Raw genomic sequence first — 144,179 nt, 5'->3', positions numbered from 1 at the left:
TACATTTTATTTTCTATGCCTTTTCAGGTTTACTCTTAAAGCGCCTTCCGAATACACGCCTGATTCAATAACCCAAAGTTAAGTATTTTACTTAATTTAATTTAAATTTCTGTTTGGTTTGTTTTATATAAGGGTTTGTTTCGCCTTCATCTTTTCCTACCTTGTTTCTTTTCAGGGTTAACCCCGAGGCTTCCTGCCAACCATATCAGATCAAATTCGAAAGCTAAGTCTCTTTTCATATTTGTTTAATTTCTCTTTGCCATTTTGGTATTAAATTAGGGTTAACCCTAATTTCATTGAATTAGCCATACACTCACCCTTCTTTGTTTATTTTTTCTTTTCCAATTTTCAGGGTTTGTTAATTGCCAAAGCTACGCGTATCGGTAACCCTGAATCCTAACTCTAATATTTTCTGTTTTAATTTTTAATTATATTCCACTGGTTACAAATTCCCTTTCCTCCGCTGGTTACAATTTCCCTTCCCCATATTATTATTGCTTTTGTATATTGCGTGGTTAGTAATCTTAGGGAGTGCAAGCCTTAAACTGAATTAGAATAACTAATTAAAAGATAAATATCTGAATATAATCACGTGATTGTTGCACACACGCACCCTTTGGGGTAACCTCTCTGTTGCCTTGTTGCCTGTTGCCTTTGTGTTTTTGCAGAATAAGCCACGTCCCTCGAATTCGAAGATACCTCAGTCATGTTGCCTCGAATAAAGGTTATGAGTGTAACACCCGGTATTTAGTTAATTATTTAATTATATACATTCAAATTATTTCGAATTTAATTATTGAATTTGTGGAGTGTTGAGAATCGTTGACATGGGTTTTATGATTAATTAGTTGATTAGTTAATTGATTAAGTTGTAGAAATAGTATTGAAGAAATACTAAATTTACTATATGGACTTAATTAAGTGATGGTGGTAGTAAAAGGTGGGGTGTGAATGTTAGGCCCAATAGGTTTAATGAAATTAAGTTAAGATAAGGATTAGGCTAATTAGAAGAGAAAAAAGTCTTGGGGAATTGGTCATGGGAAGTTGTAGAGAAGAGAGAAAATAGGAGAGAAATTCATTCCCGTTTTTCTTGCAGCAGTCTCACTAAATCGAAGATCCCCGATTCGTTAACCGTTGGATCGTCGCCAAATTTTGTGGGTAGGTTCGCAACACCTATAGCTAACTTTTGACCGTTGGGATCTTCAAAATAAGGTCTGAGTTGTGAGATATGATCATCGCACTGTAGCTGCATATTTGGGAAAATTTCCAGCTTTTGATTCTGATTAAAAGAGGCAATGGTTGGGAGCTAAGGCTAGATGGCTTCGATCGGTAGAACTGTAGAACGGACTCCGAATACAAGGTAAGGGGTGGGGTTCTAACTCTATAACCGGACTCATGATGAATGATATGTGGGGGTTAAATTCGTTGGAAATTATTCCGGTTTATTGTGTGTGATTTATGTTGCAAAACAATAATTTATATGCTGTTGTGTCGAATCTTATTGTTGTTGAATCGATAGTGTAGTTAAATTTGTGGTGAAAAATAATTATTGGAATACTTGGAGACTGGAATTAATTGAAAATTGTATAGGTAGTTCGTATATGTTAGTAGGTGATTGTGTTTGGCTTGTTTTGTGAATTATGATGAGTACATTGTGTTGTTATTTCCTTGTGATTTTTGAGCGATGTGTATACCGTCGTGGTTTTATGCGAAGTTGCAGGATGTTTCAGTGACGATGAATACCTCTATTTATTGGTATAGCGACGATATAGGCTTATGCCTTAGTGACGGTGATGTTGTTTTGTTTGTTGTGTGTGTTTGTTGCATTCATATACATATGCATTTTGGTGACGGCCTGGATTGGCAAATTAGCGACGAAGGCTTATGCCTTGATGCCTCTGTTTAACTGGCAATTGGCGATGGGGGCTGAAGCCCTGGGTACCACATGCATGTGCATTTGATAGAGTCTCATTATATGTGGCATGAGTGTGATTTAATTGTGATGTGTTGTGACTTGAGTTGTTGTTGAATTGTGATGATGTGGAGTTGTAATTATAAATTGTTACATTAATGACGTGTTGTGACAGGTATTGTCTGGAAGATGAGAAATAGTTGTTATAACTATTAATATGTTGTTGTTATTGATTTTTGTTAATGTAACTGTTCAGGTTAATTGTTATTATAAATGTAGTCTGAAAGCTGTAACGTGATAATTTCGTATGATTAAATTCTAATATATTGTTTATCATGCGTTTGTTTATATTGGTAGATATCTCACCCTTTCTGAATGATGTTTCCCTACCATGGGAAATTGACAGGTACTCAAGATAGCGATGGAAATTTGAAGTGATTTTATGAAGTCTTTAATTGCTGTTAATCGAGTTGGTGTCTTGCTCTGATACGTAGCACTCGGGGGGATAAAGCGATTGTTTTTATTATTGTTTTAATTGCTGAATTTTATTTAGATTTGATTTAAATTGTAACTTAAAGTTACCGTGCAATGATGCTACGACTTGATTTGAATAGTTATGAAGTTTGTTGATTCCGCTGCGAGTTAATTATTGAATTTAAATAAAGTGATTTTTAGTGATGATTTGATTATCGTTTTTAAATTCCTGTGCTATGTATCTATATGAAGGCAAGTAAGTCGTAAATGTTTTTGAGATGACGAATATGTGATGCCTCAAATGGACTTGTTTGGAATTTATACTCTGATTTTTCGTATAATTTATCGGGTAGATTTGGGGTGTTACATTAGTGGTATCAGAGCAGGTCGGTCCGTCCGTCCAGAGTCGTCTAATTATTGTTTATTCCTCTGTACGCGACAAGTGTGTGAAACACTGTCGGTACTTGTTGCTTTCTGGTTGTTGCAGGAATTAGTTTGAGCGAAGTGGGGGAGAAGCTTTGCTTCTCGGATGTGGTTCAGTTGTAAGTTTGCAAAGAGGATTGTTGTCTTGGTGTTTCGAAAACTGAATTTCGACGAAAGAAGGTGTCTCTCGAGTTATAAAAAGTTTGGGAGTGAGGAGATATGTTAAGATTTGTTTGGAATATGTTTAAGTTGAAGAAAAACAGGTTTTGGAGTGAAATTTTCGTAAGCAAAACGCAGGAAATTGCTGAATTTGTTGTGAAACTTCAAAAATTCATAACTGGAGTTCTGGGTATCCGATTCGAGTCCCGTTTGAAGCGTTGGAAAGCTAACGAGAAGAAATTTATTTTAAAAATAGTTCCATCAGCTTTAATAGAACTATTTTTAACAAGATGATGTTGGAAAGAGATGAAGTTTGCGGTTACGCTTGTCCTTGGGACCAGACTTGTGCGTTGGTGTTGCGCTGGACGTTAGTGTCAGAGTTGAGTGAATTGAAGGAGTAATTAAAGGGTTTGTTTAGAAGAAATTTTAAGAATTAGGTGTACCATTTGAGAAGTTTTGGAGATACCGTAAAGAGTGTCGCTGCATGGCGTCGATGTTCGCACTTTCGAATAGCGTTGGAATAGTTTACAAGTTAGTAACGATTATGTTGAAGAAGTACCGGAATGGTCGACATATGTGTAGTCGATTTGAGATGTGTTAATGGGTTGTTATGTTGGATGGTTGGACATGGAAGTGTAGTCGATGATGGTTGTATCGGATAAATTTTCGAGAACGAAAATATTCTAAGTGGGGGAGAGTTGTAACACCCGGTATTTAGTTAATTATTTAATTATATACATTCAAATTATTTCGAATTTAATTATTGAATTTGTGGAATGTTGAGAATCGTTGACATGGGTTTTATGATTAATTAGTTGATTAGTTAATTGATTAAGTTGTAGAAATAGTATTGAAGAAATACTAAATTTACTATATGGACTTAATTAAGTGATGGTGGTAGTAAAAGGTGGGGTGTGAATGTTAGGCCCAATAGGTTTAATGAAATTAAGTTAAGATAAGGATTAGGCTAATTAGAAGAGAAAAAAGTCTTGGGGAATTGGTCATGGGAAGTTGTAGAGAAGAGAGAAAATAGGAGAGAAATTCATTCCCGTTTTTCTTGCAGCAGTCTCACTAAATCGAAGATCCCCGATTCGTTAACCGTTGGATCGTCGCCAAATTTTGTGGGTAGGTTCGCAACACCTATAGCTAACTTTTGACCGTTGGGATCTTCAAAATAAGGTCTGAGTTGTGAGATATGATCATCGCACTGTAGCTGCATATTTGGGAAAATTTCCAGCTTTTGATTCTGATTAAAAGAGGCAATGGTTGGGAGCTAAGGCTAGATGGCTTCGATCGGTAGAACTGTAGAACGGACTCCGAATACAAGGTAAGGGGTGGGGTTCTAACTCTATAACCGGACTCATGATGAATGATATGTGGGGGTTAAATTCGTTGGAAATTATTCCGGTTTATTGTGTGTGATTTATGTTGCAAAACAATAATTTATATGCTGTTGTGTCGAATCTTATTGTTGTTGAATCGATAGTGTAGTTAAATTTGTGGTGAAAAATAATTATTGGAATACTTGGAGACTGGAATTAATTGAAAATTGTATAGGTAGTTCGTATATGTTAGTAGGTGATTGTGTTTGGCTTGTTTTGTGAATTATGATGAGTACATTGTGTTGTTATTTCCTTGTGATTTTTGAGCGATGTGTATACCGTCGTGGTTTTATGCGAAGTTGCAGGATGTTTCAGTGACGATGAATACCTCTATTTATTGGTATAGCGACGATATAGGCTTATGCCTTAGTGACGGTGATGTTGTTTTGTTTGTTGTGTGTGTTTGTTGCATTCATATACATATGCATTTTGGTGACGGCCTGGATTGGCAAATTAGCGACGAAGGCTTATGCCTTGATGCCTCTGTTTAACTGGCAATTGGCGATGGGGGATGAAGCCCTGGGTACCACATGCATGTGCATTTGATAGAGTCTCATTATATGTGGCATGAGTGTGATTTAATTGTGATGTGTTGTGACTTGAGTTGTTGTTGAATTGTGATGATGTGGAGTTGTAATTATAAATTGTTACATTAATGACGTGTTGTGACAGGTATTGTCTGGAAGATGAGAAATAGTTGTTATAACTATTAATATGTTGTTGTTATTGATTTTTGTTAATGTAACTGTTCAGGTTAATTGTTATTATAAATGTAGTCTGAAAGCTGTAACGTGATAATTTCGTATGATTAAATTCTAATATATTGTTTATCATGCGTTTGTTTATATTGGTAGATATCTCACCCTTTCTGAATGATGTTTCCCTACCATGGGAAATTGACAGGTACTCAAGATAGCGATGGAAATTTGAAGTGATTTTATGAAGTCTTTAATTGCTGTTAATCGAGTTGGTGTCTTGCTCTGATACGTAGCACTCGGGGGGATAAAGCGATTGTTTTTATTATTGTTTTAATTGCTGAATTTTATTTAGATTTGATTTAAATTGTAACTTAAAGTTACCGTGCAATGATGCTACGACTTGATTTGAATAGTTATGAAGTTTGTTGATTCCGCTGCGAGTTAATTATTGAATTTAAATAAAGTGATTTTTAGTGATGATTTGATTATCGTTTTTAAATTCCTGTGCTATGTATCTATATGAAGGCAAGTAAGCCGTAAATGTTTTTGAGATGACGAATATGTGATGCCTCAAATGGACTTGTTTGGAATTTATACTCTGATTTTTCGTATAATTTATCGGGTAGATTTGGGGTGTTACAATGAGACCCTAAAAATGATGCTGCCTTCGATACACTAACATGACCTCGACCCTCGGAAGTTGCCTACGAATAAGGCTGAGGTATCTTCTGGCTGCCTACGAAAGATGGCTTATTCTGGTCCTTGCCTTAGACTACCTGCCCCTCTATGGCATGGGACAGTCTTATGGTAAAGGATACTTCGATGACCCTTCAACCTCCAAACGAAAGGCTTCCTGCCCTCTTATGGCAAGGATAGACCCTTTCATTCTGAAAGGCAAAAAGAGACCTATCATCTGAGTTTAAGGTAATTGCCCCTAATTGCCTTGCAATGCTCAAACCTTTTATTATATTCTTTCTCATAATTTTTCAAAAGGGCAACGCTTATTCACAAGCTAAAGTCCCTATTTCTTTCATCTACATTTTCTAAACAAACGAGCAAGCAAAGCAATTAAGAGCCCATGGAAAACCATGGATGCAAAGGGTGCCTTACACCTTCCCTTTGCATAAATTACCCCCCGAACTTAGATTTCTTTAAAAAAGGTTTTTTTCTGTTTCTTTTTGCCTTTCTGATTTAGTTTGGATAAAATAAAAGTCGGTGGCGACTCTTGCTTACCGCGACATTTCGATCGATAAAAAGTCAGTTCACCGTATTACACCCATGTACTGACTCGGAGAGAGACAGTCTCGGTGGTTGACTTGAAGAAAGTGCAGGATGCCTAGAAGGTTGCCGAGGACAAACTCTCGAGCGTGGAGATTGCCCTTGGATATTCTAAGGACAAACTGAAGAAATAGACCGCCGAGCTGCAAGCGAAAACCGAGTAGTGGGAGAAGGATAAGAAGAAGCTGATTGAGGACGCGAAGGCCAAACGGAGAGGCGTCAACGATGAGCCTGACGAGGTGAGGGGTCTGGAGACTCATGCTCAGTTTGTTGAAAAGATTGAGGCCCTGCAAACTAACTGTCTTGAAATAGGCAAAGTGGGTTTTGCCATTGTAGTGGATCAACTAAAGATCCTGAATCCCGGGCTCATCACCGAGGGTTCTGGTTTGAGGTCGAGGATTATTGATGAGCAGTTGGTTCCCGATGCCTCAGAGGGAGAAGATTAAAAAGAAGTGTGATTCTCCGATCTGCGTGTCCGTTTTAAGTCCGGTATGCGTGCCATTTTTTATTATCACACGAACATATCCCCACAGGGTATTTCTCAAGAAGCTATCTTCAAATAATCTATCCTCCAACAGGGTCTATTGAAATTCGCCATCTCCATAAAGGTTGGCAATCACAGTTGAGCTTGGTCAGATTGAACATCAGAGATTCTATCCATGTCTCTTATCTACGTCTAGAGTACGTCAAGATCAATCTTTCAAATCACATCCATCCCCAAGCAGAAGTCAAAAATCTCCAACTAAATATCCTCGAGCATGAAGCGAGAGTTCCTACTAGAATGGGAAGACTAGTACTCTGTATTCTCTACAACAGTCGGGGATTTATTTTCCCCGCCAGACGCTTCTACCATTTACTGTCGTTGTTAACTACATTTTGCATTCATACATTAAGTACCTCAGGGAATATGCATAACACTCTCATTCATTACAATACGTGCATCACGACATTCACATAAAACTAATGTTGCTTTTTTCAGTCTATTTTTACAAATCAAAAGAACATCATCTTCTAGATATAGTGCAGAGATAATCAAGTTAACGATTTAATCCTAACACTCATTCAAGACAGAGATTTAGTTCTGATACTTAATTTTGGATACCTTCCAGAGAAAGTTCAGAGATAATCAAGACAGAGATTTAGTTCTGATACTTAATTTTGGATTTTATCAAGAGATAGTTCAGAGATAATCAAGACAAGAGATTTAGTTCTAATACTTAATTTTGGATATCTTCCAGGGATAGTTCAGAGATTATCAAGACAATGATTTAGTTCTGATACTTAGTTCCCAGTATTCTCCAGAGATAGTTCAGAGATAATCAAGAGACCTTTAGATCTAATTCAGTTACTACGAACGGTGCTGACACGATCCACATTCAAAGATCTTATTCTATCATCACGAACGGTGTAGACACGATCATCTTTCCAAGATCTAATTCAATTACTACGAACGGTGCTGACACGATTAACATTAAAAGATCTAATTCTATCATCATGAACGGTGTAGACACGATCATCCTTCAAATATCTAATTCAGTTACTACGAACGGTGCTGACACGATCGACATTCAAAGATCTAATTCTATCATCATGAATGGTGTAGACACGATCATCTTTCCAATATCTAATTCAGTTACTACGAACGGTGCTGACATGATCGACATTCAAATATCTAATTCTATCATCACGAACGGTGAAGACACTATCATCTTTCAAAGACCTAATTCAGTTACTACGAATGGTGCTAACACGATCAAACTTCAGAGATAGAGGTAGATACAATCTATGCAAAGATTCAGTCTGGCGCTTATCAATACATGGGATCCAGTCTAAGGTATGACTCATTCTGGCCTTCATATTATCAAAATCAGATGCCATCTTTAAGCCCATCTCACACATCCTTCTGCCAACATCTGGATTGCATCTTTAAGCCCATCTTAGACAACTTTCTGTTAACGTCCATATGGAATCTTTAAGCCCATCTCCGACAATACTTTTCCAACACCTGGATGGCATCTTTAAGCCCATCCTCGGCATAATTCCCTGCCTCAACAAAGGCAAATTTCTAGGTATTCTAGTGTTCTATCCTCTTCTACCTTCAGATTAGGATAAGCACACAGGTCAATCTACATCCTCAGGTTTAAGAAGATTGAACAGGGGCAGCTGTCATACCCCAAAATTTGCCCATCATATTTCAAGCTATTTTGATTCACCTGACTTTTAAATGCTCAAGAATTATGCAAGAATTGGGCTCACTTACTTGTCTCCTAAGCAATAAGCCTCCAACTAAGGTTTTGTCTCTCTCCAAGTAAAATTAGGTTCTGATACCTCAGGTGAACTTCATGGCCTCTCATATGCTTCAAAGTGTCCTCATGCCAATTTTTAAGCCCTAATTCATAAGATTACTCATTCAACTGCTCAAATGGTCAACAATCGAACAGTTTGACCTAAAAGTCAACTATGGTCAAATCACAGTCAAAACTTCTGATTTTTGGTCAACATCAACATTTTGAAGTTGCATTAATCATTTGATCAAGTTTTGGTCATGATTCATCAAGGAAAACTCAGAAATCATCAAAACTTGAAGTTGCTAAATTAGGGTTTTTAGGAGAAAGTCAGCCCAACTTTGGCTGATCATATCTCTCACATGGTTCATCAGAAATTGTCCAACCAAAGTGTATTTTAAAGGAAATTTTATCCTCTACAACTTTGATGTTTTGCCCAGGTTCAAGAAATGCACCATTTATGAGATACAAGCTAATACATTACAGGTCCTTCTAGAAGTTCACAAAAAGTTGTTTTTTGCCAGGGCTAATAACTTTAAGATAAAATCTCCAAATGAAAAAAATGTCTCAAGGTGGGTTATAGGGGACATTGTTAGAACAAGATTTGTTCTGATCAATATTCTTAGTTTTGATGATAACAAGGATATGAATTTTGTATGAGATAATGTGGTACTCTAATACTATGCAATTTCCGTTTCAGGAATTATACACAGAGTATGCACAAAATCAGCGCAAGAAGCACTGACTCAGAAGGTTCAGCATGCAACATCAGAACATGGTCTGGCAAGACATCAGAAGATGGTCAAGCAGAATCAGAACATGGATCTATGGAAGCATCAGAAGAACTCGAGATCAGAAGCAGAAGCACTGAAGTTCTCATGGTATCACGCTCAGAAGCACTTCAAGGTCAGAAGACAAGAAGATGCTTTGCACCAAGCTGTTTGACTGTGATGATATTCAAACGTTGTTTACACAAACATCATATCAGAAGCAAGTACTAGATAGCAGGCTACGCTGACTGACAAAAGGAACGTTAGAAGCTATTAAAGGCAACGTCAGTAGACACAGCGGAAACAAGGCTCGAGGTAGTTGACAAAAGAGTGAAACATTAAATGCAATGCTGTACGGATTACGTAAAGCATTAAATGGTCCCAACGGTCATCTTCTCAAGTGCCTATATATATGAAGTTCTGATGAGAAGCTCAATAATATACTTGTTCATAATACAGAAACACTGCTAAATTCAAAAGCTCTCAAACTTCATCATCAAGCTCACTACATTGTTGTTGTAATATATTAGTGAGATTAAGCTTAAACATTAAGAGAAATATCACAGTTGTGATTATAGCTTTTCAGAAGCATTGTAATACTCTTAGAATTTGTTTACATTAATTTGTAAAGGACTAGAGTGATCGGGTTGTTGATCAGTATACTCTAGCAAGTCTTAGCAGTTGTCTAAGCAGATTGTTCCTAGAGTGATCAGGTTGTGATCAGGATACTCTAGAAGACTTAGAGAGTCTCTAAGTGGAAAACCATTGTAATCAAGTGTGATTAGTGGATTAAATCCTCAAGTGAGGTAAATCACTCCAAGGGGGTGGACTGGAGTAGTTTAGTTAACAACGAACCAGGATAAAAATCATTGTGCAAATTGTTTTTATCTTACAAGTTTTAAAGCTACACTTATTCAACCCCCCCCCCCCCTTTTTAAGTGTTTTTCTATCCTTCAATTGGCATCAGAGTGCCGGTTCTAAGGTGCAAGCACTTAACCGTGTTTAGAAAAGATTCAGGAAGAGAAAAACGCTTCAGTAAAAGATGTCTGGTGAAATTCCAACAACTACATCTACATCTGGCTCTGCTGAGCAATACAATGGTAACAATGGTTACACTAGACCACCAGTATTTGATGGTGAAAACTTTGTATACTGGAAAGATAAACTGGAAAGTTACTTCCTTGGTCTAGATGGTGAACTATGGGATCTTCTGATGGATGGTTACAAACATCCAGTAAAAGCTTCAGGCGCAAGGCTTACCAGACAAGAAATGAATGATGATCAAAAGAAGCTTTTCAAGAATCATCATAAATGTAGGACTGTTTTGCTGAATGCTATCTCTCATGCTGAGTATGAGAAGACATCTAACAGGGAAATTGCCTATGATATATATGAGTCATTGAAAATGACCCATGAGGGAAATGCTCAAGTCAAGGAGACTAAAGCTCTTGCTCTAATCCAGAAGTATGAAGCCTTCAAGATGGAGGATGATGAATATATTGAGAAGATGTTCTCAAGATTTCAAACGCTAACTGCTGGATTGAGAGTTCTGGATAAAGGCTACACCAAGCCTGATCATGTAAAGAAGATCATCAGAAGCTTACCCAGAAGATGGGGTCCAATGGTGACTGCATTCAAGATTGCAAAGAATCTGAATGAGGTTTCTTTGGAAGAGCTAATCAGTGCCTTGAGAAGCCATGAAATAGAGCTGGATGCAAACGATCCCCAAAAGAAAGGTAAGTCTATTGCATTAAAATCTAATTTTAAAAAATGCACTAACGCTTTTCAGGCTGAAGAAGTAGATTCTGAGGAATCAAAATCAGAAGAAGAAGATGAACTGTCGATGATCTCCAGAAGGGTAAACCAACTCTGGAAGAGCAAGCAAAGGAAGTTCAAGAGCTTTAGAGGTTCAAAGAAATTTGAACGAGGAGAATCTTCTGGTGGCAGAAGATCTGACAAGAAGAAAGTTGTCTGCGATGAGTGCAATGAGCCTGGACACTTCAAGAATGAATGTCCAAAACTTCAGAAGGAGAATCCCAAGAAGAAGTTTCATAAGAAGAAAGGTCTTATGGAAACATGGGATGATTCTAAATCAGAATCAGAATCAAACTCTGAAGGAGAGCAAGCCAACTTTGCACTATGATGGATCAGAATCTACATCAGAATCAGATTCTGAAGAGGTATTTTCTGAACTATCTAGAGATGAGTTAGTTTCCAGCTTGACTGAACTTCTGGAACTCAAGGCTCACCTTAGTATCAAATACAAAAAGCTGAAAAAGCAATTTGAATTTGAAACTAAGAAGTTGGAATTGGAGAATTTTGAACTGAAGGAAAAAGTTTTAAATCTATCCAAAAATAGTGGATCTCCTTCTGATTCAGAAAAATCCATTCCTAGTCTAAATCATATTCTGAAAGAATATGACTCGAGCTTCAGAAAGTTCTTATCTAGAAGTATTGGCAGAAGTCATCTTGCTTCTATGATATGTGGTGTTTCTGGAAACAAAAGGTTTGGCTTTGGCTATGAGGGTGATACCTCACATAAATTTGAACCCGTTGATGATATGAAAATCACATACAAGTCTTTGTTTGATCAGTTCAAATATGGCCATGCACATGATATTAGGCTCACTTCACATGCACAGAGTTTTAACACTGTACACACCAAGAAGCATGTGACACAACCTAAGAAGTATCATGTTGTCAAACCTAAAGAATATCATGTTGTTCCTCCTATTAAATATTATGCTAAACCCAAGTTCAATCAGAACTTGAGGAAAACTAACAAGAAAGGACCCAAGAAATTGTGGGTACCTAGGGAGAAGATAATTTCTGTTGCAGATATCCTTAGCTGCAAAGAGGACAAAGCACAAAATGTCATGGTACTTGGACTCTGGGTGCTCACGACACATGACGGGAAGAAGGTCTACATTCCAAGACCTGGTGCTTAAACCAGGTGGAGAAGTCAAGTTTGGAGGAGATCAGAAGGGCAAGATCATTGGCTGTGGAACCATAAGTTTTGGTAACTCTCCTTCCATAACTAATGTACTTCTTGTAGAAGGATTAACGCATAACCTATTGTCCATAAGTAAATTAAGTGACAATGGTTATGATATAATCTTCAATCAAAAGTCTTGCAAGGCTGTAAGTCAGAAGGATGGCTCAATCCTATTTACAGGCAAGAGAAAGAACAACATCTATAAGATTGATCTTTTAGATCTTGAGAAGCAGAAGGTGACTTGCCTTATGTCTGTTTCTGAAGAGCAATGGGTCTGGCACAGAAGATTAGGACATGCTAGTTTGAGAAAGATTTCTCAGATTAACAAACTAAATCTGGTCAGAGGACTCCCAAATCTGAAATATAAATCAGATGCTCTTTGTGAAGCATGTCAGAAGGGAAAGTTCTCCAAACCTGCATTCAAATCTAAGAATGTTGTCTCTTCCTCAAGGCCGTTAGAACTTCTGCATATTGATCTGTTTGGACCAGTCAAAACAGCATCTATCAGAGGGAAGAAATATGGATTAGTCATCGTAGATGATTATAGCCGCTGGACATGGGTAAAGTTCTTAAAACACAAGGATGAGTCCCATTCAGTGTTCTTTGAATTCTGCACTCAGATCCAATCTGAGAAGGAGTGTAAAATCATAAAGGTCAAAAGTAATCATGGTGGCGAATTTGAGAACAGATTCTTTGAGGAGTTCTTCAAAGAAAATGGTATTGCCCATGATTTCTCTTGTCCTAGAACTCCACAGCAAAATGGAGTTGTAGAGCGAAAGAATGGGACTCTGCAAGAAATGTCCAGAACCATGATCAATGAGACCAATATGGCTAAGCACTTCTGGGCAGAAGCAATAAACACTGCATGTTATATTCAGAATAGAATCTCTATAAGACCTATTCTAAATAAGACTCCTTATGAACTGTGGAAGAACAGAAAGCCCAACATTTCATATTTTCATCCTTTTGGATGTGTGTGTTTTATTTTGAATACTAAAGATCATCTTGGTAAGTTTGATTCTAAGGCACAAAAATGTTTTCTTCTTGGATATTCTGAATGCTCTAAAGGCTACAGAGTATACAATACTGAAACATTGGTTGTAGAAGAATCAATCAATATCAGGTTTAATGATAAGCTTGGTCTTGAAAAACCAAATTAGTTTGAGAATTTTGCAGATATAGATATCGTCATATCAGAAGTTGCAGAACCAAGAAGCAAAACTCCAGAAGCTGAAAGTCTCAGAAGCAATGGATCAGAAGATCAAGTTGTTGCATCTTTAGAGAATCTCAGGATTTCTGAAGAACCAACAGTCAGAAGATCATCTAGAATTTCATCAGCTCACTCAGAAGATGTGATCCTTGGAAAGAAAGATGATCCTATCAGAACAAGAGTATTCCTTAAGAACAATGCAGACTGTCAATTAGGTCTTGTTTCTTTGATAGAGCCAACTTCTGTTGATCAAGCTCTAGAAGATCCAGACTGGATAATTGCCATGCAAGAAGAACTAAATCAGTTTACAAGGAATGACGTATGGGATTTGGTTCCTAGACCAAAAGGATTCAACATCATTGGTACTAAGTGGGTGTTCAGAAACAAGCTTAGTGAAAAGGGAGAAGTGGTAAGAAACAAAGCCAGACTGGTGGCTCAGGGATATTGTCAGCAAGAAGGGATTGACTATACAGAAACCTTTGCACTAGTGGCCAGGAGTTTGCTAAGTCTATGCAGGATGAATTTGAAATGAGTATGATGGGAAAACTCAAGTATTTCCTTGGGATTCAAATCAACCAAACTTCTGATGGAACATATGTTCACCAAATGAAGTATGTGAAAGAACTTCTGAAGAAGTTTAATCTTTCTGAAAGCAAAGAAGCCAAAACTCCTATGCATCCAACATGTGTCCTAGGTAAAGATGAGGTAAGTAAGAAGGTAGATCAGAAGATGTACAGAGGTATGATTGGATCTCTTCTATACTTAACTCCTTCTAGACCTGACATTCTATTCAGTGTTTGTTTGTGTGCTAGATTCCAATCAGATCCTAGAGAATCTCACTTAACTGCTGTTAAGAGAATTCTGAGGTATCTGAAAGGTACTACTAACGTTGGCTTAGTCTATAGAAGATCTAAAGAATACAACTTAGTAGGATTCTGTGATGCTTACTATGCTGGAGACAGAATTGAAAGGAAGAGCACTTCTGGAAGTTTTCAATTTCTTGGAAGTCATCTGATCTCCTTGTACAGCAAGAAGCAAGCTACAATAGCTCTTTCAACAACACAAGCATAATATGTTGTTGTTGCTGGTTGTAGCACACAAATGCTCTGGATGAAGAGTCAGCTAGAAGACTATCAGATATATGAGAGTAACATTCCTATCTTCTGTGATAATACTTCTGCTATATGTTTATCTAAGAATCCTATCTTACATTCCAAAGCTAAACATATTGAGATTAAACATCATTTTATAAGGGACTATGTTCAGAAGGGTGTTATATCTTTAAACTTTGTGGATACAGACCATCAATGGGCTGATATCTTTACAAAACCCCTGGCTGAAGATAGGTTTAAATTCATTCTGAAAAATATCAGTATGGATATGTGCCCAGAATGAGAAGATGAGAAGATCCTTGTATGAATATCTTCTGAAATGTGTTAGGACTAGGCAGTCATAAGAAGTTCTGATACTAATCAATTAGAAATTTTGATTCTGTTGTTACTAACGTTTCATTATCTAAGTTGATTCAGAAGTTCTTTTAAAGCAAAACAGCTGTCACCAGTCTTTCGAGAAAATGAACACGTGTTCTCTATTTTTGGACAAGCATGCGTGCAGTTGAGGAGACGTCGCCCTAGGTAACTGTGCAAATCATTTCACTTTGTCACATTATCTCTCCTAATGTCATTTCTCATTAAATGCTCATTAATATCCTTTTTCTTGTAATCATTTCATTTAAAACAGTTTTCTTTTTTCTTTAATTTTAATTTCTTTTTCATTTACATTCAGTTTCATTTCTCTGCTCTCTCTCTTGTTTCATAAACCCTAGCTTCTCATTTTCAAACCTGCATTTCGCCATGAGTTCCTCATCTGGTTCGTCAAACGAAGCTTCAGACAACAGGTTTAAGAGAAAGGCAGAATACGAAGCTGAAAAGGATGCTAAGAAAACAAAGGTTACCTATGATCCTCTAAAGGTGAACCCTTTTGAAGCCATGATGTCTGGAAATTACTTCAGGCGACTGTTCGAACCTCAAGAAGACGTCTCTCAATCACCTCCCTCTCCACAAATCAATCTACAACCACCATCATCATCACAGTTTCTTAACCCTACCCCCATAACTACCATATTTCCCACACTCTCTGACATCCCTTCTTCATCTAACCATCCCTCCGATATCTCATCATCTCTTTCACATCCCTTACCCACCAGAACATCCAATCCATATTGCTACCTTTATCCTGATTCCAGATTCACCTTTAACCCTCCATCATCTGCCTCTCATAACTATCTTGAGCTTTTACGCTCTGAGGTAAATAACTGGTTGGAGATTCTGGGTGCTGCTCACCTCAACAATCTGGATGAGCCTTCTACTCGCAATCTTTGGAGTACTTTTCGCCCAGATTTTCTGGTTAGGGCGATGGACGTCCAGAGAAGATTCATGTCAGAAGCACCTGGTGCTCGTGGTCTTCTTCTGGAATTTGATGATGGCAGATATCATCATCTCATCAGGAACAGAAGAGTTCTTGAAGAAAGGATACCTGCAGATGAGCTGGATGAAGAAAATCCATGCAGAGACATTATGGTCTGGAGACCAAGGAATCCAGTGTTGACTGGAGATTTTCAGTGGCTGTTCAATTGGTTCAGAATGAACCCTTCTGAAAGTGCCCCTCATATGGTCTTTCCAGAAGTGGTTTATCATGCAGAAGTTGTAGGTCCAACTCCTCCATCAAACCTAGCAGCTATTCTTCAGGCCTTGGAAGATGGAGATTCTGAGCTCCCTGAACCAGAATATGCTGAGGATACTTCTGAGTCCGACTCAGATGTGGAGATGGATGTGGCAGAAGCTGAAGACCTTTCTGTTTCTGAAGCTGATGCTTCTATGGAAGAAGGTGCTGCTGAAGATCTTCCTATAGGCAGAAGTCTTGAAGCTTCTTCTTCTAGTGAACCCTCCATTCTGGTGAAGACTCTGGAGGCTTTACAGCAGAATCAAGCTGAGTTGGCTTCTCGCCTGGACAAGCAAGAAGAAACTAATGCTGAGTTTCGCTCCTTCATGGCAACGCAAACTGCAAGCAATGATGGGATTCATGAAATGATGGCAAAGATTATGTCTAAGTTAGGGTCTTAGTCTATGAGTCTTTGTAGTTTCTTTCCTTGTTGCATATGCTTTCTCTGCATCTTTCTTCTGTACTTCTGCTTATCTTTTTGACTTAATGAAAAAGTTACTTCTGTTTCTCTAAGCTTAATGAAAATTATCCTTTTCTTCCATATGTTTGTTTTTGTTTTTCATCTGAATCTTTTAAGTTTTTTGATGTTATGATAAAAAGGGGGAGAAATATGTGATAAATCATCTGATTTAATTTTATCAGTTGCTGGGAGAAAGGCTCCACATTTCTGTGATAAATGATCTGATTTAATTTTATCAATTGCTGGGAGAAAGGCTCCACATTTCTAACAGAACTTGCAAAAGTTCTATGTTTTTAAGTGTTGTCTTGCAGGAATTGAAGATCCTCTTTAAAGCTCAACATAAGAAGCAAAGAGATGAGGAAAAGAAAGTCTATAAGGAATCAAGCTTTTGGAAATTGAAGCAAGCTGAGTGCTAGAAAGCTTCAAGATCAGGAGCAAGAAAGAAGAATGTTCAGATATTCTGATGATAGAATTTTCTTTTATGCTCTGAAACATTTTGTGTGTTTGCTCTGACACATATTATATGTTCTAAAACATATTTTGTGTTCTGATTTATTCATGCTGACTTTTGTCATTTAGTTTGTTCTGTAACATTTCAGGATGTAGAGATGCTCTGATGATGCTCTGGTACATTCAACAATGTTCTGATACAATCTAGCATGCAATGATTCAAGAGGAAATTCAAGTTCTGAAGTTGTCCTATGGAAGCAAGAATCAGAAGCTGTGAATACTCTGAAGATCTAGAAAATTCAAGTTCTGAAGTTGTCCTATGGAAGCAAGAATCAGAAGCTGTGAATACTCTAAAGATCTAGGAAATTCAAGTTCTGAAGCTGTCCTATAGAAGCAAGAATCAGAAGTTGTGAATGTTTGGAAGATTTAAGCATAAGTGAACGTCTCTACTGAAATACTCAGGGAAGTCTTTTATTTATAAAATTCTTCTAGTATTAATTTCAGGGGGAGATTATTCATCTCAGGGGGAGATTGTTAATCTCAGGGGGAGACATATTCACATGTTGTCTATATGCTTATGTTATAGCTGTGTAATTGTCTTTAGCCATATGTCCTCTCTGATCGCAAATTCATATCATTTATGTATGTTTTTGTCATCATCAAAAAGGGGGAGATTGTTAGAACAAGATTTGTTCTGATCAATATTCTTAGCTTTGATGATAACAAGGATATGAATTTTGTATGAGATAATGTGGTACTCTAATACTATGCAATTTCCGTTTCAGGAATTATACAAAGAGTATGCACTAAATCAGCCCAAGAAGCACTGACTCAGAAGGTTCAGCATGCAACATCAGAACATGGTCTGGCAAGACATCAGAAGATGGTCAAGCAGAATCAGAACATGGGTCTATGGAAGCATCAGAAGAACTTGAGTTCAGAAGGAGAAGCACTGAAGTTCTCATGGTATCACGCTCAGAAGCACTTCAAGGTCAGAAGACAAGAAGATGCTCTGCACCAAGCTGTTTGACTCTGATGATATTCAAACGTTGTTTACACAAACATCAGATCAGAAGCAAGTACTAGATGGCAGGCTACGCTGACTGACAAAAGAAACGTTAGAAGCTATTAAAGGCAACGTCAGTAGACACAGCGGAAACAAGGCTCGAGGTAGTTGACAAAAGAGTGAAACATTAAATGCAATGCTGTATGGATTACGCAAAGCATTAAATGCTCCCAACGGGCATCTTCTCAAGTGCTTATATATATGAAGTTCTGATGAGAAGCATAAAAAAGATACTTGTGCATAATACAGAAACGCTGTCAAATTCAAAAGCTCTCAAACTTCATCATCGAGCTCACTAAATTGCTGTTGTAATATATTAGTGAGATTAAGCTTAAACTTTAAGAGATATATCACAGTTGTGGTTATAGCTTTTCATAAGCATTGTAATACTCTTAGAATTTGTTTACATTAATTTGAAAAGGACTAAAGTGATCAGGTTGTTGATCAGTATACTCTAGAAAGTCTTAGAAGTTGTCTAAGCAGTTTGTTCCTAGAGTGATCAGGTTGTGATCAGGATACTCTAGAAGACTTAGATAGTCTCTAAGTGGAAAACCATTGTAATCAAGTGTGATTAGTGGATTAAATCCTCAGGTGAGGTAAATCACTCCAAGGGGGTGGACTGGAGTAGTTTAGTTAACAACGAACCAGGATAAAAATCATTGTGCAAAGTGTTTTTATCTTACAAGTTTTAAAGCTACACTTATTCAAACCCCCCCTTTCTAAGTGTTTTTCTATCCTTCAAAGAAATCCACCATGGCTAGGGTTTTGGAACTCCAAATTGGGGCTTCTCGATATTGGCAAAATTAAACGAAACGAAGGGTACCACTGTGTTCAGGAAACAATTTTGCATCGTTATTTGCTTTCATTATTAATTTATGTTGCGTATTTGTCAATTTCTAAAATTTGCAGGTATATAGCTACGCATGGAAATCGTAGCTATATGATATACCCACAGCACCGTCCGTAGCTAGAAGCTCTGTTAAAAACCCTTTTAAAAATGGGGGAGACGAAGGTCAGTGCGCGCGTTTCGTGTCAAATTTCAAAATAATTGGTTTTCCCTTATTTTGTTTAGTGGTCATGATCCTAACAGCAAGCGATAATTGGCCTGATGGTGCAGAGCGCGTCCTGAGGCTCTTATATGCAAAGGCGCGGGTTCGAGCCCTGCTGTGTGCATATTTTATTTTATTCACTTTCTTTATTATATTGCTATCACAGATCAGGTGCGCGTGAGGAAAACACGTCCATGGTGCACCTTCACTTACCAGCTATTAGATCTCCATGCTTACAGATCGAAGGGCTAAGAAGACGCTGCCCATGGTAGACCATCAAGACGTCGCAACACCTGATCATCGGCGCTGGTTTTTGTTCTATTCCTTTATTTTAATTGATTTTTTTAGTTTGTTTTAATCTTAACCACTAAACTCTTTTTGTTATCATTTAACCCATGAACCTTTTACAATAAAACCATAAAAATCATAAGATTAGACTTAGGTTAATTTAGTCATAAAATTAATTTAATTAATTTAGTTAGTTTTTTAAAGACTTTAGGTTTTTTAGGGTTTATCACATTCTTTTCCACTTTATTTTGCCTCTCGCCACAAATCTTATTTTGGGCAACTTAACATCGATTAATTTTTTTGGCAAACCTTTTTAGGTTTTATTTTTTAGGTCTTTTTAATTATTAATTTTAGTCTTAAATAATTAATTTTAGGTTTATTTAAAATTAATCCTTAATGTTTATTTTTAGGTTTATTCTAATAGCCTTTAAGATTTATGATTTATTACCACAAATGCCTCTAACCTTCAATTTTTTTCCAACACGCGAATTTCTTTTCTCATCTCAAAACTCTAGTGATTGTCAAATGCTTGTTTAATTTCTGCCTTTATTTAATTATTTACTTTCTGCCATTTAAATTCTAGAAGGTGTATAGGTTTCTTATTCAATTTTTATGTAATAGTAATTAGGATTTAATTTCTGTTTTTACTTCCCACATTCCCGACGGGTTTTTATTGTAATCCCCCTCCCCAAAGCCATGTAATAGCGTAGGACATCTACTTTCTGCAATTTATTTTCCTTCAATATATTATCTATGTGGTTAGTAAAATAGGGAGTGACAACATTTAACTGAATTTAGCTCGCCTAATATAAGATAAAAATATCTGAATTGAATTCACATGATTGTTGCACCCACACGCCTTTAAGGTAATCCCTCTTATGCTGTCTTTCGATCAAAAATAGTCAAGTCCCTCGGATATGGGGATAACTTAGCATGATTGCCTATAAATAAAATCATCATCAAAAGATCATAGTCCCTTCAAGTTGCCTAAACGATGAAATAATCTTGTCCCTCGATGTTGCCTCGAATAAAATGATGATCATCCCTTTGAATGCTAAGGTATCTTCATTGGTTGCCTTAAAATGATTATTCCATCCTTTCCTAAGACTTCCTACCTCCCTTATGGTATGGATAGACTTATGGCAAACGATGACTCTCGATGACCCTTCATATCCAATGAAAGGACTACCTGCCTACAATTAGTATGGATAGCTCCTTCAAATTAAAGACTTAAATAACAAGAAAGACAAACTTAGGGTAGGTAGCTTTTAACTGCTTGCTCACAACCAATTAAAAATTCAAAATGCTTTTCATACACCTCTTTTCAAAACAAATTCCAAAAGGCTACACTTTATTTATGTCATACCCCAAATTTGTCCTACCCCTTTATTTCAAACTGGCTTAGGCTTTGCATTCATGTACATACGCTCCATTAGGTCATCTAACATATCATGCATTCATTCATTAACTAAAACATCTAAAAGCATGGGATCAATGATCGTGGAGAAAATTGAAGACTCACATGGGTTTTGGCACAAGGTTATTTATTTCCTCAGAAAGGGTATCCTGCACTTAGGATTGTGGTTGGCTTAGTCTTTTGAAAGGCGTGTGTTCAGATGGTTTCTAGTTACAAGGGGTTCTTGATCTAGGGTTAATTTCCATAATCTTGTGGTAGTCAAGAGTCTCACTGAATTGAAATTTATTTCCCAAGCATGGGTCCGTTTTCAGGTTTATGTGACCTTGGGGTAGTACATTCCAACCTTAGGGTCCCATTTGGTCTCATCCTCATTTGAAATTTGAGCAAAGCATTGGTCAAAGTTCGCTTCTTCTATTGCAAGATATTGGGTCAACTGTCAATTTGAAGATTAAAGTGCGACTCTTTTTTTCGCGTTCATGCAATGAGAGAAGTAAATGACAACAAAGTCAAAATTCATTTTGAAGAAAAGGATCATTACATGGTTCAAGCTCAAGTCTCACTACATGTTTCAAATATAATACATTCTCAAGGCCAAATTACATTTGGGGTTCATCCAAGTACATTGAAAAGAGAAAGAAACTGAAACTACATTAAAAAGCACACAAAATTGAAAGTTTGACCTACAGTTGACCTTTTGGTCAACTGTTGACCAAAGTCAAACTGTCATCCTGAAGACCTATAGTTGTTCCTTGGCCGTTATATTCAAATACACTGCTGAATATCCAAATGACTTCACCACCTTGCACCCATTGCACAAAACCAAAATATTACAGACCTGCAAACAACACACATTATAAAGTCCACATACACCAATTCAAATCACACTACACCCTGCAACAAGATGCACAATTCAGATAACTTACATAACACCTTACCATTTGTACAATTCCAGCCCCATAATTTCATAATCATATGCAAGTTAACCAACAACTAACTCAGTTTCAATGTTCCTAATAACCTAACCATTCTTAACCCTTTCAAACGGCATCAATTCCCAACTGATAACTAACTTTCAGCAGAAAAATAGAACAAACAATTCCTAACCATAATAGCTGCTAACTCACCAACAGAATGTCAAGCTAACACCTCTGGTTTCTAGCAATTTCGGGAACCGATCCTAGCATTTAACCAAGCACTGGCAGAGGTAACAGACCTGTACAAACAAGCTATATCACAAACAGTACCCACCTGCATCAAGAAAAGCCAAAACAATAAGCAACCGAAAATCAACATCACCTTAACACTATTCAAAACTCTCAATTAACCTTCTTTTGCTAACCTTCAATTCACTAGCCACCATCCTATTAATTCAGATTCATATACGTAACTTCAATCCAAAAACATAACATTGTGTATCCACCAAAATTTACATTCAGACCTTCATCCAAACATACCCAATCCTAACTATAGCTTAACAAAATTCAAGAAAAAATAACTCAGTGCATATTCATAAATACCTACATCAATTCCACTCACCTCACTTCAGTTTCAGCCAATTTTCAAACCATAAAAACCTTCAATGTTACCTTAAATAACCATGCACTGCATCACTGCATATTCCCAAAACCAATCGAGTCTGTATCCACATTCAATCAGAACCTTGTAGCTTGGGCATACACACTTCCAAACTTGAAAAAAAACAACATACGGTTAAGTGGTAGTCCTAACGAGTCATTCATCTGATTGCGTTCGCATTCAATTCAAAACCAACACAACTCCGTATAAACAAGCAAAACAGGTTTGATATTCAAATAAAGATGAAAAGTCATATAACAGCAGCCCAGTCAAAAAGATGAAAACAATTCACACCAACATACAGAAGATACAAGAGGTAAACCGAGTTAAACAATTAGCATTCAAACTGAAACGCAATCAAAAACAACCGGTTCAAACCAATATCCAAACCAGTTCAGCTATCACAGACCAACAAATGCCATGTTGTTGCACCCCAAAATTTTCCCTCTTTATTTGAGCTATAAGTTATCCAAGACGTTTATTTCGTCGTTCGAAAAGGAAGAAAAATAATAAAGAGTTTTCATGGGTTTAAGAAGATATGGTGTGAAATGTGGTTTATATAGTTGAAATGCAAGTCTCGTCTGGAAGGTGCTATGAGATTGATTCTTGTGTTGTCAGGACTATTTTGATGTTCTCTACATCTTTCGTGTTTAAGTCGAAAGCTAATTCATCAAGGAAAGTGGTGGGAATTAATTGTCTTTGAAATTTCGGGTTTGCCGCTCCACTGTCTTGTGGAAATTCAAAAATTCATATCTCCTGGTTGAATCACCGTCTTGAAGCAAGACCTATGTCAAAATTTCTTTCTCGAGGTCTAATTCATTTCTCTTGTTGGGTTCGAAAATGTATTCTATGAAAAAGGTCCTCAAATTCGCAAATCACCTAAGTTTTTACAGTGGAAAATGGTGATGAGCCGCAGGTTTTTGGACACTGAAAAATTCATATCTCACAATCTGCTGATCGGATTCACTCGAGATATTAACTGCAACTCCATTCTAATATTCCCGATATTTCATATGTTTGGAACTTCGACCAATTATGCACCGAAAATGCTCAGCATTTTGAAGAGCGTCGTGATTTTTCAGTGAAAAGTGTGTTTTCTTGTATATCGCGACAAGTTTGAAAATTCATAACTTCTTCAATTTTTTTCGTATGAGGTCCATTCCGGCGGCATTCTCTCGGAAATTTCGTTATCTTCGATTCTTCGTCACACGTGCTCAGTCAGATTCCGAACCGAAGTATGAGTTTTATCGATTTCTTTGAGCGGTACTTGCAAAATTCTGCACAGTCGCACCAGATGAACCGACATTTCTCGTCATTCAAACGCGCATAATTTCCTCACCATTTGTCGGATTGAGACGATTCTCGCGGCTACGAGTCACAAATTTAGTCATCTTCGAGGTGACACTGGTCCCGTTTCCGAACTTCGCACCGAGTCGTATTTCCTCGAAAACGAGCAAAAAAAGAGATAATTAAGTGCATTTTTGACATTTCACCACATACACTATATAAACCATTTCCCCTCCTTTTCTATCATAATTTCAATTCTCCCAAAATATTAAAACACTTTCTCTCTATTTTCTATCAATTCTATACAATCAAACACCAATTTTCTTTGAATTTCATGAAGAACACTATCAAGATCCTCAAGAACTCTTAAACAAAAATTCAACAAAACTTCAAATCACTAATCTTCTTCTCATCTCCGATCAACTGACTCACCAGCCTCCACCGTGATTCCTTCTGTCTCAGGCCAGCCACCGCAATCATGGTTCTCTTTCGCTGTCAACCACCGCGCGCGACGCGCGTTCTCTTTTCCGACGACTACGCGATTTTCCGGCGTCTCTTCTGCTGTTTCGAAGCTGCGATTCACTACCTCTCATCGATTCAATCTCCTCTTCGTGCGTTTGTTAATGATTCTCATACTGGATTCTTGATTCTCATGTTAGGAACTACTAGCTCAATTGGTAGCAGGAATTGCTATGAATATGTACTTAACTCCTAGGTACATGGTTCGATTCCCGCGGGAGGCAAAAACAATATTTCCTGGGCAGCCGGTAAGCGGACCTAGGGGGGATTATTGATTAAGCCGGTAACATGCTCGGTTGGCCGACACGGTTGATGCGTGCAGCGGATATCGGGGTGTTACATGTACCCTTTGTATGATAACATTAGGTAGCAAGCTTTCCCCCTTAGCTTAGGTTTTTCCTCATGCATTCTTTAAAACACAAACCACACTCTTTGATTTTATTTTCTTAAGAGCTTGTTATTTTCGCTCCATTCCCAAGCCTAAGCCTCTAAAGGTCGAGCAGCGGAGTGTGAATGTATCTTGTTCACCTAAAAAACACAAAACAAACAGAAACTAGTTAGCTGAGATACTGTAGCTCTGATTCTGCATAACAGATATGTAGGCAGCGGGGTAGGGCCCGTGCGAGCACAATCCTTTATTTTCCCTACATTCTGCATTCATTTTAGTCCAGATTAGCGTATATTTGTTACACACCCATAGATTTAAACACAGGCATGGATACCATCGAGTACGATGGGCGCGTGGGGTGCTAGCACCTTCCCCTTGCGTAACCGACTCCCTTACCCTTTTTCTCTGGTCGTGAGATCGTTGTTTTATTCGTGGTTTGTTGGCATTCCCTTCCTTTTTCAGGATAAATATGTTAGTGGCGACTCTGTTAATTTTCGCGCTAGCGACACATGCTGGCAGCTTGCATAAAGAAACCAAATACGCACATTCAGCTCAACTACACACACATAACCGATTAAGCTACGACTCCTTCATTACTAACCTCAAATCCACCCTTCAATTCATAACAAACTAACCAACTAATTTCAAACTGTCATGTAACTATTAGTTAACAGAATTACAAATTCAAGCCAGCTCAGCAACAACTTATAACTAACAGAAAACCAAGTTTGTGACTAACTTTTCCCCTCATGCTTCACTTTCAAACATCAATAACAGAACCTAACTAACTTTCATAACTACAAAAACCAACAAAACATATTTGTAACTAACTTCTAACACTCTCTAACAAACCTTTCAATCCTCACCCTTAATCTCATAACAGAATCTTCTCAATCCAAGGGCTCACAATCACTCTCCTCTAACTGATTCTCTCCCTCTCAATTTATATAAATAGAACTTACTCCATCTTCAGTTTCTTCTTCAATCTCCACATCATAATCAACCACACGCACCATTCACCTTTCATCCACTCCATCACTCTCTCTCAGATTCTCTCTTGACCTTCACCATCACCTTCATCTTTCTCACCTCACTAAAGCTCAGGAACCCATAACTGTGAGAGCTTCATCAATGGAAGCTCTGAACGGTTGAGCTAAACCTTCAACCTCTCCTTTCTGCAACGTTCATCCTCTTCAACCTTCTTCAAAATTCACACTGAGTTTATTTCTCAGTCTCCCTCTCTACGTAATCAATATCAACAACAATCTCGCGCACTCTCTGATTATCTCTCACCTCACAACACCATTCAGAAATCACAGAGAAAGAAAATAGAAGAAGAAGAAGAAGAAAGAAAGAAAATTCATAGAAGGAAAAGAATAATAGATCAAGAACTTACTCGATTCCACGTTTATTTCGCGATTTCGTCGCTGGAGCCTCCTCTCCAAATTTCTTCAGCCATTGAATTGTGTGCATCACTCCAGGTAAGCCTCACGAACATTCTTTCACGCTGCGATTCGAGCGTCACGCATCTTCATGCAACGATTTTATCGTCGATTCATTTCTGTCACCACCGGCTCATAGATCATGTTGCTTGAATTTTGTAAATCCATGCTTGAATCTTCGAGCCTTAGCTTTTAGGGTTCCCAATTTGAATTCCTCGATCCTGCTTCCCAAATGAGAATCATAGAAATCTGAATCCATATTCGTGTTAATGGTTAGAAATAAGGTAGGCTTTGTGTTATGATTGAAAGGTTGGGGATAGTGACTCATGGCGGGTTTGGGGCCACCGGAAATTGCTCCAGCCAAGCGTAATTGAAATGAGACGAGAGGGTGAAGGAGAATCCGAAGAGTCGCACGGTTCAATTAAACCAAAATGCATCGTTTTCATATTTTTTCCTTTGATGTTTCTTTTAAAAAATGACAATAAAATCATGATAATAAAAAATCTGGATCAAAAACACCCTTGGGCCAAAACGCCATTATTGCTGGCCGTACCCCCTGAGAGCCCACACACCTCCTTTTGCTGTTTGAAACAAAAAATTGCTAATGCGCCTTGAACTCGTAGCGCTACACCCCCAGTGGCTCATACACTCTCCTCTTCTCTTTTTCTGGTTTGCAATAAATATGTTGGGCCCCCAGTTTGGGCCAGCACCACCATTTTAGACTTAACACCCCCCCTGAGCCCATTTAGTTTCTATTAGATTTTAGGTTTTTACTTCATTTCATGGTAAAAAAATCAATAAAATAAAAATACTAGTTTCTTGATTAGACTTTCGGATTTAATTTTGATTTTAATTGAATTCTCCCACTTAAAAAGTCATAAAAAATAGTTGTATTTTAGTTCAATTTTGTACTATATTTTGACTTGTTTCATTTCATGCTTTTTTACTAATTTTGTATCATTGTATTAATTGACTTTTTCTTGTAATTATGCCTTTATTTTGTATGTCCCTTATATATTAGGACTTCTAATCAATAACATAACTTTAGGCTAGTTTTTCCATTTCATAACCATAATCATTAGGTTAGAATCATTCTTAGGCTAGTCTCCCCTTTCTTTTTCTTTTATAACACTAAAACACTTAACAAATATCCAAACTAATTCCCTTTAAAAAAATACCAAGAAAATACAATAAAACATTAATAAAGGTTGAAAACAATAAAAAGGGAATGAAAGCTCTCATCTCCCTTGCTTTAGGGAATCACTTGAGCGGAAGTTCCCAATCATAAAAAACACGAACCAAAGAGTAACTCGAGTCTCCCTTGCTTAAGAGTCCCACTTGAAACACTCAAACTCTTTCTTCTCTCCTTCTCAAGGGCAGTGTTATTTCCGCTCGAACGCATTGTAGGTTGTCCCCTTATGCAAGAGCGCGAACGTTAACTCCGCCCAACTAAAAAACAGAAAAACAAACAAAAACATGTGAGCCGAGCTACGGTAACTCTGATTCCTGAAAAGGATACGTAGGCAGCGGGGTGCTAGTACCTTCCCCTTGCGTAACCGACTCCCGTACCTAGATTCTCTGGTCACAAGACTCTGTTCTTATTCTGAGTTAGATTTTCTGATATTCCTTTCCCTTATGGGATAAATATATGAGTGGCGACTCTGTTCATTTTTCGCGAGCGTGCGACAGCTGGCGACTCTGCTGGGGACGTCAGACCTATTGCGGGTCCATGCTTAGCGAGTCGATCCTACCCTTTGTTTGTTTGTTTACTGGGTGTGCTTATATAATGCTTATATTTTGCATCATTTATTTTATGTTTGCCTATCATGTTTATTTTTTTGCTTGCATATCATGTTTACTTTCTGCGTGCATCTGTACCATATTTATGGGCCCCCGAGGGAACCACATAGTTTTTCTGTGTTGTTTTGCAAATGGGGGGGTTTTGTGAGGTAAAAGGCCCACTACCCAGGCCAGTGACACATAGGATTAGCGTGGATGCTCATGTCGACTCCCGTAGCGCTTGCTATGATCGAGCTTGATATGGGTGAAGGATAGAAAAACACTTAGAAAGGGGGGTTTGAATAAGTGTAGCTTTAAAACTTGTAAGATAAAAATAATTTGCACAATGATTTTTATCCTGGTTCGTTGTTAAATAAACTACTTCAATCCACCCCCTTGGAGTGATTTACCTCACCTGAGGATTTAATCCACTAATCACACAAGATTACAATGGTTTTCCACTTAGATAACTTCTAAGTCTTCTAGAGTATTCTGATCACAACCTGATCACTCTAGGAACACACTGCTTAGATACCCTCTAAGACTTTCTAGAGTATTCTAATCACAACCTGGTCACTCTAGTTCTTACAAATTAATGTAAACAAATTCTTATAAGAGTTACAATGCTTCTTAATAAGCTATTATCACAACTGTGATTTTTCTCTTAAGTTTAAGCTTAATCTCACTAAGATATTACAACAGCAATGTAGTGAGGTTGAAGATAAAGTTTGAGAGCTTTTGAATTTAACAGCGTTTCTGTAAGTTTGCGTGAAGTATTGTCTTCAGCTTCTCATCAGAACTTCTATTTATAGGCGTTTGAGAAGATGACCGTTGGGAGCATTTAATGCGTTGCATGATCCGTACATCATTGCATTTAATGTTTCACTCTTTTGTCAACTACCTCGAGCCTTGCTTTCGCTGTGTCTACTGACGTTGCCTTTAATAGCTTCTAACGTTCCTTTTGTCAGTCAGCGTAGCCTGCCATCTTGTACTTGCTTCTGATTTGATGTTTGTGTAAACAACGTTTGAATATCATCAAAGTCAAACAGCTTGGTGCAGAGCATCTTCTTGTCTTCTGACCTTGAAGTGCTTCTTAGCGTGATACCATGAGGACTTCAGTGCTTCTGCTTCTGATCTCAAGTTCTTCTGATGCTTCCATAGACCATGTTCTGATTCTTCTTGACCATCTTCTGATATCTTGCCAGAGCATGTTCTGATGTTGCATGCTGAACCTTCTGAGTCAGTGCTTCTTGCGCTGATTTTGTGCATACTCTTTATGTGATTCCTGAAATGGAAATTGCGTAGTATTAGAGTACCACATTATCTCATACAAAATTCACATACATTGTTATCATCAAAACTAAGAATATTGATCAGAACAAATCTTGTTCTAACAATCTCCCCCTTTTTGATGATGACAAAAACATATATAAATGATATGAATTTGCAATCAGAATATCAGACGGCTAAAGACAATTATAGAGTTATAGCGTAAGCATGTAAACATAGTGTGTGAATATGTCTCCCCCTAAGATTAACAATCTCCCCCTGAGATAAATAATCTCCCCCTGAAATAAATACTGGAAGAAATTTATAAACATATTAGCAACAACAACAACAAAAGTCAAACCATCGGAGCATATATTCTAAGTGGGAGCTGATAATCGTTGATCTATGATGTGTTTAATACAGAGGTACTAATTTTTCTGATTTTCTATGGAAAGCACACATGGTGTAACATCTGGCCTGACATCTGGTCTAGTTATGTGCTTTCTGATCTTACTTGTGTTAGTAGTAGCTTCTGATCTTTTACTTCTGAATACTAACTGATATGCATTCATGCATGACTAATTCATCTTGAATGATTGCATGACTGAATGTTTTAGAGAACTCTAGGTGTATGATAGTGTAACATTCTCATGTGTGTGCAACTTCCTGATGACTCATATGTGTATAACTACCTCAAGACCTCTGACATGCAAACTCATGTGTGTGAAACTATCTCATGATTTTCTGTCTGTGTTACAAATTGTTGTTGTTGCTTCTCTGAATTTTGTTGTTGCTAATATATGCTCCGATGGTTTGACTTTTGTTGTTGTTGTTGCTAATATGTTTACAAACTTTTGGAATGACCATAGTGGGGGCCTTCTTAGAATAGTGGGGGCCTTCTTAACAATCTCTCTGAATAGTGTGTGAATTTTGTTGTTGCAAATATATGCTCCGATGGTTTGGAGGATCAACAACTTTTGGAATGACCATAGTGGGGGCCTTCTTAGAAGGATTCTCCCTCAGAAAGTCAAACAGCCACTTGAAGTCTCCAGTCAGAACTGGGTACTTAGGTCTCCAAACAACAATGTCCCTACAAGGGTTGTCTTCCAGCTCATCAACATACATCTTCTCCTCAAGAGATCTCCAAGTTCTGATGGGATGATAATATCGGCCATCATCAACTTCTAGACGATATCTAGCATAACCAGGTGCAGCAGCCACGAGTCTCCTCTGGACTTTCATAGCTTCAACCTGAAAATCCTTTCGAAAGCTTCTCCAAAGATTTCGAGTAGAAACATCATCAAGGGCGTTGAAGAAGGCATCTCTCAAGAGATTCAGCCTACAGACAAAATCATGTTTGAACAGCTCCAGGAAGATATGAGGTTCAGGTTCAGGATGGTTGAAGGTGAATTTGTAGTCAGGGTAAAGGAGGCAGTATGGGTTGTATTTTCTGGAAGGTAAGGGATCTGATAGAGAAGGTGTAGATGTTGTGGTTGATGAGGATGGGATATCTGTGGGGAGGTTTGATGAGGATGGGATATCAGAAGGTGTTGGGGGACAGACATTTAGTGGAATAGGGTTCAAAACAGGTGTAGAAAGAGATGGTTGGGAAGGATTTGGTATGGTGAAAGTGTTGTGAGGTTCAGAAGGAGGAGGTTGAATACTGTTTGGAATGGGGAGAGAAGTTTGAGGTTCAGAAGGAGGCGAGTAAATTTTCCTGGAGGAATTTCCAGTTCTTTCAGCACGGAAAGAATCCCTGAAGCGCTTCTGTTGATATTCTGGGGTATTGACTTTGTCAGGATCATAGGTGATCCTCTGCTTCTTGGCTTGCTTGGCTTCTTCTTCTTGAGCCTTTCTCTTCAGCCTTGCTTCTTTCTTCTTTTGGTCCTTCTTCTGTAAGTCAGCTAGAGAAGGAAGAACTCTTCCACGAATCCATGCAGGATCAACAGAAGATTGAGCTCTTACAGAAGCTTCCAAATAACGCTTGATAGTCTTGTTAAGTTCTTCTTTGAACAAGGAAGCGAAGCCTTCAACCGGAACTCTTTTGGTCAGAATATCTGGAAAGATTACTGGAACAGAGATTACCTTCTCAATAAGTTTCATCCTTTGTAGATCAAAACCATTAATGACATGCCCTTGAATGACACCAAAGAACTTGGATGTTCCAATAGTTCTTAGGGAATCCAGCAAGTCACTTTCTATCAGAATGTCTGAAATCATTCTGGCGAAAGGAACAACATTTCTTGGGAGGCGAGGAGACTTCTCACGTTCTTCATCTCTTGACTCTTCAATATAAGTCATCAAATTCTGAAAGAGAATATTGGAGATGTTGACTTCAATTCCTCTTCCAATGCAGAAGAGAGCAAACTTATGATCCGGACTAATGTATGTTGAGGAAAACTATCTCCTTCTATGATGGAGAGATCATAGAATAATCTCATCCCAAACTTGGTAGAACGACTTCAATACACCAGTTTGATGAGATGAAATACCAGTAGCATTAGATATTTGTCTATCAACTGTGAACCAACAAACTTTGCCAGGAAGAGGACCAGTGCTTCCTTCTTCATCATCCAGATTGTACAACTTCCTGATCAACGTTTCAGTTATCACAACTTCATGCCCTAACACGAAGGAGATGATTGCAGTTGGGGTAACCGTTGCATGAGCTCAGAAATCTTTCACTAATGCAGGATAAATTGGTCCAACCAATCTATCAAGGTAGTTTGACCAGCCTTGTGCCATTGTCTTAGCATCGGGTTTGAAACCATGTAATCTTAGATTTTCAAAATCTACCGAAGATTCACATAGAACTTCCATTTCTGATGAAGGAATGGAACAGGTCTTCAATGGGGCATAACCATGCTTGCAAAAAACAAGATGAGTAGAAGACATTTTTGCTTGGCTTGAGGAACTTGAAGAAGGATTCACGGTGATATATTGGGAATCGGTTATGAACTAGGGTTTATGCAATGATTGAGAAAAGAAAGAGAGGGATGAATGAAGAGAGCGAGTAAAAAGATGAAATGAAAGTGAAATGGGTATATAAAAGGTTGGATTAAAAAAATGAAATATGTTTTAAATGAAATGATTACGGAAAAACATGACATCAATTTGCATTTAATGAGATATGACGTTAGGAGAGATAAAGTGAGAAATTGACATGATTTGCACAGTTACCTAGGGCGGCGTCTCCTCAACTGCACGCATGCTTGTCCAAAAATAGTGAACACGTGTTCATTTTCTGGAAAACTGGTGACAGCTGTTTTACTTTAAAAGATATTCTGAATCAACTTAGATAATGAAACGTTAGTAATAACATAATCAGGACTTCTAATTGATCACTATCAGAACTTCTTATAACAACATAATCCCAACACATCTCAGAACTTAACCATACGTAAGAACTTCTCATCTTCTCATTCTGGGCATAAATCCATACTGATATTCTTCAGAATGAACTTAAACCTATCTTCAGCAAGGGGTTTTGTAAAGATATCAGCCCATTGATGGTCTGTATCCACAAAGTTTAAAGAAATAACACCCTTCTGAACATAGTCCCTAATGAAATGATGTTTAATCTCAATATGTCTAGCTTTGGAATGTAAGATAGGATTCTTAGATAAACATATGGCAGAAGTATTATCACAGAAGATAGGGATGTTACTCTCATATATTTGATAATCTTCTAGCTGACTCTTCATCCAGAGCATTTGTGTGCTACAACTAGCAGCAACAACATATTCTGCTTCTGTTGTTGAGAGGGCAATGGTAGCTTGCTTCTTGCTGTACCAGGAGATCAGGTGACTTCCAAGAAATTGACAACTTCCAGAAGTACTCTTCCTTTCAATTCTATCTCCAGCATAGTCAGCATCACAAAATCCTACTAAGTTGTATTCTTTAGATCTTCTGTAGACTAAACCAACATTAGTAGTACCTTTCAGATACCTCAGAATTCTCTTAACAACAGTTAAGTGAGATTCTCTAGGATCTAATTGGAATCTAGCGCACAAACAAACACTGAATAAAATGTCAGGTCTAGAAGCAGTTAAATATAGAAGAGTCCAATCATGCCTCTGTACAACTTCTGATCCACCTTCTTACTTACCTCATCCTTACATAGGACACACGTTGGATGCATATGAGTTTTGGCTTCTTTGCTTTCAGAAAGATTGAACTTCTTCAGAAGTTCTTTCACATACTTCGTTTGATGAACATATGTTCCATCAGAAGTTTGATTGATTTGAATCCCAAGAAAACACTTGAGTTCTCCCATCATACTCATTTCAAATTCATCCTGCATAGACTTAGCAAACTCCTTTCCAAGTGTAGCATTAGATGTTCCAAAAATAATATCATCAACATAAATTTCACAAATTAAAATGTCCTTCTTAGATGTTTTACAGAAGAGAGTCGTATCCACTTGTCCTCTAGTGAAACAATTGTTCAGAAGGAAAGAACTTAATCTTTCATACCAAGCTCTAGGAGCTTGCTTCAACCCATACAATGATTTCTTTAGTTTGAAAATATGTTCTGGAGACTTGGAGTCTTCAAAACCAGGAGGTAGGTGGACATAGACTTCCTCATCTATATAGCCATTTAAGAAGGCACTCTTAACATCCATCTGATACAGAGTGATGTTATGTTGAGTGGCAAAAGAAATTAATAAGCGAATAGATTCTGACTTGGGCACTGGTGCAAAGGTTTATGTATAGTCAATACCTTCTTGCTAACTATAACCCTGAGCCACCAGTCTGGCTTTGTTTCTTACCACTTCTCCCTTCTCACTTAACTTATTTCTGAAAACCCACTTTGTACCAATGATGTTGAATCCTTTTGGTCTAGGAACAAGATCCCACACATCATTCCTTGTAAACTGATTTAGTTCTTCTTGCATGGCAATTATCCAGTCTGGATCTTCTAGAGCTTGATCAACAGAAGTTGGCTCGATCAAAGAAACAAGACCTAATTGACATTCTGCATTGTTCTTAAGGAATGCTCTTGTTCTGATAGGATCATATTTCTTTCCAAGAATCACATCTTCTGAGTGAGCTGAGGTGAGTCTAGAAGATCTTCTAACTGTTGGCTCTTCAGAAATTTGGAGATTCTCTAAAGATGCAGCAACTTGATCTTCGGATCCTTTGCTTCTGAGACTTTCAGCTTCTGAAACTTTGCTTCTTGGTTCTTCAGCTTCTGATATATCAATATCTATATCTGCAAAATTCTCAAACTGTTTTGGCTTTTCAAGACCAAGCTTATCATCAAATCTTATATTGATTGATTCTTCTACAACCAATGTTTCAGTATTGTATACTCTGTAGCCTTTAGAGCGTTCAGAATATCCAAGAAGGAAACATTTTTGTGCCTTAAAATCAACTTACCAAGATGATCTTTAGTGTTCAGAATGAAACAAACACATCCAAAAGGATGAAAATATGAAATGTTGGGCTTTCTGTTCTTCCACAATTCATAAGGAGTCTTATTTAGAGTATGTCCTATAGAGATTCTATTCTGAATATAACATGCAGTATTTATTGATTCTACCCAGAAGTGCTTAGCCATATTGGTTTCATTGATCATGGTTCTGGCCATTTCTTGTAGAGTCCTATTCTTTCGCTCTACAACTCCATTTTGCTGTGGAGTTCTAGGACAAGAAAAATCATGACAATACCATTTTCTTTGAAGAACTCCTCAAAGAACCTGTTCTCAAATTCACCACCATGATCACTTTTGACCTTTATGATTTTGCATTCCTTCTCAGATTGAATCTGAGTGCAGAATTCAAAGAACACTGAATGAGACTCATCCTTGTGTTTTAAGAACTTTACCCATGTCCAACGGCTATAATCATCTACGATGACTAATCCATATTTCTTCCCTCTGACAGATGCTGTTTTGACTGGGCCAAACAGATCAATGTGTAGAAGTTCTAACGGCCTAGAGGAAGAGACAACATTCTTAGACTTGAATGCAGGTTTGGAGAACTTGCCCTTCTGACATGCTTCACAAAGGGCATCTGATTTGTATTTCAGATTTGGGAGACCTCTGACCAGATTTAGTTTGTTAATCTGAGAGATCTTTCTCAAACTAGCATGTCCTAATCTTCTGTGCCAGACCCATTGCTCTTCAGAAACATACATAAGGCAGGTCACCTTCTGCTTCTCAAGATCAGAAAGATCAATCTTATAAATGTTGTTCTTTCTCTTGCCTATAAATAGGATTGAGCCATCCTTTTGACTTACAGCCTTGCAAAACTTTTGATTGAAGCTTATGTCATAACCATTGTCACTTAATTGACTTATGGACAATAAGTTATGCGCTAATCCTTCTACAAGAAGTACATTAGTTATGAAAGGAGAGTTACCAATACTTATGGTTCCACAGCCAATTATCTTGCCCTTCTGACCTCCTCGAAACTTGACTTCTCCACCAGACTTAAGCACCAGGTCTTGGAACATAGACCTTCTTCCCGTCATGTGTCGCGAGCACCCAGAGTCCAGGTACCATGACATTTTGTGCTTTGTCTTCTTTGCTGCCAAGGATATCTGCAACAGAAATTATCTTCTCCTTAGGTACCCACAATTTCTTGGGTCCTTTCTTGTTAGTTTTCCTCAAGTTCTTATTGAACTTGGGTTTAGCATAATAAGTAACAGGAGGAACAACATGATATTCTTTAGGTTTGGCAGCATGATATTTTCTAGGTTGTGTCACATGCTTCTTAGTGTGTGTATCATGAAAGATTTTGGCATGTGAAGTGAGCCTAATATCATGTGAGTGGCCATATTTGAACTGATCATACAATGGCTTGTATGTGATTTTCAAATCATCTACAGGTTCAAATTTGTGTGGGGTATCACCCTCATAGCCAACGCCAATCCTTTTGTTTCCAGAAACTCCATATATCATAGAAGCAAGATGACTTCTGTCAATACTTCTAGATAAAAACTTTCTGAAGCTCGAGTCATATTCTTTCAGAATATGATTAAGACTAGGAATGGATTTTTCTGACTCAGAAGGAGATCCAATATCTTTGGATAATTTTAAAACTTTTTCCTTTTGTTCAGAATTTTCCACTTCCAACTTCTTAGTTTCAGAATCAAATAGCTTTTTCAGCTTTTTGTATTTGATACTAAGATGAGCCTTGAGTTCTAGAAGTTCAGTTAAACTGGAAACTAACTCTTCTCTAGATAGTTCAGAAAATACCTCTTCAGAATCTGATTCTGATGTAGATTCTGATCCATCATCCACTGTGGCCATCAGTGCAAGGTTTGCCTGCTCGCCTTCTGAGTCTGATTCTGATTCTGAATCATCCCATGTTGCCATGAAACCTTTCTTCTTATGAAACTTCTTCTTGGGATTCTCCTTCTGAAGTTTTGGACATTCATTCTTGAAGTGTCCAGGCTCATTGCACTCATAACAAATGAACTTCTTCTGGTCAGATCTTCTGCCTCTAGAAGATTCTCCTCTTTCAGGCTTCTTTGAACTTATGAAGTTCTTGAACTTTCTTTGCTTCCTCTTCCAGAGTTGGTTTACCCTTCTGGAGATCATGGGCAGTTCATCTTCTTCTTCTGATTCTGATTCTTCAGAATCTTCTTCTTCAGTCTGAAAAGCGTTAGTGCATTTTTTATAACTAGATTTTAATGCAATAGCCTTACCTTTCTTCTGAGGTTCATTTGCATCCAGCTCTATCTCATGGCTTCTTAAGGCACTGATTAGCTCTTCCAAAGAGACTTCATTCAGATTCTTTGTTATCTTGAATGTAGTCACCATTGGACCCCATCTTCTAGGCAAGCTTCTGATGATCTTCTTTACATGATCAGCCTTGGTGTAGCCTTTGTCCAGAACTCTTAATCCAGTAGTTAGCGTTTGAAATCTTGAGAACATCTTCTCAATATTTTCATCATCCTCCATCTTGAAGGCTTCATATTTCTGGATCAAGGCAAGAGCTTTGGTATCCTTGACTTGAGCATTTCCTTCATGGGTCATTTTCAATGACTCATATATATCATAGGCAGTTTCCCTGTTAGATATCTTCTCATACTCAGCATGAGAGATAGCATTCAGCAAACCAGTCCTACATTTATGATAATTTTTTAATAGCTTCTTTTGATCATCACTCATTTCTTGTCTAGAGAGCTTTACACCACCAGCTTTCACCGGATGTTTGTAACCATCCACCAGAAGATCCCATAAGTCACCGTCTAGACCAAGAAAGTAACTTTCAAGTTTATCTTTCCAGTATTCAAAGTTTTCACCATCAAATACTGGTGGTCTAGTATAACCATTGTTACCATTTCCATTATGTTGCTCAGCAGAGCCAGATGTAGATGTAGGTGTTGGTTCATCACCAGCCATCTTGACTTAAGCGTTTTTCTCTTCCTGAATCTTTTCTAAACACGGTTAAGTGCTTGCACCTTAGAACCGGCGCTCTGATACCAATTGAAGGATAGAAAAAAACTTAGAAAGGGGGGGTTTGAATAAGTGTAGCTTTAAAACTTGTAAGATAAAAACAATTTGCACAATGATTTTTATCCTGGTTCGTTGTTAACTAAACTACTCAAGTCCACCCCATTGGAGTGATTTACCTCACCTGAGGATTTAATCCACTAATCACACAAGATTACAATGGTTTTCCACTTAGATAACTTCTAAGTCTTCTAGAGTATTCTGATCACAACCTGATCACTCTAGGAACACACTGCTTAGATACCCTCTAAGACTTTCTAGAGTATTCTGATCACAACCTGATCACTCTAGTTCTTACAAATTAATGTAAACAAATTCTTATAAGAGTTACAATGCTTCTTAATAAGCTATTATCACAACTGTGATTTTTCTCTTAAGTTTAAGCTTAATCTCACTAAGATATTACAACAGCAATGTAGTGAGGTTGAAGATGAAGTTTGAGAGCTTTTGAATTTAACAGCGTTTCTGTAAGTTTGCATGAAGTATTGTCTTCAGCTTCTCATCAGAACTTCTATTTATAGGCGTTTGAGAAGATGACCGTTGGGAGCATTTAATGTGTTGTGTGATTCGTACAACATTGCATTTAATGTTTCACTCTTTTGTCAACTACCTTGAGCCTTGCTTTCGCTGTGTCTACTGAAGTTGCCTTTAATAGCTTCTAACGTTCCTTTTGTCAGTCAGCGTAGCCTGCCATCTTGTACTTGCTTCTGATCTGATGTTTGTGTAAACAGCATTTGAATATCATCAGAGTCACACAGCTTGGTGCAGAGCATCTTCTTGTCTTCTGACCTTGAAGTGCTTCTTAGCGTGATACCATGAGGACTTCAGTGCTTCTGCTTCTGATCTCAAGTTCTTCTGATGCTTCCATAGACCATGTTCTGATTCTACTTGACCATCTTCTGATGTCTTGCCAGAGCATGTTCTGATGTTGCATGCTGAACCTTCTGAGTTAGTGCTTCTTGCGCTGATTTTGTGCATACTTTTTATGTGATTCCTGAAATGGAAATTGCGTAGTATTAGAGTACCATATTATCTCATACAAAATTCATATACATTGTTATCATCAAAACTAAGAATATTGATCAGAACAAATCTTGTTCTAACAATGGGGTACCACAACTTGGCGAGGTTCTTTCATGGAACACTGAGTCTGGCACGCTTGTTGCTTCAAACACTTTGTACCCCATGGGAACTGTAGACCCTAGTGACCATTAGGGACCACTTGTCCGTGTCTAGAATACATACCCGTGAGATTGGGGTGGGACAGGAAACCTAGGCTCCTACATACCATTGGTTCTTCATATTTGAGGTCGGATATTTATTTGGTCTGTTCTTATGGTGCTTTATATTCTGGTGTTCCAAAAAGGCGTCGAACCTTTGATCCTGTGACATTTGGCCAATACAAAGGCGTTTACTTCAGTTATTCAGAGGATTGCACAGTGGCTATTAAGATTATATGGACCTTGATCCCATGCTTTTGCATTGCATAACATCATTGCTTTATCCACTTCATTTGTGGGGTATCTGTCATACCCCAATTTTAACCTCTAAGATCCCATCATTTTCTAAGTGTTATGATCATTATCATTATCATTATCATTTATCATCATGCATATTTTATTTATTAACAAAAAAAATAAAAAAGAAAAAAGTTAGTTGCTTGTGTGTCAAAAACAGGAGAATGATCAAGAGAAAGCTGGAGAAATTAGGGGTTTTAGGCCCACAAGAGGTTCAACATTCTCTCAAGATTCAAAGGTTCCTCCAATCAATATTCAAGTCCAAGGATGGCTCAGTTTAAGGCAGACAACTCTCAAGATCGCCCGAAGCGCCAAATTAGGGTTTTAACCTAATTTCACCAGAGGATTAACTTTTAATCAAGAGATTATTCCAAGACTTAAAATATGATTCAAAGGCCTTCAAATCAACATTATAGTCCATTCATGTCATTTAACAGAGGAGAAGACCTTGATTCATTTAAAGATCGCAAAACTGCAGTTCATCTGAAAAAATCAACTGCAGTAAAAAATCAAGATGGTCAACATCAATTATTTGAAGTAATATTCATCATTTGATCAAGGATTGATCATAATTCATCAAGAAAACTTTAGAAATCAACAAAACTCAAAATTGCAAAATTAGGGTTTTTTACCTAAAAGTCAACTGAACTTTCACCAGCCATAACTCTCTCCTGATTCATCAGAAAAATTCCAACCAAAGATCATTTTAAAGGAAAATCTATTATCTACCAAATTAAATTGGTCCCATGATCATTAGATTCACCATTTGGGAGATATGAGCCAAAACATTATAGGTCATTTTGAAAGTCAACAAAAAGTAGTTTTTTGTCAAAGCCCATATCATCGAGATAACTTCACCAAATGCAAAAAAAGCTTCCCAAAGTGGATTGTAGAGGACATCTTGGGCATTCCAAAAAGTATAAGAACACCTTCATAGGATCAAAATTGAGGGAGATATTCCTTGATGAAATTGACCTTTTTTTGGAAAAATGCATGAAACAAGTAATGTCCAAAACTTGATTCTTTTTCAAAAAGGCCAATTCTTTTATGATTCAATCTTGATTCTCATATGGCTAAGGGCATTCAAGACCTATCCATTGTTCATGACATTTTTTTGAATTTTATTCATTTAAAATTTAATTAACGTGAGATAATTCAAAGATATTATCAAATATGCTCATGTGATGCAAGCAATGACCTATTCAAAGCATCTAAGATCAGATTGCAAGATTGGAGAGAATAATACTTGAGTGTTTTAACCATTGTTAAGCTTTGAACTCATTGAAAAAAAATCCATTTTATCTTCTTTTCCAAAATCACTCATGACAATCTCAACTTGCAAGGCTTCCATATCAGATCCTTTTCCTATAAATAGAGCTTCATTTTCTTCATTCAAGGGAGGAAAATGAAGAAAAAAATCCATAACTTCAGTATATCCTCCATATCTTTTTTTCCAAAAACACTCTTGGGCCAAAACGCCATTACTGTTGGCCGCACCCCCTGAAGCAAGGTTTATTTTGAAAGCATACTACAACAAGGTTGCGTAAGCTGACTCCCAAGAGATTTACCAATCATTCATGTTGATACCATATATTTGCTTTATCTTTCACGTTGATTGTCTTAACCTTTATGTTTTGACCAATGATTCCATTTGCTTTACACATATATAACATCATTCTAAAAGTGACTTTGATTTCAAAAATATGTTTTGAGCATTGCATTAAAATTACCATTCTTGAATGAACATTTTATTTGCAAGTAAGCACTCATCTTCTAGGAAGTTCAAACAGTTGAGAAACTTGGTCAGTGATCCTGTCAGGGGCACATTACTTCAAGATCCTGTTGTTCAGATGCTTAATCAAGATTTGTTGATGAGAATATCCTCTGCAAGAATTATACTCGGGTAAGTCTTCCTAACATTCCTTTCAAGAGTTGAATTTGTGATCAATTCATCTCCAACATTGTTCAACTGAAGCCATGATCAGTTAACTTGCAACAATTATTCAATCAGGGGCAATCTTCTTCAGCAATCCCCAAGCAGAGTTTATCAATCCTTCTCAAAGGATCATTTGTTTGATACAGTTATCAGTGTGATAAGAAGTTTGTTCAAGCATCTTCTTCCCAAGCAGAGTTGGTAGAATTTCCGTGTTAAGGAATCAAAGTTCCAATCTTGCATCACAAAAGAGTCAATCCCAATTGTCATAAATAACTACAATGAATTGAGCATTCATCATGCATAGAAAAAATTCGACATCATGCATAGAAACAAATTCATGCTCATTTATATTTTTCCAAGTCTTATTGTTATCAACATCTTACCTTGAGATCAAAATCCAACTTACTTGGCATTGACCTTTAATATTATTCAATCACGTTTTACTCTTAATTGATCTTTATTTATATTCGATCATGTTTTACTCTCGATGTTGTTTGATCGTGCTTTACTCTCGGTTGGTGTCTCAATCATGTTTTACCCTTGATGTTGTTCAATCATGTTTTACTCTTGATGGCCTTTGATCTTGTCCAATCATGTTTTACTCTTGATTGTCTTTGATGATGTTCAATCATGTTTTAGTCTTGATTGCCTATGATGTTATCTAATCAAGGTTTACTCTTGATTGCTTTTGATACTATTCAATCATGTTTTAGTCTTGATTGCCTATGATGTTGTCCAATCATGGTTTACTCTTGATTGCTTTTGATACTATTCAATCATGTTTTAGTCTTGAATACCTCTGTCAATTTATATTCCTTTCCAAATTCATTCATGTTTTACTCTTCAATTATTTCTGATGTGGGTTCCAGAGATTTTTCTTTTTGAACGTCTTTGTTGATTTCCTGTCCAGAGTTCCTTTCACGTTTTATTCTTGAAAGCTTCTATCGACTGTTTCTTTCATTTGTGAAGTCCGATTCTATTCCTGGATGACGCATACCTTTTCCTCAGCGGAGTCTATTTACTTCTCCCCAGTGGTGTCCTGTTTCCATCTCGTGGAAATCATATGCATTCATAATCATAAGCATTACATGGCATCTTAGGGCCAAAAATTGAGTATTTAATATTTAAGTCTCTTCATTCACGTCGAGATGAAAATCTCAATCTTCATATATTCGGATAGAAAAAACTTAAATAGGGGCATCTGTCATACCCCAATTTTTTACCTCTAATATCCCATCATTTTCTAAGCGTTATTATCATTATCATTATCATTTATCATCATGCATATTTTATTTACTAACAAAAAAAATATAAAAGAAAAAAGTTTGTTGCTTATGTTTCAAAAACAGGAGAATGATCAAGAGAAAGCTGAAGAAATTAGGGTTTTGAGGCCCACAAGAGGTTCAAAATTCTCTCAATATTCAAAGGTTCCTCCAATCAATATTCAAGTCCAAGGATGGCTCAGTTTAAGGCAGACAACTCTCAAGATCGCCCGAAGCGCCAAATTAGGGTTTTGACCTAATTTCACCAGAGGATTGAATTTTAATTAGGAGATGATTTCAAGACTCAAAATATGATTCAAAGGCCTTCATATCAACATTATAGTCCATTCATGTCATTTAACGGAGGAGAAGACCTTGGTTCATTGAAAGATCGCAAAACTGCAGTTCATCTGAAAAAAGTCAACTATAGTAAAAAATCAAGACTTTTGGTCAACATCAATTATTTGAAGTAATATTCATCATTTGATCAAGGATTGATCATAATTCATCAAGAAAACTTTAGAAATCAACAAAACTCAAAATTGCAAAATTAGGGTTTTTGACCTAAAAGTCAACGGAACTTTGACCAGCCATAACTCTCTCCTGATTCATCAGAGAAATCCCAACCAAAGATAATTTTAAAGGAAATTCAATTATATACCAAATTCAATTAGTCCCATGATCATTAGATTCACCATTTGGGAGATATGAGCCAAAACATTATAGGTCATTTTGAAAGTCAACAAAAAGTAGTTTTTTGTCAAAGCCCGTGTCATCAAGATAACTTCCCCAAATGCAAAAAAGCTTCCAAAGTGGATTGTAGAGGACATCTTGGGCTTTCCAAAAAGTATAAGAACACCTTTATAGGATCAAAATTGAGGGAGATATGGCTTGATGAAGTTGACATTTTTTTGGAAAATGCATGAAACAAGTAATGTCCAAAACTTGATTCTTTTTCAAAAAGGTCAATTCTTTTATGATTCAATCTTGATTCTCATATGGCTAAGGGAAATCAAGACCTATCCATGGTTCATGACATTTTTTTGAATTTTATTCATTTAAAATTTAATTAAAGTGAGATAATTCAAAGATATTATCAAAGATATTATCAAAGATGCTCATGTGATGCAAGCAATGACCTATTCAAAGCATCTAAGATCAGATTGCAAGATTGGAGAGAATAATACTTGAGTGTTTTAACCATGGTTGAGCTTTGCACTCATTAAAAAAAAATTCCATTATATTTTCTTTTCAAAAATCACTCATGACAATCTCAACTTGCAAGGCTTCCATATCAGATCCTTTGCCTATAAATAGAGCTTCATTTTCTTCATTCAAGGGAGGAAGAGGAAGAAAAAAAGCCATAGCTTAAGTATATCCTCCATAACCAAAAAAATTCAAGAAACTTGTAAAAATCAAGGCTCATTCAAATAGCCACTTTCCATCAAATCCAATCACTCTATTCCACTCCTAGGATATCATAGAGTAAGAATCATGTAGCTTGTAACATGTAGTAGTGTTTGTAGTTCATGAATTAAAAACTCCATATTTATGCATATTTTCAACTTCTCATATTTTTATTATGTTTGTGTTTTAATGAAATCTATTGATGCTAACATGTTTTTGAAGTTATTTAAAGAAGGTTTGAACGTTAACATGAAGCTTTAATGTCCAGCACAAATAACACCATGTTAGAACACCATGTTATAACATAACCATGGCCAAACTTCGAATCCATAGCTACGTTGCTCTAATGACAAAACTAACGCCACCATTAAACTCAGAGCGTGATTTTATATAGCTCTGGGTGATCCCCCTTTTTTGCTCCTTTCATTTTTGTAGGTTTTTGAAGGATCCAAAAATCCGCAGGAAAATCTGCAGCAAAATCTGCAGGAAAAAGGTTGAAGATGATGAATAGTGGCGGTCCCCACGCTGACTGGGACAAAGACCTTGGATCCAGTGCATTATGGCTCACGCTCATGCCATGTGTTGGCTCTTCTTAACCCTCAGATCTCATTAATTGTTGATCCCACGCTCCTTGCCTTGCAGGTCCACCATACACCTCACAAATTAACCACACAAGATCACTGTTTTTAATATTTTTCATTTCTTTTTATTTTCTATGCAAAATTAATTAAAAATACTTAAAAAAACCAAAAAAATATATTTTAATTTCAGTTTTAAGTTGATAAAATATTATTTTAATTCTTTACATAAAGATATTTTATTTTTCTTCATAATTAATTTATTTTGCTTAATTAATTAGTAATTATGCAAATATTGCTTTTTAATTATTTTCAACCAATCAAAAAACTCCAAAAAATATTTTCCTTTTAGATTTAGGTTTATACTTTTATAATTTAATTTTTGACATAAAAAAGATTATTTTTCTTGTTAAGTTTAATTATTTGTATAATTATCTGTTTAATTAACTTAAAATCAATTTCAAAATTCACAAAAAAAGATATATTAGTTTATTAGGTTTAATGGACTAATCATTTTAGACTTGTTATCCAGAATTATTAATTAGGCTTGATTTTATTTCTATCATTTGGACTTTTAATTAGACTTTTAATTTAATTAAAAACATAAAAAAAACAAAAAAAAAAATGAATTAGGTTTAATTTGATTTAGATTTAGGATTTTGCTATCTTACTTTCTCTTAACCTAATTACACCTTAAAAAAAATCAAAAAACATATTTATTTACCTATTGCAATTTAAATTCTTAGATAAATGTATAGGTTACAAATCAATGTAATAGCGTAGATTCAATTTTCTCGCATTTACTTTTTGCACCAATAATCATGTAAATCTCCCAAAGCGATGTAATAACGTAGGATTTAATTTCCTGTACATATTTAATTGTTAGTAATTAGGTGATAAGATAATAATTGAATCGCTAGTTTACTAACTCAGGATATAAATATCTGAATACAACACGCTTCGCACACTTGCACCTCTAGGGTTTCCCCTCTTGTTACTTTTTTTAATCATACCATCATTTAAGAAAAGTATTAAACACATAGGAAAGATCTTATAAATTGAGAGTAGGTAACTCCTAATTGCTTGCTCAAACACCTTTCATTTTCAAACAACGTGTTTTCAAAACTTCTCATCTATTTTCAAAAAAATTCTTCTGGTATTTGAAGGGCATTATTCCTGGTGAAACTCTTCAGAGACCTATGTGACCTAGTGTCCATCTTCACTTCTTTTATTTTCAAATCAAATTTCAAAACTGTTTTCCATCAAACAATCATTTCAAGCATTTAAACAAAAGTGAGCTAAGAAATTAAGAACCCATGGATAACCATGGATATAAAGGGTGCTTAAAACCTTCCCTTTGTATAACCAACCCCGAACCCAAAATCTGTCAAAAGGTCTTTCCTGTTCTTTTATGCCTTTCCTAATATAATTGGATAAAATAAAAGTCGGTCGCGACTCTTGCAACACAAAAAACTCCGCAACCAAACATTTTTGCTCTGCGGAAATAAAAAAAAAAAAGAAGAAGGAGTCAGTTCGAAAAACCGAGTTACAGTATCTTAAAGTCTTTTCCAAAAAAAAAAAAGAAACGAGAAAAAAATAAAAGATGTTATATACAAAACAAAGCTTTGGTTTCAAAAAAAAAGATGGAAATAAAAGTGCGTAGAAAAGACTTTGAGATTCTCCGTAAACGAAACATGCATTCATACTATCATGCATTTCATGGTTCTCTCAGAAGCTTATGGGGGCCCTTTCTACTCAGATTTTGACTTCAGCAACAAAATTGACTTCTCACCGCTATGCTCAAAAGTTAACATTGGAACAACTCCGTGGGGTTTTGACTGAAATGAGAACAATTTGGAAATTGAAGTCTTCAAGTTTCTGAGTCTTGAAATTGATAAAAGATTCCACCTCTCGGAGGAAAGTTTGGAAGCCATGAAAAAGTCGTGACTCTATTGATTTAGATATTGTTGGTTTGTGCCTAATGTAAAAAAGAATTGCTAGGGTCATTTATACTCACTCCAGATGGTTTGAATATTGAATCTAAGTTGGTAATCATCTCTTGTACATGTGTGGAAGTTGCTTGGGGCTCCCGACTGATGGATAAGCAAGACATATTCTTATCTTGAGCTTTGCATCATTTACATTGCTCGAATCCCTTAAAGCATTGCAAATCCTTGGGTGACTCCATCAGAATCATTTTCCATGTGGTAATCAAGAGTGTTCTACACAACACTTCTCATTCTCAAGGTTCTACTTCATATCTCAGTTGCCTTTTCTCAGGATTTCCTTCTCAGTGGCCTTCGCTTATTAACAGACACAAAAAGAATATGAGGAACAAATTGACGTGATTCTATTGCATTCTGCCCATTCGCTTCCCTGCTAGTTAGAATCTCAATTGGTTAAAACTCGAGTATTGGGTCCTCCTCACCACCTATAGCTCTCCTCAATTTGATGACCATACAAGGTTTTTCCATTTATGATGGCGATTACTACTCTAGCAACTATACTTGGGGCTCCCGAGTGAGGGATAAGCAAGACGTATTTTTATCTTGAGCATTGTGCCATTTGCATTGCTCGAATCCCTAAGGCGATTGCCAATCCATGGCACCTGGCCGTTGAAGGATGTGGGTTGTTCAAAGACATATTGCAAGATCATATTCACTCCAAAAGGTTTAGGCTTATATTAAAGTCTCGATGGGGTATCAAAATTGCAGAAAGCATTTAAGAACAATAAGTCCAGACGGAGTCAAGCCTCCTCAACAATGGCAGTCATTCGGTTCTTTATTGCATTCTCATTTGTAACATTTCATTGTTTGTTTAAGCATTGCTAGCATGTAAAAACTTGTTAATTTCTGAATGAAAATCAAAATATATTGTTTATGTTTGTCTTGAAGTAATTCATTTGTTATCACTCATAAAATGATTTGGTTGCATATTGATACCAACTTTACTAATATCTTGCTTGGGCAAAGAGCGGAGGGAGAATGCTGAAAAATAAAAATGCAAAATCTCTAATCGTGTGTTTTTTAATAAAACCCTACTGAGGATGTACATGCATTAAAATAGTAGTATTTTAGTTCAATTTTGTACTATATTTTGACTTGTTTCATTTCATGCTTTTTTACTAATTTTGTATCAGTGTATTACCTGACTTATGCTTGTAATTATGCCTTTATTTTGTATGTCCCTTAGATATTAGGACTTCTAATCAATAACATAACTTTAGGCTAGTTTTTCCATTTCATAACCATAATCATTTGGTTAAATCATTCCTAGGCTAGTCTCCCCTTTCTTTTTCTTTTATAACACTAAAACACTTAACAAATATCCAAACTAATTCCCTTTAAAAAATACCAAGAAAATACAATAAAACATTAATAACGGTTGAAAACAATAAAAAGGGAATGAAAGCTCTCATCTCCCTTGCTTTAGGGAATCACTTGAGCGGAAGTTCCAAATCATAAAAAACACCAACCAAAGAGTAACTCGAGTCTCCCTTACTTAAGGGTCCCACTTGAAACACTCAAACTCTTTCTTCTCTCCTTCTTAAGGGAAATGTTATTTACGCTCGAATGCATTGTAGGTTGTCCCCTTATGCAAGAGAGCGAACGTTAACTCCGCCCAACTAAAAAACAGAAAAACAAACAAAAACATGTGAGCCGAGCTACGGTAACTCTGATTCCTGAAAAGCATACGTAGGCAGCAGGGTAGCACCCGTGCGAGTACAATTCTTTCTTTTCCCTACATTTTGCATTCATTCGCATATAGACATAGATATAGTACACACCCTTTAGATAGAAACAAACATAGGTGGATACCATCGAGTACGATGGACGCGAGGGGCGTTGGTACCTTCCCATTGCGTAACCGACTCCCGTACTTAGATTCTCTGGTCGCAAGACCCTGTTCTTATTCTGAGTTAGGTTTCCTGATATTCCTTTCCCTTATGGGATAAATATATTAGTGGCGACTCTGTTCATTTTTCGCGAGCGTGCGATAATTTACAAAGTTAAAGTCCTTATTCAAAAATATTTTCTAAACACACACAACATTTTTTTCAAACAATTCAAACAAACAAGTGAGTTAAGCAACTAAGAGCCCATGGATAACCATGGATACAAAGAATGCTTACACCTTCCTTTTGTATAACCTACCCCCCAAACTCAAAATCTTTCAAAGGTTTTTCCTGTTCTTTTTGCCTTTCCAATTGGATAAAATAAAAGTCGGTGGCGACTCTTTCTATCTGCAACATTTAAAAAAGTCAGTTCTCCCACCGTATTACAAAGATAAATATTTTATTTAAATTTATTTTATCATTCTATAATGTCATTTATGGTCATGAAAAAAGTTGTAAACAAAATAATCAACTTTCTGTATTGTTAAAAGATAATATTAATGATGTCGAACCGGTGGATTTAATGATGAACTTCTCCTTCTCCGAAGGCTAGGGTTCCCTCCTCCCCTCCATCTTTAGCCATGAATTTCTCAGATTTATTACCTGAAACTAACAATATCATAACTCCTGTCATTACTACTCATGTTGAAAAGGTGTCCTTGGCAGAAAATATGAAATCTAAAGCACCGGTGAAGTCCTTTGCACAAGCTTTGAAAGGGGTTTGTGACATCCCAAACTCGCAGCTTCCGTAACCTGTGATTAAAGGAGACAAGCCTTCCATCACAATACCAAAATATGAATACAAGGTGGGGCTTTTGGAATGCAAGAATAATTTACATTGTAGAGTTCTTTGGCCAAAAGGCTCCACGCCTCTAACGGTGATAGCTCTACGGGCTAAGCTCTCAAAGATTTGGCCGAAAGTTAAGAACTGGGGATTGTTATCTCTTGGAAAAGGCTATTAGGAATTCACCTTCTCAAGCTTGGAAGATTTGTGACGAGTTAGAGCTTCTGGTTCCATAAATCTCAATCATGGTACGATTAAGTTATTTGCTTGGACCAAGGATTTTAACCCCTCCTTGCAACATAACTCGTCTGCACAGGTTTCGGTTCTATTTTTTGGGCTTTCATAAGAGTATTGGTGTCCTTGCATTATCTTAGCTATTGCCAGTTTTGTAGGAACCCCTTTCTGTATTGATACAGCTTCTTCAAAATCGTGAGTTGACAGAACTTTTGGTCAATTTGTTCGTGTTCTTATTGAGATGTATTTAACTCTACATATCAACTACAATGTATTGGTTGAACGGGAAGGCTTCGCATTCTTTTCTGATATCGAGTACGAGAATATACTAGTGCTTTGCTCACATTGCAAGAAAACAGGTCATGAGGTACAAGATTGCAAATTTATGAGGAAAATAACAGCTAATACTAATCCCAAGGGTAAAACTACATATGTGCCTAAAAGTTTCCAAAGTTATTTCTTCTTCTCCGGTTAGCATTGAAGATGTAGAAGTCAATATTGAACAAATTGGTGGATATAGCAGCAGATACTGAACAAATTTTGGTAGATACGAGATTGGTCGAACATAACCCTCTCAACTTTGTTTTGTAGTTGTCCGAAGATTTAGACACTCAACTGTCTAATTTTGTAGAAGTTACACCAGACAGGGCGGGCATTCATATATATACTAGTCATGTTGATGCAAGTTTTTTAAAGAATTCTTGGGGAAATATTGAGGAAATTAATAAAGGAAATTCTATGGGTGAAGGGGCTTTCACTTCTGCAATCTCTAAGTTGAACAAGAAGCAAGCTACAAAACAAAAGCAACATTACACTACAAGGTCCCAAGCAAGCCTGAAGCATAGTATCCTATGAAGAGCATTTATTAGAATATTAGAGGGGTGGCCAATGCTCCATCAAGATTAGCCTAAAGAGAATAATTAAGATTCACAAGCCAAATTTCATTTTCATCACTGAGCCGAAAATGAAATTCTCAAATTTCCCAAATAATTGGTTTACTAAATTAGGTTTCAAATCTTTTGCTTTTAATGCCAATGATCAACCTACTTTATAGTGTTTTTGTTTATAGGATATGACTCCAGGTATAATCTCTAATTCTGATCAGTTTGTTGCGTTTACGTTTATGTTGGATAACTGTCTGCTAGCTGGTGCTGCCATTTACACGTCTACCAATCTTGTGAAACATCGTGAGTTGGGCAGGATCTTTCTGTTTTCAGGGTAAGTACTCTTATTCGTGATTTTTTTGGGGATTTTAATGCGATCATAGGGGTTCATGAGCATCGGGGTAGGAGCTGCCCTGCCCGTGGTCCTATGGCTGACTTCAAGAATTCGACGGATCACAATCAGCTTACTCATCTTCCCACTTCTGGAGCTTTGTTCACCTGGTCCAACAAAAGAGACACTCCATTTACCATTGAAATACGTTTGGACAAATGTATTGCAAATCAACTCTGGTTGGACTCTTGTAAACCATATTACAGTATCGACGCTTCCAAAGCAAGGTCTGATCATTTCCCTTTGCTATTAGAAATGCACATCAATGCGTTCAGATGGCCAGTCAGTTAAAATTCCTGAAGACTTGGACGATGCATCAGGATTACAGAATGTTCATTGAATTTTTCTGGAAGCATAAGGTGGTTGGGTGCAAAATGTATGTGCTTGACAAGAAATTGCAATTCCTTTAAAAAGGGTTGAGAGCTTGGAATAAGAATATTTTCGGAAACATTACGAAGAATGTCACCAATGCTGAGTTGATGCTTAGTAACATTCAGTTGCAAATCCAAAACAATGGTATTGATGATTCTCTTAAAAATCAAGAATTGGTGGCTCAAAGTAAGCTTTTGGAGGTATTAGGCATGGAAGAGTTGTAACACCCTTCTAAACCCCACGGCAAATTAAATAAGTTTATTTAGAGTACATGAAAAAGGGTGTCACAATTCAAAATAAATTAAAAACATCGTTGAGTCATGTCATGCATTCACTGAGGCAATTCTCATTAATTAAAACAATTCATGTCAACACAGCGGAATTAAATTAAACAGATTAAGTTTAACATCTTTCAAACTAATCCTTCAAACATCAAAACATAACTAGAGTTATAAAACATAAACTCTAAACATCGCGTCCCCAGTGTTACAACTATCAGAGCATGACACCTGACGCTAACTAAACAACTGACTCATGAGCTAATCCTCACCGAGTCGAACAGCCGCTATTCTCAATCTGAAAATGATCAACAGTAAGGGTGAGTCTCATTCACAATTAAACAATGTTATCAGTTCATAAACGATAGAACATCAACAATATAATATTCACCCAACATCAACATATATTCAAGCAAGTTTCATCATCATAAACAACCAACACATCATCAATATTTATAACACTGGAAAACCTCCAATCATGTTATAAAATCATGCATATGAATGCAACTGACACTATGCATGTGGGACCAACATCATCAAATGGGAGTAACCCATGATCGATCCAACATCATCAAGATACGGCCCTGCCGGCACATATTCCACACAATGGGAATCATGCCCTTCACTGATCCAACACACCCTTATGGATACAGTATCATCAATGAACATGAATGAATGCAAACATACATGAACATACTTATACCATCGTCAAGTCTAATGAGTAACATCATCTAATACTCATTTCATCATCATCATCATCAAGTATGTTTATATATATGCATCATTCAATCACAATAACATCATTAGACATCAAAACAATCACCACATGATCACATTATCAATATTATAATGATCTTATCACAACATCGCCACTTCAATCATATGAACAACATTATCATATCTCGACTCATCACACAATGCATACAACAATAATACATTCCACAATTATGTACTAAGTACATCAAATCCACACAACGACAACATGAGATTTACATCATCATTATACTACGTCTAACACATTCATCACAATTCAACATATTGAATTATCCACCATTGGTATAACATACATTCATCATGTAACAATCACAACAATACATAGAAATTATCATTCATCAATTCCATGTATCACAATTAGCACATAATACACAATCTCCATACATGTTATTCTTAAATAACATTGATCCATGGCATACACAGATACAATTACATGTCATTTTCAAAATCACATAATAATTAAATTATCTAGTGCTAATTAATTTATTTTAATCACAAAGAGCATTCCGTTAGCTTTCTAACGCTTCGAACGGCACCAAAAACGGACTCACAGATCAAAAGTTATGAGTTTTATAAAAATAAGTATTTTTCAAAAACGTACAACGGTAACCGATTACCCAAACACCAGTAATCGGTTACTGAAGTTCAAAATCCCATATTTGCTGTTTTTACTATGGGTAATCGATTACACCCCTTTCGGTAACCGATTACTTCGTACCTGCAACCCAAAAACCAGTTTTCATCACCTTGAATCCCCCCAAACATCCCCCAATCGAACCAATACGATTGTATACGAAAAACAGAGGGATTTCACATGCAATATGAGTTATATCATCAATCAAACAACACTTTTAACATCAACAATCACTACCAACAAGTAATTACACAAAGTTCACAAAATTGAACCTAAATACCAAAACCCCAACCTAGAACATATTCTCTATCGAATCAATAGTATACGATTTCAATCCTAACGCCTACGACCCGATAATAGAGGTTAACCGGAAGAGTCCCTCCTTACCTTAGAGTTTGGGATCCTTGAAGCTCTCTTCCTCTTCTTCTCCTCTGTCGCACTTTCACGTTCTCTGTGTTCTCCCAAATGCACTTGTGTTTCTCTTCTTCCAAAAATCTTGTTTTATGAAAAACACAACATAGCTTTAGTAAAGGCCTTATTTCTTGCACCCCCTTTCTCACTAACTACAACACTGACCCATTACTACATATTCCAATTTTATTATTTTAATCACCACATAATTACATAAATCCAATTAATTCCAATAAATAATTTAAATTCTAATTAAATTAATTTAAGGAAAAATACGGATGTTACAACTCTCCCCCACTAAAAGAGTTTTCGTCCTCAAAAACATACTTCAAATGAAAAGTTTCGGATATGAGTCATTCATCTGACTCTCCAGTTCCCAGGTAACATTTCCCTAGTCGATCCTCAAAATTCATCTGACATAAACAACATAAAGCATGTCACATGCCTTCAATCGCAACTCTTACGTCTCATATGACCCTCCAAAGGTGTACCACTTGTTATCCCTCCAAAAGGTTAACAACAATGGAATAATTGAGGTACAACCCACACAATACGCCCAATGACTGAATAAGACATGAATAGTCAACCGAACGCGTACTCATAGTTGTACACTATCCTTCATCTTACCATCTCAAAATCAAATTCATTTTCAAACCGAAAGAGAAACCAACGTCCACGTCCGCAAGATGTGTAGTATTTCTTTTACCTCTCCATCATAGAAATTATACATACGCACTAGGATCCCATCCTAGAAAGCGAGATCAAAACCTCATTTAGGACAAGGATCTTTCCACAATCCTATCCGCCTTTCTCAATATTCCACTACTTAATAGCACTGTCATCATGACATTAACTTATCTGCATCTGTCAATAAGGTCGTCACTCAACACTAATATAGATTTTCGCTACACACGTCTGTGTAATATCATTCCTTATCCATAGCATGATTATACCCGTTCGACACTGCAGTAATGCATTCCATCTACCGAACGTACCATCCTTAAACATACCTGAACGATAAAAATTTTCACCAACTGCTTCCTTCAAGAACTCAATAAGCATATCCCTATACCATTTAATTTCCACTATCTGACTTCTCTCGAGTCACACCAGCAATTATCTAACCCGTTATAGTCCGCTTTCGCTGCACTACTCTGGTTACTCGTTACAACTATCATTACCAATTAGATTTCTGAGTTTTACCCTATTCCGACTCTCTTTACTCATTCGTTTAAAATCTTCCTTTACCATACATGGTACTAATTTACCACTTAGCAATATTTGCACGCACTCAAAATAAATTCTTGAGTTACTACATCTATTAAAACATTTCAACCATCGGAACGAGCACACACAAGTAGTTATAATTACACTCATCTGCCTCAATATACTGTTGCTTACAAAATAGCTCAAACTGAGTCCCACTCTCTTTTAAGAATCAAATCAACTTCGTCCTTCATAGAGTATAATTCCTCATTATATCTGGAATCTACAATATCACCTCAATAACAGCACAAAATTATTATAGTACCATATGGTATCAACTCACCGTCTTAACTTCGCCGAATACATACTCGTTAACTACGTACAACCACAATAACATACTCATCATCTTGGAAATTATTCAAAAGAGTCATAATCTTCCGGCACGACATCCTTACATCCACTAGATTCTAAATCCAACATATAGATTAATTCATGTTCTCTACGTAGGCTTCAGACATATTAATTCCTCACTGTCTACTAGTAGTACCCATAACACTACTCCACATCACACTTTCATTGTGCGACTCCGATTACCTGTCTTAAGTCATCGTCCAATATGTCGCACTCTTTCACATTCATTTCTTCATAAGTTCACACAACATGGTGAGTGATTATTCTCACGGCTTAGTATTCATCACAACATATACCATTAAGGTAACAAAACAAGCTTATCTTATCGATATGATTTCTTCTACTATCAACAAGAGATTAAGGGTGATCAAGTCCTCAATTTGTCAATAGATAACCGACAACCATATGTAAGCATAAACCGTCGTCACTACATAATAGTGTCCTTTTCGAGTTTGCACTCAAACTCATTAACATCGTCATAGTTCAATAATTCACTTTGAGTCTTTACAACTCGCGCACTTCCCTCTTATTGGATCTTATCAGTGAGACACCGACGTCCAAACATTTTACACAATCCGCTTCATAGTCACTTAGCATCACACACTTGTTAAGTACTTCCAAACTTCATAATCACTAATATACTTGTACATTACTATTCATCTCGTTCCAAATCAGAATCCTCCTCTTAGCAAAAGACCGCGACAAAATTCATAACTCGTGGTTTTACTCTAAATTTCATGACATCTTTCGCGCCCAATGTCATTCCACTCGACCTCTCAACAAATTCTTCCTCACATCAATAGGTGTTAAAAGTTCTCTACAATTCTTCTTTTATACTTGTTGTTACTTTGGCCTCTCAAATACGACTCCAAGAGTTCTAAAGTTTATTTCATCTTTACTACTAAGTCTCTTCTCACTAAAATCCATCGGCATTCTTATTCAACAAGTTTTACGCTTCCTTAACCGAATTCAGAATATCTCCTCATAGGATCACCTCTACTGTATTTATAACTCTCCCATAAGGTAGAACATAATTTCACCTCTTCGTAGGTTCAAACGACACATTAATCCGACACTCGGAACTCAAGATATGAATTTTCCAATTGTTATCCAAAAATGCAACATCGACATCATGCAGCGACGCTCTATACGGTATTCCCAAAACTTTTCAAATGGCACATTCAATTCTTAAAATTAATTCTCAACAAACCTTCTAATTATTCCTTCAATTCGTTCCAAACAGCCCCTTATCATATCTCTTCACTTCCAAACATTCTTATAACATAAGCAACACATCACATCGCCGAAGTGCAATTTCTGGAACATTACGACAGCAATCCTCTTTGCAAACTTGCAGCTGAACCTCTTCCGAGTCGTACGGCTACTCAACTGACAACTTCGCAGTACACCAGCAGAGCTGATACATTGCAACTTTCTAATTTCCTCTCCTACAAATAATCATCAATTACCTCTAATCATCTTCCTTCAGGATGTTCCAACTCGATTATCAGTCAAGTCTTAATTTTAAGTCACCTTCGATTCAGGAAACAACAACTCCAACAACGCTTGCATTATTGCCCATAACAATCTACTGAACCAATCATATTACAACTGAAACGTAACCGAGAAGCGAATCTTCTCCCCCACTTGTTTCAATCCAACACTTGCAACAAACAACCAAGTACCAACAGTGATTCACTCACATGTCGCGTACCAATGGATAATATGCCGACAGTATTCAACGGTCGCGCAACTCAACTGACTCGACAATTGGCCGGACGGACCGACCTGCTCTTATACCACTATTGTAACACCCTTCTAAACCCCACGACAAATTAAATAAGTTTATTCAGAGTACATGAAAAAGGGTGTCACAATTCAAAATAAATTAAAAACATCGTTCAGTCATGTCATGCATTCACTGAGGCAATTCTCATTAATTAAAACAATTCATGTCAACACAGCGGAATTAAATCAAACAGATTAAGTTTAACATCTTTCAAACTAATCCTTCAAACATCAAAACATAACTAGAGTTATAAAACATAAACTCTAAACATCGCGTCCCCAGTGTTACAAATATCAGAGCATGACACCTGACACTAACTAAACAACTGACTCATGAGCTAATCCTCACCGAGTCGAACAACCGCTATCCTCAATCTGAAAATGATCAACAGTAAGGGTGAGTCTCATTCACAATTTAACAATGTTATCAGTTCATAAACGACAGAACATCAACAATATAATATTCACCCGACATCAACATATATTCAGGCAAGTTTCATCATCATAAACAACCAACACATCATCAATATTTATAACACTGGAAAACCTCCAATCATGTTATAAAATCATGCATATGAATGCAACTAACACTATGCATGTGGTACCAACATCATCAAATGGGAGTAACCCATGACCGATCCAACATCATCAAGATACGGCCCTGCCGGCACAGATTCCACACAATGGGAATCATGCCCTTCACTGATCCAACACACCCTTATGGATACAGTATCATCAATGAACATGAATGAATGCAAACATACATGAACATACTTATACCATCGTCAAGTCTAATGAGTAACATCATCTAATACTCATTTCATCATCATCATCATCATCATCAAGTATGTTTATATATATGCATCATTCAATCACAATAACATCATTAGACATCAAAACAATCACCACATGATCACATTATCAATATTATAATGATCTTATCACAACATCGCCACTTCAATCATATGAACAACATTATCATATCTTGACTCATCACACAATGCATTCAACAATTAATAATACATTCCACAATTATGTACTAAGTACATAAAATCCACACAACGACAACATGAGATTTACATCATCATTATACTACGTCTAACACATTCATCACAATTCAACATATTGAATTATCCACCATTGGTATAACATACATTCATCATGTAACAATCACAACAATACATAGAAATTATCATTCATCAATTCCATGTATCACAATTAGCACATAATACACAATCTCCATACATGTTATTCTTAAATAACATTAATCCATGGCATACACAGATACAATTACATGTCATTTTCAAAATCACATAATAATTAAATTATATAGTGCTAATTAATTTATTTTAATCATAAAGAGCATTCCGTTAGCTTTCTAACGCTTTGAACGGCACCCAAAACGGACTTACGGATCAAAAGTTATGAGTTTTATAAAAATAAGTATTTTTCTAAAACGTACAGCGGTAACCGATTACCCAATCACCAGTAATCGGTTACTGAAGTTCAAAATCCCATATTTGCTATTTTTACTATGGGTAATCGATTACACCCCTTTCGGTAACCGATTACTTCGTACCTGCAACCCAAAAACCAGTTTTCATCACCTTGAATCCCCCCAAACATCCCCCAATCGAACCAATACGATTGTATACGAAAAATAGAGGGATTTCACATGCAATATGAGTTATATCATCAATCAAACAACACTTTTAACATCAACAATCACTACCAACAAGTAATTACACAAAGTTCACAAAATTGAACCTAAATACCAAAACCCCAACCTGGAACATATTCTCTATCGAATCAATAGTATACGATTTCAATCCTAACGCCTACGACCCGATAATAGAGGTTAACCGGAAGAGTCCCCCCTTACCTTAGAGTTTGGGATCCTTGAAGCTCTCTTCCTCTTCTTATCCTCTGTCGCACTTTCACGTTCTCTGTGTTCTCCCAAATGCACTTGTGTTTCTCTTCTTCCAAAAATCTTGTTTTATGAAAAACACAACATAGCTTTAGTAAAGGCCTTATTTCTTGCACCCCCTTTCTCACTAACTACAACACTGGCCCATTACTACATATTCCAATTTTATTATTTTAATCACCACATAATTACATAAATCCAATTAATTCCAATAAATAATTTAAATTCTAATTAAATTAATTTAAGGAAAAATACGGATGTTACAAGAGTGTTTTTGGAAAGAAAAATTGAGGGTCAGATGGCAGTTGGAAGGGGATCGCAATACTCATATTTTCACCGTGTCGCCAAAATCAAAAACAAACTGAAGCCTATTTCTATGTTGATGTTGGAGAACCGGCTTCTCAGAGAACCGAAGGATATTGCGGATATGAAATTAGTGGATGAGACCATTCTTTCGATAGTTAATAATAGCATGAACAATATCATTACTAGGCTGTCGTTGATGGAAGAGATCAGCTGCGGTTTTTTCTCTTAACAAGGACAGTGCGTCGGGTCCAGACGGGTTCGGGGCAATGTTTTACCAAACTTATTGGGATATCGTAAAGGAGGATGTTTCAGATGCGGTGTTGGAGTTCTTTCATTCGGGTTGGATTTTCCCGAGCTTTAATTCCAATACTATAGTTCTTATTCCTAAAGTTAAGTGAGCTGACACTTTGGAGCTTTTCCGTCCCATCGCTATTTCGAACTTCAAGTTTAAGCTGATTTCGAAGATCATTGCGGATAGGCTGGCTGAATTGATGCCGTTTCTAACTTTGCAAGAACAACACGGGTTCATCCGAGGTAATAAATTCATGACTGTATTGGGCTTGCTTCCGAAGCGTTAAACTTACTGGATTCTAACACTTGGTGCGAAAATTTGGCTCTCAAAGTGGATATTAGGAAAGCCTTCGACACGTTAAACTGGAACTTCCTTTTGAAAGTATTGTAGAATTTCGGTTTTAATGCTAAATGCTGCTCCTGTATAAGCTTAATTCTTCACTCGACCTTTTTGTCCGTTAACATTAATGGTGTTTTGCAGGGATACTTTAATTTTCTAGTGGTGTTCGGCAGGGAGATCCGCTATCTCCGCTTTTGTTTTGCTTGGCAGAAAAGGACCTTAGCCGAAAGCTTCTTCAATTAGTGGCTGAGCAAAAGCTGGATTGTATACAAGGGCCCTTGAACATCACGATTCCATCTAATCTCTTATATGCAGATGATATTCTCATCTTTTGCAAAGGGAATATGTCGAACATTAATCATCTTATTTAAGCTTTCAAAGAATACGAGACTGTTTTGGGGCAAACTGTTAACTGTAAGAAGTCCTTCATTTATGGTGGTGTAATGTCATCTTCCTGGCTTAATATTCCTGCGGCTAAATCGGGGTTCATGATAGGTTAATCTCCTCTTATTTATCTTGGTGTTCCGATTTTCAAAGGCAAACCGAAAAAGATTTTCCTGCAACCTATTGCGGAAAAAATCATAAAATCATTAACAAGCTAGCTTCTTGGAAATGTTCGTTACTATCGCATGCCGGTCGGGTGGAGTTTGTTAAGTCTAAGATTCATGGTATGCTTGTTCATATCATGTATTTGTATACTTGGCCGATGTCTCTCATACGGGATCTTGAAAGGGCGATCAAAAGGTTCATTTGGAGCCGGAAAACAACTGACAATAAAGTCATCACAGTGGCTTGGAATAAGCTCTTCTTGCCTATTGAAGAAGGAGGTTTGGGTCTTAGATCTATAAGAAAAATTAATGAATCTTTTAATTTAAAGCTTTATTGGGATATTACCAATTCTTCCAACTGTTGGGTTGTTCTTCTTAGGGCCAGAGTCACTAGGAACAACAAGTTTATCAATCATCATGTTTTCTAAGTCTTCAACGGCAATTCCCCTTTCAGTGCAAGTGCATATTAATATTTGTCACATTCCCTTTGACATCCGTCTATACAAGAGATGTTGGAAGCATTCAGCCAATAGTGAGTTATCTTTAAAGTTGGCGTATGACTTTAAACGTAACAAGGGTATTTGTAAGGATTGGTGGAAGATTATTTGGAGTAGCTCGATTCCCCCGACAAAATCTTTTATGGTGTGGAGACTTCTTCACTTTAAGTTACCCACCGACGATCAATGGAAGAGAAGGAGCTTATTTTTCCCTTCTATATGTGCGCTTTGCAATTCGGAAGAGGAAACAGAGACTCACTTGTTTTTTGAGTGTCGGTATGCGATGAAGTTATGGAGATGATTAGAAAATATGTTGAACCTGCCATTTGCTATTGTGAGTTGGTTACACATTTGGAGATTAATGGATATAGATGGTGCAGTCCAGTGCAAGGTAGTTAACAAAGTGGCGGTTGTTAGTCTTATCAACTCGAATTGGAAAGCTCGGAATATGGTTATATTTCATAATACTTTTATTTCCTTTTCATCTTCAATTACTTCCATTTTGGCTACTGTTTCTTCTGCTGGGAATGCGGTGAGTATTGGCTAGCATATTGGTATGAAGGAATTTGTGATTCTTAAGAAATTTAAGATTTGTATCAGGCCTCTGAGAGCTCCAAAGATTCGAGAGGTGTTATGGCAGCCACCTCCGATGGGTTTAAGATAAATTGTGATGGTGCTGCTAGTCCTATATCGTCAGTTTGTGGGGGTATAACAAGAGATTGCGATGGTTGTTTTGTTAGCGCTTTTGTGTCTTTTTTAGGTACTTCTAATTCTCTCATTGTCGAACTCTCGGGTGCTATGGAAGCAATTGAGTTCGCTCATGAGAAGAATTGACGCAAGGTTTGGTTGGAAACAGATTCAATGGCCGTGGTTAAAGCATTTAACCATCAGTTTAGTGTTCCTTGGATCATTAGAAATATATGGATTAACAGTATTAATTTAGTTTCTCATTGGAATTTTGTAGTGTCTCATATATTTAGAGAAGAGAATAGTTGTACAGTTGCCCTTGCTAATTTTGGTTTATTAGTGACTGATTCTACTCATTTTACTTCTATTCCTTTTTTTTAAGGACATATTTTGTAAAGAATAGACTCGGTATGCCTTTTATTTCGATTTACATCGGGTTGAGAGGATTTTGGTATAGTTTCCCTCTCTTTTTGTGTACCATTTTTTTATCTATATATTTTAACCTTATTTAAAATAAAAACTATATTTAAATATTACATTTTATTTTTAAATACAATCAATTCATTTTATTGATTATGGTTTAAATGAGAATTAAATAAATTAAAATTGTTAGTTAAAAGTTTTTAAAAGTAATAGATGAATTTTAAATAAATTTAACTCATGAATTTAAATAAATTGTATATTAAAGAAATTAATATTAAAAAATAATTAGTTTATTTAAAAAACCATATATTTTGATTAATAGTTTTAAAAAAATTGTTGATTTTTTAATAATGAACTATGATGATATTTAGTTCAAAGGTAAGAACTTAGAGTAAAAAGTATAACTCCTTAAGTATTTTAATAGTATTTGAAATTACAATTTTTTAAATTTTATTCTTAATACTAGCATTGAAGAGTTAAAACATTCTATACACAAATTAAATTATAGAATGACATGTTTGCAAAGAAAAATAGAATTTTAGATACACTGAAATATTGAGATCAACTGCTTCAATTTTTTTTTATTATTATTTAAATTTAAAATGAAATATTTTACTTACAACCTTGATTTAAGAGGAAAAATATCGAAATTGCGTATTATTTATAAAAATTAGTTTATAATGATGTAAGTAATTGGGAAAAGAATTAAATTTTATTATTCTGCTTTGTTAGTATAAACAATAGGAATATTGATTAGTATTCACATTTTAGATATAAAATTTTAATAAATGAAATTGTTTTTTAATTTTTATATTTGAATGTGTGCAAATCAAACAATGTTTTAACTTTTAAGATAAATTATATTTTGTAAGATAGAAAAAATAAGATACACCTTAATAAAAAAATTATACCTTATTTTGAAATTTCAAAACAAAATTGGAAAAAATATTTATTTGACAAAACACAAAACATAGTCAGATCTATTTATTAGTAGTAATATCATATAATATATTTATTTCACTTGTAAGAGTCAACGTTTTATGTATACCGTCGATGAATATAAATTAAATCTTTTTAATATACAAGTAATAGCTAAAAGTTCTAGATAGTAAAAATTTCTGGAAGAAAAATAAGGTGTACTAGGGTCTAGGATGCGTTGTTGGGCCCATGAAATATAACCCGATCCAATTGGCATTGCATTGTTTATACGCGACCCAAATTTATTAAACCCTAATTAGTAGCTATAATTGTCTATTGTTTCGTTCTTTTATATTCGCTTTGTGTCTGCGTTCAGTTTCGGGATAAGAATTCAGCAAGTTGTTCAGACAATTTCTTTTTCAACACAGTAAAATCTATTTTGCTATCTGAATTTCAATTTATGAAAACCATTTACATGCATACGTGATCTTGGTTTGTTTCGGTTTCTTGGATTATAGTATAGAGGGAAAAGAAAAGCGAAGTGATGATAGAAACTCATTCGTCTGTCAATCCGCTGATCTTCTATGGTGTAATTCATGAATCCCGACAGGTTCTGATCGCTTTCATGTTTCTCTCTCTTGTTTGATTTCTTGATTTCTTAAGTTTCTCGATTTGTTGAATCAATTATTTAGGGTTTTTGAATTGTTATCAGAATTGGGCAAATGATGAATCTGAAATTGTGTAAATGGGTAATTTACATCTGAATATGGTTGATGTAAATATCACCTTGGATAACTTATGCCCTAAATTCTATGGATTTTTATGTTTCTTAGTTTGTTTCTGTGTTTAGCATTAAAATTATCATCGTACTAGAATGAATTGTTCATTGCTACATGGATGGATCACTTGATTTATGATTGAATTATATTATTATTGTCCCTTCATTGGCACTAATGCCTTTGTCATAGTTGAATTTAGAAAGGAGGTAATAGAAATGTTGGTTGTGATTGCAAGAGATCTAAGAATCCTATAGTTGAATAACATAAATTTCGAGTTTATTAAGTAGTTTTGGGAAAGCGTAATTTCACATATTCATTGCTGAATTTCATTTTAATGGCAAAATAGTGTGTTGAGTTAATAATGCTTTTTTAGCATTCATTCCTTAGATTGAGAATTCTGTGGCGTTAAAACATTCCAATGTCAAAATAGTGTGTTGAGCTAATAATGTGTTATTAGCATTGATTTCAAAGATTGAGAATTCAGTGACGCTAAACTAATCTAATGGCAAAATAGTGTGTTGAGCTAATAATGTGTTTTTAGCATTGATTTCAAAGATTGAGAATTCAGTGACGCTAAACTATTCTAATGGCAAAATAGTGTGTAGAGCTAATAATGCTTTTTTCGCATTGATTCAAAACATTGAGAATTTGGTGACGCTAAACTATTCTAATGGCAAAATAATGTGTAGAGCTAATAATGCTTTTTTAGCATTGATTCCAAAGATTCAGAATTTTGTGGCGCTAAACTATTCTATTGGGAAAATAGTGTGTAGAGCTTATAATGCGTTTTTATCATTTGATTCCAAAGATTGAGAATTCGGTGACGCTAAACTATTCTAGTGGCAAGATTGAGAATTCGGTGACGCTAAACTATTCTAGTGGCAAGATTGAGAATTCGGTGACGCTAAACTATTCTAATGGAAAAACAGTGTGGAGCTAATAATGCTTTTTTTAGCATTGATTCCAAAGATTGAGAATTCGGTGACCCTAGACTATTCTAATGGCAAAATAGTGTGTAGAGCTGATAATGTTTTTTTTAGCATTGATTCAATAGATTGAGAATTCGGCGACGCTAAACAATTCTAATGGCAAAATAGTGTGTAGAGCTAATAATGCGTTTTTAGCATTGATTCCAAAGATTGAGAATTTGTTGAAGCTAAACTAATTTACGTCGATATCTTTAATTGGCAGCATGTGGCTAAAAAGTTATCTTTGCTTAGAATTTGAGGTCTTAAAGGGCGACATATGGTAGATTGGATACTCATAGCAAATGTGTTAGTAAATGATGTTCATAGTGGATTTAAAAAAATTAAATGATTTTGTGGACTGAAAATATTTGGACTTTGACAGGATTTAACGTTAAATGGAGATGCTGGATTTAACATAAAAGTCTTTTAGTTTGAGTCAGATGAATCAGCAAATCAAATTTTAAGGTTGGAAATACTTGGATGTTTCTGATGTTGTAATCATAGAAGAAAGAAGTTATTGAAATTGGTGATTAATATAGTGTCAGGAAGATTGTCCAAGTGGAATAATTAGTGCTTATCTACATGTGGCCGAATCTTCCTTCTAAACTTTTTTATACGCATTACCGGTCTATTTCATTTCTTTCTTTAAAGCTCTGTTAGATATTATTTATAATTTGATTTTCTCTTTAAGAATTTCTTGTGGGTTGGAAGATTGGAAAGCATAAAAATAAGTTGGTTCATTGGAAAAAGGTATGCTAGGAAAGAGAGGAAGGGGGATCTAGGTATACAAAATTCAACGGTGTTCAACCTAACTCTATTAGGAAACTGTGTGGGTTAAGGTTTTAAAAAGTAAACATGGTGAAATCTTTGGTAAAGTGAGTAAAATTGAGAGAATGGGGTCAGCTTGGTGGCAGGACATAAAAATGGTAGAAAGTGGGTCGTGGGACTTTAAATTACATTGGTTCTTTGAAAGGTTGTGCAGGAAGTGGAGTTGAATCACATTTTTGGACTCCTTGGATAAAAGGAATAATCTTGAAAAATAGGGGTTAGTGGTACTGTTTGATTTATGATCGAGAACAAAAAGGCTTCATTTAAGGCATTGGTGATTCATTTGACCGAGAATGTAGAATTATTCATTTCATTTGACTTGTTTTCTTGTAAAATCATGTGGTAATTGTATTTTAAGGTTACACGCGATTATAGTTGCCTGATGTTGCAGAGTTGACAAGTGATAATACATAGAGGGAAAAGAAAAGCGATATGATGATAGAAATTCATTTGTCTGTCAATCCACTGATATTCTTTGATGTAATTCATGAATCCCGACAGGTTCTGATCGCTTTCATATTTCCCTCTTGTGCTTGATTTGTTTATTTCTTGAGTTTCTCAATTTTACGATGTAACTTTATCAATTATTTTTGGTTTTTGAATTGTTATCACAATTCTGCATAACTGATAGATTTCATGTTAATTTGCAAAAGATTCACACGGTCTAAATTAGATGTGGCTGGACAATGAGTTGTATTGACAGATTCATATTTTCAAAGGGATGGTTAGTCAAATGCCCAGAATGTTTTCAATGGTGTTTGGATAAAACTAGTCACTGTCCAATTCTAGTTCTCGAGAAAAGGAGGAATTGTGCATCAAAACGTTTTTGTGTACTCAAATGTTTGAGTGAGTTGAAGTTCAGGGATGGCGGCTTTCATATTGAAAGAAAGCGACTTGGAAAAAAACTTAGAAAAGTGGATGCAAATTCAAAGTTGTTTCTCGGGTGCCTGGTAAATAGAAGAAACGTTAATAAGATTAATTTTATTAAATAGATTGGGGTTCAAGAGATAAAGGGTGAAGTTTTCAATTATTTTCCAAGTTTATTTAGAAAGCAAAAGAGAGAAAGACTGGTTTTGCAAAATTTTGAATTTAAACACATTAGAGATGATAAGTTTAGAGAGGAGGAAATAAGAAATGTTGTTTGAAATTGCGAGAGTTCGAAGAGCCCTGACTCAAATAGCATAAATTTTGGGTTTATTAAGGAGTTTTAACATGTAATTAAAGCGGACTTTTATAGTCTCATTGTTGAATCTCATTCGATTGGTAAAATAGTGCATGGAGCTAAATAATGGTTTTTAGCATTAATTACCAAGATTAAGTATTCGGTTAAGCTAGGCGGTTTTACGTCGATATCTTTAATTGGCAGAATGTAGAAAGTCTTAGCAAAGCTATAGGCAAATAAATTGAAGGTGGCGGCTAAATTTGTTTATCTCTAATTTGCAATTCGTGTTCTTAGAATCCTGGCAAATCATAGATGGAATATTCATAGCAAATCAGTTAGTAGATGATGCAAATAGGAGGAAGAAGCGTTGATGTTTAAAGTTGATTTGGACTGAAAATAATTGGACCATGTGATGGAAAAAATGGGATTCAACGTTAAATGGAGAGGTTCGATTTCAGAGTATCTTAGTGTTGGTAGGAGAACATAATGCTGATGTGAATGTATTTCTGGGAAGCGACGTGAGCTCGTGCCTAAACATGAGACTGATGACTCTGGAATGGATGAGGATAGTGACAGCGAGGAGGATAGTGATGATGAAGAAGATGGTGGTGCCACGGGTCCGGCTTTGCAGGCAAAGTCCTCTTCGTCTGTATTCGTATTATTTCATTTCTTGAATGTCGTGAAGTTGATCTTACTGACACTTTTTGTTCTGTACAAACTTCAGTTGCGGAAGGTAGCTCACGAAGGCTGTATCAACCGGATACGCTCCATGGCACAAAATCCCCATATATGTGCATCTTGGGCAGAATCTGGTCATGTACTGATCTGGGACATGAGCTCCCATCTCTATGCTCTAGCAGAAACAGAAACGGAAGATGTCCAAGGAGTTGATGTAGTTTAGTCTCCACTACAAAAATTTAAGCACGGCGATGAAGGTTATGCTATAGACTGGAATCCTCTTGTTCCAGGAAGGCTTATATCTGGTAACCGTCAGGTTTATATTTTTCTCTAGCATACATTCATATTTAGTTATCAAATAGAGATTTGAGGCTTTATGTTGGTTGATCTTCATGCTTGAAGGGGGTTGCAATAATAGTATTTATCTTTGGGAGCCTACATCTGCTGCGACATGGAATATTGACCAAACTCCTTTTACTGGACATACTGGTAGTGTTGAAGATCTGCAAGTATGTATTCATGTGCAAAGCATTACCAGTACCTTATGTCCTTCTGGTTCTGATTAAATATTTAGACATTCCAATCTCTGAAACAAGTTTTATTTATTTATTTATTAAGAATAATCAGAGCTTTATCGTTCGATGAATCCTTGCAGTGGAGCCCTGTAGAACCTGATGTTTTTGCTTCTTGCTCTGTGGATAAAAGCATTGCATTATGGGATGCTCGTAGCGGGAGATCACAAGTTGCGTTTTTTAACGCACATAATGCTGATGTGAATGTATTGTCATGGAACAGGTATTATAACATTGATTTTTGGTGTTCCATCATCTCCATTTCCATTCCATACTTGATTTCAGAGTATCACAAATTGCGTTTTTTAACGCACATAATGCTGATGTGAATGTATTGTCATGGAAGCCTCATAAATGGCAAGGCAATCAGATGAATCTCTTGGAGGGTTATCAGTTCAGTAGAAGAGATGTTCACGTCTCGCATATGCAGTACGCAAATAATACTTTGATTTTGTGGGGAAAAGTTGGCAAAAATATGAGGGTCAAGGAAAATCTACAATTATTTAAGTTGATATCTGATCTGAAAACAAACTTTCATAGGATGTTTCTATCCAAATATTAACATTGGCGAATAGGATTTCAAGTCTAGTTCGTAGACTAGTCTATGCAGGCATATGCAGGTATAATATATTGATGTCGATTAATAGTGTTTGTCTGTCACAACAGCCTGGATTTTATTGAATGGTAGAGGGAAATTAATAAGGGATTAAGGATGGTGTTTGTGAGTTTTACATTATGAGTGGATGGTTTTGTGTGTTGTAAGCCTCACTTTGATTCAGGTGCAAACGGTTATATATTGTTGAGCATTTTATCACAGTTATTTTGAAATCTTTTGTGCAGTAATATGCCAAAAGGGTTTGAATTGGGTATCCAAATTTGCATTTGATAGAACAATGAGATATATACATATTTATTATTAAATATTAATAGAGATTGTAGGTGATAAATATTCTTATCTTACAAATTTAGCATAGTATATGATTCTTTAAGCCACTGATAGTAAGTAACCTTGCTTCCATCAGAAAAAAGTATGATTTCTTATCTATAGTCTTGTAATGGGGATATTGAACTTATATATAGCAGCCTTTTCCACATATTTTTTAATGTTTGCATTTTTCTCAAAGGGGGAAGGAGAATGACGGTGCATAAGTGCAAGGTGGACAGCTAGCTATGAAAGAAGCGTGTAGATGTCCTTTGGTTACAAGTCTATTAAAGTCTATTAATTAGTAGTAATATCATATAATATATTTATATTCACTTGTAAGAGTGAACGTTTTATGTATACCGTTGATGAATATAAATTAAATCTTTTTAATATACAAGTAATAGGTAAAAGTTCTAGATAGTAGAAATTTTTGGAAGAAAAATAAGGTGTACTAAGATGCGTTGCTGGGCCCATGAAATATAACCCGATCCAATTGGCATTGCATTATTTATACCCGACCCAAATTTATTAAACCCAAATTAGTAGCTATAAGTGTCTATTGTTTCGTTCTTTTATATTCGCTATGTGTCTGCGTTCAGTTTTGGGATGAATAATTCAGCAAGTTGTTCAGGCAATTTCTTTTTCAACACAGTAAAATCTATTTTGCTATCTGAATTTCAATTTATGAAAACCAATTACATGCATACCTGATCTTGGTTTGTTTCGGTTTATAAATTGTTGAAATTGATTTTATAGAGGTTTCTTGGATTATAGTATAGAGGGAAAAGAAAAGCGAAGTGATGATAGAAATTCATTTGTCTGTCAATCCGCTGATATTCTTTGGTGTAATTCATGAATCCCGACAGGTTCTGATCGCTTTCATATTTCCCTTACTTGCTGGATTTCTTGATTTCTTAAGTTTCTCGATTTGTTGAATCAATTATTTAGGGTTTTTGAATTGTTATCTGAATTGGGCAAATGATGAATCTGAAATTGTGTAAATGGGTAATTTGCATCTGAATATGGTTGATGTTAATATAACCTTGGAGAACTGATGCCCTAAATTCTATGGATTTTTATGTTTCTTAGTTTGTTTCTATCTTTTGATCCCTATAATGAATCGGTCATTGCTACATGAATGGATCACTAGATTTGCGATTGAATTATATTATTATTGTCCCTTAATTGGCACTAATAACACTGTCATAGTTGAGTTTTGAGGGGAGGTAATAGAAATGTTGGTTGTGATTGCGAGAGATCGAAGAATCCTGACCCGAATAACATAAATTTCAAGTTTATTAAGTAGTTTTGGGAAAGTGTATTTTCACATATTTATTGCTGAATTTCATTTTAATGGCAAAATAATGTGTTTAGTTAATAATTCTTTTTTAGCATTGATTCCAAAGAGTGAGAATTCGGTGACGCTAAACTATTATATTGGCAAAATAGTGTGTAAAGCTAATAATGCATTTTTAGCATTAATTCCAAAGATTGAGAATTCGGTGACGCTAAACTATTCTAATGGCAAAATAGTGTGTAGAGCTAATAATGCATTTTTAGCATTGATTCCAAAGATTGAGAATTCTGTGGCCCTAAACTATTCTAATGGCAAAATAATGTGTAGAGGTAATAATGCTTTTGTAGCATTGATTCTAAAGATTGAGATTTCGGTGACGCTAAGGTATTCTAATGGCAAAATAGTGTGTAGAGCTAATAATGCTTTTTTTACCATTAATTCCAAAGATTGAGAATTCGGTGACGCTAAACTATTCTAATGGCAAAATAGTGTGTAGAGCTAATAATGCTTTTTTAGCATTGATTCCAAAGATTGAGAATTCTGTGGCTGTAAACTATTCTAATGGGAAGATAGTGTGTAGAGCTAATAATGCGTTTTTAGCATTGATTCCAAAGATTGAGAATTCGGTGAAGCTAAACTATTTTAGGTCGATATCTTTAATTGGCAGCATGTGGCTAAAAAAGTTATCTTTGATTTACAATTTGCAGTCTTAAAGGGCCGACATATGGTAGTTGGAATACTCATAGAAAATGAGTTAGTAAATGATGTTCAAAGTGGATTTAAAAAAAGTATATGATTTTGTGAACTGGAAATATTTGGACTTTGACAGGATTTAACGTCAAATGAAGATGCTAGATTTCAGAGTGTCCTTGATCATCAACTATTTTAGCGTTGGTCAGTGGAAGTCTCACAAAAAAATCCGAAGATGGTAAAGTTCTATCGCCTTTTTATGTTTTTGAGTGTTTAGTTCCCAAGAGGTGATGTTTCACTTCTCGCATATGCAGTATGCAAATGATACTTTAATTGTGGGAAAAAGTTGGCAACACATGAGGGCCATGATGGCAAATTTACAGTTATTTGAGTTAATATCCGGTCTTTAAATAAACTTTCATAAAAGTCTTTTGGTTTGAGTCAGATGAATCAGCAAATCAAATTTTAAGGTTGGAAATAATTGGATGTTTCGGATGGTTGTAATCATATAAGAAAGAAGTTATTGAAATTGGTGATTAATATAGTGTCAGGAAGATTGTTCAATAATTAGTGCTTATCTACATGTGGCCGAATCATCCTTCTAAACATTGTTATACGCATTAATTGTAAATTTATTTCTTTCTTTAAAGGTCTGTTAGATATTATTTCTAATTTGATTCTCTCTTTAAAAATTTCTTGTGGGTTTAGCATAAAAATAATTCAAGGGTGTTCGAAATTCAAGGGTGTTCAGCCTAACTTTATTAGGAAAGTGCGTGGGTTAAGGTTTTAAAAAGTAAATATTGTGAAATATTTGGTAAAGTGAGTAAAATTGAGAGAATGAGGTCAGCTTGGTGGCAGGACATAAAAATGGTGGAAAGTGGGTCGTGGGACTTTAAATTAAATTGGTTCTTGGAAAGGTTGTGCATGAAATTAGGAGGTGGAGTTGAATCACATTTTTGGACTCCTTGGATAAAAGGAATACTCTTGAAAAATAGGTTAGTGGTACTGTTTGATTTATAATCGAGAACAAAAAGGCTTCATTTAAGGCATTGGTGTTTCATTTGACTGAGAATGTTGAATTATTCATTTCATTTGACTGGTTTTCTTGTAAAATCATGTGGCAAATTGTATTTTTAGGGGACATGTGATTATAGTTGTCTAATGTTACAGAGTTGGCAAGTGATAATACATAGAGGGAAAAGAAAAGCGATATGATGATAGAAATTCACTGTCTGTCAATTCACTGATATTCTTTGATGTAATTCATGAATCCCGACAGGTTCTGATCGCATTCATATTTCCCTCTTGTGCTTGATTTGTTTATTTCTTGAAGAAAAGCAGGGGCTATATTGAATATATTGTCATTGTATTTCGTTAGTCCTCTTCCAAATCCAGATAGAGATTCGAGAACATTGTGACTAGTCTGATGAAACTCGCAAGTGCAGTATAGCTCGAGAAATGAGATACATGTCGGGATTGGTTCAAACAAGATGATGAAACTCAGAAGCTCGACACAGGATGTGACTATAAATCAGAAGGACTTACTATCTCCAATACCCGGTAACATTGACCGATCCCATAAATAAGCTTTTTTACATATACTATATAGCGATGCAGTAATGTTTTTGCTGGTTAAACATTTGCGAGCTAATAATTACAGAACATATAATAAATATTCATGTGCTGTCTGACCTGAGTTATTGGTAGGATGAATGCTAAATGGGATTATTTTGTTGTTTGTAATGGATTTTGATTTTGCCATGGTTACCTGCACATGTGAGTAATGGTAGAGAAGATGGATATTAAATGAATTTGATTCACTTATTGAGTATGTTGAAACAGCTTTTGGGAGAAATCTCCGTCAAAGTTTCACTTATCTGGTGTAGAATTTACGTCGTATAATTTAGTCGGTTTGCAAATTCTTATCGAGTAGTATTCTTGAGCAGAGGGGATCTGATTGTTATAGGTGAATTGGATGGACAATGTTCTGTGTTTGTAGAATGTGCAGTTGCATAGAGCTGCTGTGAATGTCTTGCGTCACTCAAAGCTCCCATATCGGGATGAAATCGACTCACAATGAAAACCATAGTGGCAATGTGATGCCGGTGTCGACGATAAAGTTTGTTAGGGCAGATCTGTGAGTGGAGGTGAGACATGAATCCCCGTGTTAATACTGCTGATACCGCCATTTGGAAGATAAGTATTTCTCACACATTCTATTCACATAGTATGATTAACTATTATTTGTTTACAATGCTTTGTTTGATGATCCAATGTCATATAACTCAACTTATAATGTCTATGTGTTATCTATATGTTGTGGTGTCGATTTCTGTATGTCTTGCAATGCATTTTGATTTTAGAGTTACATTTGGAAGATTGTGAAAATTGTTGGGACTAACAGGATGGCTGGGAAATCAAATCAAATATCTCCTGTCTCTATTCATCTCAGCATCTACCTGCCAAGTGTTGTCAATTTGATGCCGGTAGATCTGCCTATTTTAGAAAAGGTCGCAATAGAGGGACAACCAGAAGGTAGTGACATCTAATGCTATCAAAATTCCTAATTAAGTTAATCCTGCTGGTGAACAGTTGGTGTAACATGAATACGCTATTATATGTTGCAGGTTGTTTATACTAGGATAGTGGGTGAACTTATACACTTTTTGTATGACGTGGTTATAAGTTTGATTACTACTTTTAAATGTTTGCAGTAAGCATCCGTGATGACAACGACTACATATCGAGTCTCATAGGAGGATAAATAAAGATTGCAATGATCGGAGATGACAAGTCACGCTCTAATGTCATCGTAAAAGAGTCGGATTGATAATAACAATGACAGGTCAGCGTTTTTTTGCTTCTGCTTCTCGAATATGATTAGAAGTGTGTCATCCTATGTTCCAATTACAATAGCTTCGGATGATGGAATATCGAGGTGTCTTGGAATTGGCTAAAGTATAAAGCTCTTAGATTTAATTACCCTATTGTTAATTAGATATTAAATCCATTTGGTTGCTTACAAACTTACAATGTTGATGGAGTATTGAGATCAATTCTAAAAAATTACCGATCGTCAATACGTCTGTTTGGTCGTAGTTAGTGTTTGAATTATTAAGTAATTCTCCTATTTATTCGTATGGTTTGTTAGAATGCTACTTGGTGTTGGTTTTTCCATCAACCTTGGTTGGTGGAGCTTATTCGGGACATGACCTGCTAACTATATTTTTGGATAATCTTTGGAAGGAGCATTTTTATCTTTGCTGTAGTGCACAATAGCCTTTTTTTTTTCTTTGGCTCATGTTCTGTTTTTCTGTTTGGGGAATAGGAGGCGTGTAGGGGTGGATAAGTTGTAACTCATATTTTGTTTTTCTTTTGGGAGCAGTATCTCATGCATGAGATTTGTATTCTGGCATATCTTATGCCTTACACCTTTTCTTTAATTTAATGTTACTGCCTTTTCAAAAAAAATATTGATATCCAATCAATATCCACCCAAAATATTGGTGTGAAACGCATTATGCATTATGAAGTTTTCAATTATTTCTTAAGTCTATCTAGAGACAAAAAGAGGGAAAGACCAGAATTTTGAATTTAAAGACATTAGAGATGAAGAAAATGATGTTCTCATAGCTGAACTTAGAGACGAGGAAATAAGAAATGTTTGGGATTCCGAGAGTTTGAAGTTCCTTGATTCATAGCATAGATTTCAGTTTTATTAATGAGCTTTAGGATGTAATTAAAATAGACTTTCATATTCATTGTTGAATTTAATTCAAATGGCGTAACAGTGCGTGGAGGTATTAATGCTTTTTAGTATTGAATCCAAAGATAAAGAATCTAGTGAAGCTAAGCCAATATCTTTAATTGACAGTATCTAGAAAGTGAAGCTAGGCCAATATCTTTAATTGGCAGCATCTAGAAAATCTTAGTAATGTTATATGCAAATAGATTGAAGGTGGAGGATATAAAAGCTATCTCTGATTCGTAAATCGCCAAATGCCAAATAGGAGGAAAAAAGAACTGTGATACCTGATTCGCAATTCGCCGTAGGCCAAATAGGAGGAAAAAAAGATGTTAAAAGTAGAATTTGAAAAAGCTTATGAATTTGTCGACTAAAAATAGTCCCAAAAGTCTATGATATTTATTTGTGTTTTGTTTTCTGTTTTTTATCCATCTAATCTATAATCTAAATTGGCCGTATCATTAAATTTATCATTGTACCAGAATGAATTTGTCATAGCTGGATCACTTGATTTGCGATAGAATTATATTATATTAATATTATTGTTCCTTCATTGGGATTAAATAAGTTGGTTGTGCAAGATATTTTATTCTAGTTTTAATCATTTGCTTATTACTTGAAGTCACAGACAACGTTGGATCTAGTTCTAGGATTGGTTTTTTAAAATCTTTTTGGTTATTTTAAGGGGCTATGTTAATTTGTTAAAATATTAAGTGGCTGGCCAAAGTAAAACGAGACTTATAGGACTAATCAAGGCGATCATGGTTTTGATTAATTGGTTTGGATTAATCATTGTTGGAAAAATGTTGCTATGGAGTAAATTGATGGGGTTGATCAAATAAAAAACAGGCCAGGTGCTAGGAAAATGTTGCTATGGAGTAAATTGATGGAGTTGATCAAATAAAAAACAGGCCAGGTACTAGATGTTGCGTGATAGGAGATTTTAACAGTTCTTTCACACGTGCCTCTTAAATATAAGAAAATAGATGAGATTAATTTTATAGAAGAAAATTGATGAGATTAATTGTATAGAAGTAGATGGAACAAAATAGACAGGTGTTCATGAGATAAAGGATGAAGTTTTTTATTATTTCTCAGGTCTATTTAGATTGCAAAAGAGGAAAAGATTGGTTATGCAGAATTTTGAATTTAAACACATTTGAGATAAAGATAATCATTTTCTCATAGATGAATTTCGTGGAGGAATTAGAGTAGACTTTCATTTGAATGGCAAAATAGTGCATGAAGCTAATCATTTTTTTTAGCATTGATTCCAAAGATAAAAAATCTAGTGAAGCTGGACCATTTTAGGCCGACATCTTTAATTGGTAGCATGTAGAAAGTTTTAATAAAGCTATTGGCAAATAGATTGGAGGTGGTGGGTAAAGTTTTCTTTGATTTGCAAAGTTATCTTTGATTTGCAATTCTAATAGATGGTAGGTGGAATACTCGTAGCAAATGAGTTAGTAGATGATGCAAATAGGAGGAAAAAAGAAGTGTTGATGTGTAAAGTGGATTTAAAAAAAGTGTATGATTTTGTGGATTGGAAATATTTGAGAACTTAATAATGGAAAAGAAAAAGGGATTTAATCATGCCTTACAACTTTTTCTTGAATTTAATGTTATGGCCTTTTACAAAAATAATTGATATTCAATCAATATATCACCTTGGAAAACTGATGCCCTGAGTTCTATGGATTTTTTTTGTTTGCTAGTTTGTTTCCGTGTTTTGTTATCCATCTAATCTAAAATGACCTTAGCATTAAAATTTTCATAGTACTAGAATGAATTGGTTATTGCTACATGGATAGATCACTTGATTTGTGATTGAATTATATTATATTGTCCCATCATTGGCACTAATGACACTGTCATAGCTGAATTTAGAAAGGAGGTAATAGAAATGTTGGTTGTGATTGCGAGATATTGGAGAATCCTGACCCGAATAATAGAAATTTCCAGTTTATTAAGTAGTTTTGGGAAAACGTACTTTCCATTATTCATTGCTGAATTTCATTTTAATGGCAAAATAATGTGTTGAGCTAATAATGCTTTTTTAGCATTGATTCCAAAGATTGAGAATTCGGTGACGCTAAACTATTCTATTGGCAAAATAATGTGTAGAGCTAATATTGCTTTTTTTTTACCATTAATTCCAAAGATTGAGAATTCGGTGACGCTAAACTATTCTAATGGCAAAATAGTGTGTAGAGCTAATAATGCTTTTTTAGCATTGATTTCAAAGATTGAGAATTCTGTGGCCCTAAACTATTCTAATGGGAAAATAGTATGTAGAGCTAATAATGCGTTTTTAGCATTGATTCCAAAGATTGAGAATTCGGTGAAGCTAAACTATTTTAGGTCGATATCTTTAATTGGCAGCATGTGGCTAAAAAAGTTATCTTTGATTTTTTGCAATCTTAAAGGGCCGACATATGGTAGATGGAATACTCATAGAAAATGAGTTAGTAAATGATGTTCAAAGTGGATTTAAAAAAAGTATATGATTTTGTGAACTGGAAATTTTTGGACTTTGACAGGATTTAACGTCAAATGGAGATGCTAGATTTCAGAGTGTCCTTGATCATCAACTATTTTAGCGTTGGTCAGTGGAAGTCTCACAAAAAAATCCGAAGATGGTAAAGTTCTATCACCTTTTTATATTTTTGAGTGTTTAGTTCCCTAGAGGTGATGTTTCACTTCGTGAGGTTGTTCTCACATCAGTAGCATTGTTTTTGGTTACATTTCCTCCAAGGAGAATTACCTCCACCCATTGATCTGTTCCTCTTTCAATATACTGTTATGGTTAATTAGCACAACAGAATTCAATACAATCGCCCCTTTTCTAGCAAGAGCAGTCACATGTGAACAAAACCTCTCCTTTTGTTACAAGTCTGCTACTGGCCTTAACTGATTGAAGACCTTAAACTTCAGGAATGCAATCAATGAGATGGACTAGTTCCTCCAAATTCCTGATGTAGATGTCCAAATACTTGTGGACGCTGCGAGTATATTTTCATTTTCTGGGATTGCAATGCCGAGAAGGTTGTCCAAGTGGAATAACCGATGCTTATTTATTGATGGTCGAATCATTCTTCTGAAATCTGTCTTGTACGCATTAGTTGTTTATTCCTCTTTCTTTCTTTGAAGCCCTGAGAGGTATTATTTCTAATCTTGAGTTTCTCTTTAAAATTTTCTTATGAGGTGAAGGATTGGAAGGCAAAAAAATAAGTTAGTTCATTGGGAAAAGGTGTGCTAGGAAAGAGAGGATGGCGGTCCAGGTCTAATTTAGTCGGTTTGCAAATTGGATCGAGTAATGTGCAGTTGCATAGAGTTGCTGTGAACGTCTTGCGTCACTTGAAGCTCCCAGATCGGGATGAAATCGTCTCACAATGAAAATCATAGTGCCAATGTGATGCCGATGTCGACAATAGAGTTTGTTAGGGCAGATCTGCGAGTGGAGGTGAGACATGAATCACCATGTTAATACTGCTGATACCACCATTTGGAAGATAAGTATTTCTCACACATTCTATTCACCTAGTATGATTAACTATTGTTTGTTTACAATGTTTTGTTTGGTGATCTAATGTCATATAACTCAACTTACAATGTGTATGTGTTATCTATATGTTGTGGTGTCTATTTCTTTATGTCTTACAATGCATTTTGATTTTAGAGTTACATTTGGAAGATTGTGAAAATTGTTGGGACAAATTACCACTGCTATGATTCGAAAGGAAATTGAAGATGACACTATCAGGATGGCTGGGAAATCAAATCAAATATCTCGTACCGCCATTTGGAAGATAAGTATTTCTCACACATTCTATTCACCTAGTATGATTAACTATTGTTTGTTTACAACACTTTGTTTAGCGATCTAATGTCATATAACTCAACTTACAATGTGTATGTGTTATCTATATGTTGTGGTGTCTATTTCTGTATGTCTTGCAATGCATTTTGATTTTAGAGTTACATTTGGAAGATTGTGAAAATTGTTGCGACAAATTACCACTGCTATGATTCGAAAAGAAATTGAAGATGACACTAACAGGATGGCTAGGAAATCAAATCAAATATCTCCTGTCTCTATTCAACTCAGCATCTACCTGTCAAGTGTTGTCAATTTGATGCCGGTAGATCTGCCTGTTTTAGCAAAGGTCGCAGTAGAGGGACAACCAGAAGGTAGTGATATCTGATGCTATCAAAATTCCTAAACAAATTGATCCTGCTGGTGAAAGAACAGTTGGTGTAACATGAATACTCTATTATATGTTGCAGGTTGTTTCTACCAGGATAGTGGGTGAACCGATACGCTATTTGTATGGCGTGGCTATGATGTTTTATTAATACTTTTAAATGTTTGCAGTAAGCATCCCTAATGACAACGGCTACGTATCAAGTCTCATGGGAGGAGAAATCAAGATTGCAATGATCGGAGATGACAAGACAAGCTCTAATGTCATTGTAAAAGAGTCGGATTGAAAATGACAACAACAGGTTAGCGTTTCTTTTGCTCCTGCTTCTCGAATATGAATGGAAATGTGTCATCCTATGTTCCAAACCGAAATTATTTCCCTCCTCTTTCTAAAATCTAAATTTGGTTCTATTTTTGGTAAAGCTTATGTTAGAATGATTTCAAGTTATCCTTACCCGGATTTTTCCAAAGAATTGACTGAGAATGTAGTTGTCTAATGTTGCAGAGTTGACAAGTGATAGGCACATAGAGGGAAAAGAAAAGTGATATGATGATAGAAATTCATTTGTATCCACCGGTATTCTTTGATGTAATTCATGAATCCCGACAGGTTCTGATAAATTTCATATTTCCCTTTCTTGCTTGATTTCTTTTCTTAATTTCTTGTGTTTCTTAATTTGGTGATGTAACCTTATTAATTATTTATGGTTTTTGAATTGTTTGCTTGATTTGTTTTTTTAATTTCTTGTGTTTCTTAATTTGGTGATGTAAATTTATTAATTATTTATGGTTTTTGAATTGTTTTCAGAATTCTGCAGATGATGATGAAATTGTGTAAATGGATAATTTGCATCTGAATTTCATTAATGTTAATATCACCTTAGAGAACTAATGCCCCTAAGTCTATGGGTATATATTTTTGTTAGTTTGTTTATTGTTTTGTTTTCTCTTTTTTTGGATCCATCTAATCTAATTATGCTTTATGAAGTCTTCAATTATTTCTTAGGTCGATCTAGGGACAAAAAGAGGGAAAGACCGATTGCATTATGCATTATGAAGTTTTCAATTATTTCTTAGGTCGATCTAGAGACAAAAAGAGGGAAAGATCGATTGCATTATGCATTATGAAGTTTTCAATTATTTCTTTAGTCTATCTAGAGACAAAAAGAGGGAAAGACCAGAATTTTGAATTTAAATGCATTAGAGATGAAGATTTGTTAAAATAGTAAGTGCCTGGCCAAAGTAAAATGAGATTTATAAGACTAATCAGGGCGATCATGGTTTTGATTATTTGGTTTGAATTACTGTTGGAAAAAGGCTGCTATGGAGTAAATTGATGGAGTTGATCAAATCAAAAACATGTCAGGTGCTAGATGTTGCGTGATGGGAAAAATAGGTCAGTGGTACTGTTTGATTTATAATTAAGAATAAAAAGGCTTCATTTAAGGCATTGGTGATTCATTTGACTGAGAATATAGAATTATGCATTTCATTTACTGGTTTTCTTGTAAAATCACAGAGGGAAAAGAAAAGCGAAGTGATGATAGAAATTCATTTGTCTGTCAATCCGCTGATATTCTTTGATGAAATTCATGAATCCTGACAGGTTCTGATCGCTTTCATATTTCTCTCTCTTGCTTGATTTCTTGAGTTTCCCGATTTATTGAGTCAATTATTTATAGTTTTTGAATTGTTATCAGAATTGGGAAAATGATGAATATAAAATTATGTAAATGGGTAATTTGCATCTGAATATGGTTGATGTTAATATCACCTTGGAGAACTGATTCCCTAAATTCTTTGGATTTTTATGCTTGTTAGTCTAATTTAGTGTTTTGTTCTCTGTTTTTTGGGATCAATCTAATCTAAAATGACTTTAGCATTAAAATTATCGTAGTACTAGAATGAATTGGTCATTGCTACATGGATGGATCACTTGATTTGTGATTGAATTATATTATTATTGTCCCTTCATTGGCACTAATGGTACTGTCATAATTGAATTTGGAGAGGAACTAATAGAGATGTTGGTTGGGATTGCGAGAGATCGAAGAAATGTTGGTTGTGATTGAGAGAGATCGAAGAATCCTGAACCGAATAACACAAATTTCAAGTTTATTAAGTTGTTTTGGGATAGCTTACTTTCACATATTCATTGCTCAATTTCATTCTAATGGAAAAATAGTGTGTTGAGCTAATAATTCTTTTTAAGCAATGATTCCAAAGATTGAGAATTTGGTGACGCATAACTATTCTAATGGGAAAGTAGTATGTAGAGCTAAGAATGCGTTTTTAGCATTGATTCCAAAGATTGAGAATTCTGTGACGCTAAACTATTCTACTGGCAAAATAGTGTGTATAGCTAATAATGCTTTTTTAGCATTGATTCCAAAGATTGAGAATTCGGTGACGCATAGCTATTCTAATGGGAAAATTATGTGTAGAGCTAATAAAGCTTTTTAAGCATTGATTCCAAAGATTGAGAATTCGGTGACGCTAAACTATTCTACTGGCAAAAGTGTGTAGAGGTAATAATGCTTTTTTAGCATTGATTCCAAAGATTGAAATTGCGGCGACGCTAAACTATTCTAATGGCAAAATTGTGTGTAGAGCTAATAATGCTTTTTAGCATTGGTTCCAAAGATTGAGAATTCGGTGACGCTAAACTATTCTAACGGGAAAATAGTGTGTAGAGCTAATAATGCATTTTTAGCATTGATTCCAAAGATTGAGAATTTGGTGACGCTAAACTATTCTAATAGAAAAATAATGTGTAGTGCTAATAATTCTTTTTTAGCAATGATTCCAAAGATTGAGAATTCTGTGACCCTAAACTATTCTAATGGCAAAATAGCGTGTAGAGCTAATAATGCGTTTTTAATACTGATTCCAAAGATTGAGAGTTCGGTGAAGCTAAACTATTCTAATGGCAAAATTGTGTGTAGAGCTAATAATGCATTTTTAGCATTGATTCCAAAGATTGAGAATTTGGTGACGCTAAACTATTCTAATGGAAAAATAATGTGTAGTGCTAATAATTCTTTTTTAGCAATGATTCCAAAGATTGGGAATTCTGTGACTTTAAACTATTCTAATGGCAAAATAGCGTGTAGAGATAATAATGCGTTTTTAATATTGATTCCAAAGATTTAGATTTTGGTGAAGCGAAACTATTCTAATGTCAAAATACTGTGTAGAGCTAATGGCAAAAATTTCTAATTTGTTTATCTATATGTGGCATTAGTATTTTAAGATGACATGAGATTATAGTTGTCTAATGTTGCAGAGTTGACAAGTGATAATACATAGAGGGAAAAGAAAAGCTATATGATGATAAAAATTTATTTGTCTGTCAATCCAGTGATATTCTTTGATGTAATTCATGAATCCCGGCAAGTTCTAATCGCTTTCACATTCCTCTCTTGCTTGATTTCTTGAGTTTCTCGATTTGTTGATTAAATTATTTATGGTTTTCGAATAGTTATCAGAATTAGGCAAATGATGAATCTGAAATGGTGTAAATGGGTAATTCGCATCTATATATCGTTGATGTTAAAATCACCTTGGATAACTGATGCCGTAAATTCTATTGATTTTTATGTTTGTTAGCTTGTTTCTCTGTTTTGTTCTCTGTTTTTTTGATCCATCTAATCTATAATGATCTTAGCATTAAAATTATCATCTTACTAGAATGAATTGTTCATTGCTACATGGTTGGATCACTTGATTTGTGATTGAATTATATTATTACCGCCCCTTCATTGGCACTAATGACCCTGTCATAGTTGAATTTAGAAAGGAGGTAATATAAATGTTGGTTGTGATTGCAAGAGATCTAAGAATCCTGTCCCGAATAACATAAATTTCAATATTAGTAAGTAGTTTTGGGAAAGCGTATTTTCACATATTCATCGCTGGATTTCAATTTAATGTCAAAATAGTGTGTAGAGCTAATCATGCTTTTTTAGCATTGATACCAAAGATTGAGAATTTGGTGACGCTAAACTATTCTAATGGCAAAATAGTGTGTAGAGCTAATAATGCTTTTTTAGCATTGATTCCAAAGATTGATAATTCGGTGACGCTAAACTATTCTAATGGAAAAACAGTGTGTAGAGCTAATAATGCTTTTTTAGCATTGATTTCAAAGATTGAGAACTCGGTGACGCTAAACTATTCTAATGGGAAAATAGTGTGTAGAGCTAATAATGTGTTTTTAGCATTGATTCTAAAGATTTAGAATTTGATGAAGCTAAACTAATTTACGTCGATATCTTTAATTGGCAGCATGTGGCTAAAATGTTATATTTGTTTACAATTTAAGGTCTTAAAGGGCCGACATATGGTAGATGGAATACTCATACCAAATGAGTTAGTAAATGATGTTCAAAGTGGATATAAAAACATATATGATTTTGTGGACTGGAAATATTTAGATTATGACGGGATTTAAAATTAAATGGAGATGCTGGATTTTAGAATATCTTTGATCATCAACTATTTTAGCGTTGGTCAATGGAAGTCTCACAAAAAAATCCAAAGATGCTAAAGGTCTATCGCCTTTTTATTCTTTTGAGTGTTTAGTTCCATAGAGGTGATGTTCACTTCTCGCGTATGCAGTATGCAAATGATACCTTAATTGTGCGAAAAAGTTGGCAACACATGAGGGCCATGATGGACAATTTACAGTTATTTGAGTTAATATCTGGTCTTTAAATAAAATTTCATAAAAGTATTTTAGTTTGAGTCAAATGAATCAGCAAATCAAATTTAAGGTTGGAAATACTTCGACGTTTCTGATGGTTGTAATCATAAAATAATGAAGTTATTGAAATTGGTGATTAATAGTGTCCGGAAGATTGTCCAAGTGGAATAATTAGTGCTTATCTACATGTGGCCGAATCATCCTTCTAAACTTTGTTATAGGTATTACCGGTCTATTTCATTTCTTTCTCTAAAGCTTTGTTAGATATTATTTCTAATTTGATTCTCTCTTTAAAAATTTCTTGTGGGTTGGAAGATTGGAAAGCATAAAAATAAGTTGGGTTCATTAAAAATATGTATGCTAGGAAAGAAAGGAAGGGGGGATCTAGGTATACAAAATTCAAGGGTGTTCAACTTAACTCTTAGGAAAGTGTGTGGGTTAATGTTTTAATAAGTAAATATGGGTTGTGGGACTTTAATTACATTGGTTCTTTGAAATGTTGTGCATGAAATTAGGAAGGGGAGTTTAATCACATTTTTGGACTCCTTGGTTAAAAGGAATAATCTTGAAAAACTGGTTAGTGGGTCTGTTTGATTTAATTGAGAACAAAAAGGCTTCATTTAAGGAATTGCTGATTCATTTGACTGAGAATGAAGAATTATTCATTTCATTTGACTGTTTCTTGTAAAATTATGTGGCAATTGTATTTTAAAGTGAGATGAGATTATAGTTGTCTAATGTTGCAGAGTTGACAAGTGATAATACATAGAGGGAAAAGAAAAGCGATATGATGATAGAAATTCATTTGTTTGTCAATCCACTAATATTCTTAGTGTGTAGAGCTAATAATGCTTTTTTAGCATTTATTCCAAAGATTGAGAATTTTGTGGCCCTAAACTATTCTAATGGGAAAATAGTGTGTAGAGCTAATAATGCGTTTTTAGCATTGATTCCAAAGATTGAGAATTCGGTGAAGCTAAACTATTTTAGGTCGATATCTTTAATTGGCAGCATGTGGCTAAAAAAGTTATCTTTGATTTACAATTTGCAGTCTTAAAGGGACGACATATGGTAGTTACTCATAGAAAATGAGTTAGTAAATGATGTTCAAAGTGGATTTAAAAAAAGTATATGATTTTGTGAACCGGAAATATTTGGACTTTGACAGGATTTAACGTCAAATGAAGATGCTAGATTTCAGAGTGTCCTTGATCATCAACTATTTTAGCGTTGGTCAGTGGAAATCTCACAAAAAATCCGAAGATGGTAAAGTTCTATCGCCTTTTTATATTTTTGAGTGTTTAGTTCCCTAGAGGTGATGTTTCACTTCGTGAGGTTGTTCTCACATCAGTAGCATTGTTTTTGGTTACATTTCCTCCAAGGAGAATTACCTCCACCCATTGATCTGTTCCTCTTTCAATATATTGTTATGGTTAATTAGCACAACAGAATTCAATACAATCGCCCCTTTTCTAGCAAGAGCAGTCACATGTGAACAAAACCTCTCCTTTTGTTACAAGTCTGCTACTGGCCTTAACTGATTGAAGACCTTAAACTTCAGGAATGCAATCAATGAGATGGACTAGTTCCTCCAAATTCCTGATGTAGATGTCCAAATACTTGTGGACGCTGCGAGTATATTTTCATTTTCTGGGATTGCAATGCCGAGAAGGTTGTCCAAGTGGAATAACCGATGCTTATTTATTGATGGTCGGATCATTCTTCTGAAATCTGTCTTGTACGCATTAGTTGTTTATTCCTCTTTCTTTCTTTGAAGCCCTGAGAGGTATTATTTCTAATCTTGAGTTTCTCTTTAAAATTTTCTTATGAGGTGAAGGATTGGAAGGCAAAAAAATAAGTTAGTTCATTGGGAAAAGGTGTGCTAGGAAAGAGAGGATGGCGGTCCAGGTCTAATTTAGTCGGTTTGCAAATTGGATCGAGTAATGTGCAGTTGCATAGAGTTGCTGTGAACGTCTTGCGTCACTTGAAGCTCCCAGATCGGGATGAAATCGGCTCACAATGAAAATCATAGTGCCAATGTGATGCCGATGTCGACAATAGAGTTTGTTAGGGCAGATCTGCGAGTGGAGGTGAGACATGAATCACCATGTTAATACTGCTGATACCACCATTTGGAAGATAAGTATTTCTCACACATTCTATTCACCTAGTATGATTAACTATTGTTTGTTTACAATGTTTTGTTTGGTGATCTAATGTCATATAACTCAACTTACAATGTGTATGTGTTATCTATATGTTGTGGTGTCTATTTCTTTATGTCTTACAATGCATTTTGATTTTAGAGTTACATTTGGAAGATTGTGAAAATTGTTGGGACAAATTACCACTGCTATGATTCGAAAGGAAATTGAAGATGACACTATCAGGATGGCTGGGAAATCAAATCAAATATCTCGTACCGCCATTTGGAAGATAAGTATTTCTCACACATTCTATTCACCTAGTATGATTAACTATTGTTTGTTTACAACACTTTGTTTAGCGATCTAATGTCATATAACTCAACTTACAATGTGTATGTGTTATCTATATGTTGTGGTGTCTATTTCTGTATGTCTTGCAATGCATTTTGATTTTAGAGTTACATTTGGAAGATTGTGAAAATTGTTGCGACAAATTACCACTGCTATGATTCGAAAAGAAATTGAAGATGACACTAACAGGATGGCTAGGAAATCAAATCAAATATCTCCTGTCTCTATTCAACTCAGCATCTACCTGTCAAGTGTTGTCAATTTGATGCCGGTAGATCTGCCTGTTTTAGCAAAGGTCGCAGTAGAGGGACAACCAGAAGGTAGTGATATCTGATGCTATCAAAATTCCTAAACAAATTGATCCTGCTGGTGAAAGAACAGTTGGTGTAACATGAATACTCTATTATATGTTGCAGGTTGTTTCTACCAGGATAGTGGGTGAACCGATACGCTATTTGTATGGCGTGGCTATGATGTTTTATTAATACTTTTAAATGTTTGCAGTAAGCATCCCTAATGACAACGGCTACGTATCAAGTCTCATGGGAGGAGAAATCAAGATTGCAATGATCGGAGATGACAAGACAAGCTCTAATGTCATTGTAAAAGAGTCGGATTGAAAATGACAACAACAGGTTAGCGTTTCTTTTGCTCCTGCTTCTCGAATATGAATGGAAATGTGTCATCCTATGTTCCAAACCGAAATTATTTCCCTCCTCTTTCTAAAATCTAAATTTGGTTCTATTTTTGGTAAAGCTTATGTTAGAATGATTTCAAGTTATCCTTACCCGGATTTTTCCAAAGAATTGACTGAGAATGTAGTTGTCTAATGTTGCAGAGTTGACAAGTGATAGGCACATAGAGGGAAAAGAAAAGTGATATGATGATAGAAATTCATTTGTATCCACCGGTATTCTTTGATGTAATTCATGAATCCCGACAGGTTCTGATAAATTTCATATTTCCCTTTCTTGCTTGATTTCTTTTCTTAATTTCTTGTGTTTCTTAATTTGGTGATGTAACCTTATTAATTATTTATGGTTTTTGAATTGTTTGCTTGATTTGTTTTTTTAATTTCTTGTGTTTCTTAATTTGGTGATGTAAATTTATTAATTATTTATGGTTTTTGAATTGTTTTCAGAATTCTGCAGATGATGATGAAATTGTGTAAATGGGTAATTTGCATCTGAATTTCATTAATGTTAATATCACCTTAGAGAACTAATGCCCCTAAGTCTATGGGTATATATTTTTGTTAGTTTGTTTATTGTTTTGTTTTCTCTTTTTTTGGATCCATCTAATCTAATTATGCTTTATGAAGTCTTCAATTATTTCTTAGGTCGATCTAGGGACAAAAAGAGGGAAAGACCGATTGCATTATGCATTATGAAGTTTTCAATTATTTCTTAGGTCGATCTAGAGACAAAAAGAGGGAAAGACCGATTGCATTATGCATTATGAAGTTTTCGATTATTTCTTTAGTCTATCTAGAGACAAAAAGAGGGAAAGACCAGAATTTTGAATTTAAATGCATTAGAGATGAAGATTTGTTAAAATAGTAAGTGCCTGGCCAAAGTAAAATGAGATTTATAAGACTAATCAGGGCGATCATGGTTTTGATTATTTGGTTTGAATTACTGTTGGAAAAAGGCTGCTATGGAGTAAATTGATGGAGTTGATCAAATCAAAAACATGTCAGGTGCTAGATGTTGCGTGATGGGAAAAATAGGTCAGTGGTACTGTTTGATTTATAATTAAGAATAAAAAGGCTTCATTTAAGGCATTGGTGATTCATTTGACTGAGAATATAGAATTATGCATTTCATTTACTGGTTTTCTTGTAAAATCACAGAGGGAAAAGAAAAGCGAAGTGATGATAGAAATTCATTTGTCTGTCAATCCGCTGATATTCTTTGATGAAATTCATGAATCCTGACAGGTTCTGATCGCTTTCATATTTCTCTCTCTTGCTTGATTTCTTGAGTTTCCCGATTTATTGAGTCAATTATTTATAGTTTTTGAATTGTTATCAGAATTGGGAAAATGATGAATATAAAATTATGTAAATGGGTAATTTGCATCTGAATATGGTTGATGTTAATATCACCTTGGAGAACTGATTCCCTAAATTCTTTGGATTTTTATGCTTGTTAGTCTAATTTAGTGTTTTGTTCTCTGTTTTTTGGGATCAATCTAATCTAAAATGACTTTAGCATTAAAATTATCGTAGTACTAGAATGAATTGGTCATTGCTACATGGATGGATCACTTGATTTGTGATTGAATTATATTATTATTGTCCCTTCATTGGCACTAATGGTACTGTCATAATTGAATTTGGAGAGGAACTAATAGAGATGTTGGTTGGGATTGCGAGAGATCGAAGAAATGTTGGTTGTGATTGAGAGAGATCGAAGAATCCTGAACCGAATAACACAAATTTCAAGTTTATTAAGTTGTTTTGGGATAGCTTACTTTCACATATTCATTGCTCAATTTCATTCTAATGGAAAAATAGTGTGTTGAGCTAATAATTCTTTTTAAGCAATGATTCCAAAGATTGAGAATTTGGTGACGCATAACTATTCTAATGGGAAAGTAGTATGTAGAGCTAAGAATGCGTTTTTAGCATTGATTCCAAAGATTGAGAATTCTGTGACGCTAAACTATTCTACTGGCAAAATAGTGTGTATAGCTAATAATGCTTTTTTAGCATTGATTCCAAAGATTGAGAATTCGGTGACGCATAGCTATTCTAATGGGAAAATTATGTGTAGAGCTAATAAAGCTTTTTAAGCATTGATTCCAAAGATTGAGAATTCGGTGACGCTAAACTATTCTACTGGCAAAAGTGTGTAGAGGTAATAATGCTTTTTTAGCATTGATTCCAAAGATTGAAATTGCGGCGACGCTAAACTATTCTAATGGCAAAATTGTGTGTAGAGCTAATAATGCTTTTTAGCATTGGTTCCAAAGATTGAGAATTCGGTGACGCTAAACTATTCTAACGGGAAAATAGTGTGTAGAGCTAATAATGCATTTTTAGCATTGATTCCAAAGATTGAGAATTTGGTGACGCTAAACTATTCTAATAGAAAAATAATGTGTAGTGCTAATAATTCTTTTTTAGCAATGATTCCAAAGATTGAGAATTCTGTGACCCTAAACTATTCTAATGGCAAAATAGCGTGTAGAGCTAATAATGCGTTTTTAATACTGATTCCAAAGATTGAGAGTTCGGTGAAGCTAAACTATTCTAATGGCAAAATTGTGTGTAGAGCTAATAATGCATTTTTAGCATTGATTCCAAAGATTGAGAATTTGGTGACGCTAAACTATTCTAATGGAAAAATAATGTGTAGTGCTAATAATTCTTTTTTAGCAATGATTCCAAAGATTGGGAATTCTGTGACTTTAAACTATTCTAATGGCAAAATAGCGTGTAGAGATAATAATGCGTTTTTAATATTGATTCCAAAGATTTAGATTTTGGTGAAGCGAAACTATTCTAATGTCAAAATACTGTGTAGAGCTAATGGCAAAAATTTCTAATTTGTTTATCTATATGTGGCATTAGTATTTTAAGATGACATGAGATTATAGTTGTCTAATGTTGCAGAGTTGACAAGTGATAATACATAGAGGGAAAAGAAAAGCTATATGATGATAAAAATTTATTTGTCTGTCAATCCAGTGATATTCTTTGATGTAATTCATGAATCCCGGCAAGTTCTAATCGCTTTCACATTCCTCTCTTGCTTGATTTCTTGAGTTTCTCGATTTGTTGATTAAATTATTTATGGTTTTCGAATAGTTATCAGAATTAGGCAAATGATGAATCTGAAATGGTGTAAATGGGTAATTCGCATCTATATATCGTTGATGTTAAAATCACCTTGGATAACTGATGCCGTAAATTCTATTGATTTTTATGTTTGTTAGCTTGTTTCTCTGTTTTGTTCTCTGTTTTTTTGATCCATCTAATCTATAATGATCTTAGCATTAAAATTATCATCTTACTAGAATGAATTGTTCATTGCTACATGGTTGGATCACTTGATTTGTGATTGAATTATATTATTACCGCCCCTTCATTGGCACTAATGACCCTGTCATAGTTGAATTTAGAAAGGAGGTAATATAAATGTTGGTTGTGATTGCAAGAGATCTAAGAATCCTGTCCCGAATAACATAAATTTCAATATTAGTAAGTAGTTTTGGGAAAGCGTATTTTCACATATTCATCGCTGGATTTCAATTTAATGTCAAAATAGTGTGTAGAGCTAATCATGCTTTTTTAGCATTGATACCAAAGATTGAGAATTTGGTGACGCTAAACTATTCTAATGGCAAAATAGTGTGTAGAGCTAATAATGCTTTTTTAGCATTGATTCCAAAGATTGATAATTCGGTGACGCTAAACTATTCTAATGGAAAAACAGTGTGTAGAGCTAATAATGCTTTTTTAGCATTGATTTCAAAGATTGAGAACTCGGTGACGCTAAACTATTCTAATGGGAAAATAGTGTGTAGAGCTAATAATGTGTTTTTAGCATTGATTCTAAAGATTTAGAATTTGATGAAGCTAAACTAATTTACGTCGATATCTTTAATTGGCAGCATGTGGCTAAAATGTTATATTTGTTTACAATTTAAGGTCTTAAAGGGCCGACATATGGTAGATGGAATACTCATACCAAATGAGTTAGTAAATGATGTTCAAAGTGGATATAAAAACATATATGATTTTGTGGACTGGAAATATTTAGATTATGACGGGATTTAAAATTAAATGGAGATGCTGGATTTTAGAATATCTTTGATCATCAACTATTTTAGCGTTGGTCAATGGAAGTCTCACAAAAAAATCCAAAGATGCTAAAGGTCTATCGCCTTTTTATTCTTTTGAGTGTTTAGTTCCATAGAGGTGATGTTCACTTCTCGCGTATGCAGTATGCAAATGATACCTTAATTGTGCGAAAAAGTTGGCAACACATGAGGGCCATGATGGACAATTTACAGTTATTTGAGTTAATATCTGGTCTTTAAATAAAATTTCATAAAAGTATTTTAGTTTGAGTCAAATGAATCAGCAAATCAAATTTAAGGTTGGAAATACTTCGACGTTTCTGATGGTTGTAATCATAAAATAATGAAGTTATTGAAATTGGTGATTAATAGTGTCCGGAAGATTGTCCAAGTGGAATAATTAGTGCTTATCTACATGTGGCCGAATCATCCTTCTAAACATTGTTATAGGTATTACCGGTCTATTTCATTTCTTTCTCTAAAGCTTTGTTAGATATTATTTCTAATTTGATTCTCTCTTTAAAAATTTCTTGTGGGTTGGAAGATTGGAAAGCATAAAAATAAGTTGGGTTCATTAAAAATATGTATGCTAGGAAAGAAAGGAAGGGGGGATCTAGGTATACAAAATTCAAGGGTGTTCAACTTAACTCTTAGGAAAGTGTGTGGGTTAATGTTTTAATAAGTAAATATGGGTTGTGGGACTTTAATTACATTGGTTCTTTGAAATGTTGTGCATGAAATTAGGAAGGGGAGTTTAATCACATTTTTGGACTCCTTGGTTAAAAGGAATAATCTTGAAAAACTGGTTAGTGGGTCTGTTTGATTTAATTGAGAACAAAAAGGCTTCATTTAAGGAATTGCTGATTCATTTGACTGAGAATGAAGAATTATTCATTTCATTTGACTGTTTCTTGTAAAATTATGTGGCAATTGTATTTTAAAGTGAGATGAGATTATAGTTGTCTAATGTTGCAGAGTTGACAAGTGATAATACATAGAGGGAAAAGAAAAGCGATATGATGATAGAAATTCATTTGTTTGTCAATCCACTAATATTCTTAGTGTGTAGAGCTAATAATGCTTTTTTAGCATTTATTCCAAAGATTGAGAATTTTGTGGCCCTAAACTATTCTAATGGGAAAATAGTGTGTAGAGCTAATAATGCGTTTTTAGCATTGATTCCAAAGATTGAGAATTCGGTGAAGCTAAACTATTTTAGGTCGATATCTTTAATTGGCAGCATGTGGCTAAAAAAGTTATCTTTGATTTACAATTTGCAGTCTTAAAGGGACGACATATGGTAGTTACTCATAGAAAATGAGTTAGTAAATGATGTTCAAAGTGGATTTAAAAAAAGTATATGATTTTGTGAACCGGAAATATTTGGACTTTGACAGGATTTAACGTCAAATGAAGATGCTAGATTTCAGAGTGTCCTTGATCATCAACTATTTTAGCGTTGGTCAGTGGAAATCTCACAAAAAATCCGAAGATGGTAAAGTTCTATCGCCTTTTTATATTTTTGAGTGTTTAGTTCCCTAGAGGTGATGTTTCACTTCTCGCATATGCAGTATGCAAATGATACTTTAATTGTGGGAAAAAGTTGGCAACACATGAGGGCCATGATGGCAAATTTACAGTTATTTGAGTTAATATCCGGTCTTTAAATAAACTTTCATAAAAGTCTTTTGGTTTGAGTCAGATGAATCAGCAAATCAAATTTTAAGGTTGGAAATAATTGGATGTTTCTGATGGTTGTAATCATATAAGAAAGAAGTTATTGAAATTGGTGATTAATATAGTGTCAGGAAGATTGTTCAATAATTAGTGCTTATCTACATGTGGCCGAATCATCCTTCTAAACATTGTTATACGCATTACTTGTAAATTTATTTCTTTCTTTAAAGGTATGTTAGATATTATTTCTAATTTGATTCTCTCTTTAAAAATTTCTTGTGGGTTTAGCATAAAAATAATTCAAGGGTGTTCGAAATTCAAGGGTGTTCAACCTAACTTTATTAGGAAAGTGCGTGGGTTAAGGTTTTAAAAAGTAAATATTGTGAAATATTTGGTAAAGTGAGTAAAATTGAGAGAATGAGGTCAGCTTGGTGGCAGGACATAAAAATGGTGGAAAGTGGGTCGTGGGACTTTAAATTAAATTGGTTCTTTGAAAGGTTGTGCATGAAATTAGGAAGTGGAGTTGAATCACATTTTTGGACTCCTTGGATAAAAGGAATACTCTTGAAAAATAGGTTAGTGGTACGGTTTGATTTATAATCGAGAACAAAAAGGCTTCATTTAAGGCATTGGTGTTTCATTTGACTGGTTTTCTTGTAAAATCATGTGGCAAATTGAATTTTTAGGGGACATGTGGTTATAGTTGTCTAATGTTACAGAGTTGGCAAGTGATAATACATAGAGGGAAAAGAAAAGCGATATGATGATAGAAATTCACTGTCTATCAATTCACTGATATTCTTTGATGTAATTCATGAATCCCGACAGGTTCTGATCGCATTCATATTTCCCTCTTGTGCTTGATTTGTTTATTTCTTGAAGAAAAGCAGGGGCTATATTGAATATATTGTCATTATATTTCGTTAGTCCTATTCCAAATCCAGATAGAGATTCGAGAACATTGTGACTAGTCCGATGAAACTCGCAAGTGCAGTATAGCTCGAGAAATGAGATACATGTCGCGATTGGTTCAAACAAGATGATGCAACTCAGAAGCTCGACACAGGATGTGACTATAAATCAGAAGGACTTACAATCTCCAATACCCGGTAACATTGACCGATCCCATAAATAAGCTTTTTTACATATACTATATAGCGATGCAGTAATGTTTTTGCTGGTTAAACATTTGCGAGCTAATAATTACAGAACATATAATAAATATTCATGTGCTGTCTGACCTAAGTTATTGGTAGGATGAATGCTAAATGGGATTATTTTGTTGTTTGTAATGGATTTTGATTTTGCCATGGTTACCTGCACATGTGAGTAATGGTAGAGAAGATGGATATTAAATGAATTTGATTCACTTATTGAGTATGTTGAAGCAGCTTTTGGGAGAAATCTCCGTCAAAGTTTCACTTATCTGGTGTAGAATTTACGTCGTATAATTTAGTCGGTTTGCAAATTCTTATCGAGTAGTATTCTTGAGCAGAGGGGATCTGATTGTTATAGGTGAATTGGATGGACAATATTCTGTGTTTGTAGAATGTGCAGTTGCATAGAGCTGCTGTGAATGTCTTGCGTCACTCAAAGCTCCCATATCGGGATGAAATCGACTCACAATGAAAACCATAGTGGCAATGTGATGCCGGTGTCGACGATAAAGTTTGTTAGGGCAGATCTGTGAGTGGAGGTGAGACATGAATCCCCGTGTTAATACTGCTGATACCGCCATTTGGAAGATAAGTATTTCTCACACATTCTATTCACATAGTATGATTAACTATTATTTGTTTACAATGCTTTGTTTGATGATCCAATGTCATATAACTCAACTTATAATGTCTATGTGTTATCTATATGTTGTGGTGTCGATTTCTGTATGTCTTGCAATGCATTTTGATTTTAGAGTTACATTTGGAAGATTGTGAAAATTGTTGGGACTAACAGGATGGCTGGGAAATCAAATCAAATATCTCCTGTCTCTATTCATCTCAGCATCTACCTGCCAAGTGTTGTCAATTTGATGCCGGTAGATCTGCCTATTTTAGAAAAGGTCGCAATAGAGGGACAACCAGAAGGTAGTGACATCTAATGCTATCAAAATTCCTAATTAAGTTAATCCTGCTGGTGAACAGTTGGTGTAACATGAATACGCTATTATATGTTGCAGGTTGTTTATACTAGGATAGTGGGTGAACTTATACGCTTTTTGTATGACGTGGTTATAAGTTTGATTACTACTTTTAAATGTTTGCAGTAAGCATCCGTGATGACAACGACTACATATCGAGTCTCATAGGAGGATAAATAAAGATTGCAATGATCGGAGATGACAAGTCACGCTCTAATGTCATCGTAAAAGAGTCGGATTGATAATAACAATGACAGGTCAGCGCTTTTTTGCTTCTGCTTCTCGAATATGATTAGAAGTGTGTCATCCTATGTTCCAATTACAATAGCTTCGGATGATGGAATATCGAGGTGTCTTGGAATTGGCTAAAGTATAAAGCTCTTAGATTTAATTACCCTATTGTTAATTAGATATTAAATCCATTTGGTTGCTTACAAACTTACAATGTTGATGGAGTATTGAGATCAATTCTAAAAAATTACCGATCGTCAATACGTCTGTTTGGTCGTAGTTAGTGTTTGAATTATTAAGTAATTCTCCTATTTATTCGTATGGTTTGTTAGAATGCTACTTGGTGTTGGTTTTTCCATCAACCTTGGTTGGTGGAGCTTATTCGGGACATGACCTGCTAACTATATTTTTGGATAATCTTTGGAAGGAGCATTTTTATCTTTGCTGTAGTGCACAATAGCCTTTTTTTTTCTTTGGCTCATGTTCTGTTTTTCTGTTTGGGGAATAGGAGGCGTGTAGGGGTGGATAAGTTGTAACTCATATTTTGTTTTTCTTTTGGGAGCAGTATCTCATGCATGAGATTTGTATTCTGGCATATCTTATGCCTTACACCTTTTCTTTAATTTAATGTTACTGCCTTTTCAAAAAAAATATTGATATCCAATCAATATCCACCCAAAATATTGGTGTGAAACGCATTATGCATTATGAAGTTTTCAATTATTTCTTAAGTCTATCTAGAGACAAAAAGAGGGAAAGACCAGAATTTTGAATTTAAAGACATTAGAGATGAAGAAAATGATGTTCTCATAGCTGAACTTAGAGACGAGGAAATAAGAAATGTTTGGGATTCCGAGAGTTTGAAGTTCCTTGATTCATAGCATAGATTTCAGTTTTATTAATGAGCTTTAGGATGTAATTAAAATAGACTTTCATATTCATTGTTGAATTTAATTCAAATGGCGTAACAGTGCGTGGAGGTATTAATGCTTTTTAGTATTGAATCCAAAGATAAAGAATCTAGTGAAGCTAAGCCAATATCTTTAATTGACAGTATCTAGAAAGTGAAGCTAGGCCAATATCTTTAATTGGCAGCATCTAGAAAATCTTAGTAATGTTATATGCAAATAGATTGAAGGTGGAGGATATAAAAGCTATCTCTGATTCGTAAATCGCCAAATGCCAAATAGGAGGAAAAAAGAACTGTGATACCTGATTCGCAATTCGCCGTAGGCCAAATAGGAGGAAAAAAAGATGTTAAAAGTAGAATTTGAAAAAGCTTATGAATTTGTCGACTAAAAATAGTCCCAAAAGTCTATGATATTTATTTGTGTTTTGTTTTCTGTTTTTTATCCATCTAATCTATAATCTAAATTGGCCGTATCATTAAATTTATCATTGTACCAGAATGAATTTGTCATAGCTGGATCACTTGATTTGCGATAGAATTATATTATATTAATATTATTGTTCCTTCATTGGGATTAAATAAGTTGGTTGTGCAAGATATTTTATTCTAGTTTTAATCATTTGCTTATTACTTGAAGTCACAGACAACGTTGGATCTAGTTCTAGGATTGGTTTTTTAAAATCTTTTTGGTTATTTTAAGGGGCTATGTTAATTTGTTAAAATATTAAGTGGCTGGCCAAAGTAAAATGAGACTTATAAGACTAATCAAGGCGATCATGGTTTTGATTAATTGGTTTGGATTAATCATTGTTGGAAAAATGTTGCTATGGAGTAAATTGATGGGGTTGATCAAATAAAAAACAGGCCAGGTGCTAGGAAAATGTTGCTATGGAGTAAATTGATGGAGTTGATCAAATAAAAAACAGGCCAGGTGCTAGATGTTGCGTGATAGGAGATTTTAACAGTTCTTTCACACGTGCCTCTTAAATATAAGAAAATAGATGAGATTAATTTTATAGAAGAAAATTGATGAGATTAATTGTATAGAAGTAGATGGAACAAAATAGACAGGTGTTCATGAGATAAAGGATGAAGTTTTTTATTATTTCTCAGGTCTATTTAGATTGCAAAAGAGGAAAAGATTGGTTATGCAGAATTTTGAATTTAAACACATTTGAGATAAAGATAATCATTTTCTCATAGATGAATTTCGTGGAGGAATTAGAGTAGACTTTCATTTGAATGGCAAAATAGTGCATGAAGCTAATCATTTTTTTTAGCATTGATTCCAAAGATAAAAAATCTAGTGAAGCTGGACCATTTTAGGCCGACATCTTTAATTGGTAGCATGTAGAAAGTTTTAATAAAGCTATTGGCAAATAGATTGGAGGTGGTGGGTAAAGTTTTCTTTGATTTGCAATTCTAATAGATGGTAGGTGGAATACTCGTAGCAAATGAGTTAGTAAATGATGCAAATAGGAGGAAAAAAGAAGAATTGATGTGTAAAGTGGATTTAAAAAAAGTGTATGATTTTGTGGATTGGAAATATTTGAGAACTTAATAATGGAAAAGAAAAAGGGATTTAATCATGCCTTACAACTTTTTCTTGAATTTAATGTTATGGCCTTTTACAAAAATAATTGATATTCAATCAATATATCACCTTGGAAAACTGATGCCCTGAGTTCTATGGATTTTTTTTGTTTGCTAGTTTGTTTCCGTGTTTTGTTATCCATCTAATCTAAAATGACCTTAGCATTAAAATTTTCATAGTACTAGAATGAATTGGTTATTGCTACATGGATAGATCACTTGATTTGTGATTGAATTATATTATATTGTCCCATCATTGGCACTAATGACACTGTCATAGCTGAATTTAGAAAGGAGGTAATAGAAATGTTGGTTGTGATTGCGAGATATTGGAGAATCCTGACCCGAATAATAGAAATTTCCAGTTTATTAAGTAGTTTTGGGAAAACGTACTTTCCATTATTCATTGCTGAATTTCATTTTAATGGCAAAATAATGTGTTGAGCTAATAATGCTTTTTTAGCATTGATTCCAAAGATTGAGAATTCGGTGACGCTAAACTATTCTATTGGCAAAATAATGTGTAGAGCTAATATTGCTTTTTTTTTACCATTAATTCCAAAGATTGAGAATTCGGTGACGCTAAACTATTCTAATGGCAAAATAGTGTGTAGAGCTAATAATGCTTTTTTAGCATTGATTTCAAAGATTGAGAATTCTGTGGCCCTAAACTATTCTAATGGGAAAATAGTATGTAGAGCTAATAATGCGTTTTTAGCATTGATTCCAAAGATTGAGAATTCGGTGAAGCTAAACTATTTTAGGTCGATATCTTTAATTGGCAGCATGTGGCTAAAAAAGTTATCTTTGATTTTTTGCAATCTTAAAGGGCCGACATATGGTAGATGGAATACTCATAGAAAATGAGTTAGTAAATGATGTTCAAAGTGGATTTAAAAAAAGTATATGATTTTGTGAACTGGAAATTTTTGGACTTTGACAGGATTTAACGTCAAATGGAGATGCTAGATTTCAGAGTGTCCTTGGTCATCAACTATTTTAGCGTTGGTCAGTGGAAGTCTCACAAAAAAATCCGAAGATGGTAAAGTTCTATCACCTTTTTATATTTTTGAGTGTTTAGTTCCCTAGAGGTGATATTTCACTTCTCGCATATGTAGTATGCAAATGATACCTTAATTGTGGGAAAAAGTTAGCAACACATGAGGGCCATGATGGCAAATTTATAGTTATTTGAGTTAATATGCGGTCTTTAAATAAACTTTCATAAAAGTCTTTTGGTTTGAGTCAGATGAATCAGCAAATCAAATTTTAAGGTTGGAAATACTTGGATGTTTCTGATGGTTGTAATCATATAAGAAAGAAGTTATTGAAATTGGTGATTAATATAGTGTCAGGAAGATTGTTCAAGTGGAATAATTAGTGCTTATCTACATGTGGCCGAATCATCCTTCTAAACATTGTTATACGCATTACCGGTAAATTTCATTTCTTTCTTTAAAGGTCTGTTAGATATTATTTCTAATTTGATTCTCTCTTTAAAAATTTCTTGTGGGTTGGAAGATTGGAAAGCATAAAAATAAGCCGAGTTCATTGGAAAAAGGTATGCTAGGAAAGAGAGGAAGGGGGGATCTAGGTATACAAAATTCAAGGGTGTTCAACCTAACTCTATTTGGAAAGTGTGTGGGTTAAGGTTTTAAAAAGTAAATATGGTGAAATCTTTGGTAAATTGAGAGAATGGGGTCAGCTTGGTGGCAAAATAGTATGTAGAGCTAATAATGCTTTTTTAGCATTGATTCTAAAGATTGAGAATTCTGTGCACTAAACTATTCTAATGGGAAAATAGTGTGTAGAGCTAATAATGTGTTTTTAGCATTGATTCCAAAGATTAAAAATTTGATGAAGCTAAACTATTTTATGTCGATATCTTTAGTTGGCGGGATTTAATGTTAAATGGAGATGCTGGATTTCAGAATGTTTGATCATCAACTATTTCAGCGTTGGTCAATGGAAGTCTCACAAAAATATCCGAAGATGATAAAGGTCCATCGCCTTTTTATATTTTTGAGTGTTTAGTTCCAAAGACGTGATGTTCACTTCTCGCATATGCAGTATGCAAATGATACCTCAATTGTGGGAAAAAGTTGGCAACATATGATACTGTTTTGGGTGACTACTAAGCTAAAAAGATCATATGAAAGCAAGACTACTAGTCTTAGGGATATCGAAAAATCATTCAGACTGGGAAGTCTGATGCAATGTATTGTGTTACATGGAATTGGTAGAGGGAAATTAGTAAGGTATTAAGGATGGTTTTTGTGAGTTTTATATTATGCGTGGATGGTTTTGTGTGTTTTAAGCCTCACTTTGATTCAGGTGCGGATGGTTATATATTGTTGAGCATTTTATCACATGTTCAGTTATTTTGAAATCTTTTGTGCAGTAATACGCCAAAAGGGTTTGAATTGGGTATCCAAATTTGCATTTGATAGAACAATGAGATACATACATATTTATTATTAATAGAGATTGTAGGTGATAAATATTGTTATCTTACAATTTTGGCATAGTATATGATTCTTTAAGCCACTAATAGTAAGTAACCTTGCTTCCATCAGGAAAAAGTATGATTTCTTATCTACAGTCTTGTAATGGGGATATTGAACTTATATATAGCAGCCTGTTCCACATATTTTTTAATGTTTGCATTTTTCTCGAAGGGGGAAGGAGAATGACGGTGTATAAGTGCAAGGTGGACAGCTAGCTATGAAAGAAGCGTGTCTGGTGGCAACAATGGGTTGGAAAATCATGATTTGGAATCAGAATAAGAAGTGCATAAAAGAGGGAAGGAGGAACGTGTGATGCAGGAAATTCGTGAGGTTCGTGAGGTTGTTCTCACATCAGTAGCATTGTTTTTGGTTACATTTCCTCCAAGGAGAATTACCTCCACCCATTGATCTGTTCCTCTTTCAATATACTGTTATGGTTAATTAGCACAACAGAATTCAATACAATCGCCCCTTTTCTAGCAAGAGCAGTCACATGTGAACAAAACCTCTCCTTTTGTTACAAGTCTGCTACTGGCCTTAACTGATTGAAGACCTTAAACTTCAGGAATGCAATCAATGAGATGGACTAGTTCCTCCAAATTCCTGATGTAGATGTCCAAATACTTGTGGAAGCTGCGAGTATATTTTCATTTTTTGGGATTGCAATGCCGAGAAGGTTGTCCAAGTGGAATAACCGATGCTTATTTATTGATGGTCGAATCATTCTTCTGAAATCTGTCTTGTACGCATTAGTTGTTTATTCCTCTTTCTTTCTTTGAAGCCCTGAGAGGTATTATTTCTAATCTTGAGTTTCTCTTTAAAATTTTCTTATGAGGTGAAGGATTGGAAGGCAAAAAAATAAGTTAGTTCATTGGGAAAAGGTGTGCTAGGAAAGAGAGGATGGCGGTCTAGGTCTAATTTAGTCGGTTTGCAAATTGGATCGAGTAATGTGCAGTTGCATAGAGTTGCTGTGAACGTCTTGCGTCACTTGAAGCTCCCAGATCGGGATGAAATCGGCTCACAATGAAAATCATAGTGCCAATGTGATGCCGATGTCGACAATAGAGTTTGTTAGGGCAGATCTGCGAGTGGAGGTGAGACAAGAATCACCATGTTAATACTGCTGATACCACCATTTGGAAGATAAGTATTTCTCACACATTCTATTCACCTAGTATGATTAACTATTGTTTGTTTACAATGTTTTGTTTGGTGATCTAATGTCATATAACTCAACTTACAATGTGTATGTGTTATCTATATGTTGTGGTGTCTATTTCTTTATGTCTTACAATGCATTTTGATTTTAGAGTTACATTTGGAAGATTGTGAAAATTGTTGGGACAAATTACCACTGCTATGATTCGAAAGGAAATTGAAGATGACACTATCAGGATGGCTGGGAAATCAAATCAAATATCTCGTACCGCCATTTGGAAGATAAGTATTTCTCACACATTCTATTCACCTAGTATGATTAACTATTGTTTGTTTACAAGACTTTGTTTAGTGATCTAATGTCATATAACTCAACTTACAATGTGTATGTGTTATCTATATGTTGTGGTGTCTATTTCTGTATGTCTTGCAATGCATTTTGATTTTAGAGTTACATTTGGAAGATTGTGAAAATTGTTGCGACAAATTACCACTGCTATGATTCGAAAAGAAATTGAAGATGACACTAACAGGATGGCTAGGAAATCAAATCAAATATCTCATGTCTCTATTCAACTCAGCATCTACCTGTCAAGTGTTGTCAATTTGATGCCGGTAGATCTGCCTGTTTTAGCAAAGGTCGCAGTAGAGGGACAACCAGAAGGTAGTGATATCTTATGCTATCAAAATTCCAAAACAAATTGATCCTGCTGGTGAAAGAACAGTTGGTGTAACATGAATACTCTATTATATGTTGCAGGTTGTTTCTACCAGGATAGTGGGTGAACCGATACGCTATTTGTATGGCGTGGCTATAATGTTTTATTACTACTTTTAAATGTTTGCAGTAAGCATCCGTAATGACAACGGCTACGTATCAAGTCTCATGGGAGGAGAAATCAAGATTGCAATGATCGGAGATGACAAGACAAGCTCTAATGTCATTGTAAAAGAGTCGGATTGAAAATAACAACAACAGGTTAGCGTTTCTTTTGCTTCTGCTTCTCGAATATGAATGGAAATGTGTCATCCTATGTTCCAAACCAAAATTATTTCCCTCCTCTTTCTAAAATCTAAATTTGGTTCTATTTTTGGTAAAGCTTATGTTATAATGATTTCAAGTTATCCTTACCCGGATTTTTCCAAAGAATTGACTGAGAATGTAGTTGTCTAATGTTGCAGAGTTGACAAGTGATAGGCACATAGAGGGAAAAGAAAAGTGATATGATGATAGAAATTCATTTGTATCCACCGGTATTCTTTGATGTAATTCATGAATCCCGACAGGTTCTGATAAATTTCATATTTCCCTTTCTTGCTTGATTTGTTTTCTTAATTTCTTGTGTTTCTTAATTTGGTGATGTAACTTTATCAATTATTTATGGTTTTTGAATTGTTTGCTTGATTTGTTTTTTTAATTTCTTGTGTTTCTTAATTTGGTGATGTAAATTTATTAATTATTTATGGTTTTTGAATTGTTTTCAAAATTCTGCAGATGATGAAATTGTGTAAATGGGTAATTTGCATCTGAATTTCATTAATGTTAATATCACCTTAGAGAACTAATGCCCCTAAGTCTATGGGTATATATTTTTGTTAGTTTGTTTATTGTTTTGTTTTCTGTTTTTTTGGATCGTCTAATCTAATTATGCTTTATGAAGTCTTCAATTATTTCTTAGGTCGATCTAGAGACAAAAAGAGGGAAAGACCGATTGCATTATGCATTATGAAGTTTTCAATTATTTCTTAGGTCGATCTAGAGACAAAAAGAGGGAAAGACCGATTGCATTATGCATTATGAAGTTTTCAATTATTTCTTTAGTCTATCTAGAGACAAAAAGAGGGAAAGACCAGAATTTTTAATTTAAATGCATTAGAGATGAAGATTTGTTAAAATAGTAAGTGCCTGACCAAAGTAAAATGAGATTTATAAGACTAATCAGGGCGATCATGGTTTTGATTATTTGGTTTGAATTACTGTTGGAAAAAGGCTGCTATGGAGTAAATTGATGGAGTTGATCAAATCAAAAACATGTCAGGTGCTAGATGTTGCGTGATGGGAAAAAATAGGTCAGTGGTACTGTTTGATTTATAATTAAGAATAAAAAGGCTTCATTTAAGGCATTGGTGATTCATTTGACTGAGAATATAGAATTATGCATTTCATTTACTGGTTTTCTTGTAAAATCACAGAGGGAAAAGAAAAGCGAAGTGATGATAGAAATTCATTTGTCTGTCAATCCGCTGATATTCTTTGATGAAATTCATGAATCCTGACAGGTTCTGATCGCTTTCATATTTCTCTCTCTTGCTTGATTTCTTGAGTTTCCCGATTTATTGAATCAATTATTTATAGTTTTTGAATTGTTATCAGAATTGGGCAAATGATGAATATAAAATTATGTAAATGGGTAATTTGCATCTGAATATGGTTGATGTTAATATCACCTTGGAGAACTGATTCCCTAAATTCTATGGATTTTTATGCTTGTTAGTCTGTTTTAGTGTTTTGTTCTCTGTTTTTTGGGATCAATCTAATCTAAAATGACTTTAGCATTAAAATTATCATAGTACTAGAATGAATTGGTCATTGCTACATGGATGGATCACTTGATTTGTGATTGAATTATATTATTATTGTCCCTTCATTGGCACTAATGACACTGTCATAATTGAATTTGGAGAGGATCTAATAGAGATGTTGGTTGTGATTGCGAGAGATCGAAGAAATGTTGGTTGTGATTGAGAGAGATCGAAGAATCCTGAACCGAATAACACAAATTTCAAGTTTATTAAGTTGTTTTGGGATAGCCTACTTTCACATATTCATTGCTGAATTTCATTCTAATGGAAAAATAGTGTGTTGAGCTAATAATTCTTTTAAAGCAATGATTCCAAAGATTGAGAATTTGGTGACGCATAACTATTCTAATGGGGAAGTAGTATGTAGAGCTAAGAATGCGTTTTTAGCATTGATTCCAAAGATTGAGAATTCTGTGACGCTAAACTATTCTACTGGAAAAATAGTGTGTAGAGCTAATAATGCTTTTTTAGCATTGATTCCAAAGATTGAGAATTCGGTGACGCATAGCTATTCTAATGGGAAAATTATGTGTAGAGCTAATAAAGCTTTTTAAGCATTGATTCCAAAGATTGAGAATTCGGTGACGCTAAACTATTCTACTGGCAAAATAGTGTGTAGAGCTAATAATGCTTTTTTAGCATTGATTAAAAAAGATTGAAATTTCGGTGACGCTAAACTATTCTAATGGCAAAATTGTGTGTAGAGCTAATAATGCTTTTTAGCATTGGTTCCAAAGATTGAGAATTCGGTGACGCTAAACTATTCTAACGGGAAAATAGTGTGTAGAGCTAATAATGCATTTTTAGCATTGTTTCCAAAGATTGAGAATTTGGTGACGCTAAACTATTCTAATAGAAAAATAATGTGTAGTGCTAATAATTCTTTTTTAGCAATGATTCCAAAGATTGAGAATTCTGTGACCCTAAACTATTCTAATGGCAAAATAGCGTGTAGAGCTAATAATGCGTTTTTAATACTGATTCCAAAGATTGAGAGTTCGGTGAAGCTAAACTATTCTAATGGCAAAATTGTGTGTAGAGCTAATAATGCATTTTTAGCATTGATTCCAAAGATTGAGAATTTGGTGACGCTAAACTATTCTAATGGAAAAATAATGTGTAGTACTAATAATTCTTTTTTAGCAATGATTCCAAAGATTGGGAATTCTGTGACCTTAAACTATTCTAATGGCAAAATAGCGTGTAGAGATAATAATGCGTTTTTAATATTGATTCCAAAGATTGAGATTTCGGTGAAGCGAAACTATTCTAATGTCAAAATACTGTGTAGAGCTAATGGCAAAAATTTCTAATTTGTTTATCTATATGTGGCATTTGTATTTTAAGATGACATGAGATTATAGTTGTCTAATGTTGCAGAGTTGACAAGTGATAATACATAGAGGGAAAAGAAAAGCTATATGATGATAAAAATTTATTTGTCTGTCAATCCAGTGATATTCTTTGATGTAATTCATGAATTCCGACAAGTTCTAATCGCTTTCACATTCCTCTCTTGCTTGATTTCTTGAGTTTCTCGATTTGTTGATTAAATTATTTATGGTTTTTGAATAGTTATCAGAATTAGGCAAATGATGAATCTGAAATGGTGTAAATGGGTAATTCGCATCTATATATCGTTGATGTTAAAATCACCTTGGATAACTGATGCCGTAAATTCTATTGATTTTTATGTTGTTAGCTTGTTTCTCTGTTTTGTTCTCTGTTTTTTTGGATCCATCTAATCTATAATGATCTTAGCATTAAAATTATCATCTTACTAGAATGAATTGTTCATTGCTACATGGTTGGATCACTTGATTTGTGATTGAATTATATTATTATCGCCCCTTCATTGGCACTAATGACCCTGTCATAGTTGAATTTAGAAAGGAGGTAATAGAAATGTTGGTTGTGATTGCAAGAGATCTAAGAATCCTGTCCCGAATAACATAAATTTCATAGTTAGTAGATGGAACAAAATAGATAGGGGTTCAAGAGATAAAGGATGAAGTTTTTAATTACTGCTCAAAACTCTTGCAATCTCAAACAACATTTCTTAGATAAAAGAGGAAAAGAATGGTTATTTTGAATTTTGAATTTAAACACATTTGAGATGAAGATAATGATTTTCTCATAGCTGAATTTCGAGGAGGAAATAAGAAATGTTGTTTGAGATTGCAAGAGTTTTGAGATGTAATTCGGTGACGCTAAACTATTCTATTGGCAAAATAGTGTGTAGAGCTAATAATGCATTTTTAGCATTGATTCTAAAGATTGAGAATTTGGTGACGCTAAGCTATTCTAATGGCAAAATAGTGTGTAGAGCTAATAATGCTTTTTTAGCATTGATTCCAAAGATTGAGAATTCGGTGACGCTAAACTATTCTAATGGAAAAACAATGTGTAGAGCTAATAATGCTTTTTTTAGCATTGATTCCAAAGATTGAGAATTCGGGGACGCCAAACTATTGTAATGGAAAAATAGTGTGTAGAGCTAAAATATGATTTTTTAGCATTAAATCTAAAGATTGAGAATTCGGTGACGCTAAGCTATTCTAATGGAAAAATAGTGTGTGACACTAAACTATTCTAATGGGAAAATAGTGTGTAGATCTAATAATGCGTTTTTAGCATTGATTCCAAAGATTGAGAATTCGGTGAAGCAAAACTATTCTAACGGCAAAATAGTGTGTAGAGCTAATACTGCTTTTTTAGCATTGATTCCAAAGATTGAGAATTCGGTGACGCTAAACTTTTCTATTGGCAAAATAGTGTGTAGAGCTAATAATGCTTTTTTTACCATTAATTCCAAAGATTGAGAATTCGGTGACCCTAAACTGTTCTAATGGAAAAATAGTGTGTAGAGCTAATAATGCTTTTTTAGCATTGATTCCAAAGATTGAGAATTCTGCGGCCCTAAACTATTCTAATGGGAAAATAGTATGTAGAGCTAATAATGCGTTTTTAGCATTTATTCAAATATTGAGAATTCGGTGAAGCTAAACTATTTTAGGTCGATATCTTTAATTGGCAGCATGTGGCTAAAAAAGTTATCTTTGATTTATTTGCAGTCTTAAAGGGCCGACATATGGTAGATGGAATACTCATATAAAATGAGTTAGTAAATGATGTTCAAAGTGGATTTAAAAAAAGTATATAATTTTGTGAACTGGAAATATTTGGACTTTGACAGGATTTAACGTCAAATGGAGATGCTAGATTTCAGAGTGTCCTTGATCATCAACTATTTTAGCGTTGGTCAGTGGAAGTCTCACAAAAAAATCCGAAGATGGTAAAGATCTATCACCTTTTTTTATTTTTGAGTGTTTAGTTCCCTAGAGGTGATGTTTCATTTCTTGCATATGCAGTATGCAAATGATACCTTAATTGTGGGAAAAAGTTGGCAACACATGAGGGCCATGATGGCAAATTTACAGTTATTTGAGTTAATATCCGGTCTTTAAATAAACTTTCATAAAAGTCTTTTGGTTTGAGTCAGATGAATCAGCAAATCAAATTTTAAGGTTGGAAATACTTGGATGTTTCTGATGGTTGTAATCATATAAGAAAGAAGTTATTGAAATTGGTGATTAATATAGTGTCAGGAAGATTGTTGAAGTTGAATAATTAGTGCTTATCTACATGTGGCCGAAAAATCATTCAGACTGGGAAGTCTGATGCAATGTATTGTGTTACATGGAATTGGTAGAGGGAAATTAATAAGGGATTAAGGATGGTTTTTGTGAGTTTTATATTATGCGTGGATGGTTTTGTGTGTTTTAAGCCTCACTTTGATTCAGGTGCGGATGGTTATATATTGTTGAGCATTTTATCACATGTTCAGTTATTTTGAAATCTTTTGTGCAGTAATATGCCAAAAGGGTTTGAATTGGGTATCCAAATTTGCATTTGATAGAACAATGAGATACATACATGTTTATTATTAATAGAGATTGTAGGTGATAAATATTCTTATCTTACAAATTTGGCATAATATATGATTCTTTAAGCCACTGATAGTAAGTAACCTTGCTTCTATCAGAAAAAGTATGATTTCTTATCTACAGTCTTGTAATGGGGATATTGAACTTATATATAGCAGCCTGTTCCACATATTTTTTAATGTTTGCATTTTTCTCAAAGGGGGAAGGAGAATGACGGTGCATAAGTCCAAGGTGGACAGCTAGCTATGAAAGAAGCGTGTAGATGTCCTTTGGTTACAAGTCTGCTACTGTCCTTAACTGATTCAAGACCTTAAACTTCAGGAATGCAATCAATGAGATGGACTAATTCCTCCAAATTCCCGATGTAGATGTCCGAATACTTGTGGAAGCTGCGAGTATATTTTCATTTTCTGGGATTGCAATGCCGAGAAGGTTGTCCAAGTGGAATAACTGATTAGAAATGAGTTTGGAAAATTGTGATTGAAGGAATGCCGAGAAGGTTGTCCAAGTGGACTAACCGATGCTTATTTATTGATGGTCGATTCATCCTTCTGAAATCTGTCTTGTACGCATTAGTTGTTTATTCCTCTTTCTTTCTTTGAAGCCATGTGAGGTATTACTTCTAATCTTGAGTCTCTCTTTAAAATTTTCTTATGAGGTGAAGGATCGGAAGGCAAAAAAATAAGTTAGTTCATTGGGAAAAGGTGTGCTAGGAAAGAGGCGGTCTAGGTATAAAAATTTAAGGGCGTTCAACCTAGCACTGTTAAGAAAATAGGAATGGAAATTACCTAAGGTGACATGGTTCATTGGTTTTATGTAAAATTAAAAGTTGCAAAGTTGTATTTTTATGTGGCAATTGTATTTTAAGGTGACATGAGATTATAGTTGTCTAATGTTGTAAAGTTGACAAGTGATAGGTACATATGTGATAATGAGTGAGAATTAAAAGTTGGGATATAAGATGATGTATTGGTTAATTGCGAATAGGCGTGTGTTTGTGTGACAGTGATCTCTTGTGAGTTGCTGTGTAATGTCACTGCCGAGAAGAAAACTATAATCCTTAGAGTGTAATTTCAATGTGTTAAGAGATAATCAATAGTTCTAATAGGAAGAAAGTTATAAGATATTAGAGTTACTATCTAAGTATTTAGCATAATAACTGTTCCTTGATGTTTATTTTGGAAATTGCCTATATTGTAAGAAATTTGTTTACTTAAATGTACTTATACAAGCCTCCTATTTCATTTGGTTTAGTTAACGATAAATCTCGTGTTTTGACCGTTAGTTTGAGATCCATTCAGGGTCGGCTCCCCATATGCTTGATGAAAAGCAGGGGCTATATTGAATCTATCATTCTATTGTCATTGTATTTTGCAGTCCTCTTCCAGATCCAGATAGAGATTCGAGAACATTGCCACCAGTTCGATGAAACTCGCAAGTGCAGTATAGCTCGAGAAATGAGATATATGTCGCGACTGGTTCAAACAAGATGATGCAACTCAGAAGCTCGACATAGGGTGTGACTATAAATTGTAAGGACTCACAATCTCCAATACTCGGCGACATTGACCGTTACTGACAATCTCCAATACCCGGCAACATTGACCGATCCCACAGACAAGTTTTTTTACATATACTATGTGGTGATGCAGTATGGTTTTTGCCGGTTAAACATTTGCGAGCTAATAATTACAGAACATATAATAAATATTCATGTACTGTCTGACCTGAGATATTGGTAGGATGAATGCTAAATGTGATTATTTTTGTTGTTTGTAATGGATTTTGATTTTGCCATGGTTACCTGCACATATGAATAATGGTAGAGAAGATGGATATTAAATGAATTTGGTTCACTTATTGAGTATGTTCAAACAGCTTTTGGGAGAAATCTCCGTCAGTTTCACTTATCTGGCGTAGAATTTGCATCGTATAATTTAGTCAGTTTGCGAATTGGATCGAGTAATGTGCAGTTGCATAGAGCTGCTGTGAACGTCTTGCGTCACTCGAAGCTCCCAGATCGGGATGAAATCGGCTCACGATGAAAATCATAGTGCCAATGTGATGTCGATGTCGACAATAGAGTTTGTTAGGGCAGATCTGCGAGTGGAGGTGAGACATGAATCACAATGTTAATACTGCTGATACCACCATTTGGAAGATAAGTATTTCTCACACATTCTATTCACCTAGTATGATTAACTATTGCTTGTTTACAACGCTTTGTTTGGTGATCTAATGTCATATAACTCAACTTACAATGTGTATGTGTTATCAATATGTTGTGGTGTCTATTTCTGGATGTCTTACAATGCATTTTGATTTTAGAGTTACATTTGAAAGATTGTGAAAATTGTTGGGACAAATTACCACTCCTATGATTCGAAAAGAAATTGAAGATGACACTAACAGGATGGCTGGGAAATCATATTAAATATCTCTTGTCTCTATTCAACTCAGCATCTACCTGTCAAGTGTTGTCAATTTGATGCCGGTAGATCTGCCTGTTTTAGCAAAGGTCGCAGTAGAGGGACAACCAGAAGGTATTGACATATGATGCTATCGAAATTCCTAAACAAATTGATCCTGCTAGTGAAAGAACCGTTGGTGTAACATGAATACTCTATTATATGTTGCAGGTTGTTTCTACCCGGATAGTGGGTGGACCGATACGCTATTTGTATGGTTTGGTTATGATGTTTGATTACTACTTTTAAATGTTTGCAGTAAGCATCCATAATGACAACGAATACATATCGAGTCTCATGGGAGAAGAAATCACGATTGCAATGATAGGAGATGACAAGACAAGCTCTAATGTCATCGTAAAAGAGTCGGATTGAAAATAACAACAACAGGTTAGCGTTTCTTTTGCTTCTACTTCTCGAATATGAATGGAAATGTGTCATCCTATGTTCCAAACCGGACGTGGAAGTTAAGGTGTTTAAGGTGAATCATGTGTACCAATTACAATAGCTTCAGATCAGTTGCTCTCGCAAATAGTAATAGATTTCTAGGAGTTGTAACCGAGCAAGAAAGTTCACCCACGATGAAACCTGAAGCTGGTATATTCGAGAAACATGGACCTTGATGGCTTCGGTGATTATGGTACTGTTTTAGGTGACTACTAAGCTAAAAGGATCATATGAAAGAAAGACTACTAGTCTTAGGGATATCGAAAAATCATACAGACTGGGAAGTCTGATGCAATGTATTGTGTTACACGGAATAGGATCACATTATTTACAACTTTATCACGAAATTGTTATCGGAATTCTTTCCCTCCTCTTTCTAAAATATAAATTTGGTTCTATTTTTGGTAAAGATTATGTTAGAATGATTTCAAGTTATCCTTACCCGGATTTTTCCAAGGAATTGACTGAGAATGTAGAATTATTCACTTCGTTTGACTGGTTTTCTTGTAAAATTATGCGACAGTATTTTAAAGTGACATGAGATTATAGTTGTCTAATGTTGAAGAGTTGACAAGTGATAGACACATAGAGGGAAAAGAAAAGCGATATGATGATAGAAATTCATTTGTCTGTCAATCCACCGACATTCTTTGATGTAATTCATGAATCCCGACAGGTTTTGATCAATTTCATATTTCCCTTTCTTGCTTGATTTGTTTTCTTAATTTCTTGTGTTTCTTAATTTGGTGAGGTAACTTTATCAATTATTTATGATTTTTGAATTGTTTGCTTGATTTGTTTTCTTAATTTCTTGTGTTTCTTAATTTGGTGATGTAACTATATCAATTACTTATGGTTTTTGAATTGTTTTTCAGAATTCTGCAGATGATGATGAAATTGTGTAAATGGGTAATTTGCATCTGAATTTCATTGATGTTAATATCACCTTAGAGAACTGATGCCCCTAAGTCTATGGGTATATATTTTTGTTAGTTTGTTTATTGTTTTGTTTTCTGTTTTTTTGGATCCATCTAATCTAATTATGCATTATGAAGTCTTCAATTATGTCTTAGGTCGATCTAGAGACAAAGAGGGAAAGACCGATTGCATTATGCATTATGAAGTTTTCAATTATTTCTTAGGTTGATCTAGAGACAAAAGAGGGAAAGACCGATTTCATTATGCATTATGAAGTTTTCAATTATTTCTTAAGTCTATCTAGAGACAAAAAGAGTTAAAGACCATAATTTTGAATTTAAATGCATTATAGATATAGAAAATGATGTTCTCATAGCTGAACTTAGAGAGAAGGAAATAAGAAATGTTTGGGATTCTGAGAGTTTGAAGTTCTTTGATTCATAGCATAAATTTCAGTTTTATTAATGAGCTTTAGGATTTAATTAAAGCAGACTTTCATATTCATTGTTGAATTTAATTCGAATGGCGTAAGAGTGCGTGGAGCTATTAATGCTTTTTAGCTTTGAATCCAAAGATAAAGAATCTAGTGAAACTAAGCCAATTTCTTTAATTGGCAGCATCTAGAACGTGAAGCCAGGCCAATATCTTTAATTGGCAGCATCTAGAAATTCTTAGTAATGTTATATGCAAATAGATTGAAGGTGGCTGATACAAAAGCTAATTCGCAATTCGCCAAATGCCAAATAGGAGGAAAAAACAAGTGTGACCCCTGAATCGCAATTCGCCGAAGGTCAAATAGGAGGAAAAAAAGATGTTTAAAGTGGATTTTGAAAAAGCATATGATTTGTCGACTTGAAATAGTCCCAAAACTCTATGATATTTGTTTGTTTTATTTTTATTAATCCATCTAATCTAAATTGACCGTATCATTAAACTTATCATCGTACTAGAATGAATTGTTTATTGCTACATGGTTGGATCAATTGATTTGTGATTGAATTATATTATAATTGTCCCTTCATTGGCACTAATGACACTGCCATAGTTGAATTTAGAAAGGAGGTAATAGAAATGTTGGTTGTGATTGCAAGAGATCTAAGAATCCTGACCCGAATAACATAAATTTCAAGTTTAGTAAGTAGTTTTCGGAAAGTGTATTTTCACATATTCATTGCTGAATTTCAATTTAATGTCAAAATAGTGAGTAAAGCTAATAATGCTTTTTTAGCATTGATTCCAAAGATTGAGAATTCGGTGACGCTAAACTATTCTAATGGCAAAATCGTGTGTAGAGCTAATAATGCTTTTTAGCATTGATTCCAAAGATTGAGAATTCGGTGACGCTAAACTATTCTAATGGCTTTCATTGGTGAAGAATGGTGGTGATGTTGTGTCTTGGAGAACGATGATTTCTTCTCTAGTGGAAACTGGTAAATTGGGTGAAGCTTTTGAAATCTATGTCAAAATGATTGAAGCAGGTGTTTACCCGAATGAGTTCATGTTTGTTAAACTGTTAGGTGCGGTATGATGGAACGAAGAGATCCCACCACAAACACATGTTTATCTGCAAGACTAAACCAGAAGGGGGACCATGGAATGGCATTAAACGTTTTCATTCACATGTGCAATGACGGGGTTAAGATGGATGAATTCATTTTGGCAAGTTTTTTATCAGCTGCAGCTGGTTTAGGCACAATGGAAGCTGGAAAGCAGATTCATTGTTATTCAGTCAAATCAGGCTTCCAGAGATATAACTCAGTTCCAGAGATATATCTATATGTGGCAATTGTATTGTAAGGTGACATGAGATTATAGTTGTCTAATGTTGCAGAGTTGACAAGTGATAATACATAGAGGGAAAAGAAAAGCTATACGATGATAGAAATTTATTTGTCTGTCAAACCACTGATATTCTTTGATGTAATTCATGAATCCCGACAAGTTCTAATAGCTTTCACATTTCCCTCTCTTGCTTGATTTCTTGAGTTTCTCGATTTGTTGAATTAATTATTCATGGTTTTTGAATAGTTATCAGAATTAGGCAAATGATGAATCTGAAATGGTGTAAATGGGTAATTCACATCTAAATATCGTTGATGTTAAAATCACCTTGGATAACTGATGCCCTAAATTCTATGGATATTTATGTTTGTTAGTTTGTTTCTGTGTTTTGTTCTCTGTTTTTTGGGATCAATCTAATCTAAAATGACTTTAGCATTAAAATTATCATAGTACTAAAATGAATTGGTCATTGCTACATGGATGGATCACTTGATTTGTGATTGAATTATATTTTTGTTGTCCCTTCATTGGCACCAATGACACTGTCATAATTGAATTTAAAGAGGAGCTAATAGAATTGTTGGTTGTGATTGCGAGGGATCGAAGAAATGTGGGTTGTGATTGCGAGAGATCAAAGAATCCTGACCCGAATAACATAAATTTCAAGTTTATTAAGTTGTTTTGGGATAGCCTACTTTCACATGTTCATTGCTGAATTACATTCTAATGGCAAAATAGTGTGTTGAGCTAATATTGCTTTTGAAGCATTGATTCCAAAGATTGAGAATTCGGTGACACATAACTATTCTAATGGGAAAATAGTGTGTAGAGCTAAGAATGCGTTTTTAGCATTTATTCCAAAGATTGAGAATTTTGTGACGCTAAACTATTCTAATGACAAAATAGTGTGTAGAGCTAATAATGCTTTTTTAGCATTGATTCCAAAGAGTGAGAATTCGGTGAAGCGAAACTATTCTAATGGCAAAATTGTGTGTAGAGCTAATAATGCTTTTTTAGCATTGATTCCAAAGATTTAGATTCGGTGACACTAAACTATTCTAATGGGAAAATAGTGTGTAGAGCTAATAATGCATTTTTAGCATTGATTCCAAAGATTGAGAATTTGGTGACGCTAAACTATTCAAATGGAAAAATTATGTGTAGTGCTAATAATTCTTTTTTAGCAATGATTCCAAAGATAGAGAATTCCGTGACCTTAATCTATTCTAATGGCAAAATAGCGTGGAGAGCTAATAATGTGTTTTTAATATTGATTCCAAAGATTGAGAGTTCGGTGAAGCTAAACTATTTTAATGGCAAAATAGTGTGAAGAGTTAATGGCAAAAATTTCTAATTTGTTTATATATATGTGGCAATTGTATTGTAAGGTGACATGAGATTATAGTTGTCTAAAGTTGTAGAGTTGGCAAGTGATAATACATGGAGGGAAAAGAAAAGCTATATGAGGATAGAAATTTATTTGTCTGTGAATCCACTGATATTCTTTGATGTAATTCATGAATCCCGACAAGTTCTAATCGCTTTCACATTTCCCTCTCTTGCTTGATTTCTTGAGTTTCTCGATTTGTTGAATTAATTATTTATGGTTTTTGAGTAGTTATAAGAATTAGGCAAATGATGAATCTGAAATGGTGTAAATGGGTTATTCACATCTAAATATCGTTGATGTTAAAATCACCTTGGATAACTGATGCCCTAAATTCTCTGGATATTTATGTTTGTTAGTTTGTTTATGTGTTTTGTTCTCTGTTTTTTTGGACTCATCTAATCTATAATGATCTTCGCATTAAAATTATCTTCGTACTAGAATAAATTGTTCATTGTTACATGATTGGATCACTTGATTTGTGATTGAATTATATTATTATTGTCCCTTCATAGGCACTAATGACATTGTCATCGTTAAATTTAGAAAGGAGGTAATAGAAATGTTGGTTGTGATTGCAAGAGATCTAAGAATCGTGACCCAAATAACATAAATTTCATAGTTAGTAGATGGAACAAAATAGATAGGGGTTCAAGAGATAAAGGATGAAGTTTTTAATTACTGCTCAAAACTCTTGCAATCTCAAACAACATTTCTTAGATAAAAGAGGAAAAGAATGGTTATTTAGAATTTTGAATTTAAACACATTTGAGATGAAGATAATGATTTTCTCATAGCTGAATTTCGAGGAGGAAATAAGAAATGTTGTTTGAGATTGCAAGAGTTTTGAGATGTAATTAAAGTAGACTTTCATTTGACAAGCAAAATAGTGCATGTAGCTAATCATTTTTTTAGCATTGATTCCAAAGATAAAAAATTTGGTGAAGCTGGACCATTTTAGGCCGGGATCTTTTATTGGTCGCATGTAGAAAGTTTTAATAAAGCTATTGGCAAATAGATTGATGGTGGTGGCTAAAAGTTATCTTTGATTTTCAATTCTGATAGATGGTAGGTGGAATACTCGTAGAAAATGAGTTAGTAGATGATGCAAATAGGAGGAAAAAAGAAGTGTTGATGTTTAAAGTGGATATTAAAAAAGTGTATGATTTTGTGGATTGGAAATATTTGAACTCAATGATGGAAACAAATTGGGATTCAATGTTAAATGGAAAGGCTAGATTTTAGAGTGTCGTCAAACTTCAACTATTTCAGTGTTGGTCATCAGAAGCCTCATAAAAGAATTTGAAGTTAGTAGAGAACTAAGGCAAGTTGATCCTCTATTGCCTTTCCTATTTTTAAAAGCAGCTGAAGGTTTTAACTTGCTAATGTCAAAAAGAGTAACTTTCTATACATAAGAAGAAGTAGTAAATGTGTTAGATTGTAAGGTTTGAACTACAAAATTCAAATATTTGGACATTCCTATGGGTGGTTAGGGTGGTAATCATAGATGAAAGGAGTTATGAAAACTGGTGATTGATGCAATGTCGAGAAGATTGTCCAAGTGGAATAAATGTCGCTTATCTATTAGTGGTAGAATTGTCCTTCTGAAATCTGTCTTATACACATTACTTCCTTATACACAATTTTGTCTGTTACTAATTGATTACGCCTATTGTATATTCTACTATGACTGTAAACACCATCCATAATCAATTATGGCATAAGTATAATCAATTATGATTTTCGATTTAATTGATAGTCAACTATGGACATTGTATAATCGATTATGCATCCTATCAAGTCATATAATTCCTAAAATAATTCAAATAATCTATTATGGCACTCCAATAATTCGTTGTGAATACTGTCACCCCACCCAAAACATCCTGATCATCTTTAATTGGTCAATCATGCCACCCCACCTATAAAAACGTACATTGAAAATATTGCAAATCATATTTTTAACAACAATCATTTGTCTCACTCTTTCTCCCTCAAATATTCTATTTTAAATGTGTTTTTATATTAAATATATTTTATTTATGAAAGTCTTTTAACTATATATTTACTCTTTTAACTTCCTAAACTCTGATTTATTTTTCTACACACATGGCATAATTTTTTGTAATCACTTGTCATATTTAATGTATGATCTATAAATCAAGAGAGGATATATTAAAGAGAAAGTTCAAAGAAATGCGCTGAAGGAAGATTCCAAAGATAAGTTGAATTGGTGTGAAATAACTTATTTGGTTTAGGAAGCCTATTCCTCAATTTTGATGGAAAGCACAAGAGATGGTATGAGGAAATTTACAGCCGCGTGGAGTAATCTTATCCTGCCTAAAGTATTGATACTAGTTTGGAGAATATGGCAAAATAGAGTCCCTACTTAAGACAACCTGGTTAAGAGGGGGGTTTTGGATGAATCTCAAGTTACGTATTTCTTAGGATGCAAAAAAGAAGATATTGTTTCTCACATTTTCTTTGATTGCATAAAAATAGACGAGGTTTAGAATGCAATCTTCAGGTGGGTGATAGTATCTACTTTGGGAAATTTTAGAATGCAATCAATGCATAATTCAACTTTGGGAAATTTTTGGCAGTTTAGGGATCTGTTGGATAACGGAAGGGGGGAAAAGAATTTTGTTGTAGAACATGGTAGTTATCCCTTATGAATGGAAGTCTCCACAGCAGTCGAGACAGTTCATATTGAAGTTTATTCTTTCCCAGTGAAAGACATGTCTCTCAGTGTCAGAGATGGTTCATTGAGGAGTCCGATGTTCTAATGTTCTTTCCCAATGAAAGATAGATCTTTTAACGTCAGAGATAGTTCATTGAGGAGCCTGATGTTTTTCTTCCCCAGAGGGTGAAAGTCTCTCAAAGCGTCAGGAACAGTTCGTAGTGTTTCATAGTCTCTCCAGCTTCAGGGACATTTTATTATGTACCCCTAGTAGATCTGGTCCCTTACTCCTAGTTTGAAGGAAGGATGTTGTTTACTTGTTTATTCCGTATAAAAAACAAAAAAAAAATATTGCATTCATACCATATCATGCATGTGGGATCCTAGGGTCCAAATTGTGCTATCTTTTGTATTTAAATCCCCCCTATCGTGCTGAGACGAAGATTCCATCTTCTCCTCATCAGGTATCAGGAACTTAAATAGGGGGCAGCTGTTGTACCTCAATTTTTGACCATTGAGATCCCAACCTATTTCAAATAGTAGGATCATCATCATCATCATTATCATCATGCATACATCATTTGCTAACTCAAAATACCAAAAATTGTTGCTTGTTGCTTGTGTTCCAAGACACGAGACTGATCAAGAGGAGACTAAGCAAATTAGGGTTTTGAGGCCCACAAAGAAGTTCAAATATTCTCATATGCTCAAATGATCCTCCCATTAAAATTAAAGCCCAAGGATGGCTCAATTCAATATCAACAACTTTCAAATTCATCTAGAGCCCAAGTTAGGATTTTGACCTAATTCATTTGAGCAGTTGACTTTTAATCAAGACATAGCTCCATGGCTCAAACTATGATTCAAGGGTCTCCAAATCAATATTATAATTCATTCATATCATTCATTTGAAGAGGAAAGCCTGGTTCAAGTGGAATCCCCAAAATTGCAATTCATCTGAAAAAGTCAACTGTGTGGGTCAACCTTTGACTTTTGAGAAAATTGGTCAACCATGGACTTTTAAGAAAATTGGTCAACATGGACTTTTAATTATATAAATAAATAATTCCTTATAATTATTATTTATTTCTTAATTTTATAATTTTGAAAGTCAAAAAGAGTATGTTTTTTTGATAAATAATTTCTTTAGATGATTTGCATTCTAAAGTTTTAAAAGGGATTGAGAAATAATAGTTGAAAAATATAAAATACTAAAGAATAAATTTTAAAAAAATGTTAGAACTTAATATGTGTAATTGAATTCTACTTTTTCAGGTTATTTCAATTTTAAAAGTTTTAATTTGATGAAAAAGTTAATAATAAACATTGATTTAAAGAATAAAATGATTAATTTAGTTTAAAATATTATTATTATTATTATTATTATTATTATTATTATTATTATTATTATTATTATTATTATTATTATTATTATTATTATTATTATTATTATTAATTTGACAAAAGCTTATTGAAACATATAGATAAGCTGATTATTATTTATAAACAAACAGTAAAAATGATATTTTAAATTTATTAATATAACACTAATTTTAATGTAAGAATATGAATAAATAAATAAAAATTAACATAAGTAAAATTTTAATATTTTTTTAGTATGCATGTGACAATTATTTATTAATTGGTTATGGAAGACTTAATTAAAACTTTTTCAGTTATAAATCTAAAAATTAAACCTATAGAATTTTTAAAATCAAATTTTTAATAATTAATATGACAATTATATTTGTATTCTAATTTCCTTTTAAAAAATATACATTTGATAAAAAAATTAATGATAAAAGATAAAAATATTGATACAATCATTTTTATAGATGAAATAAGTTACAATTGTTTTTATAAACGAGAATAAGTTATAAATAATTTTATAAACGAATTCAATTATAATATTTATACATTTTTTTTTGTATAAATGAGAATAAGTTACAAATATTTTTATAAATAGACGTACGGATGCAAGGTGCTTATAAACGAGAAAAAAGTTACAATAATTTTATAAATGTACATGTGATAATTTTTTATTAATTGGTTATAAAAGACTAAAAAAATAAAGAAAATATTTATTTAGAACTAAAATTTCAACATACTATGGAGTGCATATATTCATTTAGAACTGAAATTTGACGGGGAGCTATTCATTTAGAATTAAAATTTGATGGGGAGTTGTCATATATTGTAGGTTTGTAAAAATGATAAATATCATTTAATAAAAAGGATTTAAAACTGATATTTGACGGGAAGTTGTTATAAATTTTAGGTTTGGAAAAATTGACTAATATCTAAAAAGTAATGTTATTTGCATTGGAAAAAATGATTTTATTCAAATCTATAGTTTTGTTAACTCACTGAATTCACGGGTAGGTGTAAACGTATCTATGAGACACCAGTTGTAGACTGTTCATTCTAATGTCCATGTTTTAAATATTTCTCTTGCTTCTGTTTTATATAATTGAAGTTCGAGAATCAGTTGTACATTTATTGTAAGTACCCACCAATGCTTAAAAGTTGGTGCATATTATAAGCATATATTTGTAACTATGTCAATGCTAACCAATTGAAGAATGAATTCAAACTTGACAAATGATGGTTTGGTAGACATGTAATGTAAATCTAGACGTTACCAGTGCGATAGCACGGGTTTCTTACTAGTTTATAATATATGATTTTCATAATGACATGTCTGAGTGGTATTTTCTTAAACCTAATATATTGCTTACAACTCATATGGGTAAATGTTACCCAACTTCATATCACTTTTTGAAATAGAACTCTATAGATATGGTAGGAAATGGTCCCTGGATCACAGTAAGCTGTATATTAGAAATTCTTGGCCACCATGAGGAATGAATTATTGATACTTGAGGGCAAATCATTTGGAGAACTTTGAACCACCAATTGCACTAGTTCTTGCATCCCCGCCTCTACCTCGGTGCAATCGCTGCCAACCTGTACCTGAAGATAACAGAAATGTAAATATTTAGGATTTGAATGTAATGTTAGAGTATTGAATGAGCCAAGTCAAGATAACCTTGCACTTCAAATTTTTAATGAGTTTGAATATACAACTAGTATTTTTTTTGAATAGTTGCTAAACTTAGTATATGTTTGGATTGCTTGGATTTTGGCACAAGCTACATTTTGGAGCTTCAACCAACACTACAACGTGGAAGGGCTTTAAAAGCGCTTTTTTGGCTTTAAGAGCGCTTAAAAGCGCTGGCAAAGCCAGCGTTGCCGTAGGTAACGGCAGCGCTTTTGAAACTCCAAAAGCGCTCTCGTAGCCTCCCCTATAGCAGCACTTTTTCCAGAGAAGCGCTCTCGTATCCCCCTATAGCAGCGCTTTTTCCTGAAAAGCGCTCTCGTAGCCCCCCTATAGCAGCGCTTTTTCCAAAAAAGCGCTCTCGTAGCCCCCCTATAGCAGCTTTTTTATCCATAAAAGCGCTCTCGTAGCCCCCCTATAGCAGCGCTTTTTCTAGAAGCGCTTTCGTAGGTTGCGTTTTTTTATCTTTTATGCTTTTCTTTTTATCTTTGGCAGCGCTTTAGTAGCCCCCCCCCCCCCTTTAAGAGCGTTTTTGAAAGCGCTGTCGTTGCTAAACGCAGTATTTTAAAGTGCAACCTGTAATTTAAGCCTCCCTGTTCGACCTATAATTTATATTTATTTTCAACCTGTAATATTTTCAACCTGTAATATTTTCAACCTGTAATATATTTTCAACCATAGGTAGGATAATATATATATACTAATATAATACTATTATAATCCAAAATAATATATATACATCATTATAGTTCAATTCACATGTAACTAGCTCATGTCAAACAAACTAAATCAGATACATATAACTAACTCATCTCTAACAATAACTAAATCTGAATATAAGCCCAAAATGTAAAAAATCCGACGAGCGCACGATCTTGGTCCTGCAAAGTATGAACAGAAACAAAAAAAAATGTGTCATCAATCCAGTCTCAAATCAAACTATCAGCACCACTTAACAACAACAAAAACAAACTTGATTCATATAACAACGTCATCATCGTCAACTAATATTAAGCAAAATGAACCAACATCCACCAAAGAAACTCAAACACAAAGTTATTATCAAAATAATGTATTCATAAAACTGTTCACACAATAATGTATTCATACCTATATGAATAGTTGTTGAATATAAAATTGACACAATTCCTCTTTGATTTCTTCCAACTTAAGTCTCGTGTAAGAAGCAGCATGGAAGTCATCAAAGTACTACATAACAAAAACATAATATGAATGATTTAGTTAAATGTAATAAATTATAAGAAATTATCTTAAGTTATAAATCCATACCGTGATTGGAATCTCTAATTGATTCATTTGAATGATTTCTTTCATAAACCTCAAAACAAAGTATCTGCAATCTGAACTATTTCGCTGTTGCGGACACTACATAGAAAAACAAATAGGATTATATAGTTGTCTTGTTTTATCAAGTAGCATAACTATTATAAGCAAAATTGTGAAAATTAATGTACCTGCACTTTGATCCAAGTAATGTTGTTTGATTTAGTCCGGGATACCTATGCGTCTCTTTGACTTCAGAACACTTGTATTGATCTAACAAAAATATAAAAGTATATATTTAGGTCAATCTCAAAAATAATTAAATATATAAATATACACGAATATTTAGAACGATCCCACTTGCGTATCAATCATTGACTTCATAACCGGATAATTGGTCCACTCACCATCTACCGAATTCAAAAAATATACCACTTCTCTTATAGGGTTGATAGCAAGCAACAACCAGTGTGCTCTATAAATTAAAACAAAAGTTTATATGAAAATTTGCTACGCAAAAGAAACAAAGATTAGATGAACCAAGAATGAGAAACTAACCCTACTGGTCGGGTAACAGACTTTCTGTATTTCTGGTGGACATGAATCTATCGACTAAGCGCTGTCTAACTGATTCCGGTTCCGTATCAATTGTCTGTCCGCTGTAATGGGCGGAAGACACGAAACAAAATCAGTTTGACAATGCAGTCCCACGCAACACTTTGTCATACAACAACCTTAAATAAAAACATATATAATAAACATTAGATTATTTTCATTGAAATGTGTAAATAAATTGTTCAACTAATTAAATAATATATCGGATGAGTGAATATTGCCGGATGTATGAGTGAATATTACCGACGCCTAGTTGGTCATGCGAACAAATCTCATGCATGTCATCCAGTGCAATATTTGACAGGAGTTCAATACCAAAGATAGCTTCATCCATATTAATTTCACGGATAGCACCATGAACCAAATCTGACATATCAACAAGTGTTCCGAGCGTCGTCCGGTATCGAGGCACAAAGCACCACCTTTTTTCCCCCAACTTCGGAGGACCCTTTTCCTTGGGTGGTATGCTACGAACTTGCTGCGTCACTTGTTGTGACCCCCGGGCAGATGCCTAAAAATCATATAACTTAGGTAAATTATAAAATCATGCAGTTTTAGATTCAGATTATATATTAACACTTTAAATGTACCTCTTTTAGTGATGCAACAGACTCCTCCTCCTGCAAAATCCCTTTACCCTTAGTTGCGGGTTTTGTAGGAGCAGTCTAAAATTAAAATGTAAAAAATAATTAACGTAACGGTTCAGAATTGACATTCGAAAACTAAATGATTCATAATGGTTTTCAACATACCTCATCACCAATGATAATGAGCTCCGAGGGCCATGCAACAAATGACCCTATTGCATCTCGCAGCAATGTTGTCTCTGAGACCATGTCAAGTACCGGTAGCACCGCATCATGATCTAATACAACATCAACTGATACTTTTAGGTTTCCATCCGAGAGCGGTCTATGGTGAAGTAAATATCCCAAAGTGTTGTGCACTTTTCCCTTGCCAACTAGGCGATAAATCGGTGTCGATAAGTATAGTTGGCAAGATGAAATGCCCTAAACCAATAATAAATATAGAGTCATTATCATTAATAAAATAGAACAATTGCAAGAAAAAATAATTTATAATTACCTCGGGAAATTTTCTTTGACAGTTGATACTAGCTTTATCACTAGTTTCTTTCACCGATGAAGTATTGCACTTTTCTCTCATATACATCTCTTTATCTCTTTGCAATTCAGAGACTTGTGCTTGTAATTCCTGCAATTTTTGCAACACTTCTTCATTGGTAGGATTTCTTCTCCTAGAATGCTTGTAGAAAGAGGTTGGAGTCATACCATGACCTTTACCCCTCACCCGACCGGGATACTCAGGAACATCTAGTGCTTTACTAAGTAAGCTCCTATTATCCTGGTCCTCACCGGTGGATACCGATTGCGACATGGTCTCCTGTAATTCATTTACATTTCTATAATTATTAGTGGAGATAAAAAATCAATTATATATTAAAAAACATCTGATTTAATTAAAGACACAGTGTTATACTTACACATTCAGCATAAACTTTTTGAACATCGGGATCGACAGCTAGATTCTTTCCCACACGAACTTCCTTCCACAACACATGTACTGGAAGTGAGGTTTCCTCACTTTTCGTCTCCTCTAACTATGCATTGACACAAATGATAAAATCGTCAATTAAAACACATTTAGACAATTAATTAAAACACATTTCTATTTATTTACAAATTTTTCCTCTAAGCGTGCATATCCCAAATGCCCTTTTTTGTATGGATACGCGGGTTTTGATGCTCTCGCACTATTTGTGGCACTCCTTTTCCGAAAAGCTTCATCTCTCTGCTCTAAAAACCCAGCCCAATCTTCATCATTAATGAAGAGCTCATTTTTTTTGGCCGTCCCGGTGTCTCTTCAAGAAAGTTTCCATCTTTATCCTTAAGATAGGTGTTTGTTAAAAAAGCTTTCCACCCACTATATCTTTTTCCGGCCAAACCAAGTATGTAGCGTTTACGCTCATCTGGTATGTTAAAAGACCTCTGCGATAAAACATACGCATAGAGTGTGTTAGTATAAGTAATTTAAACAAATTATTGTCAAGATAATAACAACCATATATGATACCTTAAGCTCGTCCCAAATCATATCTTTTTTCTCATCCAACGCTTTGCTTTTTAGATTCCATTTAGGTACGGAGATTGGAATATGCAAACGAACAAGTGTACCAATATAGCTTGTCAACTTTGCAGAATTAGAACCAATTGATTGGTTATCAGAATTCCATTCCAAATTATATATTAATCCTTTGTCTCTATCTCGAACGATTCCCTTCATAATGGTGATGCCTTGTGCAACTTCTTTTGATGATGTATCAGGTGGAGGATTTGTATCCGGAGCATCTCTATCTTGTGTGTTTTCTTGTGAGTTTTCTTGATTACTAGCCATTGAACCTATATCAAACAAACTAAAGCACATTAGTACACTATTAATATGTTAACAATCTATACAAGTCAAATGGAAGTCAAACCATGCATGTACAAGTAAATCGAAATCGAAATCGGTGAAATCAGAATAAGTGTCAAAAAAAGAAAGTTGTCGGAATTGAACGAAATTTACATGGCTATGGTAAAACGTCCTCACAGACTCAAAAATGAAGTCGGTTTTCCGAAATTGAGACCCTAAGCCCGACTTTTGATTACGGGCAGAAGCAAAACCGATAAAAAAACAGTCTCGAAATGTAAAGATAAGTGCATGAGCAGCTCCGGAATCGTCAAAATAGTATAGTTACATGTAAAGAAGTCGACAAATGGAAACATGGTTCAAAAGTTATGTACAAAACAAAAATATGCACCAAAATTGAATAAGTAATCGGAATACAAATTGAAAAAAACTTTACAAATTGAAAATATAACAATCGGTACAAATTGAATAAAGCACATTAGTCGGAATATGTATACTATTACCTTTTTCACTAACGTCTCTTTCTTTTCTTGGTAGGATTGTGTTCTACGCGTGTCTTAACAACGCAGATGGTTGGATTGATCCAAATACCCTCACTATGATCATTTCTAATACAAGATTCATTCTCATTTTGATCGTTTCTTGTACAAGATTCAATGCCAACACCACTATCACCTTGATCTCCAATGTTTTCATCAACTATTTTGTTAGATAAAAGCACTATAGACCACTTCGTACTTGTCGGATCATTGACATAGAACACTTGTTTAGCTTGAGAGGCTAGAATGAAAGGCTCATCTTTGTACCCCACCCTATTGAGATCCACTTGCAAAAATCCTGACTTATCCATTCGTATGCCATTATTATTTTCAACCCACTTGCAACCAAATACAGGAATCTGAAACTTCGCGTAATCAAACACCAAAATGCGCTCGATAACCCTAAAATATGACAAATTTGCAAATTTCAGATTTAAGTCATTCACTTCACACTTGATATGTGCATTGCTTCAGCTACCAAGGTAACACCACTATTTTGCATAGTACTTTTATCATCCTGTTCTTTGGTATAAAATGTGTATCTATTAATTGCGTATGCGCTATAAGAAAACACAATTATACTTGGACCATATGCTAAACATCTCAACCTTTCTGTTACTGAAGCAGGATCTGAACGATACTTTGAATAAATATGTTCCCTAAACCATGGTATGAAACTTCGATTGTGCTCTCGTACTATCCAATTCTCATTTCTATTCGGATTTAAATCTTGGAGAACAACCTTGTGCATTTCAACATACGACTCAACCTCAATCTCATTGTGCAGAACATACAAATGCGCTTGATCCCGCTCGACCATTGATACTGTCACAACTTTATTTCCAATTAGCCTTTTTCCTTCTTTTTTTTCAACAATATGAGATTTGGGGAGTCCAATTGATTGAACATTTGACAGAAAATCAATACAAAACTCAACCGCTTCTTCAACAATGTATCGTTCGGCAATACAACCCTCCGGTCGACTTCTGTTTTTCACGTACCCTTTTAATATTTTCATATAACGTTCAACAGGGTACATCCATCTCATATAAGTTGGTCCGCACAATTGTGTCTCTTTCACAAGATGAACGATTAGATGAACCATTATGTCAAAAACGTTTGGGGAAGAAGAAGCTGGTATATCGTGATTTCTGAAAAACTTAATAACCTACGAATGTTTTGTTTTAAAAAATTTAATTTTAAATAACCTACGAGAGAGCTTTTTAAAAGCGCTTTGGTAACCACCCATATACCAGCGCTTTTTAGATAAAAAGCACTTTGGTAACCTACACCTTTACCAGCGCTTCTAAAAGCGCTTTGGTAACCAGCGCTTCTAAAAGCGCTTTGGTAACCAGAGCTTCTAAAAGCGCTTTGGTAACCAGCCTATAGCAGCGCTTCTACAAAGCGCTTTGGTAACCAGCCCTATATTAGCATTTTTTAAAAGCGCTCTCGTATTCCCAAGGAAACCTCTTACCCATTTTCTTAGAGCCAAACTAAGTTCAAAGCCAACATAGCTTTCGATTATCCTCCTCTTGGGCTTACAATACAAGGACCCACGGGCTTCTTAAAAGCATATTCAAAGCTTCCTCTTGAGCTTGTATACAAGGACCCATCAAGTTTCTTATAAACATAGGAACAGGTCTTTAGTCACCTTTTAGCCTATCCTGGTGAGATTCTTCTATTCTTCAAACTAGACTTCAAATAAGCCAAGTATGTCTCAATCTCAGTATTGAGTTCACCTTTTGGAATAAGAGACATGGACAGTCTCTGTGACCCATATCTTCAATCTCCAGTAAGTCTTCTCCTTAGTAGTTCTAGATTCCACATCTGGAATTTCCTCAGCCAAGTCAGCCTTAATCTTGGGCTTTAAACAAGAAGTATAAATCAATCCTTTCAATGGAGTGCTACCCAATCATTCCTTCATAATCCAAAATCCCCTAGAAAGGGTTAGCCTCCAAACTATACCATCATTTCAAAAATTCCCTAGAAAGAGTTAGCTTCCAAAATCAATCTTTCATAAATCCAAATTTCCCTAGAAAGGGTTAGCTTCCAAATTAATCCTTCCTTCATAAGTCAAAATTCCCTGGAAAAGGTTAGCTTCCAAATCAATCTTTCATAAGTCAAAATTCCCAAGAAAGGGTTAGCTTCCATCATCCATCATTCAAACCTTCAAAACTACCCGGTAGAGTCAACCTTGGGTCAGTCTCAATCATTCAACATAACAAATTCCCCAGTAAGGTCAACTTTCAACTCTGGGCTTTCATTCATCAATCCCTGCTTAATAAAAGCAAATTCCTCAGTAGGGTCAACATTCAATCTCTATATAACAGAGTAACCCTCCACATAGTTAGCCATAACCTTGGGCTTTGTACAAGGCATATATCTTCCTTTGAGTCAAAAGATCCCAAACTATCGGATCTTTCCCCATTTAGAGTTACCCATAACCTTGGGCTTTGTACAAGACATATATCTTCCTTTGACTCAAAAGATCCCAAACTATTGGATCTTTCCCCAGTTAGAGTTAGCCACAACCTTAGGCTTTGTACAAGGCAGATAATAGAGTCTCCACAGTGAGTCCTTCCCCATCCAGAGTAGCCATAACCTTAGGCTTTGTACAAGGCAGATAAACATCATTTCATGTGTCAAGAGATTCATGACCCTTGGGATCTTTTCCCCACTGGGTCAGCCACAACCTTGGGCTTTGTACAAGGCAGAAAACAATGTCTCCCTAGCTAGAGTCAACCATAATTCTGGGCTTTGTACAAAACACCAAATAAATCTTTCAGTCAAATAAAAAAAACACTCTCCAACTAGAGTCAGCCACAATTTTGGGCTTCATACATAACACAAATTCATTCTGTCAAAAGTCAATCCCTAGTAGAGTCATCTCTCAGAGTCAATCAAAACTCTTTTAAGCCTCAAGCTTGGGCCTCATACAAGCCAGTCAAATTCAAATCTTTCATACAGTAGATGGACATGATTTATCTCTACAAAGAGATATTGCTCCTTTTCACCACATTCAAAAATACAAATATTTTCATTTCAATTTCAAAACATTCTCCCATTTAGGATTTTGAAAGGCATGCTCTGAGGAACACACACCCAAACTTGTTTCCTTTCCCTAAACTGGTTGAGAATCGTTCTTTCATTCAAGAGACTGCGACTGGAATACTTGCACACACACAAGTAAGGTCCTTCTCTTATGAAATGAACCCCACTTTTCTGTCACTTCAAATGTTTGTGGTGGAATAGTAGACATACCTCTCTGTAAAGATGAGTTCATGTCTCTTTCCTGTAAACAGATATTTAATTCAAGCTTCAACCTTGAGCTTCAAACAAAGCACCCAAAATCAATTCATTTCCCTAATTAGTTCCTCGAACTACAAAAAGCTCTGACTTCCATAGGGATATGTAGGCATGAGATTCACAAGGAATCTCAGTGAGCTAATCAAAAACCAAAAATAGTCAGTTCATCTGTCTTTCAATTCAACTCTCTCTCCTAACACAAAGGAGAAACTTTCCAAATCAAGTAGCAACACAAACACATAAACACAGAGAAGGTCCCCGTATAGTACCACGGATATGTAGGGTGCTTAAAATCTTCCCTATGTATAACCGACCTCCCGGACTCCCGAACATCTGATTAGGTGAAATCCCCACACCTAGAAAACTCCTAGGGTTTATTTGAGATTTTTTCCCCCTTCCTCCTCGTAGGATAATTAAAAAGTTCGTGTGCTATCATAGGAAGGACTGAAATAAAATTCATCCTACAAGGGCGCCTCTCTCCTTCCAAATTTCACATGAAGGGTCTGGCGTGTCGTCCTCTAAAGTGAAACGGGGAGGTAAAAAAACGACACCACAACAGTTAATAACTATGAATCTATTTGGGTTATTGTGGACAGATTGACGAAGTCTTCTCACTTTATACCGATGAGAATGGATTATCCAATGGAGAAGTTAGGTCAATTGTATTTTGAAAAGATAGTGAGTCTACATGGTATTCCTTCGAGTATCTTGTCAAGTAGTGATCCAAGGTTTACATCGAGATTCTGGGAAGGTTTGTAGAAGGCGTTGGGTACTAAGTTGAGATTGAGTTCTACTTATCATCCGCAGACTGATGGTCAAACATAGAGGATGATTCGATCGTTAGAAGATTTGTTGCATGCTTGTGTGTTAGAAAAAGGCGGTGCTTGGGATAGTTATTTATCGTTGATTGAATTTACCTACAATAATATTTTTCATTCAAGCATTGGTATGGCTCCGTTTGAAATTTTGTATGGTAGAAGGTGTAGGACGCCATTGTGTTGGTATGAATCTGGTGAATGTGATGTGATTGGACCAGAGATTGTTCAAGAGACTACAGAAAAGATTAAGATGATACAGGAGAAGATGAAAGCTTCTCAGAGTCGTCAAAAGAGCTATCATGATAAGAGGCAGAGAACACTTGAGTTTCAAGAGGGAGATCATGTGTTCCTGAGAGTGACTCCGATGACGGGTGTTGGTCGAGCATTGAAGTCAAGGAAGTTGACGCTGAGTTTTATTGGTCCATTTTAGATTATGGAAAGGGTAGGAGAAGTGGCTTATCTTATTGATTTACAACTGATGCTTGCGAATTTGCATGACGTGTTCCATGTATCTCAGTTGAGAAAGTATATTGCGGATCTGTCCCATGTGATCCAGATAGATGATGTACAGGTGAAGGACAATCTGACGATTGAGACTTTACCTGTGAGGATTGAAGATCGGAATTTCAAACAGTTACTTGTTAAGGAAATAGCTTTAGTCTGAGTAGCTTGGGGAGGAGCAGGAGGTGGAAATTTTACTTGAGAGCTGGAGAGTCAGATGAAAGACTCTTATCTTGAGTTGTTCGCTTGAGGTATGTTTTCGAGGACGAAACTATTTTAGTGGGGGAGATTTGTAACACCCCATATTTTTCCATTTTAATTTAATTGAAATATAAATCAATTATTTGGAATTAATTAATTATTGGTGAATTAATGGGAGAAAATTGAGAAACAAGGTTATTGGGCTTGACGTCGTGGTTAGTAAAAGAGGGATGCTATTTGAGTAGGCATTACTAACTATCAATCTATTTTTCATAAAATAGAAGGATTTGGTGAAAAGAGGAATAGAAAGCCAAAAAGAGTCAGAGAAGAGAAAGAGCTGAGTACGTGAAAGAGGAAAAGAAGAGGGAGAGAGCTTGCAAGGATTTCAAACTCTAGGGTAAGGGGGGACTCTTCCGATTAATATCTCTTATGTATTCATGAGTAGTAGGATTTATTAGGGTGTTATTTGATTCAATTTGAATATGTTAGGTTTTGGGATTACTGGATTTTCGGAAGTTTCGTAACTTTTGCATGATTTGATGATGATTGTGTATGATGTTAATTGACTATTAAAACATGTTAGAATTGTGTTGTAATATGTGAATTGATGTTGTTCCATGTGGTAATCGTTTTGGTACGAAATTGATTGAATTTGAAAATGGAAAAGTGCTGTCAAAAGTGAATTTTGGGGTCACTGGTACACGGTAACCGATTACTTGAGGTGAGGTATCTGGTTACCTCGTCTGTGTTTGGTGTTGTTGTTGCTGTTTGTGAGGCAGTAACCGGTTACTTGGATTGAGGTAACCGGTTACCGTTGTTATGAATAGGGATGTTGGTATGTCTGTCAGGCAGTAACCGGTTACTCCATTTGAGGTAAGAAGTTACCAATGAGCGTTTTTTAAAAGAATAGTTACTGCCATGTGTAGTAACCGGTTACCACTAAAGTTTTTTGAAAAATAAATATTTTTCTAAAATTCGTATCAAATGAACCGTGTATCCTTTTTAAGTGTCGTTTTGGGCGTTGCGAAGCTAATTAATATTGTATATGTTGAAATGGTGAGATGGGCAGTGGCCCAATTTTATTTTAAAAATACCAATTTAATTAGTTTTGTGAAATTAAACATTATGCGCAATTGAGGTTAGGTGTGGCAATGTATTTGATGTGGTGATGGCTTGATTGTGATTATTATTATGATTGTGTGAGGAATGTGTGAATGATTTGAATGATGTGGTTGACATGTACATACTTTATTCGGTGATGTGGTGTTGAGATGATTTGTTCATCGTTATTGGTGATGGTAAGTATGTTATGTGTGCATGCATTCATAATCATTTTGGTGGCTGAATCCCGATGATGTTTTGGATCAGTGAGGGCATAATTCCCATTGTGTGGAATTTGTGTCGGTAGGGCTGTATCTCGGTGATGTTTAGATCGGTCAGATGGGTTAATTCCATGATGTATTGGTACCACATGCATAGTGTCAATGTATTGCATATATGTGTATGTGTTATAACATGATTGGAAGAATTCCAGTGTTATTACATGATGATGATGATGTTGATTGGATTGGTGTTTTTAATGAATGATTTTTGAAAATCTGGATATATTGTAATTGGGTGAATGATATACTTATGACGTTTTACTTCTTATGAACGCATAATAGTTATTAATTGTGAATGAAACTCACCCTTACATGTTGACATTTTTCAAATTGAGGAGTAGCGGCTTTATTGTTGTGGTGAGGATAGCTCGTAGAGTTAATCCATTTATTTCAGGTCGTGTCGATGTCATGCTCTGATTGTAACACTGGGGAATGATAGATTTAGAGTTTAATTTTTATTGTACTTCGTTTTGTTTAGGGGTGGCAAAACGGGCCGCCCGCCCCGCCTTATGCCCGCCAAAAAACGAGCGGGGCGGGTGTTATACCCCAAAATTTGCCCGCATCTTTTTTCAAGAAAAACTCCAATCTGAAAATTAAGAGTCTCATATAATCATGGATTTTTATTTCAACAAATATCCTGACATATGAAATACTTAGTTTTTAGAATTTTTCTTATACAGTAATTTGGCTTGCAGTTGAATTTATTCTTACGCAAACGCCAAATGCTGTTTATTACTTCACACATGCTATTTATTTATTTACAGATAAATATTACTGACACAATTGGTACAGAGTTAAATCTTTTTGCAGGCGCGGAATCAGGAAACTCAGACTGTACTGGTAACAAGTAGATTATTATTATCTTTTGTTTCCCACTAATTTTTGTACTATATTCCATTATTTTCAAAAATCTTTTCAAATCTCTTTTTCAAAAATCAAATCTCTCTTTTTCCCAACACTATCTCCACTTTCTTTCAAATCTTATTTCCACTCAAATTTTCCTTTTGTACGGGATCACATCATTCCCCAACGTCTCTATCCTTCTTTCCATTCTATAAATACCTCCCATTTTCTTCCATAAAATCTCACATCAAATTCTAATTCATCTCTCAAATTTTCACTTCATAATCCACCCTTTCTTCTTCCCCGACAAAATGGCAAAATGGTGGAAAACATGTTTTCTTATGGTCATCACCATTGCTACGGTGATCATGTCTTTCTTCTGTCTGCATAGCCCGGAACACTGTGGACCTGGGATGCTTATGCTCCCAATCATCCACATGTTACTATTTGTAGCATGGGTTATCAATCGTCATTTTTAAAATTTGTCGTATTTCTTATTTCTTAAATGTACCGTTTATTCGTCGTACTGTTCAATATAGTATGTAATATTTGTACTGTCAGTATTAAATGTTGTACTATTTGTCATAATATTGCTTAATTACTCAGCTAATATTTTATGTGTTTTCTGCCAGTCAAATATTCATTTTTCTGTGCATTAAATGATTTTCAGGGTTATTATCGGTAATTTTGCCCGCATACAGTAAATATTAGTTATTTATTATGTCTGTGTTTTTCTAACAAGTCATGTAAATAAACTTTCATTTTTCACATAAAACATAAAACAAAAACAACAAAAAAGAAAATTAACTTTGACTGTTGATTTTTCACTCTAACTGCTACATCAATACCTGGACAGTCAGTCGACAGCCAAACTGCTGGCAGTGCAATTCTCAGTATTTTGAACCATCAATCAAATCAATCTTTCACAATTCAAAATTCCAAGATTTTTGTTCTAGAAGTCTTCTGAATATCACGTGATTAGCAGAGACTCAACACTGCACAAAAATCAGGTACGCTTAACTGTCTCCTACATAAACAGTCCCTGACTAGGGTTTTCTTATTTTTACAGGAGAAACAAGTTTTTGAGAGCTCAAATGGATTTCATACACATCCATATATCTCAAAGTACCATCATACAATTTTTCAAACTTCAATTCACTCAGACGCACCGTCAGCAGCTCAAACAATCAACAGACGACCCGTTTGACCAAAAAAGTCAACAGACAGTCAAAAATGAAATTTTTTGTCAAAGTTCATATTTTGTCAAAGGATTCATCATTTGATCATTGGATGATCATAATTCATCAAGGAAAGATCAAAAATCACCAAAACCCTAAGATTCAAAATTAGGGTTTTTGCCTGAAAAGTCAACTCAACTTTGACTGATCATAACTCTCTCATCCTTCATCCAAAAAATTCAAACCAAAGCTCATTTTGAAGGAAATTCAATTATCTTTCAAATGCAATTGATCCCATGGTCATTGCATTCACCATTTGAAAAATATGACCAAAGACATTACAGGTCATTTTCAAAGTCAACAAAAAGACACTTTTTTCAAAAGGACACACAAGGAGCATCAAAAATCATTTTGACATGAGACCAAAGGCATTGGTTAGAGGACTCTTTGAGGTTTCCAAAAAGTGCAAGATCTCCTTAATATGACAAAAATTGAGGGATTTACACCTTGTTGAAGTTGGCTAAATTTTGGAAAATGCATAAAACCAACATTGCTCAAAAATGCATTTTTTCCAAATAGGGCCAAGTTTTCATGGTTCAAACATCTTTGCCATGTTATTATGGGCCTCCCACGACCAAGACAAGGCCCACACCTTTTTTTATCCATTTTTGGCATAATTTTATCTTATTTTAAGATTAAATTAAAAGGAAAATGGATGGATAAATGGTAGCTTAACTTCCAAGCATGACTCACCCAAGGAATCTTCATCTTTCTGCAGAGAATTGAAGAGCAAGGCAAGTGCATTGAAGGCAAGAAGACTTGGTCAATAATTCAAAGCTTTTTAATATAAAAAATGCAAGAATTCCACAAAGGCAACTAAGATGCTTCTTAGCTTCAATTCTAAGCACTCAATGCCTATAAATAAGCTAGCATAGTTCAGTAACATAGAGAGGCAAGTTCAGAGACAAAGCATAGCTCATAACACACTTGTAACCACTTGAAAAATTTCAAAGAAAATTCAAATTCGAGTTTTTAATTTCAGTCCATTTCAATACAAACTAAGCATTCAAACATCATCCTTGAACATCACTGAAACTATCCCAATCAATTGCAAGCCTTGAAGCTCACTAAATCGAGCTATACAGGTCATAATTTGTTTGAACCTAAATCAACTTGTATCTGATTATTCACGCATGCTTAGCAAGATGTAGACATACAATTAAGTTTGGTTTGAGGTGTAGATCATTTCTGGAAACTTAATTGAAGTTTGAACACGTATACACGAAACTACCATTTTAGGGTTCTTCATATCAAAATTAGGGTTTTCCAAATTAGGCAAAATTACAAGTTCTAAATAGCACCATTAGGTTCGTATGGATCAGACGAGTTGAATGGTACCATCGCGCCAAATTTCTTTGCACGTTTACCCCTATTCGCTATTTTGCAGGTTTAAGCATCACTTACTATAGCGCTTTTTTACAAAAGCGCTGTTAAAGGTGTCGTCTGGAGGTTGAAGATGATGAGGTGTCCCCACCTCATTGGACAGCCAGCGCGCGTACTTTTTAAAATTGCCACTAATCAAGTGTTTTGCAGGTGTAACGTGTACCATGTGCCTCAAAGTCTGGACCATCTGATCTCATTTAATGGCTCATCCAACGCGCCAGATCAAGCAATCCTTACCATGGACTCTCAATCCAACCACACATGATCAGTATCCTTTTTATTTTCTATTTTTATTTTAATTTCTTTGTTAAATTAATTAAAAATAGTTTTAAAAATCCAAAAAATACACAAAAAATATTTTTAGACTTCTAAAATAATATATTATTTTCTGAAATAAAAATATTTTATTTTCCTTCAAAATTTCAATATTTTGTATAATTAATTAGTATATATTTATATATTTGCTTTTTAATTATTCTAACCAATCAAAAAATCATAAAAAAAATTGTTCTTTATATTAAATATTGTTTATATATTATAAACTAATTTTGTACATATTTTGAATAATTTTATTTTTAAGTTTTAATTATTTGTATAATTATTTGCATAATTGTGTTTTAATTAACTTAAATCAATTTCAAATCAATTCCAAAAATTCCAAAAAAATTAGTTTTGTTTTAAAATTAATTAACAAATATTTTGTACATATTTTAAACTTAATTTCTAGGTTTAAATCTATTTTCACCTTTTTTCTTCATTTTAATTTAATTAATCATGCATTAATTATAATTAAAATCAAATCATAAAAAATCCAAAAACATGCCTTTTATTTTCTTGCAATTTAAATTCCTAGATAAATGTATAGGATGTCAAATTCATGTAAATAGGCTAGTTTACATTTCCTGCACAATCGATGTAATAGCGTAGATTTACTTTCCGCACTTTACATTTCCGCATTTTAATTTCTAGCAAATATAAACTGCGTGTATGTCAAAGATAAAATTGAACCGTTAGATCACTAACTTCAAAGATAAAATATCTGAATCCAATCACAATCACACTTGCACCTCTTCAGGTAATCCCTTTCTCATTCTTTTCAAAATCAAAGTCAAAATTCTACTGTTTTGAGTACAAAATCGAACCTTGCGTTTATATCCGGTGGAAGGATAGATTTTTAAAGGAAATAGGATAAAGACCTTACAACTCAGGGTAGACCTCCTAGTTTGCTTGCTCAAATCAAAACAAACAAAATTCTCATACACTGTTGTTTTTTCAAAACTTTCAAAAAAGGCAATACTTTGTATACATCCAAACACGGATTATTACAAAGTTAACGTTCTTTTCAAAACATCTTTCGAAAGATAAACAAGCATTTTGTATACATCCACACACGGATCATTACAAAATTCAATTTACAAAAGTATTTGAAACCACATATGAGCATTCTAAAGCAATTGAAAAGTGATCGAAAAACAAGTGAGCTAAGCAAACTTAAGAGCCCATGGATAACCATGGATACAAAGGGTGCTAACACCTTCCCTTTGTATAACCTACCCCCTTACCCAGAATTTCTTAAAGGTCTTTTTTCTGTTTCTTTTATAAACCTTTCCTTAATTGGATAAAATAAAAGGTCGGTGGCGACTCTGTGAATTTTCAAAAATGCGAAAGCATTAAGCGATAAAAAAGAGTCAGTTCACGTATCTCTACAGAACAGAGGTATGGCCCGGATTAAAAAACGGAGGTCCACAGAACTGGCGACTCTGTTGGGGAAATACTTTCAAAAACAAAATGTTTTCAAAAGGGGTTACCTTAAGAGAATAGATCACTTCGATGTTTTCATTTGTTTGACTTGATTGTTCTATTTTTCAAAGGCTTGCTTGGGTATTTTGCTTGTGTGAAAGATTCTAACCCGAATCTCGAGATACCTTAAGTATATGACAATAGACCAAGGAAACTGTACGGCATGTACCGATACGGTTGATCTGGTAGTCATCGTTAGTGCGATACATTGGTTTATACTGATGTCCCTTGAAAATGATCAAGGAGTATATTAGGCTTCCGAAATGTCATTAAACACTAATTTGTCTTAGAACCTTTTTAGTTGAACTTGACTTGTGGCCTTTTAAGTGGCTAGCTTTGAAATTGATCGAAGTTAGTTATCCTCGAGGAATATTTTGATCGGCTGCTCGAGCGCCGTATTGAGATGTTACTTCCAAGGATCATAGAACCCGAATACTATTCTAGGACAGGTTTTAACCAACTCAACTTCAGTGGGGAGGGTATCACCTATCAGCTCCATGCAAGCCTTTAAACCTAAGGCTTTTGTTTGATTTGTTTTTGTGTGCCACATGTTTGCATCATAAGCATATCATTTTTGCACCAGACACTTCAAGGATCAAAGAGTTTACCTTTGTTTTTGCAGGTAATGGCTCCCGCCACCAAAGATTACATCCGAATCAACATCTCAACGGTACCATCTGAACTAAAAGACTTAGTGTCAGAATTCCCCAGGAATGTTCAATTCACTGAAAGGCATGGTCACCTGCTCCATTTGGTTACCTCAAAATTTGAAGAAGACATGATACGGGTCCTGTTCCAGTTCTTTGACCCTGAACATCATTGCTTTACCTTTCCTGATTACCAGTTGGTACCCACTTTGGAAGAATTCTCTGAACTAATGGGATTGCCTGTTCGAAATCAATTACCTTTCACTGGTTTAGAAAGGATTCCAAAACCTGAAGTCATTGCTGCTGCTTTACATCTGCGGAAATCAGAAATCGAGTCCAATTGGGAAACAAAGAGTGGAGTTAAGGGTTTGCTTGCCAAGTTCTTGTTGGAAAAGGCTCGACTACTGCTAGAAAACAAAAGTTATCCAGCTTTTGAGGAAGTTATGGCACTTTTGATCTATGGGTTGGTTTTATTCCCTAATCCCGACCAGTTCATAAGTGTACACATCATCAACCTTTTCCTAATCCGTAACCCGGTACCAACCTTGCTGGGAGACATTCTACATTCTCTACACACTCGTACCATGAAGAAACGAGGAACTCTCATGTGCTGTATACCACTACTGGATAGGTGGTTTACATTTCATCTTCCCCGATCAGTGTTGAGAAATGAACAAAGAATGCATTGGTCTCACAGAATTATGTCTTTGTCTCATTCAGATATCCGGTGGAACAACTTCTTTCAAAGAGACATTACTATCATTGATCATTGTGGAGAGTACCCTAATGTGCCACTCCTTGGCATCAAAGGAGGCATCACTTACAATCCCTCTTTAGCTCTACGCCAATTCGGATATGCAAGGAGCAATGGTCCTCATGACATGATTATCCATGGCATTGTGTTTGATTACGAGAATGATTCTCATAGACACCGACGAAGGTTCATACATGCATGGGGCAGTGTCTATAGAATAGAAAGCAAAACTCTGGGGCAATGGAATTCTATTCCTATGGAACCTTACCTCAGATGGGTCCGCACTCATGCTCAGAAACTCCTTATGCCATATCCTGCTGTTCTACCTGTGACTATTGAACCAGAGGTCGAAGGATACGAACCTCAAGTTATTCTACACCCGGACATGCCAACTGACCTAGAAGAGTTGCGAAAATCTTGGGTTCAACTCAAAGAGGAAAGAGACACCTTCAAAGCATACTGTCAAGGCTATGAGAAAAGGATATTGGAGCTCACCGGACAGCTTCAAGAAGAACAGCAAATCAACACATTCCTGGGGGCAAAGAGAAAGCGTCCACGGGAGACCTGAAGGATCATTTATTTTATTTCTGTCTTGTAAGCCCAAATGAGGCAAAGAAAAAAGAAGCAAAAAAAAAGAGAAATAAATTGATTAACTAACGTTTGTTTCTTCTTTAACAAATCTAAACTCTAAGATCCTTGAAACATTGCACACACATTTCACTTCATGCATTGCATATACATTTCATACATTGCATTCATATACATTTGCATTTCATACATTGCATACACATGGCATCCAGTCATACACATTGCATAACAGGTTCACATGACGGATTTCTCATCTTCTCGCTGTTTAATACAGTCAGAAGAGATGGAATCTGAAATGAGCATCAAGAATCTCGAAGCACAGAATGCCCAAGTTCAAGTGGCAATTCTGGAACTGGCAAAGGGGCAACAAGAACTGAAGGCCCTGATAATCAAGAAGAAAAAGAAGCCCAAAGGATCTGTAGGCTTGAGTCACCTGAAAAGGAAGATCAAAATCCCAGTCAAAAAGTTCAAAAAGCCACCGATCCCTGAAACAGTCGGTGATGATGAACAAGAAGACAATCAAAGCAACCAGGGTTCTGCTAAACCCTCTCTCTCTTCAAATGAAGAAAATGATCATTCTGGGGACGAACCGGATGATGAAAAATACCAACAGCTGGAAGACCGTATGAAAGCTATGGAGATACAAGAAATACCTAGCTTAGATTTCAATGATCTAGGGCTCATCTCGGATGTTGTTATCCCTCCAAAATTCAAAGTTCCTATCTTTGCAAAATATGATGGAGTTTCTTGCCCGAAACTACATCTGAGATCCTATGTGAGGAAGATACAACCTCATACAACAGATAACAAATTGTGGATCCACTTCTTCCAAGAAAGTCTGTCGGGTACACAACTCGAGTGGTACTACCAGCTGGAAAATACCAAGGTTCATACTTAGGAAGAATTAGCTGCTGCTTTTTACAAACAGTACCAATACAATGCTGATCTTGCGCCAACCCGTACTCAATTAAGGGGCATGTCTATGGGACCAAAAGAAAGTTTCAAAGAATATGCACAAAAGTGGAGAGATATGGCTGGAAGGGTTCAACCACCCTTATCTGATCGCGAACTAGTCGACATGTTTGTAGCAACCTGCCTAAAAATTATACTTAGAGAGTCGCCACCTATTCTGAAGGGCAAATAGGAAACCCTACACAGATAAGAGATTGAGGGTAAGTTATTATAATCAGGCCGAGGGAAGGTATGAGGCACCCTCAGCCCTTTCCTAAAGGCTAACAATCAAAGATTAGGGTTGCATGGCAGAAAATTAGGGAGAAATGTGGCAAACAGAATTTTAAGACATGATTGAGATTTTGAAGAGGGGGACTCGCCTTGTTGCCAAGTGCCTACGTACCTCCTTAGGGAGGATCAGAGTCTACGTAGTTCGGGAAGGGTTGTACGCCATTTAGAGTTGGAATTTGATTTGGTATGGTTTTTTAGAGGCTTTTTGGTTAGCCTATCGCAGTTTGTTTTGTCTTTGTAATTTGAATGGATTTTAGAATGATTTTTAGGGTTTGGGCGTACAACCCTGATTTGGCACAATTAACCGCGATAATCGATTCATTCAATTACCATAGTTAAAAGATTTGAAATTTGCACCACCAATTTTAATCGATTGGTTCGATTATTACTAATGATGAATTAAGGTACATTTTAATAATTTTTACAGAATTTTATATGCATTGTTACCCCTCGTGATCGATTGATTCGATTAAAAAGAATAACAAATTAAATCGAAGGGAAGACGGTTAATCATCACAACTAATAAAATAGTTGCAACCATTTAACCAAATAATAATAAGACCAATTTTTATTTAATTAAATAACATTTTAATTAAAAAAATATTGTTAACCATAGCGATTAATCGATTTAATCGGCACGAATAACAAATTATAATTTTTTGTAATTTAATTGTCATGTATTTATTTTACAAAAAAAAAATATTATAATACAATTATTTAATTACATTAAAATAGATATTTTAATTAAAACAAATAAAACAATTAAAATTATTAAGTTTTTATCAAGGTTATGATTCAGTATGGCAACTTGGATGGCTTATAATATAGGGACTGGATCTGGAGCGCTTGATTAAGGCTGGGGGGAAGATCTAAGGCTCAGATTTGGGAGGTGTATGGTGGAAACTACATGAGGCGCAACATGTGATCAAGGATGGAATTTCAGAAAAAAAATATGTGGGAACGGGGTATCGAACCCACGCCCCAGGGTCACTCAATACTCTTACCAACCCAACCAAGACGTTCACGCGTTTACAAAACGCCTTCGCTGCAATACATATAATAATCAAATAACTGAAAGGGAAACGCGCGCGAAATTTAAAAGGTCCAATGTGATGGTGACACGCCATCGTCTTCTCCACTCACCCTGCAAGTTTTCAGACAAAATAGCTACGAAATAGCTATAGTTTTGGATTCGTAGCAACTGCATAAGAAAAATAGCGAATAGCTCATGTGTGACTATAAATGTTTCGCGACCCTACCGTTCCTCTCGTCTCAACCACGTGAGTTCGATGGTGCCCTCAATTGAACCCAATTTAACCCACAAACGAAAACCCCAATTCAAGAACCCTAAACCTTTGACCGGCCTCTAATGGCAATGTTAGATTTAAGCACGCAAACTCAAAACCAGTGATCCAGAAACCATCAACACATCAAAACGAACCAGATTATATGACTAAAACATCATGAGGATGCATATAACGTGCTAATCGAATCAATATGCAGAATGACTTACCTTGACTGAATGGAGAAAGATCTGGGGGTGCTGAAGCAGAGAAACAATCCTAACACGTTCCAAATCCTTTGAGGAAGCTTTTGAGGCCTTCAAACCTTGTTGAAACCTCTGAATTTCCAAAAACCAATTTCAAGTTCTTGAGTAATTTTTTCGGTTCTTGCAAGTGCGTTTTTGTTCAGAATTTTCGTCCCCTATTCATGTGCACGACCTCCTCTACTTATAGGGAGTGATTTAGGTTTAGAAAAGAGCCCAAAGAATCCTTGAATCCAATCTTGCCATGTTGAGAAATTTGATTTTCTTTCTTGAATGATAAGCTACTATTTTGGTCAAGATTTGATTTTATTTCTCCTTCATCCAATTACCACGAAATTAATAATATATTTTGTCATTAACATTGATTGGAAATCAACAAAATATATTTTCTAACAAAATATTTAATTTTCTTACTTATTTAAATCATAAAATCAATTTTTTATGAAATAAATGTTTAAAAAAAACTAAATAATATGTTTAAATTTCGTGACATCTTATTTTGGGCATGTTAATAACTTGTGGACCAAGTTTGCATAAGAAAACCATAGGCCCATTTGCAAAATTCCTTAATTTGAACCCTCCTTCTTTACATTTGGTCCCTCAAAATCACCTGACTTTGATCAAGCATATCTCCTTCAATTTTTTAAGCTATGAGGGAGATCTAATACTTTTTAGAAACCTCAAGAGGTCCTCTACAAGCCACTTTGGAATATATTTTTCATTTGAGGCTTTTATCTTGACCATATCCTCTTTGGGAAAAAAACTGTTTCTGAAGGATGCCTGAAAATGACCTGTAATCTTTTGCCTTGTATCTCTTAAATGAAGCATTTTTAGCCTTGGCTTGTGAGACACAAAGTTGTAGAGAATTCAATTTCCTTCACAATAGGCTTTGAGTGGGGAATTTCTGATGTTCCATGTGAAAGTTATGCCCAGTCAGAGTTGGGTTGACTTTCTCCTAAGAAACCCTAATTTGAACCTTTCCATCTTTGTTCATCTCTGAGTTTCTATTAATGGAATCATGATCAATTCTTGATCAAATGATGGTTATGCACCCCATACTTGATATTTGCCCAATGGTTAAAGTTTGGATCATGCCTTGATTATGATTGACCTTTCAATTTGGATCAGTTGACTGTGAATTATCTGGATTATGTGAATGAGCCATGCTTTGAGATTTGAGCCTTGCTTTTGTTATGAGAAAAGTGTGGGAGGTAAATTTTGGGGTATGACAGCTGCCCCTATTTAATTACCTTGGATTGGGTGACAAGAGGGTGTGTAGACCTCGCGTCGTTCCGATCGAAGAGTTATTAAATACTGGAAGACCCTTAAATTTACCTTGAACCCGGTAGTGGAGAGGGATGCCTTGTTAAAGTAGTTACCTTGCTTATGGCGCTAGCAGGGGTTTGCAGCTTATGGGTAACCCACTTACTATAATTCTAGTAAGTCGTTGCGGTTGGTATACCCATTCACTATCGTAGTTGGAATAAGTCTGTCGTAGATGGTATGACCCAGTTACTATAGCTCTAGTAAGTCGTCGTAGTTAGCCATACCTGCTTACTGTCGTAGTTGGAGTGAGCTTATCGTAGATGGTAAGGTCCACTTACTTTTCAGTAAGTCGTCGCAGTTGACCGTACCTACTCATTATCGTAGTTGGAGTGAGTTTATCGTAGATGGTAAGGTCCACTTACTTTTCAGTAAGTCGTCGCAGTTGACCGTACCTACTCACTATCGTAGTTAGAGTAAGCTTATCGTAGATGGTAGGGCCCACTTACTGTCAGTCTAGTAAGTCGTCGCAGTTAGCCGTACCTGCTCACTATCGTAGTTGGAGTGAGTTTATCGTAGATGGTAAGGTCCACTTACTTTCCCGTAAGTCGTCGCAGTTGACCGTACCTACTCACTATCGTAGTTAGAGTAAGCTTATCGTAGATGGTAGGGCCCACTTACTGTCAGTCTAGTAAGTCGTCGCAGTTAGCCGTACCTGCTTACTATCGTAGTTGGATTAACCCCAAAAGGGTTACTTGTCTTGATGCGGGCGAGTTGTGTGTATAAAAGGTTATCTTGCAAATGTGTATGCTTACGATTTTGTTATTTGTATGATGAATGTTTGTATGCGAATGCAGGTCATGTGAATGTTTTGTATGTAAATGCGATGTGTATGAGTGTTTATGTAAGTGAATATGTAAGTATGATGACTTTGGGGTACTATCTTTTGTCACCAATTGGAATTTGTTTAAGATCTTTCGAGCAACTTTACGGGTCTTGACTCAGATCGCCCGGGGCTAGTATGTTGGAATGTGGCGGTGTTTTTTTTTTAGGGTTATCAGATCATCAGGCGTATATTGGCTGCCGGAGGTATCGTGGTTTTATCCCCTTTATTTCAGTCTAATGATTTGTAAGTTTCCTGTTTTAAATTCGAAGTTTAAAGTTTATGAGAAATAAATTATTCTTTGCACTTGGTATTGAAATGATGAAAAGATAAGTATGAAAGTGAAAAGCTTTTATTGATTATTGCCTTAAATTGGCGAATGTACAAAGGGTATGAGAGAAAGAAAAATGACAAATAGAAATGACATTAATACTGCTATTGCTCTTTTTTGCTATCGAGGGCCCCAGTAATCCTTTGACTTCGGAAGTTGATGATTGCTCGATTTCCTATCCTTTATGAATTGTCTTGGGCTCGTAGCTTGAAGCCTTATCCCTGCTAGGCATAGTACCTCTTGACTGCATCTGAATTGATTGGGTGCGGTAGCTCATCCCCATCCATTGTAGTGAGGACTAATGCCCCTCCTGAGAACACCGTTTTTACAATGTATGGACCTTCGTAGTTAGGTGTCCATTTTCCACGGGCGTCGAGTCGAGGTAACAGTATCTTCTTGAGGACAATGTCACCTTCTTTGTAGGTTCGCGGTCGGACCTTCTTATCGAACGCTTTTTTCATCCTCTTCTGATAGAGTTGTCCATGACACAAAGCTGTCAGTCGCTTTTCTTCAATGAGATTGAGCTGATCGAAACGAGTTTTTACCCATTCCGATTCTTCTAACTTTGTGTCAGCTATGACTCTTAATGACGGGATCTCCACTTCGATTGGGAGGACAGCTTCCATACCGTAGACTAGGGAGAAGGGAGTTGCCCCTGTAGATGTACGCACCGAGGTTCTGTAACCGTGTAGGGCGAAGGGAAGCATCTCGTGCCAATCCTTGTATGTTTTCACCATCTTTTGTATTATCTTTTTGATATTTTTATTTGCAGCTTCGACAG

General features: G+C 35.1%; 1 long non-coding RNA gene, 27 other non-coding genes and 4 pseudogenes across 77 annotated transcripts; all 32 read left to right on the top strand.

Annotated features, from left to right (window-relative positions):
* The first annotated feature begins 62,683 nt into the window (after nt 1-62,683).
* Nucleotides 62,684-114,384, top strand: LOC131637727 (uncharacterized). Of its 50 annotated transcripts, none has more exons than XR_009294443.1 (14): nt 62,684-62,888; nt 62,980-63,071; nt 66,493-72,895; nt 73,075-78,296; nt 78,393-78,611; nt 78,815-85,832; nt 85,929-86,147; nt 86,351-94,082; nt 94,262-94,392; nt 97,813-101,198; nt 101,295-101,513; nt 101,717-102,814; nt 106,314-109,607; nt 109,792-114,384. It is a non-coding gene; the product is annotated as an uncharacterized LOC131637727 (long non-coding RNA). The 50 variants fall into 50 exon arrangements; XR_009294427.1 differs by having other exon boundaries at nt 62,685-67,181; nt 67,279-67,385; nt 67,532-72,895; XR_009294434.1 differs by having other exon boundaries at nt 62,685-67,192; nt 67,279-67,385; nt 67,532-72,895.
* LOC131637747 (small nucleolar RNA snoR14) lies at nt 62,998-63,082 on the top strand. The gene has a single exon (XR_009294459.1). It is a non-coding gene; the product is annotated as a small nucleolar RNA snoR14 (small nucleolar RNA).
* Nucleotides 63,175-63,268, top strand: LOC131637731 (small nucleolar RNA Z101). The gene has a single exon (XR_009294445.1). It is a non-coding gene; the product is annotated as a small nucleolar RNA Z101 (small nucleolar RNA).
* Nucleotides 65,464-65,548, top strand: LOC131637740 (small nucleolar RNA snoR14). The gene has a single exon (XR_009294453.1). It is a non-coding gene; the product is annotated as a small nucleolar RNA snoR14 (small nucleolar RNA).
* Nucleotides 69,166-69,250, top strand: LOC131637743 (small nucleolar RNA snoR14). The gene has a single exon (XR_009294455.1). It is a non-coding gene; the product is annotated as a small nucleolar RNA snoR14 (small nucleolar RNA).
* LOC131637730 (small nucleolar RNA Z101) lies at nt 69,343-69,436 on the top strand. Its single transcript, XR_009294444.1, has one exon. It is a non-coding gene; the product is annotated as a small nucleolar RNA Z101 (small nucleolar RNA).
* Nucleotides 71,567-71,650, top strand: LOC131637748 (small nucleolar RNA snoR14). Its single transcript, XR_009294460.1, has one exon. It is a non-coding gene; the product is annotated as a small nucleolar RNA snoR14 (small nucleolar RNA).
* LOC131637760 (small nucleolar RNA snoR14) lies at nt 78,852-78,930 on the top strand (annotated as a pseudogene).
* LOC131637737 (small nucleolar RNA Z101) lies at nt 79,119-79,209 on the top strand. Its single transcript, XR_009294451.1, has one exon. It is a non-coding gene; the product is annotated as a small nucleolar RNA Z101 (small nucleolar RNA).
* On the top strand, nt 79,842-79,926 carry LOC131637746 (small nucleolar RNA snoR14). The gene has a single exon (XR_009294458.1). It is a non-coding gene; the product is annotated as a small nucleolar RNA snoR14 (small nucleolar RNA).
* Nucleotides 80,011-80,104, top strand: LOC131637753 (small nucleolar RNA Z101). The gene has a single exon (XR_009294465.1). It is a non-coding gene; the product is annotated as a small nucleolar RNA Z101 (small nucleolar RNA).
* LOC131637756 (small nucleolar RNA snoR14) lies at nt 81,632-81,716 on the top strand. Its single transcript, XR_009294468.1, has one exon. It is a non-coding gene; the product is annotated as a small nucleolar RNA snoR14 (small nucleolar RNA).
* On the top strand, nt 81,799-81,892 carry LOC131637734 (small nucleolar RNA Z101). Its single transcript, XR_009294448.1, has one exon. It is a non-coding gene; the product is annotated as a small nucleolar RNA Z101 (small nucleolar RNA).
* Nucleotides 86,388-86,466, top strand: LOC131637759 (small nucleolar RNA snoR14; annotated as a pseudogene).
* On the top strand, nt 86,655-86,745 carry LOC131637736 (small nucleolar RNA Z101). Its single transcript, XR_009294450.1, has one exon. It is a non-coding gene; the product is annotated as a small nucleolar RNA Z101 (small nucleolar RNA).
* LOC131637745 (small nucleolar RNA snoR14) lies at nt 87,378-87,462 on the top strand. Its single transcript, XR_009294457.1, has one exon. It is a non-coding gene; the product is annotated as a small nucleolar RNA snoR14 (small nucleolar RNA).
* On the top strand, nt 87,547-87,640 carry LOC131637741 (small nucleolar RNA Z101). The gene has a single exon (XR_009294454.1). It is a non-coding gene; the product is annotated as a small nucleolar RNA Z101 (small nucleolar RNA).
* On the top strand, nt 89,168-89,252 carry LOC131637755 (small nucleolar RNA snoR14). The gene has a single exon (XR_009294467.1). It is a non-coding gene; the product is annotated as a small nucleolar RNA snoR14 (small nucleolar RNA).
* LOC131637733 (small nucleolar RNA Z101) lies at nt 89,335-89,428 on the top strand. The gene has a single exon (XR_009294447.1). It is a non-coding gene; the product is annotated as a small nucleolar RNA Z101 (small nucleolar RNA).
* On the top strand, nt 92,754-92,837 carry LOC131637749 (small nucleolar RNA snoR14). Its single transcript, XR_009294461.1, has one exon. It is a non-coding gene; the product is annotated as a small nucleolar RNA snoR14 (small nucleolar RNA).
* Nucleotides 101,754-101,832, top strand: LOC131637757 (small nucleolar RNA snoR14; annotated as a pseudogene).
* LOC131637738 (small nucleolar RNA Z101) lies at nt 102,021-102,108 on the top strand (annotated as a pseudogene).
* On the top strand, nt 102,741-102,825 carry LOC131637744 (small nucleolar RNA snoR14). The gene has a single exon (XR_009294456.1). It is a non-coding gene; the product is annotated as a small nucleolar RNA snoR14 (small nucleolar RNA).
* On the top strand, nt 102,910-103,003 carry LOC131637761 (small nucleolar RNA Z101). The gene has a single exon (XR_009294469.1). It is a non-coding gene; the product is annotated as a small nucleolar RNA Z101 (small nucleolar RNA).
* LOC131637754 (small nucleolar RNA snoR14) lies at nt 104,534-104,618 on the top strand. Its single transcript, XR_009294466.1, has one exon. It is a non-coding gene; the product is annotated as a small nucleolar RNA snoR14 (small nucleolar RNA).
* On the top strand, nt 104,701-104,794 carry LOC131637732 (small nucleolar RNA Z101). The gene has a single exon (XR_009294446.1). It is a non-coding gene; the product is annotated as a small nucleolar RNA Z101 (small nucleolar RNA).
* LOC131637751 (small nucleolar RNA snoR14) lies at nt 110,582-110,666 on the top strand. The gene has a single exon (XR_009294463.1). It is a non-coding gene; the product is annotated as a small nucleolar RNA snoR14 (small nucleolar RNA).
* LOC131637762 (small nucleolar RNA Z101) lies at nt 110,856-110,946 on the top strand. Its single transcript, XR_009294470.1, has one exon. It is a non-coding gene; the product is annotated as a small nucleolar RNA Z101 (small nucleolar RNA).
* Nucleotides 112,765-112,849, top strand: LOC131637750 (small nucleolar RNA snoR14). The gene has a single exon (XR_009294462.1). It is a non-coding gene; the product is annotated as a small nucleolar RNA snoR14 (small nucleolar RNA).
* Nucleotides 112,934-113,027, top strand: LOC131637735 (small nucleolar RNA Z101). The gene has a single exon (XR_009294449.1). It is a non-coding gene; the product is annotated as a small nucleolar RNA Z101 (small nucleolar RNA).
* Nucleotides 114,137-114,221, top strand: LOC131637752 (small nucleolar RNA snoR14). Its single transcript, XR_009294464.1, has one exon. It is a non-coding gene; the product is annotated as a small nucleolar RNA snoR14 (small nucleolar RNA).
* Nucleotides 114,306-114,399, top strand: LOC131637739 (small nucleolar RNA Z101). The gene has a single exon (XR_009294452.1). It is a non-coding gene; the product is annotated as a small nucleolar RNA Z101 (small nucleolar RNA).
* The last annotated feature ends 29,780 nt before the right edge of the window (nt 114,400-144,179 follow it).

Source organism: Vicia villosa, unplaced genomic scaffold (assembly GCF_029867415.1).
Source record: "Vicia villosa cultivar HV-30 ecotype Madison, WI unplaced genomic scaffold, Vvil1.0 ctg.002076F_1_1, whole genome shotgun sequence".
NCBI lineage: Eukaryota > Viridiplantae > Streptophyta > Magnoliopsida > Fabales > Fabaceae > Vicia > Vicia villosa.
This window is presented reverse-complemented; position numbering and strand designations above follow the sequence as displayed.